Source organism: Misgurnus anguillicaudatus, chromosome 20, assembly GCF_027580225.2.
Source record: "Misgurnus anguillicaudatus chromosome 20, ASM2758022v2, whole genome shotgun sequence".
Classification (NCBI taxonomy): domain Eukaryota; kingdom Metazoa; phylum Chordata; class Actinopteri; order Cypriniformes; family Cobitidae; genus Misgurnus; species Misgurnus anguillicaudatus.
This window is the reverse complement of record NC_073356.2, coordinates 10,612,696-10,755,537: the sequence shown is the minus strand read 5'-3', so window position 1 is coordinate 10,755,537 and position 142,842 is coordinate 10,612,696. Positions and strand designations below refer to the sequence as shown.

General features: G+C 37.9%; 9 protein-coding genes and 3 long non-coding RNA genes across 21 annotated transcripts in view; 6 read left to right on the top strand and 6 right to left on the bottom strand.

The window, feature by feature from the left end:
- khdrbs1b (KH domain containing, RNA binding, signal transduction associated 1b) overlaps positions 1 to 12,059 on the bottom strand; it is a 15,351-nt gene extending 3,292 nt beyond the window's left edge. Inside the window, exons 1-10 of one of the 3 annotated variants that reach the window (XR_008648148.2) lie at positions 11,384 to 11,462; positions 9,483 to 9,604; positions 7,943 to 8,059; positions 7,668 to 7,814; positions 6,706 to 6,842; positions 6,384 to 6,594; positions 6,235 to 6,302; positions 5,912 to 5,970; positions 5,589 to 5,793; positions 3,524 to 3,589 (exon numbers count right to left, since the gene is read on the bottom strand). Coding sequence is in view for 2 of the 3 variants with exons in the window: in XM_055219584.2 (XP_055075559.1) it covers positions 5,672 to 5,793; positions 5,912 to 5,970; positions 6,235 to 6,302; positions 6,384 to 6,594; positions 6,706 to 6,842; positions 7,668 to 7,814; positions 7,943 to 8,059; positions 9,483 to 9,604; positions 11,731 to 11,821 (1,074 nt within the window). In the remaining variant the exon portion in view is untranslated. Of the gene's footprint in view, positions 1 to 3,522; positions 5,794 to 5,911; positions 5,971 to 6,234; positions 6,303 to 6,383; positions 6,595 to 6,705; positions 6,843 to 7,667; positions 7,815 to 7,942; positions 8,060 to 9,482; positions 9,605 to 11,383; positions 11,463 to 11,730 lie in introns of those variants that run through there. The other 2 variants (XM_055219584.2, XM_055219583.2) reach the window with 2 other exon arrangements.
- Positions 12,060 to 17,373: 5,314 nt separating this feature from the next.
- LOC129446109 (uncharacterized) lies at positions 17,374 to 19,322 on the top strand. Its single transcript, XR_012359675.1, has 5 exons — positions 17,374 to 18,149; positions 18,263 to 18,311; positions 18,393 to 18,469; positions 18,650 to 18,728; positions 18,918 to 19,322. It is a non-coding gene; the product is annotated as an uncharacterized lncRNA (long non-coding RNA).
- Positions 19,323 to 50,483: 31,161 nt separating this feature from the next.
- LOC141351344 (uncharacterized) lies at positions 50,484 to 51,650 on the top strand. The gene is made up of 3 exons (XR_012359570.1): positions 50,484 to 50,737; positions 50,937 to 51,236; positions 51,336 to 51,650. It is a non-coding gene; the product is annotated as an uncharacterized lncRNA (long non-coding RNA).
- Positions 51,651 to 56,325: 4,675 nt separating this feature from the next.
- On the top strand, positions 56,326 to 57,287 carry LOC141351418 (uncharacterized). Its single transcript, XR_012359674.1, has 2 exons — positions 56,326 to 56,465; positions 57,205 to 57,287. It is a non-coding gene; the product is annotated as an uncharacterized lncRNA (long non-coding RNA).
- Positions 56,460 to 61,833, bottom strand: LOC141351417 (uncharacterized). Of its 3 annotated transcripts, none has more exons than XM_073858100.1 (5): positions 61,146 to 61,833; positions 61,007 to 61,063; positions 60,867 to 60,902; positions 57,633 to 57,680; positions 56,460 to 57,386 (listed from the first exon to the last, which is right to left on the bottom strand). In XM_073858100.1, the coding sequence occupies exons 1-5, from the start codon at positions 61,405 to 61,407 to the stop codon at positions 56,995 to 56,997; spliced, it is 795 nt and encodes a 264-aa protein (XP_073714201.1). In that variant the 5' UTR covers positions 61,408 to 61,833; the 3' UTR covers positions 56,460 to 56,994. The 3 variants fall into 3 exon arrangements, with proteins under 3 accessions (XP_073714201.1, XP_073714202.1, XP_073714200.1); XM_073858099.1 differs by having other exon boundaries at positions 56,653 to 57,386; positions 60,852 to 60,902; XM_073858101.1 differs by lacking the exon at positions 60,867 to 60,902.
- A 518-nt stretch (positions 61,834 to 62,351) lies between these two features.
- Positions 62,352 to 68,561, top strand: tspan13b (tetraspanin 13b). Its single transcript, XM_055219581.2, has 6 exons — positions 62,352 to 62,614; positions 63,642 to 63,809; positions 65,589 to 65,669; positions 65,800 to 65,913; positions 66,317 to 66,427; positions 67,351 to 68,561. Exons 1-6 carry the CDS (start codon positions 62,552 to 62,554, stop codon positions 67,423 to 67,425), a joined length of 612 nt encoding a protein of 203 aa, XP_055075556.1. The 5' UTR covers positions 62,352 to 62,551; the 3' UTR covers positions 67,426 to 68,561.
- Positions 68,562 to 69,325: 764 nt separating this feature from the next.
- agr2 (anterior gradient 2) lies at positions 69,326 to 70,892 on the bottom strand. Its single transcript, XM_055219582.2, has 8 exons — positions 70,753 to 70,892; positions 70,508 to 70,631; positions 70,371 to 70,434; positions 70,182 to 70,234; positions 69,997 to 70,073; positions 69,846 to 69,909; positions 69,673 to 69,756; positions 69,326 to 69,591 (listed from the first exon to the last, which is right to left on the bottom strand). The coding sequence occupies exons 2-8, from the start codon at positions 70,620 to 70,622 to the stop codon at positions 69,542 to 69,544; spliced, it is 507 nt and encodes a 168-aa protein (XP_055075557.1). The 5' UTR covers positions 70,623 to 70,631; positions 70,753 to 70,892; the 3' UTR covers positions 69,326 to 69,541.
- Positions 70,893 to 76,380: 5,488 nt separating this feature from the next.
- On the bottom strand, positions 76,381 to 86,679 carry ppp1r10 (protein phosphatase 1, regulatory subunit 10). 3 transcript variants are annotated; one of them, XM_073858097.1, is made up of 19 exons: positions 86,549 to 86,679; positions 86,058 to 86,366; positions 81,511 to 81,626; positions 81,345 to 81,431; positions 81,126 to 81,261; positions 80,985 to 81,036; positions 80,819 to 80,905; positions 80,605 to 80,736; positions 80,413 to 80,518; positions 80,223 to 80,326; positions 80,017 to 80,120; positions 79,774 to 79,933; positions 79,546 to 79,687; positions 79,214 to 79,462; positions 78,929 to 79,004; positions 78,612 to 78,821; positions 78,390 to 78,525; positions 77,939 to 78,310; positions 76,381 to 77,855 (listed from the first exon to the last, which is right to left on the bottom strand). In XM_073858097.1, exons 3-19 carry the CDS (start codon positions 81,615 to 81,617, stop codon positions 77,731 to 77,733), a joined length of 2,385 nt encoding a protein of 794 aa, XP_073714198.1. In that variant the 5' UTR covers positions 81,618 to 81,626; positions 86,058 to 86,366; positions 86,549 to 86,679; the 3' UTR covers positions 76,381 to 77,730. The 3 variants fall into 3 exon arrangements, with proteins under 3 accessions (XP_073714198.1, XP_073714199.1, XP_073714197.1); XM_073858098.1 differs by lacking the exon at positions 86,549 to 86,679 and having other exon boundaries at positions 85,255 to 86,506; XM_073858096.1 differs by lacking the exon at positions 86,549 to 86,679 and having other exon boundaries at positions 86,058 to 86,505.
- A 769-nt stretch (positions 86,680 to 87,448) lies between these two features.
- On the top strand, positions 87,449 to 88,915 carry mrps18b (mitochondrial ribosomal protein S18B). Its single transcript, XM_055220810.2, has 7 exons — positions 87,449 to 87,597; positions 87,732 to 87,891; positions 87,974 to 88,071; positions 88,172 to 88,240; positions 88,338 to 88,404; positions 88,485 to 88,544; positions 88,620 to 88,915. The coding sequence occupies exons 1-7, from the start codon at positions 87,517 to 87,519 to the stop codon at positions 88,814 to 88,816; spliced, it is 732 nt and encodes a 243-aa protein (XP_055076785.2). The 5' UTR covers positions 87,449 to 87,516; the 3' UTR covers positions 88,817 to 88,915.
- Position 88,916: 1 nt separating this feature from the next.
- On the bottom strand, positions 88,917 to 105,482 carry abcf1 (ATP-binding cassette, sub-family F (GCN20), member 1). The gene is made up of 26 exons (XM_073858095.1): positions 105,285 to 105,482; positions 104,739 to 104,785; positions 102,543 to 102,620; positions 102,312 to 102,441; positions 102,119 to 102,153; positions 101,911 to 102,030; positions 100,203 to 100,313; positions 99,188 to 99,253; positions 99,004 to 99,081; positions 98,814 to 98,915; positions 98,603 to 98,725; positions 98,418 to 98,518; positions 97,003 to 97,088; positions 96,777 to 96,916; positions 96,550 to 96,698; positions 96,377 to 96,460; positions 95,535 to 95,659; positions 92,079 to 92,191; positions 91,819 to 91,990; positions 91,635 to 91,709; positions 90,522 to 90,592; positions 90,405 to 90,437; positions 90,148 to 90,316; positions 90,003 to 90,067; positions 89,842 to 89,914; positions 88,917 to 89,645 (listed from the first exon to the last, which is right to left on the bottom strand). Exons 1-26 carry the CDS (start codon positions 105,340 to 105,342, stop codon positions 89,479 to 89,481), a joined length of 2,571 nt encoding a protein of 856 aa, XP_073714196.1. The 5' UTR covers positions 105,343 to 105,482; the 3' UTR covers positions 88,917 to 89,478.
- A 559-nt stretch (positions 105,483 to 106,041) lies between these two features.
- On the top strand, positions 106,042 to 114,958 carry c20h6orf136 (chromosome 20 C6orf136 homolog). 2 transcript variants are annotated; one of them, XM_055220809.2, is made up of 7 exons: positions 106,042 to 106,268; positions 108,357 to 108,582; positions 108,740 to 109,396; positions 109,509 to 109,597; positions 112,754 to 112,954; positions 113,034 to 113,103; positions 113,193 to 114,958. In XM_055220809.2, the coding sequence occupies exons 2-7, from the start codon at positions 108,484 to 108,486 to the stop codon at positions 113,334 to 113,336; spliced, it is 1,260 nt and encodes a 419-aa protein (XP_055076784.2). In that variant the 5' UTR covers positions 106,042 to 106,268; positions 108,357 to 108,483; the 3' UTR covers positions 113,337 to 114,958. The 2 variants fall into 2 exon arrangements, with proteins under 2 accessions (XP_055076784.2, XP_055076783.2); XM_055220808.2 differs by having other exon boundaries at positions 106,043 to 106,268; positions 108,343 to 108,582.
- A 4,120-nt stretch (positions 114,959 to 119,078) lies between these two features.
- On the bottom strand, positions 119,079 to 142,319 carry bag6l (BCL2 associated athanogene 6, like). 3 transcript variants are annotated; one of them, XM_055220130.2, is made up of 25 exons: positions 142,167 to 142,319; positions 141,642 to 141,742; positions 141,438 to 141,555; positions 140,132 to 140,361; positions 136,790 to 136,861; positions 136,545 to 136,667; positions 136,249 to 136,397; positions 135,976 to 136,105; positions 135,697 to 135,900; positions 135,396 to 135,618; positions 133,467 to 133,517; positions 132,926 to 133,233; positions 132,658 to 132,736; positions 132,228 to 132,565; positions 131,587 to 131,866; positions 130,466 to 130,635; positions 128,758 to 128,811; positions 128,561 to 128,663; positions 124,116 to 124,240; positions 123,892 to 124,026; positions 121,162 to 121,221; positions 120,284 to 120,472; positions 120,089 to 120,196; positions 119,800 to 119,946; positions 119,079 to 119,724 (listed from the first exon to the last, which is right to left on the bottom strand). In XM_055220130.2, exons 2-25 carry the CDS (start codon positions 141,717 to 141,719, stop codon positions 119,629 to 119,631), a joined length of 3,570 nt encoding a protein of 1,189 aa, XP_055076105.2. In that variant the 5' UTR covers positions 141,720 to 141,742; positions 142,167 to 142,319; the 3' UTR covers positions 119,079 to 119,628. The 3 variants fall into 3 exon arrangements, with proteins under 3 accessions (XP_055076105.2, XP_055076106.2, XP_055076107.2); XM_055220131.2 differs by having other exon boundaries at positions 133,467 to 133,514; XM_055220132.2 differs by lacking the exon at positions 133,467 to 133,517.
- Positions 142,320 to 142,842: the final 523 nt, after the last annotated feature.

Genomic DNA, 142,842 nt, shown 5'->3' with positions numbered 1-142,842 from the left:
TTAATGTTGCGATGACGATTTGAGTTGCGATAAATATTTTATATTTTTTCATGTTTTAGGGGCCATTCACATGTCGTGCCTAAAAACACGTGGAAAACACTAGACACGTAGGTTATTGTCACATAACCTGCACGCTGCGCTTGTCATTCTGAAAAGTTAAAATGTTTTTGAAATACCTGGAAAAAAACGAGCGCGTCGCACCGAGTGCGAGTCGCGACCGCACATACATTTGAAATAATGTGCAGTATGTTCTTATTAACAGCATTTCATGCAATATTTAGCAGTTTGACCACATTTACATTTACGTTTTTACAGAAGTAGACTAGTAACGTTAGACCATGTGACTTACAAGCAAGAGTATGTCCATCATTAATTCCCATCCATTCCAATAAAAAAATCTTCAAGTCACTTTGCAGTGTCGGTCTGTGTATATATGTTTTAATTGATTGACGCCTTAGAATTCTACAGTCATAGTTTTGACTTTACATCCCGAATGCAGTCGCTCTATGAATTTTTTTTTTCTTTGCATGTGAAGCATATGATGAAATACACAGAAAAGGCGGATGACATCACAGTTGCGCGAGAGCGGGTCGAAAGCAGAGTCGTTATGACTTCTTGATTCACTCTCGGAGTCGTGGTACTTTAATGTCACCTGCCTGTCGGTTTTTGCAGCGCGGCATGAACTCGAACAAATAAAATGTCTGGGATGCATGTTGGATGACGACGAAGGGCGCGTAAACAAATAACGCGCGCATTCCCCCTCCCCCCAAAAATTTCTTCTCATCAAATCTACACGATTCACATGGGTCACCCCTTTTGGCTTCAAAACAGTGAATTTCGCCGAAAGGTGAGGGATTTTCATGCCTGTAAATATATTTCAGAAAACACTAAGGGGTGGTTTCTCGGAGAGGGCTTATCCAAGTCCCAGAGTAAAATGAATGTTTAAGCAGCCTTAATTTAAAAACGTCTTGTACTGATCTTAACATATATCAGTGTTTTTTTATTTATTTTTTTTAATATGCACATCAGTAAAAAGTATGTCCTAATATAACTACGAGTTAAAGGCGGGTGGACAATCTCTGAAAGCCAGTGACATTTAAAATCACCTAAACAAACACGCCACTACCCCAATAGAATCTGAACCTTCTTTTTATAGACCTGCCCCACACATACACAACCCAGGCAATGATGTCAGTTAGTAGACACCCCCCTTACTGCTGATTGGCTACAAGTGTGTTTTGGTACTCTGCCCAAATCACTTTTCCAAAGCGTTTCTCAAAACTCTTTCTCCGCCATTGACCAGTTATCTCGTCAATTAAGAGAAAACGCTTCCCTGCCAATGACGAGAATTTCCGCAAAACCCGGTATTATCCACCACGCTATTATCCATCACCTATCACGTGAAAGAGAAAGAACTTCAGGTATGTTTTAAAGATCGCTCTGCATCTGATCTCTATCAAAAGTCCTTCACAAAATTGGAATTGTCAGCTTTTTGCTCAAAATTTGGTGTTTATGAAGAAACCTACCCATATTTGAGAGGTGATAAAAAGAGAACTAATGAAGGTAGGATGAATTTTTTTTTTGTTTGAAAGCAGAGGGTCTGTTCTTTCATTTGATATATTATATGTTTATATATTTTAAGCAAAACATTTTCTGGAAGGCATTAAACTTTTGTGAAAATCATGAAAAATGCTGGCATTGACTGGCAACTTAAAAAAAAATGCTGGCAGGAAAAGAGTTAAGAGATCATTATAGTTGTGCATGGGTCTTAGGGCGTAGCCTCAACGCCGTAGGCTATGCATCGTGGTTCCCACTCTAAGCCAGATGTCAAATTCCATGATATTTACCAGACCTTAAATGACCAAAAAGCTAAATTTCCATGACCTAGAATGTATGGAAAAACATCTTAAAATGTACAGTTTCCTGGCATGTATGCCTTAGTTAACAGGTACAGTTGAATGTATCTGACCAATGTATTTTTATGCTTTATTCGTAAGGAATAATTTTGAATTATTCGAAAAAATGCACACCCAAGGTGGCAATGCGGCACAAAACGAAGCGGAGTGCCGTTACACTGCGGGTGTGGATTATTTTGGTATAGAAAGATTACATTTTGATAAATAGAAACTAAAAATGACTTGGATGAAAAAAAGAGAAATTTCCCTGACGCAGCAACTCGTTCCCTCCCCAGGGAATAACAGTTATATACGAACCAGAGACGTTTTCATGTGTCACACACAACTATGCAAAAAAGCATTTTGGTATGAATCAACATTCACATAAATCACTCCTCAACTTGGCTCTTGTCCTTACAGTGCCTATGAAAAAATGCGATGCAGATTTTTTTGACTTGTCAAGAGGGGTTTTAGTAGACCAATCACAGCGCTTGCGGTCTGCGTAGAATGGACGGATTGGTAAAATTTGACGACTATAAATTAAACTTTAGACCTGGATTAAAGGAATAGTCTACTCATTTTCAATATTGATAATAGTGTTGTTACCTTGACTAGGAATTGTTGATGCATCCCTCTGTCGTCTGTGTGCGTGCGCGTGGGTGCTGGAGCGCGCTGCGACGCTTCGATGGCATTTAGCTTAGCCCCATTCATTCAATGGTACCATTTAGAGATAAAGTTAGAAGTGACCAAACACATCAACGTTTTTCCTATTTAAGACGAGTAGTTATACGAGCAAGTTTGGTGGTACAAAATAAAACATAGCGCTTTTCTAAGCGGATTTAAAAGAGGAGCTACATTTTATGGCGTAATAACACTTTTGGGAGAACTTCGACTCGGCGCAGTAACACCCTCCCTCTCCCATTATGAGAGTGAGAAGGGGAGCGGACTTTTCAGGCGAGTCGAAGTACTTGCTTGTGTAACTACTCGTCTTAAATAGGAAAAATGTTGATGTGTTTGGTCACTTCTAACTTTATCTCTAAATGGTACTATTGAATGAATGGGGCTAAGCTAAATGCTATCGAAGCGTCGCAGCGCGCTCCAGCGCTTACGTGCACGCACACAGATGATAGAGGGATGTATCAACAATTCTTAGTTAAGGTAATAACATTTTAATATTGAAAATGAGTAGACTATTCCTTTAATCTAAACCCTGTTTGGGAAACTGCCCCTAAACGATACAGATTCACAAACCTGACGGTACATTCACACAGAGACATTAGTGGTAACGCTTCTCGTGTACTTTTTATGGGTGACGTAATGCGTTGCTGAACTGAATTGTGGATCCGTCAACGTCGCTGCCGTTGCTGGCGACAGAAGTTGAACACTTCTCAACTTTTCAAGTGTCAATGCGTGCTTCAGCCAATCAGCTCGCCTTATGCAAATAACCTTGCACCAGCCAGCCAATTACATTTATGCAAGACCGGAGCATGTGTTGCGGCCACTGTGATTGGCTTTTGACCACGCTTCAGACAAGTCTTCTTGTTAAGCGTTAACGCTTTTGCCCCGTGTGAACGTACCGTTAGTTTCCATGAATATCTGCAATATTTCGGGTGAGAAAAATAACTGACCTGGCCAGAGGTCTCACGTCCTTGTTAAAACCAATTTCATTTCCAGGAAGGGCTGGGCGCCGGATCCTGAGGGAACAGAGAAAGTTATGAGCAAACAGTCAAACATGGCTTGGATGAAGTATATAGTATTAAACAAAAGCACATGCAATCTGCAAAGTTTGAGTCATGCAACTCAAGCTTTCCCTTGTAATTTTTTCCCTCGTCAGGACATTTGTGTTTTTCCGAGTACGTTACACAATCACACTGCTTTTGCAAAAGAAAAAACAGGAGCAGCATTACAAATACAGATGATTTGATACTGAACCCTTTTAGCATGAGTTGCATTACAAGTCTGGTCTAGAAGGTTAGCAGACAAATATTTTAAAGCAAACTATTACTGCGTGTTGGTAGAATTGTGTTTTTTACTTTTAATTTTTAAACGACTGAATCTTTTAAAGTTTTAAGTGAATAATAGTACATACTAGCAACTTACAAATTTAGGGTTAGGTTTACCTTTACAATGCTGCACTTAACAGTTTAACAGTCCTCTCCTGCCCTCTTTACTATAAGCAGCCTTTGCATCAGACTTGACAAATATATACGGTCCCACTTTTAAATTCAAGTTAGTTCAGTCTAGTCAATACATGTCCCATTCTGAGTAAGACCAAAAATAAAATGTCATTCAAGAAAAGTTTAATACATACCCAGCATCGAATGCTTTAGCTCTCTCTATAGACATTAGGAAGCTATCCAGGTTATTTTAAAGAGCACAGGTCTTACCTCTAGGGTCCTTTTTAAGTATAAAAAGAGAGAGAAACATTAAAGGTGTGCTTTTAATTGTCAAATCAAACACTTTAAACAGACTCCTTTAGTGCCGTTTACGTCTTCAGACTACATGCATTGTAGTTTAAATTTAAAATCTGTTTTTGAAGAGGAAGAAAAGCCGTAACCGGAGGTTATGAGTTATTTAAAAGGCCATTTCAGCTTTTATGATGACAAAGAAAAATAAACCAGGTTAAAGTTTCATAAAAAACAAACTAGGCTTTATTGACAACTTCTGCAAAACATGTTTTGGACAGATTTAGTTACCTATTTAGGCAAGCTTACACATGTCATTCTGCATTTTATGGAGAGGATACAAATACTAAATGGCAGTAAAGTACAATTTGGATGTGGGTTGGTTTTTTTTCTTTATTTTTTAACTATGTACAATGTGACTTGGTTTTAGCTGCAGTATCCCTTTACATAAGAAAGAGATGACCCTTGTGGAGATTGTTGCCCAAATCCTTTTCTTCTTTTTTTTAAGCAGTTTGTGCATGCAGTTTATATACTGTAGCATGGTGACATCCATTGTAATCTGACGCATTTGAAATATTTGTTTGCCTTTTAAACAGATAAGTAGCCAAACATGTGTTATTCTACATAACAGTTTCGAAGAGTAACATGATGTTATTTTAACAAATTAAGGATTTGAGGACAGTCCATCTCGACAGCGTCTAACTGGGCTATATTTCAAAACTCTAAAAAAAGTACAAGGAAAAATATTGAAAGCTAAATCTTAATTTACAGCTTTTAAGACTATTTAAATCAAATGAGGAATAATCAACAGGTGTCGAAAGCAGGATTAAAGACATTTTTCCTTTAAATAAAATTTATAGTCCTTATTACAAAACAGACATTACGTTTAAGGGTCTTTTTGATACGCTACTATTAAAACAGAATTTTGAAATGTAGCCTACATGGGAATCTGCAACTGCACCTGTTTTTTTACGTAACACAAGTTGAAGAACTTAAGTGGTGTCCTGGGACACATAGAAAATGACTGTACAGTTGTTAGGCTTTACCTTTAAACTAAATACTTTTTTCCATATCCATTGGAACATAAACTTTTACCAACGACAAATGCAAAAAAGCAAGGGCAGGTGTATGAGCAGAGGAAAAGATATCGGCAAAAAGAAACAAAACAGCCATGTTTAAAATCTATCCCTTCTAATCGTTCTGTCGGTTCTTGAGGCAAATGCCGATTTGTTGAGTTGTCTTTGAAAAAGTCCGAAAAACAAAAACCTAAAAACAAACTGACAATTACTTTTGTCGGGTAGCTTAAAGCGTGAGCTGCCATGGGAGACAGTTGTCATGGCGACGTGTCGGGTGACGTTCGGCAAGTCAGACTTAGTATCGTCCATAGGGATGCTCCCTGTATCCGGGCTTGGTCTGTCTCTGAGGTGGAGCTTTTCCACCGCCGGCGGCGGGGGCGGCTGCGGTGCGCTGTGTCCCGTTCCAGTCATCCTGAGCTGAAGGTGCAAACACACAAACAGAAAGTGTGGAGATAACATCAAGCCAAAAGCTTAGCTGACTAAAGAACAAGCCAAACAGGGTTCACCTAATAATAATGCAAGAATAAAACCTTACCGTAGCTTTCATACCCCTCCTGCGTTTCTCCGTGCCCATAATCATAGTATTCTGGTTCTCTGGAAAAACAATACGCAATGCTAAATGCACGATGCCAAAAAATGCAGCGCAAACCCACAACTCTCAAAACCGCAAGAAAATTGGCCTGAATTTCAAAAATTGCACATTGAGCCAAGAATACTTTGGGATTGCTTTTATAAGACACTGGAATGGTTCCATAAAGCCTCCATAAACTAAAATAATCATAAGTAAAGTAATCTTTTTAGGGAAAACTTGGCCTAAACGCATAGTCACAATAACATTTTAATGTAGAATTAACTTACGCCTGCGGCTGAGTGTAATAGCTGTCATAGGATTCATAGGGCGCCTCTGTGTAGTTCTCATCGTAAGACTGAAAAAAGCAGAATAGATTCAAAATCAATTCAGGCATTAAACAAATTATGTATCAGCTAAATCCGATAATGAAACGTACATATTCTTCGTATGTCTCTTGGGCCGGAGGATGCGAGGCTGGTGGTGGGGCCATCCTCTGTGCCGCAGGGGCAGGTGGACGGGCACGGGTAGCAGCAGCCCCTCTGGCCGGTTGGGTCGGAGGTCCGCCTCTTCCTGCCGGAGCTCCCCTTACAGCTGCGCCTCGAGGGGGTCCACCGCGAGCGGCTCCGCGTGGGGGCATACCACGACCCCTGTGACATAAAAAAACTCCATTAGACTGGAAGTGCTCTAGCAGGTTTAGTGATGCGTATCCAGCTCTAACTAAAGCCATCTTGATGGATATATCAAGCAAATGTGGGCACCTGGGTGCTCCGGAAGGTGGAGGGGCTCCACGGCCTCTGACCGGTGGTCCTCCTCTACCTCTGCCTCCAGGTTCTTGTCCTCCGTTTAGAAATTTCATCTCCATAAACTGCTCCTGGCAAATATCATCCATCAAGTCCTGCATCACAAAATGACAGCAAAATGAGAAGCAGAGCATGACTGGAAACATTAACGACCTGTCTTTGTAATCCAGACTAGTCTCATAATCTAATGATGTTATTAGGATCTTCAAATTTTAATTTTACTCATTGATTTCAAATCTCTTACAGAGTCAATATTAAAGATTTCAAGGTTATATTTTTCATAGAAGGTAAATCACAAAAAAATGGGTTTTCACTAGGGTTGCAAAGCTCTGGAAGTTGGAAACTTAAGGATTTCACTTGAAATTATTTGTACATTTTGGGTCATTTTTACAAACTGTATCGCATACAAACATTAGCCTTCTAAACATCTAACTCATTTTCATTTGCGTGCCACAATATATTGCTGGATAATTTCCATGCAACCTTAGTTTTCACAGACTACGCATCAATTTAAATGTGTAAGCAATGATGGAGACCATGTAGCTATTCTCATCCGTAACATGCATGAGCACACAGGAAACCCAGACATTCACAGCTTGTATACAAGGCTGTTAACAAAGTGGACAGGATCGTTCACAACAGAAAAAGCACAGTCTCAATTTTTGCAAAACCATTCAGCTGCGAGAGCAAACTCGAAAACAAGCGATTTATCAGATTAAATATTAATCTGTGCCACAGGCAAAAGAAATAGAGTTATAATCCGACAACGCAGGCGATTCAGAGTTAAACAATGATCCATTAGGAATATATAAAACATCCAACAGAAACAAGATAAAACACAATATCAGCACTTCACTGCACACTAAATGAACATCTCTGGGATGCTGTGGATCAAAAGGAGATGATCTGAGAGCACTTACAGGGAACAGGAACTTCTTGATCTCTCCCATGGCATGTGCCATGCGCAGATATGCATCGGGAACGGGAGCGAAGACCTCAATGAAAACATGAAGCTCCATCGACAAATGGGAATATTTCGGCTCTCCGCTTTTCCTCAAGCCATCCTCCTAAAAGGCAACACGTTTCCAAATTAACGATTCGTTCATGTACAGCGATAAAGCATCAAGTTTAGACCCAACTAAAAAGTCATTGCAACAAGCACGCTTTGAAAGAAATTAAATCAATAACTGTGTACCTTGGTTTTGTCCCTCATTGATCCTTTGCCAAGAACCGAGATCTTTGCACCCGTCTCCTCCTGCAGTCTCTTGATAGTGTTTCCCTGTGGTCCGAGGATCTTCCCAACAAAGTTAAACTGCACAAATAAAAAAATAAACATTAAACACTAAAGAAATCCAGAGTGTTACACTTAGCTTGACTGAACTTGTTTTTAAGGTCTGAAAATTCAATAGTTTTGATCTTCCCTAACAGGATGAGATTAAATGTAACGTGAAGCAGATCAAAGACTGGAGACTTGGTGAATTCGCGCTTCGCTCAAAACAAAAGTAGGACGTTACATTTGGTGATTTGAGAGCTCAAACATGAGGATGCTCAGCTACGATGGGAAGGAAAATCACATATGGGAGACGACAGAAAACATCTGGTTTCGTGGTTTTGAAAGCATCAAGGACTGGCATTCAAAAAAAAATTGGTAAAATCCAATGTTTACTGTTGTAGCAACAAACAGTAGTTAGGCTGGATGAGTCCAGAATTGAAAACACCTGTATGGAGCCGTATAAGTAGACAGGTGCGAGTCGAGGCATAAGTCATAAGTTATCTTACATAGACTTTCTGCCCCTAAGGCGTCTGGCATCTGTACAGACAAATTTGTGGATGGTTTTCTCAAGGCTATTCATATGTTCATCAATCTCAATGTATGTCTAGTTTAGCTCAACATTCAAAAGAAAAAGGCTTTTTGGCTGGTCATACAGAAACACACACCAATACAACCACATACAACAAGAATGGATTTTGGAAAGTAGACATAGCATCTAAATTCATCTACCCATTACATAAGCCAACACCACGGGATAAAAATAAAAATTAATTTATTCGCCTTCAAGTTGTTCCAAACCTGAACCTTAAAATGTTATTAACTGAACAGATGTGGGGCACCATCACGTCCATTGTGTTGTTTTTTCCGACTATAAAAAGCAACAGAGCCCTAGATCTGCTTGGTTACAAACATTCTTCAAAATGGCTTCAAAGAAATTTATAAAAGTTTGGAACAACTTGAGGGTGATTTAATGAGGACACATTTTTGGTGAACTATCCCTTTAAGGACAAAAAACAACACAGCAATGTTCTAATAGTCCATGATTATATTATATAACATGAATGCATCGAGCATTTAAGTGTGAACTGTAAACTATTACAGGACTTGCGCAAAGAAACATTTTAGTGAATATCTTGAGCCTGTTTACGACATTACAAACGTTTCAGAGGTAATCAAAGGTTGTAAAAATTGTTAATGCGTCTCTGATAGGCACAAGCTAATAGCAGGCAACCAACCAGCCGAAAGCGCATAAACACATTAGCCCCCAGACATTTTTCACTCGAATGGCTCATTTCCAATACAAAATGAAATTCTTAACCTGAAATAAACCTGTAAGACCACTTTTCGCTTTCAAATTCTTGGTGCGGTTTCCCTCCGCCCCCTGAAAAGCCTCTTATGAGCACACGAGCGGTCGGGTAACCCACATGACCTCCACGAACCTGATGAGAATCGAGATACTCACCTTAGGGTACTGTTTGACTGGTATGAGAACTCTTTCTTTGAGTTTGATGTTTTTCGTTGTGAACAGGTCCAAGTAGTTCTCCGGGTCTTTTTCGGTGTCCCCTTTCTCAACCTTCTCGATTTCTGTAAGGCACAATGAGAAACAAGTTCTTAAATGCGACTTCATTTCAAAGAGGGTCCATTCAATCACAAAAACTCATTAAAATGCAAAAACTGTACACTAGAGGGTGGGTATTGGGTTATATATTTACTGCTTGATAATGGGCCAAATCATAATCACGATTATTTTGGTAAAAATCATAAATCATGATTGTTTAACTCAAGTGCTCAGTGGCTTTGAAAACATGCATTTTTCAACCTTTTTATTAAGTAAGTGTTGCAATAGGCTGCGTGTGTCAAAGCAGTGGTGCCTTTTAAATCATATCGGTCCTCGATTATCCTTTTTTTGCAATTGTTTGAATCAAATTTTTTTATTAATACCACAGCCCTAACTTACATTACGCACTGGCAGACGCTTTTATTCGAAGCTTTCTAATGATAAAATGCATAACTTGGATCCACAGTGTTCCTCGAGATTCAAACGTATGACCTTTGCGTTGCTAACACTGTGTACCTGTAGCTCAATGGGTCGAGCGCTTACGACTCAAATGTGTTTCAAACAGAGATACACCGAAACTGTTATCTGATTACTTAGAATAACATCTACCGATAACAATAGACACGTTTGCTTTTCCCTCGTTTTAAATGATGTCATGAAATCCTAAAAGAGCAAAATCACACAGCATGCGTTTTAATGCGTTTCCAACCGTTTTGATTGACAGGATATGCTCATCGGCTACTTTTAAACAATCTGATAATGTCCGATAGTGGGGGGAAATGTTTGATCCGCCAAACTGAATCTGTTCTAAACATTTACACACAAGTTAAACTACAAAATGTACAGCCATTTCTGGTCCATCTCAAAAGGTATATCTTGCCTATAAAAAATAATCTGTCCAGGTCTGTTCGCATGAAAGACTTTGGTAGACAACGTGCAGCTATGAATCAATTATTGCAATACTACCAAGGAGAGTCAACTCAGCACAGCTGCGATCACAGCACCACATTCACTACTAGTAATACTAAGGAGCCCATTCAATCTGATCAGTTTTATAACCACTCTGAATTCCCATAACAGGCCTTACGTTTTCCAGCTATTGGTAACTGTAGACCATGGCAAATTTAGGTTTCAACCACTTAGGTATTTCTTCTGCATGACTACAGTCAATATATAACATTCACAAAGTCAAATTATTGGCGCGATCTACTTCTAGACCCTCCACGACCTACAGTAAAAAAAAGTACTCCAACTGGGCTGATGATGATATAAGACATGTGTGCAAAACGAGGCCAGGAAAAGACATTTCCTTCAGCAAAAAAAAAAAAACCTAGTTCTCAGATTCAGCACTTCCCACACCAAAAGGCACATATTGTCCGGGGCATGTTTTTTATTACTACGACAAATCTCAAACTTTATAGATTCATCCGTCTTTGGTTTCTTTTGATAAATACTGTCTGGTTTCACTCCAAGCCTTTCCAGATCTAAAGCATAGAAAGTGCGTGCGGGCTAGGACTCGAGGCGTACAAAGAAACGCCACGTTGCCCCCCTCAGACAAGGACGCCTTTGATACAATTAACAATGACCGAGTGAATATCGCCTAACGGTTTCATTGCACGGTATGTGACGCATTCGGTCTTGATCATTCCCTAGACGGGTTATTTAAAAATAAAACTTGGTATTTTTACACTAAAATAATTAAATCATCACATTTTGTAACGTGACTGAAAAGTTTCTAAAACATTTTACGGTACAAAATTCACAATAGCCGATAAAGCTAACTCAGCACGCGGATCATACTGTACCCAGAGCGGAAATGGGACCGCTGCCCAGGAGATGGGGGGATAAACCTAATACTACGGCCGACATTAGACAATGGAAAACGGTGCAAGGAACCGACATCACCCCAAAAACTGCAGTTCGTCTCCAAAAAAAAAAACCCTCGAACTGCACACAGAAACGTCCGTTAATGGCTGCACGTGCCAGGCTCGCGATAAATATACAAATCTCCGCGCGTGCTGGGACTAGACTTTGTAACGGCCGCCCTCCGTCCCGTAAGCGATCACGGATGATTTTCGCAGTTTCTCTTCGTCATAACTTATCTATATCCAAAAAGTTATCCGAATATCTTTTTCAACATCGATGTTTTTACCTGCCGACAGAAGTTTCATGGCGTGTGTGAACGATGAGTCCAGGCTGTCTCGCTCCGCCATAAGCTGCGGGAGATATTTATCGTTCTCCATGTCTAGTTTGTGAATAAGTTAATGAGGAATCGAGCACCAAAAATCCACTGGTGAGACTAGTTCAGTATCCACGTCCTGCGAGAGGTAAGAGACGTCTTTACACGAACACACGAGTGGTTGCTGCCTCTAACGAGCGCGTTTTGCTCAGTCGCAGTGGCTTCGATCCCCCGATATGAGGCGTGCGGTTGGAAACCGATGAACAAAAGCCAGAGGAGCGAGCGCGAATGGCTTAAGCGAACGGAAGTGACGTCACGACTTTATCCCGAATGGCACCGCCTATTTTATGTGAAAGACGTGTTCGACTTTATGTGGTGCGGTGCAGACCTATCGGCCTATGACATCACAGTACCGCGAGACAGTTTCGAAAGCGGTTCTTTCGAATTGCTCTCGCGGGATTGTGATGTCATAAGCGCATCGAAATTTCAGACACGCTTAAAGATTTAGCCGAGGTCTCTTACAAACTCTTTTCATTTCAGGGTTGCATCTTTTTCCATTTGCAAACTTAATTTAAGCCCTTGTAGGAGATGTGATAATATATGTCAATTATACGTTTCTTACACGATAACAAAGCTGAAATGGTCACACAAACAATTCCGTGGGGGCTTTTGTATAAATCATGAACAGTACATCAAGGCTGTCAAATATAAATAAATTACGTCAGTAATTAAAATTTTGGAGAAATCCACCAAGGTTTGCATACATGTCTGTGGTCTTATAGTGAGCCATGAAGGATACTACAATGTCTGCTGCCCCCCTCTGGATAAAAAAGGAACAATTGGATATGGCCAAATTAAAATGATAATTTTACCTTTTTAGAAAGGTTCTTCGCATGTTACAGCACTTTACGCAATCATATACCATGCAAATGGTTCTTGTATCGCATCGTTTGGTGTTCAACCTAATTTTGCCAAGTGGCTGACATATATTGTGTTGACCCAAGGACAACATTTTTGTAAATAAAACCGTAACCCAACTCTAACCATAACTTAACCCTAAAATATTTGTAACAGTGTATAGCCTACTGTATTATTTTCTTATAATCCAGATTTGGTTATTATCCTTCTGCACTTGGACTTGGGATTTAACTTCTCTCTTTTACTGAGTGTGAACACAGTTTCTCTTTGTCAGCTCTGGCAAGTGGTGAGGTCAGCTGTGGTTTAGCATAGCTAGAAGGCTAGTAAAACCTTTTGGCCAAGTGAAAGCTTTCAAAGCTGTCACACCTGCTTAGGCCTTTAGCACCACTAACAGTACCCTCTGCCCCCTCTCCCACCTGCCTCGTTCAAGGTTAACACGCTCTGTTTGTGCATGTCAGACTATTCAAACTCACAAGAGTATTTGGCAAGCAGCTTTCGCATGCGTTGCTTCCTTCGTCTCCCAAGCTCTGTCTCTGTGCATCATTTATGAATGTTAATAAAACACTGGTAACTTGTATTATTGCCCTTCAGGCTTTGTTCTGTTTTTTAGACTTTCCAAGCCATCAATGTGTGATGATATTTAGCCAAACTAAGTTAAAATATAAAAAATATTAATGTATCATTTATGGCAACTGATCTGTCAATCTAAATTAACCACACTTGGCCAAATAACTAAATTATTAGTTTCCCCTTGTGCAACTAGTCGATGTATAATAAAGATTTTCTGTTAAGATATCTGTGTAAATTTTAAATAAATGTCAAAATGTAAGTTCTGTAAATTCAGAGGTATGAAGTGAATTATTTTTACTTTACTCAAGTACATTTTTCAAGTATTTGTACTTTATTAGAGTATTACTTTACTACATTACGATCTATAATGTCATACTTTTTACTTCAATACATTTCATAAATAAAAATAAAAGTTGAAAATGGCGACTTCCATGTAAGGGGACCCTCTTTGATGTAGATAAAAAGGTCTCGTTCTAAGGTAATAAACACATAACGGTTCATTATGAAAGGTCTTTGTACACCCCTGATAATTAAGCAATATCGCTCGAGTAGGAGTGTGATATAGCTCTATATCATCACGGCTGTGATTAGGCCAGAGGCACGAGGCCGCAGGCCGAGTGCCGGAGGCAATCACAGCCGTGATGATATAGAGCTATATCACACGACTCCGAGAGCGATATTGCTTTTATACAACAGTTCGACGGCACACGTTTGAAAAACGAAAACTAGAAAACAACAACGGAGTTATTTTAAAAGCCTCTTTGTTTGAGAACTACTTCTTCCGCCACGGATTTGAGGGCGGCCAGAATGACAGGTAAAACTTTCGGCTACTTTGAAGGTCATAACAACTCAATGGACGGAAAAGCCGTTACTTTATATTACCGTTTCTTGGTCACAAAGTGTAGTTTTAAGATTAGTTCAGTCGAGAATGTATATGTATTATATTTAAATCTACAGTCGATTAGTAAAGATAGCGCCTGTTTGAACGTTTGCTTAGTGAGATTCGGTATGAATGAGAACCAAACCATGAGCGGACATCAGTGTTCACTCGCCCCGCTGACCACCGCCCTCTCTGGGCTACATCTCTGAAAGAGATACCCTGGCTCTCATGCTGGCCTTGTTTGTTTATGATCGTCAAAATGAGATCAAATCAGCAGTATTTGGTGTCATGATCAAACTATTACTTGTTTTTTAATTCATATTTAGTGTCTTTTGTGTTTGTTATTGTTTTGGCGCGAGGTAAAAGTTAATAAAACTACTTTTATAACGTTACTATTGCTTTCTCATTTATTCTTAACGTGATACGAGCACTCGATTATTATTATTAAACTTTGTTCTGGTCAGTACTATATAAAACGGTGTTTTATAAGTGTCAGAGAGATGTTTTTGCATGCTGCTTATAAATATACCAGTGGCCATATCTCATAACATGTTTTAATAGTCAGGTCACGATAAAGTAAATGATCAATGTCCACATTTAAAAGCTGCGGTGCTTACCTGTAGTTTCACAGTGTTTTCGCGTTCTGATAAGAAATAACGTTATAGCTCCAGAAAAAAAACGAGTGTTTATATTCCTCTTTCCAAGTGTTAATAATCCACATGATGTGACAAGACATTTCTCCCATTAACTGTAACGTAACATCCAAGAGCGCTGATCTTTGACGGAATAACTTCTGATTGGGGATTCACAGACTGATTTATGAGCTAGTAAACTAATGAGATACACGGAGAGTGATTCAAAACAGGGCGTCTGTGTTTTTCCATTCAGAGATGAGCCTGCTTAGGACCTCCATTCACTAGGTGGCGGAATGATACGAAAGGTGAAGAGGTTACAGTGCCGATATCAGCACAATATCGCACAGGTCTTAGCCAATCAGATTTGAGAACCAGAAAGAACTGTTGTATAATATAGTTTTGTATATTATTTTGCATTTCTGTCAAGAGATCCTTCTAAAAATTACACACTGCACCTTTAAAGAAAGAAAGTACTTGATTTTTATGACATTAAGTATTAAATGAAATTGAATATGAAATGTAGTGTACTAAAAAGTATAATATTATTCTTTAGAATTTAGTGAAGTAAAACACATACTTTATAAAAATGTACTTTAAAGGTGCAGTGTGTAACTTTTAGAAAGATATAATGACAAAAGTGCAATATTATATACCAAGCGTGCCGCACAAGCCCTGAAAAGTGGAGCCAAAACGTCTCGATCGCCCCCCAGTGACTGGTCCCAGTATAGGTCATAATCCCCACCTCCCCATGTTATTCAATAGGACTAAACAATTTAATTACACTTCAATTATCTTTTTCCAAAGCTGGTTTCAGTCATTTACTGTAGTTTTTATCACGCTTATGTAAATACTAGGGCCGGGACTCGATTAAAAAAATTAATCTAATTAATTAGAGGCTTTGTAATTAATTAATCTAAATTAATCGCATTTTAATCTCATATAAATATTTGACCTGAGAACATTAAGAAGTATTTTTACATGGATTTTTATGAATAATGACTGAATACATAAGCTTAACAAAATATTGTTTATTTTTGTTCAACCAAGTCGTTGTACCCAGAGTCGGGCTAATGTCCACGCTAGCTGCTGTATGTTTTGCATTGAGAATCTCAATTTGAGATGATACTTGAGGCTCGATGTGCTGCGGTGATATGTGAATTCCTTGTTGCATATCTTACACACAACCATGCTCTTATCGACGCTTACCAGTGATGCGCGGGTCAATGTATAAACAACCCGCCGCAACTCGGACCGCAAAGAAAAAATATATATATTATACCCGATCCGCTTCCTGGCCCGCATTTCTTAAAGTAGTCATTTGTTTAATAATTGCAGGGTTCGGGACTTCTCAGGTTTTGACTGTCTGTGTTCCGGTACCTATGTGCGCGGATGCCCCACCTCGCCTATAAAAACAACAAAACATAATATACTATATAGCCTATATTAAAATTAAAATATATTAAAAATATATTATGCACATTTTTAAGTTGCACATCGTTTATAGGTTTCTTAAGTGGGATTCGGGTGTGAAAAGCGCTGCATAATGTACGCGTAATGTAAGTGTTACCATTGAAACTTAACTAAATAAAAAAAAGAGGTGATATATAGCTTTAGCCTACATAAATGCTTATTGCTTTAATGTTGCGAGTTCCTCTTCAGCTTTTCTTGCTGTTATGTTTATAATACCCAGATAGCAAAGTTTCTGGCACAAATCTGGCTTACATTGGGCATTTATGGCTGAATTTAGGCTCTCTTTTGTTGACACCTTTGTGTGAAACAGCTTTCGGGGGAGTTGTGGGGTGAGGCTAGCCAGCCAAAAGCAAAAGGTACATTTTTGGCTGAGTCCTGGCTTGAGTGTGGTCTGCCAGAAAATAGTCAATATATGGCAGAGTTCTGGCTTGGTTGGCCAAAGAGTAAAAAAAACACCAAATAAAATCATTTACAATTGATAAAAACATCAAAGTTAATATTTAAGGCAATAATAAATATGTTTATCCTTATTAAAAGACGAAATGTAGAAAATGTTATTTTGGCCAGTTAATCCAAAGGTGTCAATGTGCAATATACAAACAATGCAATAAACAGATAAATTAATAATTCAGTCTGCACTAATATACATCAAACAAAAGTATTTTAAGTATGTGTGCTTGTTTAAGTCTTTTTAGTTTTGTATTTTATTTTTTATAAATAAATAAGACTTTACATTAAATTGTGTTTACAATTAAAAAATACGACTAACTAATACTAATATTTATTGGTGCACTTTCGTTTCTAAAACAATGACATATATTGCAATGCACCTTGGAAATAGTAGTCATTTAACCTCAACAGCATTCAATCTGCCGTGGAAAATGAACTACCTTTCCCATAATGCAACTGGTCATGATCAGGAACTTCCGCGAAATTCAAACCCCCACTGTGTACTGTACGAAGGACACGCGATCTTTTGTCTTGTGGAGTTTTATATAACACAGTAAGGTAAGTTATTAAGATACTTTTCTTTTAAATCCACGTAGATTGCACTTATTGTTCTACAGCGCGATATCCAGTTGGTTTTCGTTTTTGTTTGTTATTCTTTTCTGTGATGTATTTTGCAAGTATTTTATCATCAGTCGCCATTTAACGTAGATAACGTTAAACATGCATGTTTTTACAGTAAGAGACGCAACATGCATGACGGGGATGATAAAATAATCAATAAGAAGTTTGAATCTTTAAAAATAAATTAATGCTGAACCCCAAAGAAGCCAACCGAAGATGAGATGTTTTCTGTACTAAACCACAAATCAGCATTTGCTGGTAATCATAACAGTTACAAAGTGACTCATTCATTCCAACTATTTATATCTTAGTAAAACAATGTTTTTGATATTCTAGAAAGGCATGTATTCAAGTTTTAGCTTAATAAAGATGGTTTACTATGATCTCTTATTCTCTTCAGTCCTGGTCAGTGCAGTTTACAAGACTGTGTTGTTAAAAGGCCAGATTTATTTGCTTTATTTTATGGTGTAACATAACCAACCCCACTTGAAGAATAACCACATGCTTTTGTAAAGAATTTAATATGCAAGAGTCATGCATTTTGTATGTGTTTGTTTTAATCTTTTATTTTACAGTATAAAGTTTAATTATATTTGCATTTTGTTTGCTGAAGTCATGAACCACACTTTGTCAACAATAAATGTTGTTTCTGCAATCTGGATAAAGAATAATGTGAGTAAAGAATAATAATGAGGTTAATAAACCTAACCGTTTAAATAATAAACAAATGTGTATGTGTTAAGATGTTTGTGTTTGACTCCTCTATTTAATAGATATTACTGCCTCTTGGGAAAACAGCAGACTGTACTCCAGACAGAGACAAAGACATGAGGACATCCTTTGCTTTTGTAAAGGAATTTTATACCTAAGAGTTATAAATGTTGTCTTTATTGCTTGTCTTAATCTTTTATTTTACCTTTTTACAATATAAAGTTTACTTATACTTGTTTTTTGTTTGCAGAAGTCCTGTACCAGACTATGTTGTTCCAGCTGTCTGGGTAAAGACTGATGTGAGTTTAACTTCGTTAAAAAATGTATCAGTTTAAAAGACCAATGTGTGTGATTTGATTTTTGACTTCTGTATTTGATAGACATTACTGCCTCTTGGAGAACAGCAAACCATTCTCCAGACAGAGACAAAGACATGGACATCAAAACAGAAAATTAAGTAAGATGATGTATATTATGTTCATTATTTATCTTTGTGCAGTTTGATTTGATGAATTACATTATTGTCTATATCTAATTTGTTAAGTCTCTTATTAGGGTAATTTGTCTTATATTCATATAAGTTACAAAAGCACAAGTTTTGTCTTAAAAGTGACACCATGTTTTAAAAATATTCCAGGTACTTGATCTTGGATTGTTTGGAGTGAACGCTGGAAAATAATGAAGCAGGAAATTGACTAAAACAATTTTTGTACTTGGTAAGTGCTTTATTTAATTGGTAATTTAGAAATCCTTCTGGAACTCTGAAATCTGCAAACATATTTTTTCCCATGTCTTGAATTGAATGTTAAAAGTATCAGTTCTTGGACTGGCAGTGTGTACTATATCATCTTATTCATTTTATGTAAATGTATTTTCTAACTGTATTTTATGATTTTTTTCTGTAGGCTGTAAGAAGTCCTTTGTGTGTACAGACATGACTGGAGATTAAAGTTACTAAATGTTGCTTTTTTCTAGCTGGTGACATAACATGATATTATTTTCAAATGTATTTATCTAATACACATTTGCACATCTGTAAACATTCATTTTATATTGCATGTTTTTATATTTAACCAGTTGTTGTATATTGCTATCTGTTATTACATCTGTTTTTTATTGTCCGTTTATTGTTTAAAACAATTAAGTTAATGTTTCTCTGTTAGCTTTTATGTTACTTTGGCTATTTCTTTGCTTTTATTTGATCCTTCTACTGTTATTTGTTTATTTGGCAGAACATTTGACATTTCATTTATTTTGCTGTTATCTGAAATTATCCTTGTCACCATCAATAAAACTCTATATTTGCTTTATATCTGTGTTTTTCAATTACACATTTTACGGGATATAAATATATTTTGGTCACTTTATGGCTATTTTCTGGGGCATCTGGATAAGTTGTGGGTGGGTTCTGGGGTAAATATGGTAATTTTGGTTATTTTCTGGGTTACATTTGGGGTTTCTGGAAAAGTTGTGGGTAAGTTTGGGGATAAATGTGGTAATTTGGGCTGTTTTTTGGTTGTTATCTGGAGATTCCGGGAGAGCTGTGGCTGATTTCTCGAGGTGTGAAAGGGTTGCGGCTAAGTTATGGTCTGCTTTCGGCTAGATTCTGGATTACTTAAGGCAAGCAGCTCTGGGACCAATCAAGGACCGTAAGCCGTGGCGGCATGTGTGCCAAAAGAACAGCCTGAACTCAGCCATTTCTGGCCCTGAAAAATTTTGCTATCTGGGTAGTTCATTGTTCAGAGTTCATATTGATGATCTTATAGTCAATTTAAAAATGTTCTTACAAACTGACTCTATTCGTCAGAAAAACTATCATTTAACTTTTTTCCTTTACCTGCCGTCGCTGTTCTCTGTGCGTGTCCTCCGTCAAAGTAGCCTATTAAAATTAATATGAAGTTGATTTTTAAGTCTTAAGCACACCGCAAATCAAACGTGCTGCTACATTATGCTCTAAATGCGCGTGTAAATTTAATTTCTGGGCACTGCCAGGCTGATTTTTTGAAAAGTAAGTGATATAGGCTACTCACTGCATGTTTTGGCATTCGGTAGCATATGCATCAATGAGATGCACGGTGTTGCTTTTAATGTTCTTTTTAATTTATATTTACAAAACCTAACAACAAAACATTGTTTATAATTACGAGACAAATTATTTGAAACGAAATTCGTTTTAAAGTAGCAAACAAACCTTAAATTAAACTCGTAATAAACTAATTAAATTGAAACAAAACAACATTACAACAATATTTAAACCCAACAATACTCAAACATTAACATATAAAAGACATTAGGATACATGTTAAAATAATCTGTAGTTTGTTGGTAGATGTTTATTGGGCAAAACCTCCGTTGCAAACCTCCATTTATTAGAATAAATAAATTTTACTTTGAAATTGATGCGTTGTCACGTTAAAATCAGCTGTTCGTTTAGGTTCCGTCTACTTTTATTTACACTGCATCACAACCCCGGAGTTCTCGAACTAAAACAGGGTCTGCAGCATTTACGAATGACTCTATTAATAAGTGCGATTAAAATGCGTTAAAATGTTTAACGCGTTATTTTTTGTGTAATTAATTAACCGTAATAACGCGTTAAAGTCCCGGCCCTAGTAAATACAAGTGTTTGTTTTTAAAATAAGTTTGTTTTTAGTTAGTTATTTAATGCTATTAAAACGGTTGTGTCACGTCATGATTGACAGCTGTGATATGTGCATACTGCGAGGGCGCGGTCTTGATTTTGTGGCTTTGCTTTCTGCTCACTACTGCGTAGGACTGGTCCCGAAATCGCTACTGCGCAGACTCAAGACCCAAGATGTCAGCGCCGTATCAGGACACTGGCCGCTTCATTTTTTACCAATAGGAAAAACTTTTTACCAATAGCTTTTAGGTATTAATCTGTTTTTAAGTTTAATCTGTAAATAAGTTTTTATAAGCTGTCGACCCCAAAAAACGAGTGTTTAAAGACACAGAAATGGATACAGGCAACTTTTCATAGTACTACTATTAGTAGAACTCCGTCCAATAGGGGGAAACGTAGTCGGCGATCCACTTTTTTCTCCTTAAAGCCTGGGTTTTACGGCTCAACAGCTTATAAAAACTTATTTCTGGGTTCTTTGGCTTGTTGGCTGTGCATGTTGTCGCACAGCGGCTTTTGGGCATTATTCAGTTTTTTGTTATAAGCCAGAAATGACAAGGAGGCGGCTTCTCGCAATACAAAGTCAATGAAGACGGTTGGATCGCTTTCCCCCCCGGTGGGCGTGGTTTTCAAATTTGCATAACTGCGCTCTGTCTCTATTACCTTAGAATGGGCCGTTTTTATTTACATACACTGCAGGTCCCATTACATGAAAGTCGCCATTTTGCACCGCCATCTTTCTACAGTGGCTTTAAACGGACAAACTGTGTGTCTTTTGTCTAAGATGACCACAAGTTTGTCCTGTGGTGACTACTGTAGTTTCCCTATGCGTTTCGGTGAACTGAGCCGTTGGTTGCAATTCACAATTTCACTGCTAGATGCCGCTAAAATCTACACACTGCACCTTTAATAAAGTAAAAATACTTCAATACTTACTCCTCAATACCATACACTAAATCTGTGTTATTCACCATCATTGAATTGTATGATCATGATCAGTTATATAGATTATAAGAATAACACAAGTTCCCAACATCTCAGATAATGAATCACCATAGTGTTTGATACTCTTAAACCTGCTTAAAGGCCCCAGGATAGATCTGTTTCCTGAGAAACAAAGAAAAGCACAACAACTTCAGACACACTAATGATGCTGAAATAATCACATCAGACGATCTCAAAGCTAGATCCAAAAACACGTACACAGCGGGTGAGATGCATGTTTTTCTTTATGTATTTTTCATGTTTTCTTTTTCATTGCATGTAGGGGTGTGTTAGTGTGCATCTGGAGTCTGCCGCACCTTTGAGCTCTGGTTTCAACCTGTGATGAAAATCCAGATATATCATCTGAATAATGATCCTGACTGACTGCAGGAATATAATGGTTTATGATATTTCAGTTTAGTAGTTGCAGTGCATGCTAAACAATAAAAAACAACCCATTCTCATGAATTGCGCACAAATAGCACGCAGGGTAAAAAGTTGTGCAATACATACGCCAAATTCCAATTTTGTGTTCATATGATATGACAGTCCTTCCAGTCACCCAATACAGATCATCATTCCGTGTCGTTTTATGCATCTGCCTCTCAAGTTTTTCCTTTCACTTGGGGTTAGAATTGGGGGTTTGGTTAGTATGTCATTTTATGTAAATAAAAGTTGTTTAAACCCCAAACCAAAGCGACAATGGAAAAAAACAGAAAACAATGAGAAACCAATGCATAAAACGACACGAAAGATGCGCCACATCAAGTGAATGGGAAGGACTGGCGTATCATATGCACTTGAATTTGGCCAATTGTATTGAGTTTTCACACTGCGTGCTATGTATACGCAAATAATGAGAATGGGCTGGATAAAAAAATGTTTGTGTTACCTTAAATATTTTTAAAAGTTAATTTATTTAAAAAAATATAATTTTTTTTAAAGTTGACTAATATTTTTAAGCTGAATTAACTCAATATTTTAAAGGGGCGTGCACACCAAAGCTTTTACGCCCACGGCCGGCGCATGTTTTCAATTGTTTCCAATGGAAGTGCTGCGATTTTCAAAACAGCCAGCAGTTAGCGTTTTTTCCGCACTCGGCACTGAGCATCGAGAGTTGAAAGAGATTCAACTTCGGGTGAAAAGCTTCACTCTTCAAAATCAGTTCTCACACGGCCGTCCAATCACAGTGGTGTCCTCCAGGCGTTTTCATCTGCGTTTAAAACTTTTGGTGTGCACCACCCCTAAGGCAGAACGGGCACTTACTTTTTTATTGTGCCAAACTTACCATAGAGACAGAGCGCAGCGCGTCACAACCTGAAAACCACGCCCACCGGGGGGGAAATCAATCCAACAGTCTCCATTGACTTTGTATTGCAAAAGGCCGCCTCCTTGTCATTTCTGGCTTATAACAAAAAACTGAATAATGCCTAAAAGCTGCTTTGGGACAATATGTACAGCTAACAAGCCAAAGAACACAGAAATAAGTTTTTATAAGCTGTCGAGCCGTAAAACCCAGTCTTTAAGGAGAATAAAGTGGATCGCCGATTGCGTTTCCCCCTATTGGACGCAGTTTTGCTGGTGGGAGTGCTGTGAGGAGTTGCCTGTTTCCATTTCTGTGTCTAGACGCTCGTTTTTTGAAGTCGACAGCTTATAAAAAATTATTTATTTATTTTTTTGGCGTGATAGATGTACACCTTGTCACACAGCAGCTTTTAGGTATTATTCTGTTTTTAAGTTTAAAGGCGGAGTCCACGATGTTTGAAAAACGCGTTGGAAAAGGAGACGGGCTGACTACCAAAACACACTTATAGCCAATCAAATCAAATCAAATGCCGGGTTGCGTATGTGTGGGGCGGGTCTATCAACAGAAGGTCCAGATTCTATTGGGGTAGAGGCGTGTTTGTTTAGGTGATTTCAAATATCAACATTGGCTTTCAAACATCATGGACTCCGCCTTTAATCTGTAAATAATTTTTTATAAGCTGTCGACCCCAAAAAACGAGCGTTTAAAGACACAAAAATGGATACAGGCAACTTTTCATAGTACTTCTATTAGTAGAACTGCGTCCACTAGGGGGAAACGTAGTCGGCGATCCACTTTATTCTCCTTAAAGGCTGGGTTTTACGGCTCGACAGCTTATAAAAACTTATTTCTGGGTTCTTTGGCTTGTTAGCTGTACATATTGTCCCAAAGCAGCTTTTAGGCATTATTCAGTTTTTTGTTATAAGCCAGAAATGACAAGGAGGCGGCTTCTCGCAATACAAACTCAATGGAGACGGTTGGATTGATTTCCCCCCCGGTGGGCGTGGTTTTCAAATTTGCATAACGGCGCTCTGTCTCTATGCAGGTCATGCGAGGTTTGAGAAAAAAGGGGGTGGGTTTAAATGTTTAAATTTAAAAGCAAATTATAAAATATGGTTAATTAGATCTTAAAGTTATGATGAGCACACTTTTAAAAATGAAGGTGCCAATGTAAAAGAAAACAATAGTATCCGTCTGCGGATCGCAGTAAAAGGAGGTGGGGTGCATAACCGGAAGCAGGGATCGCAACTTATGGCGCTTTTCCATTGCATAGTACCCCACGGTTTGGTTTAGTTTGGGTCGGGTCAGCTTACTTTTGGGAGCTTTTCCATCGGGTGCAGTACGCAGTACCCGATACTTTTTTTCGTACCACCTCGGTTGGGGTTCCAAGCGACCCGAGCTGATACCAAACGTGACGCGAAAACACTGTAGATCACTGATTGGTCTGAGAGAATCATAACGTCATCGCTATAATGTAAAAGATTAGCTTTACCTCAATGCTAGCTTGCGGTGTCTCGAGCAAACATGTTGTCATCTGTGCTCTGCTATAAGTTCCCAAACTCCCATTTAGCGATGTAAAACGTCTACAGGTTGAGAATCAGTGACACCATAACAGTTTTTTCCAGACTTGCAGTTTGTGGCGGAACATTTGCGACGAGCACGTCAGCATTATATATGCTTAAATGCAACCTAAATGAGGCTCCGCAGAGCGCCGTCGGCTGACGCCGCGGGTGTTTGTACAGAAACTCTCATGTGAGACAGAGGTATAGTGATAAACGCGATGTGCAAACATCTGTTTGTGGTGGTCAATTTTAATTTTGTGGCGGACTAAGAAATAAATAACTATGGGAAAATACAAGGACGCTCTCACTTGTATGATGTCACAGCAGGCAGCGCAAATATAATGACACGCCTATAATCCCTCCCACTGCGAAGTGATACTAAACTCGATGGAAAAGCTAACCACGCCTAAGTGAGGTGAGCTGACCCGACCCAAACTAAACTAAACCGTGGGGTACTATGCAATGGAAAAGCGCCATGTCCAAATCACACAGAACCATGCAAGATGTCAAAACGAGATGGCCGCTCATTTAGACTCAGCAGTACGAATATTTTCTCTACTATTGGAGATAACAGTTTACTAATACAGTTATATTGGAGTTTTAATTTTACGAATAATATATGATGTTCTACATATATCCCAATGAAATCTAAGTCTAGTAAATGATGAACTAAAGGACAACAGTGAATAAAATTGTATTGTGAGTCGTGCTTTTCTTTTTTTAAATAAATGTTCACGTGCATTATTTGGTGTACTCAACTTAAAGAGTAACTAAACCCTAATCCAACTTTTTTTAGTTACTGATCTGTAAGAATGATGCTGTATTCAAAGTTCATTGTTCATTGATTTTAGTAAGTTTTTTGACATTTGGATATAAAGTGTTTCAATACTACAATATATGGTGTAAAAACGTCTGAGTGCTGCCCTCTTCAGGTTGAACGGTGGCTAGTGCAGTTGAATTTTCCTATTGGATGTTGGGTCCAAAAAATGACTCGTGACGTAAGCAGGTTCAAGCTCACCACGCCCTTGTTACGATCTCACCACACACTTGGTACAAGCTTAGTTCGTCCCCTCTATCTCCGTTGGGATCTGCCCACTTTTCTTGCATTTTTCAAATATTGCCAGTGGGTGGAGTCAGGCTCTGACCAGGGGTTTAGTTACGCTTTAATGCTGTGTTTTAACTAGAAAGGAAACAGCAAAGGCCTAAATCTTGCGAGATGTTGGGTTTAGGGTTAGGTTTGAGGGTAGGATTAGTATGAAAACAGCACTTATCTAGCAGGATTTCACAACATTTTGTTTTGACATCTTGCGTGGTTCCGTGTGATTTGGAGCACGTGAAGTTACACCCCTGCCTCAGGTTAAGCCCCGTCCTGTCCTGCCAGTCCGCAGACAGACCTCTAAAAAAATGCAACTTGGTTTTGCAAGTCAATTCAACCTACTATTTTAAGTTTTGACTTGTGACATAACTTATAAAAACTAGTTGAAATTGTTTAACGTAATTTGTTAAGTTAAAGTAACAAAAATATACGTTGATTTGAAATCATTTTTACAATGTAGAAGAACCTTTTTTGTATACAAGGTTCAATAAAGAACCTTCAACATCTTAAGATCTTTTCTGTTTCACAAAAGGTTCTTGGTGGTGAAAAAGGTACTTCAGATTTAAAAAAATACTTAAGAAATTAACTTTTTACTAAATGGTGCTTCTATGGCATCGCTCTGAAGATCCTTCTAAGCAACTTTATATTTATGAAGGTAATACATTTTTGGAGTTTTCTCTCCAGTCCAGTCGAGCTACTTTCACTGTCTAACTGGATCAGTCAAGCTTGGCCTTTGGTTTGGTTAAGCGCTTGTGGCTAAACAACATTCTCTCTTTCACTCTGCCGGTCCACCTGATTCAGACAAAACACCCTTGACAAGTGGTTCGAGGCTACAGCGGCCAAAAGAAACAGCGTGCTGCCAGCTTTGCTTTGTGTTCTGCACGTATACTTACTTTAAACCTGCGGCCATGACTCAGACTCCCATTTGGAATGAATGCAATAAAAACCACACAGGTTTTGGCCAGAAGGGATACAGCAACAACCTAAACCTCGTGAAATGTTGGGTTTAGGGGGTAGAATAGGAGAAAAACTGCGCTCATCCGGCGAGATTTCAGCCGTTGCTGTATCCCTTCTAGACACAACCTGGAACAAGAAGTCAGGGTTGACTTTACTTCTGTATTGTGAAGTATTTCAGAGTGAAACTGAATAAATAGTGGGCATGGCTCTTGTTTTCACATGTCATCATGTTATCAAGTTTATTCATAAAATATGATGACTTACACTGATCAATTGTCTATAATGAACACTGCAATTTAAAAAAATGAATTCATGCAGACTTTAAACGAACCTTTGTGGAGAGAAAATCTAACTTAGATTTTGTCCAGGTGGCCTCCATCTGAGGTGTTTGTCATTCACGTCTTTCACTATAGGCCTTGATCGGGCGGCGTGCCAGTGCATTAAGAGACTTTATAATTACTCGCACATCAGGATTAGCTTTCTACACCCTGACTCGAGGCGATCTGTGTTTTTAAACAAAGTAGACATTTAAGTATCTGCAAGGTCAGTGACATATAGTTCTGTGGATCTCTCGGGGGGAACTCGATGGCTATAACGCTAAAGGTACTAATTACCGCTTACATGCCGCGCATTTTCAAAAACCAGACACCGGGCAACGGAGCGTGGTGTGTGTCTATGCATAATTCAAACGCCTGGACCGAAAGGACACGGCGGGATGAATATGAGCATAATGTAAATCATCAGCAGGGTATGGTGGAGATTAACCAGAACGGAAAGAAAAAAAGGAGATCCGTGAGTAAACTGTGACGCGGACACCAGGCCCGACTGTGTCTGATCCTAATCGCCTGTCAACGGATCACCAAGAGCCCTCAGCGCTTGACAGCGAGAACTTGAGTGTGGTTATCACCCTCGAGCCCCGGCTCAATGTCAGCCTGACCGTGGCAGACGTAAGGGTTGTACTACACACCAACAAATACAGATGCTGCCAATGAGACAAACACTCTGAGGATGGAGGGTGTAAATGACCTTTAAGAGCGGAGGCCTGAAAGACAGCAAAGAGCAAAGCTGAATATCAAACCGTCAGAAAACATTGATTCGCATAGTCACTTCAGGTCTGTTGTTGTTTACAACGCATTCAGTTGCCATTTGTTGACCAATTTTTCTGACAGTGTATGTCATGTTAAGCACTTTTAACTTTTTTAATTATTCCGCTTATACCACGGTTCACACAAACATTGCTTTGGTGGTTATTTCATTTTTTGGTTACTTTGTGTGCATTTGACAGAAAATTTACACTCGTGGAACATTTATCAACCAATCAGAATAAAGCATTTAACAGACCCGTGGTATAAAACTATTTATAAAACGGTTAATTCCAATCCTTGATTCTGATTGGTCAATAGCTGTGCTTTATTCACGATAAAACACGGCTATGACCGCTTCACCGCTGCGCCCTTAGCAACAACCACAGGTATCAGTTTGAGAACGGTTTGTTGTTTTTATTTGAGCTTTCATGCATATTACACATTGGAACGTTGTTGTTCACGGTCAGGGACTATTTTTTCTAGCGGAAGGAATGCTTTTATTGATTTAACTTCATCTTCATTGATTTAACTTAAAGCAACAATATGTAGTTTTTTTACCTTTAAATAATGTCTCTTAAATTATTTCAGTGATAGAACAACTTTTAACTGGACAAATTGTACTGTTGCTGCAACCTGAGCAGCCTCCTAGCTGCTACAAGCACACTCTGAAAGTGGCGGTGGAGGGTAGAGCACACAGCCCCGCCCCTCTCCCTGCCTGCAGAAGAATGTCTGATACCAGGCGCTGTTGCGCTTTTCAACCACATGGGGGAGCTGTAAGTCATTTTTACATGGAAACTACATAGTGTTGCTTTAACTGATTAAAGTTGCACTAATAATTTTTTTTAACTTTAATATTGTGTGATAACTGTTTTATAAAAGCAATAAGGTACTCGAGGGAAGTGCTAAGTAATTATTCAAGATACAGCACAGCCTCTCGTACCTTATTGCTTACTTATTACACGGAACTCTAAAATGCTTGATTCTGATTGGCCAGTCACAGCATTCCAAGGTTCGTTATTTTCAGATAACAACCGCTCAAAACGAATAGTAACACACAGTAACCTGGGTGTTGCAAATCATTTTTACAGGTACAGTTTAATATTACACAAAAATTAAATATAAATATGTATTATCTTAAAAGCGAAAGTAAACGGATTTTCCTTGCGGAATATCTGCATTCGTTAAAAAGAAGAAAATAAAATATTTCAAATCAATATTTAATGTTCCTTACCTTACTAGACGTGTAATAAGCGGGATCATGTACAGTCAGCAGGTCGTGAAATTATTTTTACGATAACAACCTGCTGCTTATAGGCCTACATAATGAACTGATGACCAAAGAGATGTTCAGGTAAGAAAATTACTTTTAAAGTCTCCCTGTAGTCAAAAAATGTATCTTTTAAAACCCATATTTAAGCATTAAAGTAGCATATATAAAACCTGTCACAGCCACTTCATGCTTTAAAACAGCTAAAATGTAGCTGGATCTATGAATATATACATATTAGTCCCCGCCTCCACTCTTTCACACCACCTCGGACCGTAGATATATAAGTAAATAGATGCTACATTCATCAGTTTCAAACACATAACTGCTAAGTTCGGTTTCACACAATGCATATGTGGACTGCATGTTTGCGGCACTAATCTTTGGGGGGATAGTTCACCTAGGGATGGAAATTATGTCATCATTTACTCACTCTCATGTTTATAAATGTCTTTGTTCTGATCAACAAGAAGGAAGGGTCTGTTTACACTTGGTATTAAAATGTGTTTTCGTCGATTTGATCACAAGTGGACGAGAGAGACACATTACGTTTACACCTGGTATTTAAATCCATCTCTTTTGTCCACTTTCGACCGCTTCTGTCCTGAATACTGTGAGGGGTTGGTCTGTCAGACGGTGGGTGAGTCTCTCTCCTGTCATTTAAATGCGAGCGGGAGTATTGACGAGTTTATATGGACACAAACTAATATTATGTCGGAGTCCACTGCTTGTCTTGTAAGTAAACATGCTGCACAGTGTTTTGTACATGTATATGTTAACGCTTTCTCTGATATTTCAGCGCAATTGATAAAATAGGATCGCGCAACTTTCACACGCTTGCAAAATGAAACTACGCGGAGATCAGCCACTTTAGTTTTATCAGTGAAAGGCTTAAAAATAGCACTGTACACCGTGTGTTGGCGCCATAAGTCAGAAAAGACATAAAACATTGTGTTCACAGTACCTCATATTAGATAAATAGGCGGAGAGAAGGCGGTCGCGTGTGGCTGTTCGAACACATTCAACCGCATGTGCGTTTACACTACAAAAGCAATCTGATTGAAAGGGTTTTCGACTACCTCTGAATCTGGTTGAAAGTGGTCGAAAGTGGACGAGCTCAAAACGTTTTGAACACCGTTTACACCTGGCATTAACGACGTCCACTTGTGATCCGATTGATGAAAAAAGTGTAAACGGCCTCGAAGATATTTTAAGGAATGTTTGTTACCAGACTGTTCGTGGACCCCATTTACTTCCATAGTAGGAAAAAAAATTGTGAATGGGGCTTACAAACGGTCTCGAACACTTCTCAAAATATCTTATACAGGTTTGTAACAACAATGAGCAAATGATGACAGAACCCTCACTCCTGGGCGGACTATCCCTTCAAGCGCTGATGTTAACAGGTGTGAGCATCACAGTAGCAGAGCTAAAGCAGCTGTGCTGCAATCTTTGTGGCATCCAACTACTGATTCACGCGTTGAACTGTGTGCTCTTATGATTGGTTGCATGTTTGGAAACCAAGGCGATTTTAAACCCCAGAAATGAGATTGTGTCCAATTTTATGGAGAAAATACACAGGAATGGTGTTAAATGATGTTTTGTCCTAAAACATATTAAAACACCACATAAACAACAATAAAAACTTGATTTTCCTCACAGTGTAAGTAACAACACATCTAGCTGATGCTTTTGTTTTTTTCTGTCGGCTTCAAAGATGGCGCTGGAGGTCGAGCTTTTAAGACTCCAGACCGTGTTCCTCATTGTAAATAGATGGTGTCTTGTCTTCTGAAAGCTTTTGAAATCCTCTCTTGATCTAACAGGCCTGTAAGGATCTGTGTGGCCATGATATAAGTAAAGGAATGTGCTGTCAGGAGACTTCTAAAAGCAATAATGTACCATCATCAGATAAAATAACCAACAGTACCACTGCTAAGTTTTTCACTCCTTAAGTGCAATGAGTTTTATTTATGATGCACTTGTATATATTATTAAAAAATATGAATAAAGTGCTTTAAGATTGCATTAAGATAATCCTTTTAGCTTTTATAAACATCGGGTGTCACACATTTGTTAATAGGTCTTGTATTGTATGCATTATGCAATTTGTAATCATTTATAGGAAATTGCATACCGAGTCTAAGTTACTGTATATATATATATATATAAATGTACTGTATGCTATCTGGAAAATTCAAATCTGTGATATGTTTATTCAATTTATATTATTTATTAATCTCAACCACCGATTTTGTAATACAAACATAATGCATGTATATATTTACAGTACATTAAAAAATATTTGGTTTTCACCAAAAGTGCTCTCAATGGTGTTTAAGTATGTGCTTCTCATGAAAGACATTAATTTATATGTTTTCAGACAAGCAAAATAACTATGTGGCTTTAATCTTGCCCGTAGCTGAACAAGCTCTCTCTCTCTATCTCTCTGTGTTGCCCTGAAGGCAATAAAATAGTGGCCATTTCCAAGGATTATGTTATTATTTTCTGCTGGAGCCAGCGGTGTGGACAAGATTTTGACAGATTCAGGACGGTTAGTGTGATTTTTTTTGCCGCACCCTTTTATAGTGGCTAAAATAGGACACGCTGAATAAGTACGGATGCCAAATCTGGAACTCATCACCCACTGAAGGGCAAACCAGACACTCGCTCGCACTTTAATGTGTTCTCACTCCTTTTTGTCTCATCTTTTCGCAATCAAATGTGAGAGATCAGAAGCTTTGAAGAAATGTATGTGATAATGAGGACACAACAGGAGAATCACAATCACACAGCTGACATTTGGTGGATATTTTAGAAGTTATATATCCACTGCAGTGAACTCAAATAATGTTATTTATACATGTGTGCATTTAATGGACCAGTCATGAGATGAGAAGAGATGAAGATTTTAAAAAAGAGTTAAATATTGGCACAGAAGCAAAGAGAATAAAGTCAGTGATGTCATAGAAGAACCATTTTTTGGTTCCTTAAAGAACCATTGAGTCCAAAAAACAATACTTTTCTTTTCAATCCTTTTTTTAAACTAAAAAGACCTTTTTGTGAAACAGAAAAGTTTTTCGGATGGTAAAGGTTCTTCATGCAACCATTCAGCCAAAAATGGTTCTTCTATGGCACTGCAAAGCATTTACTTTTAATAATAAGTATACTTTTATAATAAGTATGGTGTATACTGGAATACAATAAAAAAAAAAAATGTGTAATGTGTATACCAGTGTTGGTTAGTACACTGAAAAAATAGCAATAAGAGATAAAGGCTTTGCTGCCACCTTGTGCTCAATGGGGTAATACACAATGTACAGATATTACGTTGTATTTATTTTTGAAATATCATTTGATATTTTATATTTGACTTTGATCATATTTCGTGATATTTATATATTTACCTAAAATAAATGTTTTGCAGTGATTTACATCTCCGGTTTAGAGGACAATAAACCACTGCATAATATTGATTTAACAACTATTTACAATCTTTTTAAAATCATAATGAAATCTTGCTCATTTATTACATCCACCACTACTGTGTTTTGTTTTATTGTTTTATTGTTCTGCTGCACTTTTTTGCACAACTTTATGCTGTTTTATGTAGTCTGTTAATGTTTGTCCTTAATCTAATCTATTTAATCTAAGATAATTTAATGGTGTACAGTTGAGTTGAAGTCACAATAAAACGGAAGTTGTCTTATTTTCCACATTGTGATGAGAAAAAATATGAAAACCATGCTTTACAGTTTTTAAAGAAGAAATAATACACTATGTTGATCTAATATTACCCTAAAAAAACAGAAAGCTTGTCAGATTCTAAAGGCATGTAATTATTTTCATATTTTTAAATAATATTGTTTCCCCCCTATAGCAACAATGTCTTTATTTTAAATGATCTCATTTTTTGTTATTTTTGGTTTATTTTTCAGACAGTTTATATTTGGATAGTATACACTGCTGTAATATTATTACTGTCAATTGTTCCATAAAAAATTAGAAAAAAGATTTAAATTTGTCCATCGATAATTGATTGGATTGTTGGAATTTGGGTCATGTTTGGTAAAAGGTGTGTTCGACTTCATGCGGCGCTGCGAGGACCGATCGGTGGCTGACTTGAAGCAATGCATTCCGGTTAGTAATTTTGTCCGACTTCAGCTGGCGCTGCAGGCACGTGACTGTGTCATATGGTTTTTAAGTACCGCGAGAGCGCTTCGAGAGTAGCCGGTTAGCTCAGCCGGTGCAGCTTCTCCAGAGCGGCTGCACGGAGTTGTGATGACGTAACAGCTTTACATGATTGGTCGCCTCACTGATGACAACGATCACATGCGTTTCAAGTTTAATCCAACCTTTAGTTCCACTAATAAACATTATAAATTCATGTTTTAAAACAGGAAAAAACACTTTAATATGAATAAATATGTTATATTGTGTCGTGTAATAAAATAAAAATGAAAATAACAAACTCTATTGGTATTTTAATAATATAGGCTTGTTTCCCGTTATTTTCGGGTATACAGGATAAGCACCAATTAAAATATTCTATATAAAATGTTTCTGGTTGCAACTTTTTATTACAAGGTTTGTTTTTATCAAATTCAGCATCTAATTCACTTCATTTGCGATTAAAAACAAGGAAACACGGCGCACACCTCACTACGGCAAGCAGCAGGTGTCCGGCTTGACGGCTCCATCTTCAGTTCCTCCCTCAACTGCAAGCGGCAAACCTCGCCGATCGGTCTGCGCAGCGCCACATGAAATCGAACACACCTATGTTGCCTGGATTGCTTATGTGTGGGGTGGGTCTATCAAAATAAGGTCCAGATTCTATTGGGGTAGGGGCATGTTTGTTTGTTTGGGTGATTTCAAATGTCAACATTGAGATTGTGCACCCCGCCTTTAACTAATATTGCTAACTAATATTGCTAATTAGTTATTATCATTTTTATTTTAATTCCATTTCTTTCTAACATTCTGTGTTTCTGTTTACTTTATTGAAGTCTCATGAGACATCTTCAGCTCCTATAATAATAACCACATTTTCACATAAAATACCATTATAAATAACTCGTGTTTTAGGTTTGTGTGACCCTGTCTGTGAAATCCAGGCTAAAGTCTCATAAGTTACATAAACTGTGATATTATGAGCATCAAAGTTTAATTTCAGTAATTGATTTCACATTGATTTTAACATTTGACATGGTCTTACTCAGTCAATATTAAAGATATTAAGGTTATATTTTCACAGATTGACCTTTACATTATGTAGGATGATTTTATGTAAAACCACTTTCTTAGCTGCGTTTTCACAGGCAGGATCACATATCTGTAATTTTTACTAAACTGAATTTAAACAAAATTAGAACAAAAGCGGCTTTTCTTTATCACCTTGTTTACCATTGAGACAGACAAATACATAATGACAGAGAGAAAACATTTTCTACTTTCTCATCTCTTCTCAGTGGTCCTGTACACACTGCAAACTTTCGGGAGTGACAACCGCATTAAAATGCGGGAGTGAATCCCCTAAATGAACGTTCCATGTGTGTACGGAACAAGACTCACTCCCGAAACGGCAACAATGTAACCATAGCAACGTACTGTAGTTATCAAAAACAATGGAAGCCCGCCGTATAGCGAGTTTTGTTTTAGCTGCAGATTACAGAAACAACAGACAGAAAAGTCGTGATAACATCCGCCAAATAATATTAAACCGTTATCGACAGAGGCGTCGTTATTTTTTTCTGCTATTTAAGTTATTTCTACTAAACAACCTGCTCTCACTCGACCGTACTGTTTGGGTTGCTCCTAGACCCATAGGCTGGTGGGAGCAGCTAAGGTGGAGGGAGACAGACTGGATTCAAAACTTAAGAATGAGTCAAAACACATACCTCCAGCTCTGTCATTTGCTTGCTCCTCACCTAATGAAGAAAGACACTCATCTAAGAAAGGCTGTCAGTGTCCAGAAGAGAGTGGCTGTTGCGTTGTGGCGGTTAGGTACACAGGTAGAATACCGAACCATAGCTCATCTTTTTGGTTTAGGAAGATCGACGGTGCATGCAATCACACGGGAGTTCTGCAAAGCTGTCTGCCAACATTTACAACCCATTTTTGTGTCCTTCCCAAATGCTAATGAGTCCGAGCAAATAATAGATTATTTTCTCCATCAGTGGGGATTTCCACAAGTAGTTGGCTGTCTGGATGGTACCCACATACAAATAGATCGCCCTGATGGCCCCAATGCAACGGCCTACTATAACCGAAAAGGGTTTTACTCCATCGTCATGCAGGCAGTAGTTGACCACAAAGGAATATTCAGGGACGTGTGCATAGGCTGGCCAGGTAGTGTGCATGATGCCCGAGTGTTTGTAAACTCCGGATTGTACAGAAAGGCACAGAGGGGCACTCTGTTTCCACCCAAGCGAGGTAAAGTTAGTTTTAGGTTTGATATTCGCTGCATATCCGCCTAGGCTGCTTTAGGGGCCGTCTGCAAATTCACCACACCGCAAAACGAGTCTCATCAATCCATTCAACTTATTTTTTACAGGGATATGGTAAATGCCTAGCTGGCAAAATTATTTAGTATATTTTGCCAATATCTCGTTTTAGACAATGCCTCCTCTAATGGATACACTGTAAACTAATATTTCCAGAAAAACATTACAGTAACTCTCCAAAATTGTTTTCTCATGTTTCAAAGGTTGTAGTACATTCCTATTGGACAGACTGACTTACTACAGGTGAAATTATGCCAATATCATCCTTACTGTACGTACAGTACACTAATATTTCCAGAAAAACATTACAGTAACTCACCAAAATTGTTTTCTCATGTTTCAAAGGTTGTAGTTCCTTCCTATTGGACAGACTGACTTACTATGGGTGAAATTATGCCAATATCATCCTTACTGTACGTACAGTACACTAATATTTCCAGAAAAACATTACAGTAACTCTCCAAAATTGTTTTCTCATGTTACAAAGGTTGTAGTACATTCCTATTGGACAGACTGACTTACTACAGGTGAAATTACGCCAATATCATCCTTACTGTACGTACAGTACACTAATATTTCCAGAAAAACATTACAGTAACTCACCAAAATTGTTTTCTCATGTTCCAAAGGTTGTAGTTCCTTCCTATTGGACAGACTGACTTACTATGGGTGAAATTATGCCAATATCATCCTTACTGTACGTACAATACACTAATATTTCCAGAAAAACATTACAGTAACTCTCCAAAATTGTTTTCTCATGTTACAAAGGTTGTAGTACATTCCTATTGGACAGACTGACTTACTACAGGTGAAATTACGCCAATATCATCCTTACTGTACGTACAGTACACTAATATTTCCAGAAAAACATTACAGTAACTCTCCAAAATTGTTTTCTCATGTTACAAAGGTTGTAGTTCCTTCCTATTGGACAGACTGACTTACTATGGGTGAAATTATGCCAATATCATCCTTACTGTACGTACAATACACTAATATTTCCAGAAAAACATTACAGTAACTCTCCAAAATTGTTTTCTCATGTTACAAAGGTTGTAGTTCCTTCCTATTGGACAGACTGACTTACTACAGGTGAAATTATGCCAATATCATCCTTACTGTACGTACAATACACTAATATTTCCAGAAAAACATTACAGTAACTCTCCAAAATTGTTTTCTCATGTTACAAAGGTTGTAGTTCCTTCCTATTGGACAGACTGACTTACTACAGGTGAAATTATGCCAATATCATCCTTACTGTACGTACAATACACTAATATTTCCAGAAAAACATTACAGTCACTCCCCAAAATTGTTTACTCATGTTCCAAAGGTTGTAGTACATTCCTATTGGACAGACTGACTTACTACAGGTGAAATTATGCCAATATCATCCTTACTGTACGTACAATACACTAATATTTCCAGAAAAACATTACAGTAACTCTCCAAAATTGTTTTCTCATGTTACAAAGGTTGTAGTTCCTTCCTATTGGACAGACTGACTTACTATGGGTGAAATTATGCCAATATCATCCTTACTGTACGTACAGTACACTAATATTTCCAGAAAAACATTACAGTAACTCTCCAAAATTGTTTTCTCATGTTTCAAAGGTTGTAGTACATTCCTATTGGACAGACTGACTTACTACAGGTGAAATTATGCCAATATCATCCTTACTGTACGTACAATACACTAATATTTCCAGAAAAACATTACAGTAACTCTCCAAAATTGTTTTCTCATGTTCCAAAGGTTGTAGTACATTCCTATTGGACAGACTGACTTACTATGGGTGAAATTATGCCAATATCATCCTTACTGTACGTACAGTACACTAATATTTCCAGAAAAACATTACAGTAACTCTCCAAAATTGTTTTCTCATGTTTCAAAGGTTGTAGTTTCTTCCTATTGGACAGACTGACTTACTATGGGTGAAATTATGCCAATATCATCCTTACTGTACGTACAGTACACTAATATTTCCAGAAAAACATTACAGTCACTCCCCAAAATTGTTTTCTCATGTTACAAAGGTTGTAGTACATTCCTATTGGACAGACTGACTTACTACAGGTGAAATTATGCCAATATCATCCTTACTGTACGTACAGTACACTAATATTTCCAGAAAAACATTACAGTAACTCTCCAAAATTGTTTTCTCATGTTACAAAGGTTGTAGTACATTCCTATTGGACAGACTGACTTACTACAGGTGAAATTACGCCAATATCATCCTTACTGTACGTACAGTACACTAATATTTCCAGAAAAACATTACAGTAACTCTCCAAAATTGTTTTCTCATGTTACAAAGGTTGTAGTTTCTTCCTATTGGACAGACTGACTTACTATGGGTGAAATTATGCCAATATCATCCTTACTGTACGTACAGTACACTAATATTTCCAGAAAAACATTACAGTAACTCTCCAAAATTGTTTTCTCATGTTCCAAAGGTTGTAGTTCCTTCCTATTGGACAGACTGACTTACTACAGGTGAAATTATGCCAATATCATCCTTACTGTACGTACAGTACACTAATATTTCCAGAAAAACATTACAGTAACTCACCAAAATTGTTTTCTCATGTTCCAAAGGTTGTAGTACATTCCTATTGGACAGACTGACTTACTACAGGTGAAATTATGCCAATATCATCCTTACTGTACGTACAGTACACTAATATTTCCAGAAAAACATTACAGTAACTCACCAAAATTGTTTTCTCATGTTCCAAAGGTTGTAGTTCCTTCCTATTGGACAGACTGACTTACTATGGGTGAAATTATGCCAATATCATCCTTACTGTACGTACAGTACACTAATATTTCCAGAAAAACATTACAGTCACTCCCCAAAATTGTTTTCTCATGTTACAAAGGTTGTAGTACATTCCTATTGGACAGACTGACTTACTACAGGTGAAATTATGCCAATATCATCCTTACTGTACGTACAGTACACTAATATTTCCAGAAAAACATTACAGTAACTCTCCAAAATTGTTTTCTCATGTTACAAAGGTTGTAGTACATTCCTATTGGACAGACTGACTTACTACAGGTGAAATTATGCCAATATCATCCTTACTGTACGTACAGTACACTAATATTTCCAGAAAAACATTACAGTAACTCACCAAAATTGTTTTCTCATGTTCCAAAGGTTGTAGTTCCTTCCTATTGGACAGACTGACTTACTATGAGTGAAATTATGCCAATATCATCCTTACTGTACGTACAGTACACTAATATTTCCAGAAAAACATTACAGTCACTCCCCAAAATTGTTTTCTCATGTTACAAAGGTTGTAGTACATTCCTATTGGACAGACTGACTTACTACAGGTGAAATTATGCCAATATCATCCTTACTGTACGTACAGTACACTAATATTTCCAGAAAAACATTACAGTAACTCTCCAAAATTGTTTTCTCATGTTACAAAGGTTGTAGTTCCTTCCTATTGGACAGACTGACTTACTACAGGTGAAATTATGCCAATATCATCCTTACTGTACGTACAATACACTAATATTTCCAGAAAAACATTACAGTCACTCCCCAAAATTGTTTACTCATGTTCCAAAGGTTGTAGTACATTCCTTTTGGACAGACTGACTTACTATGGGTGAAATTATGCCAATATCATCCTTACTGTACGTACAGTACACTAATATTTCCAGAAAAACATTACAGTCACTCCCCAAAATTGTTTTCTCATGTTACAAAGGTTGTAGTACATTCCTATTGGACAGACTGACTTACTACAGGTGAAATTATGCCAATATCATCCTTACTGTACGTACAGTACACTAATATTTCCAGAAAAACATTACAGTAACTCTCCAAAATTGTTTTCTCATGTTACAAAGGTTGTAGTTCCTTCCTATTGGACAGACTGACTTACTACAGGTGAAATTATGCCAATATCATCCTTACTGTACGTACAATACACTAATATTTCCAGAAAAACATTACAGTCACTCCCCAAAATTGTTTACTCATGTTCCAAAGGTTGTAGTACATTCCTTTTGGACAGACTGACTTACTATGGGTGAAATTATGCCAATATCATCCTTACTGTACGTACAATACACTAATATTTCCAGAAAAACATTACAGTCACTCCCCAAAATTGTTTACTCATGTTCCAAAGGTTGTAGTACATTCCTATTGGACAGACTGACTTACTACAGGTGAAATTATGCCAATATCATCCTTACTGTACGTACAGTACACTAATATTTCCAGAAAAACATTACAGTAACTCTCCAAAATTGTTTTCTCATGTTACAAAGGTTGTAGTTCCTTCCTATTGGACAGACTGACTTACTATGGGTGAAATTATGCCAATATCATCCTTACTGTACGTACAGTACACTAATATTTCCAGAAAAACATTACAGTCACTCCCCAAAATTGTTTTCTCATGTTACAAAGGTTGTAGTACATTCCTATTGGACAGACTGACTTACTACAGGTGAAATTATGCCAATATCATCCTTACTGTACGTACAGTACACTAATATTTCCAGAAAAACATTACAGTAACTCTCCAAAATTGTTTTCTCATGTTACAAAGGTTGTAGTTCCTTCCTATTGGACAGACTGACTTACTACAGGTGAAATTATGCCAATATCATCTTTACTGTACGTACAGTACACTAATATTTCCAGAAAAACATTACAGTAACTCACCAAAATTGTTTTCTCATGTTCCAAAGGTTGTAGTTCCTTCCTATTGGACAGACTGACTTACTACAGGTGAAATTATGCCAATATCATCCTTACTGTACGTACAGTACACTAATATTTCCAAAAAAACATTACAGTAACTCACCAAAATTGTTTTCTCATGTTACAAAGGTTGTAGTTCCTTCCTATTGGACAGACTGACTTACTATGGGTGAAATTATGCCAATATCATCCTTACTGTATGTACAGTACACTAATATTTCCAGAAAAACATTACAGTAACTCACCAAAATTGTTTTCTCATGTTACAAAGGTTGTAGTACATTCCTATTGGACAGACTGACTTACTACAGGTGAAATTATGCCAATATCATCATTACTGTACGTACAGTACACTAATATTTCCAGAAAAACATTACAGTAACTCTCCAAAATTGTTTTCTCATGTTACAAAGGTTGTAGTTCCTTCCTATTGGACAGACTGACTTACTACAGGTGAAATTATGCCAATATCATCCTTACTGTACGTACAGTACACTAATATTTCCAGAAAAACATTACAGTAACTCACCAAAATTGTTTTCTCATGTTCCAAAGGTTGTAGTACATTCCTATTGGACAGACTGACTTACTACAGGTGAAATTATGCCAATATCATCCTTACTGTACGTACAATACACTCATATTTCCAGAAAAACATTACAGTAACTCACCAAAATTGTTTTCTCATGTTCCAAAGGTTGTAGTACATTCCTATTGGACGGACAGACTGACTTACTACGGGTGAAATTATGCCAATATCATCCTTACTGTACGTACAGTACACTAATATTTCCAGAAAAACATTACAGTAACTCCCCAAAATTGTTTTCTCATGTTCCAAAGGTTGTAGTACATTCCTATTGGACAGACTGACTTACTACGGGTGAAATTATGCCAATATCATCCTTACTGTATGTACAGTACACTAATATTTCCAGAAAAACATTACAGTAACTCATTCAAAGGGGTTTTCTCATGTTCCAAAGGTTGTAGTACATTCCTATTGGACAGACTGACATACTACAGGTAAAATTATGCCAATATCATCCTAACTGTACGTACAGTACACTAATATTTCCAGAAAAACATTACAGTAACTCCCCAAAATTGTTTTCTCATGTTCCAAAGGTTGTAGCAAATTCTTAGTGACCAGACTGACTAACAGCATCCTTTCAACAAAGACTTAACTCAGATAACCTAAATCGTACTTAAAGTACGTTTTCTGTTGTGGCTATGAGATGTCTTCTCTGCCACCAACTCCTATCAATCCTTATATGTTTGATTTGTTGTATAGGAGTTGATGCTGATATCCCTATATGCATACTTGAGGCACCAATGAGACTCCGTAGGATGGTCATTTGAGTGACCCTCTGCCACACTACTCTTCAGCCTTTCCATCTCATGAGGTTGCTCCTTTCGCGTAACTCAGTGCATTAACCCTTGAAATGACCTAACCTCAATCTCTAATGCCACAATCTCACCACAACCTGACCATGCGTGCCAACCCGTTTGACTAAGGCCGAAGCCCCACTGCCGTCGTTAATGCAGATTCAGTGGCAAACGGTGGCAAACAATCTACCGCAATTACCCAGCAACACCGGTCAATTGTTGATATCTCTTAATACTTACCTGAGGCATTGTTGAGACTCTGGGGGATGGTCAATTGAGTGATGGCACCCTTTGTGTTTTCAAGTGGGTGCCCTCCTTCCTGGGTGTTTCGCTGATAGGCCCACGACACCTCCAGAGGGTTCAGCAGTAAATCCCAGCGTCCCAGTTTAACTCCCTTGGTCCATCAACTGACTTGAAGACCCAGGCGGGGTCTTTTCTTTTCACCCACAGCCACTGGCTTCCCTTTTCTGCAGCCGCGGAGAGGTCTTTGACTGCCTGCTGGTGGGCCTTTCCTCGCACTCCCATCTCCCTGAGTAACCTGGATGTTGAGTTGGCTACGAACCCTCTGCAACCTAATTAAACTGGACGTACCTTCACATTCCAACCTTGTTGTTGCACATCGGATGCAAGTTCAGCATACCTCAGCCTTTTCCGTTCATAGTCCTCCATCACTGCACCCTCCCAGGGCACGGTGAGCTCAATGATGTAGACAAGCTTGAGCAAGGCTGACCACAGAACAAGGTCTGGTCGCAGGTTAGTGGCTGCAATTTCAGCCAGGAAGCAGAGTTTCTTGTTCAAGTCTGCCAACAGCTTCCAGTCCCGTGCTCTGCCCAGCTGACCAGAGTCTGATCTTATGGTGGTGAAGTTGGCTTGACCCTCACCCTCCCGAACAAATGGTGTTGGCTGCAACTGGGATGATTGGGAAGGAAGGGCATTCACACTTGTCCGCCGACTTTCCAACACTGCAGCAAGACACTTCAGCACCTGGTTGTGCCGCCAGGTATAACGGCAAGTGTGAGGCTGATCTTGCAGCCCACTAAGATGTGCTTAAGTGTTGCTAGACTTGAGCATAGAGTGCACGCGGGTCCTCAGCATACCATTGGCTTAGGTTTGAGGGAGAAGGCAGGACATCGTAGGCAGCCCTGACGGTAAAGCTTGCCCTGAATGCCTCCATCTGCCACAGCTCTTTCCAGGAGATCTTCCTCTTCTCAACTCTTTCCATTGCCATCCACTGCCCTTGCTTTGCCTGTGCCACAGCTTGGGGGCACCTTTTTGCTTCCTCCTCCCAACGTACCTCCTGGACCACTATCTTGCGTCTCTGAGATGGAGGGGCCTTGTTCCACACTGGTGTACTGGCCCCAAGTCCAAGACCACTTCTCCTCTCCTGCACTCGGCCCACAATGTCTTTGTGTTTGAGTGCTGCCTTTGGCTGCTCAGTTGCAGCCAACCAGGTCCACTTCCTTTCGGTGGCCAAGATGTAGTTTGGATGTCCTTCCTGGTCAGTATTTTCTTTTTTTTCATTCTCATGCAGTGATTTATCCACCTACATTGTAGCATAGTATGTTTTTACCACTTACACACTTTACATGATGGTTAATCTTATGGTCTCTTTTTCCCTCCAAATTCACATTCCTTGATGTTAAGGTGCAATTTCATTGCCTCCCACATAACAAACCAAAATAATTGTCGTAATTGAAACATAAAATGCTTTTTGATTTGAACACTGCTGTTTTATTATCTGTCCAATTGTTCATCGAATACCACTTGGATTAGATATAAAAGTTGTATTTCAGGGATTATTCATTGTTAATAGATTTGTATCACACCATCACCTCTTCATTATTGCCTGTTGTGGAACCTCCCTGATGAAAATTTAGTGGAATTTAAGACGTAGTTATTATCATCAACCTCTTTTTTTTATTGTGTTGTCAAATAGCCTATCTTTTACTGTATTTACTTTTTATTTTATTGATGTGATCAAATAAATGCTCCAATAAAACAAATGTCTGTGTGTGAAGACCTTTTGATAGATAAAAAAACACCACTCTGGATGAATTCCACAACTGTTTTCTCATGAACAAGAAGAAACAAAAACTGGTATTTACATTTTTAGGTAACATTTGGTAAAGAAAAGAAAAAAAATCGGTTTAACCTAAATATCCAAATTTTGGATTAATACAAAACAAAAGGTTTAATCAACACAAACAGAAAATATTGTTTCATTACATTTGTATTAGGAACGACAAAGGACAGATAGATTCCAATGCAGAAGTATTTATTGAATATCACAGATAGAGATAAATGACTTCAGCCACCAGATGAGAAATGTTCACACTAAGCCACCAGCAGAGATTTCCCCGGCAATTAAGGCACGGGGTGAAAGGGTTTGGGGCCCCGATACGGGGTGAGGTTCGTAGACCGCTTCAATGAGCACCGCGTCACGGAAGCCCTTGGACAGAGTGACAGTCTGTGATGCAGGAACACCGTGGGAATTTAACCAGCTGGGCTGGACCAAGGCAGCCGACCTCAATGGATATGCTGGACAGCGCTATAGGCAGCAACGCAACTGGAGCTGCGACAGAGAGAGAGCAGAGTTAATGGGAAGCCCGGGCAACGGACAAACGGTGGAGAGAACCCCAGAGCTCCTAGTCCACTCGATGGAGAGCTGGTGGCAAAAATAGTTAATCCACAATGGAGACAAAGTCTTAGAAGAAATACTGATAATCCACAATGCAGGCAAAGTCTTAAGGCCGGGATACACTGCACGATAATTGGCTGTCCCAGACGAAAGATTGCCATCGTGAAACTATCGTCGCGATTTCTGTGATCGTGGCTCTGCATCGGTGGTCCTATGTCGTACAGTGAGAGAGGTTCAAAGACGGCCGTTTTCCCGGTCTTGTGTCCAAAGATAGCCTACAATAGTTTTCTGGCAGTGTCAGAAATTCGGCATGATCACCGCACAGTGTGTTTGCTGCTACGACCTGCGCACCGGTATTTGTTTACCACGAGCGCATGCTGGTGACGTTGCGCAACGTGTGACGCAGCCGCCGAAGCTTCCGTGTCATCATCGTTCAGTCTACATGCCTGTCGTACCCGAGTTTAAACGATACATGTCGCACAGTGTGATAAGTTAATGATCTTATAAGAGGACAAAAATCGTGCAGTGTATTCCGGGCTTTAGGAGCAAATCAGAATAATCCTCAATGCTGGCAAAGTCTATGAAAAAAATCTAATAGTCCTAAATGCTGGTAAATGCTTCAGGCTGGAAACTGGAAAACAGCAGACAGCACAGAAAAAATACTTTGACAAAAAATCGTATAACTAGACAAGACTAGGTGACGAAGTACAAAGACAAACTCGCAAAGAGCAGAGAACTAAAGGCCAGTTCACACTGGTCAGACAACTACCAACTCCAACAGACACCAACAGACCCCAACAGACCCCAACAGACACCAACAGACACCAACAGACACCAACAGACAACCACATTCTAAAGTCTCATTGACTTTGATCCAACAACTGCCAACAGGGGTTTCACACTGGTCAGACAGACTCCAACAGATGCATCTGTTGGAGTCTGTCTGACCAGTGTGAAGTGGCCTTAAGGGAGCTTAAATAGCAAACCGATTGGGCGATCAACGAGGATCAGCTGTGAGATGACGTAAGTGAGAAATCAACGGCAAAAGGGAATCACCTGTGAAGACGCGCAAACGTGACCTGTCAACAAAACACAACAAACACAGGAAAAGCAGAGCACACGACAGCCAGTAAGACAGAAATCATGACAATTTGGTAACATTATCTGAACAATATTAATTATCTAAGTTGTTTTATCATAAGAACAATGTTGCAGTAACATCATGATCTCATTTTAAAAGAATGTTCTGCAGAACAAGTTATAAAAGTTCATAAAAACATATTATACCATTACCAACGATATATGAGTAAAGTAAATGTTTTATGTAAAAGTATTTGAAATTACTGTTTTGTTTTGTCGTTTGGAATAAAATTATTTGTTGGAGAAAAAAATATTTACTTATGTATTTATTTTTCTTTTATTTTTTCTTATATTTATTTGGCCGGATTTAGTTTTAAAAATTCTAAATGTCTGATGGCTTTAAATTTGAACTAAACAGTCCATCCGAGTTGCTTTTGTGATCGTCTCATCATTTTTCCTGCAATGGTAATTTTTGACATTCTGGATTCTACTATCTTATCTTCAACGATCAGAACTGGTGAGTAAAACAACAATTGCTAATTCTGACAGTCGACTGTCAAAGCATTATGCATAGTGAATCGCCACTGTAAATCAGAATTAGTTATCTTGATAACATTAGTATTACAGCCCGTATCTGTCATTCACTTTACATAGAATTTGCTGTTTACCCCAAGCATCAGAAATTGATGAAAATTTGGCATATTGAAATTGTGTTTGGAAGATATAGGCAAAATAGAATTTATGGGGTACACCTACAAATAGGACTTTGTTTAAGCGTCAGACTATATAATGATTAAATAAATATACATTTTGTCATCAGGGTCTAAGGATGATGCATGCTAAGTTTAGTTAGGCTCTGCTGCCCAGGGATAATACTAAAAACAAATAACCAAATGAAGAAGAAAATAAAAATGATTGAAAATGCAGTAAGGGCCCAGTAACTGGAACCCTAGATATTGTTAGTTTTTGAGGAGATGAGTATGTTTATGTATTTTGTTTAAATTTAACATTAATAATTATTGACTAACACATTAGTATTTAGTGTAAGCTGTTACAGATCCTATATTATTGATTTATTAACTTTATTTAAGACTGACACAAACATAATAGCCTATTTCTTTGGCATTACAGAATGTACAGTTAGTTTGTAGCACACGTGTATAACAGTATTTGTACATTTTAAACGTACGTTAAATTGTACGTTCATGTTTTACTGTTTTATATTTGTTATTGTCATATTTTTCATTACAACTTTATTTCTATTTTAACTGTCTATTTAATACTTTTGCAGAATATGACTCGTGGTAGAAAAAAAAAGGCAACCAAGGACCTGTGGGCGTTAGCAGGTGGGTTCAGTGGTGTTGTGAACGAGTTCTCTAAAGTGAATGTACGACATACCATACCATATAATTCTGATATCTGGACCAACCTGTCACTGTCAATTTTTGGCAACAACAACAAAGAAAACAAACATTGGTTGTGGGTTGTTTGGCATGACAACCGCAGGGGAATCAGAAACCAAGTGCTCCTAACAAGGAAGCTGAAACAAAGCCATCCTCCAGATCCTGGGTCTGATGCTCAAAGGAAGCTGCTCGTTGAAGCTTCATGTAAATACTCAGCACACAGTAATAGTGAAGATGATGTTGATGATGCCTCATGGAAGAGTGCTGATGACATTGAAAAACCAGAGAATGACATTGACATTCTGACAAATCCTGAAGAAGTAGTCAGGAAAGAGAATGATAATACTTCAATTCAATTGAGTGAAATGGTGACAGATTTGGCCGAAAGAACTGATAGTGAACATGAGTTGGTTTTGGCAACAGGAAATGTTGAAAAGCCTGAAGAAGTAGTCAGGAAAGAAGATGACAATACTTCAATTCAATTGAGTGAAATGGTGACAGATTTGGCCGAAAGAACTGATAGTGAACATGAGTTGGTTTTGGCAACAGAAAATGTTGAAAAGGACAACCAATCCCAGAGAAAGCCAAAGAAGCTTAGAAAGGTTTGTTCTGTCCCAAAAACCTTTCAGATTTCACTAAATAAAAAGAAATGGAGAGCGATAAAGCCAAGAATAGGTTCGATGAAATTAAGAAAACCATGGACACACGTTATTTATGAGGAATTCAACAAAGTGAACCCTAACTGTGTACTTGCCTTCAAGTACCAACATGCCAGATTGATGCACAGCAGGAAAAGGAATTGTGCCTTTTTAAATATTCGTGCAATTTGCACATTTCCAACATGCAAAGCTCAGTACACCTTTCTGATGAAGAGAAGACCCACAATCATGCAGAGAACAGTTTTCATGACTGTTTATCGCCGTGGACCAATCTGCCATTTGAAAGAAAACACTCGAAAACGTCAGGCATCCAATGTCCGTAGAGGAAAAATTGCAAAAGTCATCCATAAAGGAGTGAGCCAAGTTTACTACAGTAAGCTCAGGAAGACTCCTGTGGAAGAAATTATGGCAGGAAATTTAACAAGGTCTCTTAACAGAGACATCTTAAAAGTGATTTCCTCTGAAGTCAAAAAGACTGCATCACTACATGACAATGTCTTGTTAGAATTGCATTTAACGCAACGAATTATGAAGGAATGTGACACCAATTACCGACATTTGCCAGGGTACATTCAGAACTTCCAGGTGGATCCTTTCAGCTGTCACATGTACACTGAAAAGGGAATTTCAATCCTAGTGACACATATGAGGAAAAAGTCACCAGTAACCCTCTATTTGGATGCCACTGGAAGTGTGGTATCTAAAATACCAGAACAGAAAAAAAGAGTTCTCTACTATGCCCTCATTTTGGCAGGTCAAGGCCATGGCACACCACCTTTGCCCGTTGCTGAAATGCTGTCCAATGACCACACAGTGCCCTCTGTTTCTTACTGGCTTATGCAGTTTGTGCACAACCTGTCAAAGTTCACTACACTGACAATCAGGTATGTGGAAACAGACTACAGTTGGGCACTTATTCAAGCTGTTCTACTGGCATTCAACAAAGACAGTGTTCTGTCATATCTTGACAGATGCTTTGATGTTTGCCAGGGTAAAGACAATGTGATGGACACCAAAAGCTTCACTATCATACACCTTTGTTCAGCCCATGTGCTTAAGGCTGTGGCCCAGGCCGTTTGCAGGCATGTGACAGACAAGGGACACAGAGAGTTTGTCGTTTTTGTGTTCGCAAGATTGCAAAATAGCCAGACTATAGATGAAGCAATTGAGATATTTCAGGCTCTTTGCATTGTCCTTAATACAAGAACAAATACTGATTCTGTAAAAAACAGTGTTAAGGCACTTCAAGGACTCATTCAGTGCTTCATCCTGGATATTGACATGTCTGACAGAGTCCAAATAAACACTGTGGATGCTAAGGATGAGCAGTCCAGAACAATTGTGGGAAGGTCTCGCTTCTCAGCTGTGTTCCGAAGAGCGTTTGATGAGGCAACCACACCAGTCACTGAAGAGGAAGAGTTTCCAGAAGAAAACCTGTACTACAGTCCAAGGATCGTTCAAACACTTTTTAACACGTACATGGCCATCTTTCCCATGTGGAGTGGAGTCATGCTGGGCGACCTAAAAAGGCATGCAGCAGACAGTGACTATCCATTAGGGGAAGATGGAGGACAAAGACAAGAGAACCCAAAGACACGAGAAACAAACTGCCATGTAGAAGGATGGTTTTCCATCGTCAAGCAACACATCCTAATGAAGGCACGTAGACTGCGACCAGGTAACTTTGTCCGTAAAATGTACACTTCTTTGCAAGGAAGGTACATAGAACACATAATGCAGCATGGGTTTTCCCAAAAACTTCTAAAAAAACCCTTGAATTTAAAGGACATTCGTTTCGCAGAGGAATCATGGGCCAAAAAAGAGGAACAGACTGGTTCTTCTAAGCTGGGACAGTCAAAGTTTTATTCTGTCCCACCACAAATACCAGGCCCTAAAAAAAAACAGCCAAGGAAGACCAAAAGTCAATCCAAAATTCCCAGCATCGAGAAGGTAGACTTGTCCTCACTGATCACCTTAAGAGCTACTGGACCTGATACTTGCACTAATACGGGCAAGGATGTTGCAGCAACACTACTTAATGTACAAGAGGAAGTATGTAAAATTTACAATACATATAATTATTATTTTTGTCTTAAATTGTACATTACAGTATTGTAAAACATTCATAGAAAATAACAGCTTGTCTTGACTTTGTAAATACAGCCAGAAGAACTATGGGAAAAGAGTGGCCGTGAAGTGGTTGTTGCTGTCCAAAAAAATGCAAACAGCTGCAAACAGATGTGTCTTAGACACAAAGACTTCCTTAGATTGAAGCCTCACAATCTTTTGAATGGAGAGGTTAGTACAACTTTTCTGTTCTTAAATGATCAATTGATTATTTTAAAATTGACAGATTTTCAGCACTGAACATAGAAAAATGAAACTGTTTATTGTTTTCCAGACAATAGAATACTATATTCATGCCTATATGAATAAAAGTGCAAGCACAAAGAGAATGTACATTCTAAACCACTACACCGTAAGTGTAATAATGTTTGGAGAAATACCCCAAATTGCACGACAAAGCTTGAGGAAAGTAAGTAAAATTCAACAGCATAAAACATGACAAATACAATTTTAATTACAATAGTTGATATTGAAGAATGGAATCACAGATCTGCCATTACACAACTACACATTTTGAAGTAATAATTATAATTTGTTGTCTAGTAATGTGATTACAGTCAGTGTTATGTTTATTTAGGGTGAAGTATTTGTAGTAATGATAAGAGTATTCTGCACATTATGTATGTTACTACAGCCAGATAATCTACAAATGTATAACAAAGAATGTTTTATATTAAGTGTAACAGTTTCAATTGCTTTATAGGTAAACTTTGAAAATTATGATGGTGCAGTGGGATTTGTCAATGTACATGGAAATCACTGGAAGTTTGTGGTAAGGAAAACTATTTATAAATTGAACACTGACTCATTCCAAAGTTTTAGTATTGTTAATTAAATGCTAACTTTAATACTATATCGAATACAGAAACAATATTGAAAATGACATGTTTGACTGGGAAAATATGTTTTTACAACTTTATTTTTTCCCTTTACCTTCTCTGTCATGGAACATACCTGGGAAATGAATTTATAGTTCCTGCATGCCATGTCAGAAAAAATATATGTTGTGGACCCTAACAGTGTCTCAAATGACCGCAAGGACTCAAAACAAGCAGCCACACGCTTTCGGTAAAACAAATTAAACAAAAGTATCATATTTTATCATATGTATGTCCTTTTTCCTGAAAACCTAACATTTTCCTTTTAGACAATATTTTAGGATACGATTTCAAGAACATGGCAAAAGGGACTGGTTAAACATAAGATGGAAACCCAGCACTATTGTCCACACAGTGCAGGAAGACGCAACAAGTTGTGGGGTGTTTGTTATGCAGGTGATCTTTGTTTTATTATGTTTTGTACTTGCTTTTATGATCTGAATACAAATGATTTACTATTTAGACAGACAACATATTCATTCTGACATGTACAGTTTTTTTCCTGCAGACAGTATAAAACTTTCCACCGACAGTTTTAAATTCAACCTTTACAAAATGTGTACATTTTGCATTAAAACATTTGTGTTCATTTCAGATGGCAAGAGAGGTGATTGACAAATTTCCAGTAATCCCGGATGCATTCAACACTGATCCAAGTAGGGATAACATCAAACAACTGAGAAGACAAATGGCAGAGGATATTCTTCATGGATCAGGTCATCAACATCAATAGGAATATTATATAAAAAATAATTTTAAATAATCAATTAATCATAAAAACAATAAATCAATTAATCAATCTGCTGTAGAATCCATAGAGGAGTGCTGTTCGTACTGTGGATGTGAAGACTTGCCAAGATCCAAAACATCTAAGTCTGAAATCAACATTGATTGGGTTTGTATATTTAAGTATAAAAGAAGTGTGAACATGCACTAGCAATACAAGAATGCACATGTTTATTTTTTAATGTTATATTTCTGTTTATTTCTGAAGATACAATGTGAACAGTGCCCCAGATGGTACCATGTTCGTTGCCTTGGACTACCACCAGACATGATACCTGGAAAAGATGCCGAATGGTTTTGTTCAATGTGTGAATAGTTAAACAGTGAAAAGAAATTCCACTTTAAAAACTGCAATAACTTACATTAAGAATGTTAAATATAAAACTGTTGGGGGAAGTTTCATACTGTCTGCAGGAAAAAAATTGTACATGTCAAAATGACTATGTTGGCTAAAGTTTGGGACTGTATTTTGTAACTTTATTTAAAAAAAAATACTTGAATCGTCAAAATAAGTTTGTTATTTCTAAAGTTCTTTTGATAAAATAAAACATGAAAAAAAGCTTGCTGTTTTTAATCAATTAATGAAAAGCAGTTAAAATACTTAAAAATACCTTTGGTGAGTTACTGTAATGTTTTTCTGGAAATATTAGTGTATTGTACGTACAGTAAGGATGATATTGGCATAATTTCACCCATAGTAAGTCAGTCTGTCCAAAAGGAAGGAACTACAACCTTTGTAACATGAGAAAACAATTTTGGTGAGTTACTGTAATGTTTTTCTGGAAATATTAGTGTACTGTACGTACAGTAAGGATGATATTGGCATAATTTCACCTGTAGTAAGTCAGTCTGTCCAAAAGGAAGGAACTACAACCTTTGTAACATGAGAAAACAATTTTGGTGAGTTACTGTAATGTTTTTCTGGAAATATTAGTGTACTGTACGTACAGTAAGGATGATATTGGCATAATTTCACCCATAGTAAGTCAGTCTGTCCAATAGGAAGGAACTACAACCTTTGGAACATGAGAAAACAATTTTGGTGAGTTACTGTAATGTTTTTCTGGAAATATTAGTGTACTGTACGTACAGTAAGGATGATATTGGCATAATTTCACCCATAGTAAGTCAGTCTGTCCAAAAGGAAGGAACTACAACCTTTGGAACATGAGAAAACAATTTTGGTGAGTTACTGTAATGTTTTTCTGGAAATATTAGTGTACTGTACGTACAGTAAGGATGATATTGGCATAATTTCACCCATAGTAAGTCAGTCTGTCCAATAGGAAGGAACTACAACCTTTGGAACATGAGAAAACAATTTTGGAGAGTTACTGTAATGTTTTTCTGGAAATATTAGTGTACTGTACGTACAGTAAGGATGATATTGGCATAATTTCACCCATAGTAAGTCAGTCTGTCCAATAGGAAGGAACTACAACCTTTGGAACATGAGAAAACAATTTTGGTGAGTTACTGTAATGTTTTTCTGGAAATATTAGTGTACTGTACGTACAGTAAGGATGATATTGGCATAATTTCACCCATAGTAAGTCAGTCTGTCCAATAGGAAGGAACTACAACCTTTGGAACATGAGAAAACAATTTTGGAGAGTTACTGTAATGTTTTTCTGGAAATATTAGTGTACTGTACGTACAGTAAGGATGATATTGGCATAATTTCACCCATAGTAAGTCAGTCTGTCCAATAGGAAGGAACTACAACCTTTGTAACATGAGAAAACAATTTTGGTGAGTTACTGTAATGTTTTTCTGGAAATATTAGTGTATTGTACGTACAGTAAGGATGATATTGGCATAATTTCACCTGTAGTAAGTCAGTCTGTCCAATAGGAAGGAACTACAACCTTTGTAACATGAGAAAACAATTTTGGTGAGTTACTGTAATGTTTTACTGGAAATATTAGTGTACTGTACGTACAGTAAGGATGATATTGGCATAATTTCACCTGTAGTAAGTCAGTCTGTCCAATAGGAATGTACTACAACCTTTGGAACATGAGAAAACCCCTTTGATGAGTTACTGTAATGTTTTTCTGGAAATATTAGTGTACTGTACCTACAGTAAGGATGATATTGGCATAATTTCACCTGTAGTAAGTCAGTCTGTCCAATAGGAAGGAACTACAACCTTTGTAACATGAGAAAACAATTTTGGTGAGTTACTGTAATGTTTTTCTGGAAATATTAGTGTACTGTACGTACAGTAAGGATGATATTGGCATAATTTCACCCATAGTAAGTCAGTCTGTCCAATAGGAAGGAACTACAACCTTTGGAACATGAGAAAACAATTTTGGAGAGTTACTGTAATGTTTTTCTGGAAATATTAGTGTACTGTACGTACAGTAAGGATGATATTGGCATAATTTCACCCATAGTAAGTCAGTCTGTCCAATAGGAAGGAACTACAACCTTTGGAACATGAGAAAACAATTTTGGTGAGTTACTGTAATGTTTTTCTGGAAATATTAGTGTACTGTACGTACAGTAAGGATGATATTGGCATAATTTCACCCATAGTAAGTCAGTCTGTCCAATAGGAAGGAACTACAACCTTTGTAACATGAGAAAACAATTTTGGTGAGTTACTGTAATGTTTTTCTGGAAATATTAGTGTATTGTACGTACAGTAAGGATGATATTGGCATAATTTCACCTGTAGTAAGTCAGTCTGTCCAATAGGAAGGAACTACAACCTTTGTAACATGAGAAAACAATTTTGGTGAGTTACTGTAATGTTTTTCTGGAAATATTAGTGTACTGTACGTACAGTAAGGATGATATTGGCATAATTTCACCCATAGTAAGTCAGTCTGTCCAATAGGAAGGAACTACAACCTTTGTAACATGAGAAAACAATTTTGGTGAGTTACTGTAATGTTTTTCTGGAAATATTAGTGTATTGTACGTACAGTAAGGATGATATTGGCATAATTTCACCCATAGTAAGTCAGTCTGTCCAATAGGAAGGAACTACAACCTTTGTAACATGAGAAAACAATTTTGGTGAGTTACTGTAATGTTTTTCTGGAAATATTAGTGTACTGTACGTACAGTAAGGATGATATTGGCATAATTTCACCCATAGTAAGTCAGTCTGTCCAAAAGGAAGGAACTACAACCTTTGTAACATGAGAAAACAATTTTGGTGAGTTACTGTAATGTTTTTTTGGAAATATTAGTGTATTGTACGTACAGTAAGGATGATATTGGCATAATTTCACCCATAGTAAGTCAGTCTGTCCAATAGGAAGGAACTACAACCTTTGTAACATGAGAAAACAATTTTGGTGAGTTACTGTAATGTTTTTCTGGAAATATTAGTGTATTGTACGTACAGTAAGGATGATATTGGCATAATTTCACCCATAGTAAGTCAGTCTGTCCAATAGGAAGGAACTACAACCTTTGTAACATGAGAAAACAATTTTGGTGAGTTACTGTAATGTTTTTCTGGAAATATTAGTGTACTGTACGTACAGTAAGGATGATATTGGCATAATTTCACCCATAGTAAGTCAGTCTGTCCAATAGGAAGGAACTACAACCTTTGTAACATGAGAAAACAATTTTGGAGAGTTACTGTAATGTTTTTCTGGAAATATTAGTGTACTGTACGTACAGTAAGGATGATATTGGCATAATTTCACCCATAGTAAGTCAGTCTGTCCAATAGGAAGGAACTACAACCTTTGTAACATGAGAAAACAATTTTGGTGAGTTACTGTAATGTTTTTCTGGAAATATTAGTGTACTGTACGTACAGTAAGGATGATATTGGCATAATTTCACCTGTAGTAAGTCAGTCTGTCCAAAAGGAAGGAACTACAACCTTTGTAACATGAGAAAACAATTTTGGTGAGTTACTGTAATGTTTTTTTGGAAATATTAGTGTATTGTACGTACAGTAAGGATGATATTGGCATAATTTCACCTGTAGTAAGTCAGTCTGTCCAATAGGAAGGAACTACAACCTTTGTAACATGAGAAAACAATTTTGGTGAGTTACTGTAATGTTTTTTTGGAAATATTAGTGTATTGTACGTACAGTAAGGATGATATTGGCATAATTTCACCTGTAGTAAGTCAGTCTGTCCAATAGGAAGGAACTACAACCTTTGTAACATGAGAAAACAATTTTGGTGAGTTACTGTAATGTTTTTCTGGAAATATTAGTGTACTGTACGTACAGTAAGGATGATATTGACATAATTCCCCTTGTAGTAAGTCAGTCTGTCCATTGGAAATGTACTACAACCTTTGGAACATGAGAAAACACTTTTGGGTGAATAACAATCATGTTTTCATAAAAAATAACTGTACTGTATGTACAGTAAGGAAATAATTAGCAGATTTTCACTTGTATCAAGTGAGTCTTGTAATTAGCAACTTACTACAACCTTTTGAGTAGCCTAGGGAAAAAACTTGGTGCATTACAGTAATATGAAAAATCCACTAACAGTGAAAATATCAAAACAAATATGTGTGTACATAAAAGTATTTTTGCTCATCATATATATACGTAAAGTCAGTCTTTAAAAGAAATCATGTACTACAAGCTTTGCATTATTTGTATTTATGTAAGCTTATTGTTAAAAGTCATTTCAACTTATACAAATTAGACGCTTTTTACGCTGTTGGGGAATTTACAGACGTTCCCTTTGTCATGAAACACGGTGATAGCGTTTCAAAGCTTTCTCGGTTATAAATATGCAGCTGTAATACACGTAAGTGGTTTTGAATAAAATTTTATGTTGTAATATAGTAGTTGCATACTTATTAAAACTAGTCATGGTATTTATGTCTCTGAAAGATTGTCTACTCTTTAGAACTGTGTCAAGGGAAAACGAAAATCCGGTGAATATCAAACCTAAAACTAACTTTACTCCGCTTTCCAAGCATCCCTTCAAAACGCATTGAAGGCGTCGACATCCCGTTATTAATATTAGCTGATCCAGCATATCCCCTACTCAGTTGGATACAGAAGCCATATTCAGACAATGGTCACTTAACAGATGCTCAGAGGCACTTTAATTTTAAATTAAGCCAAAGCAGGATGGCAGTAGAGATGGCTTTTGGAAGACTTAAAAGAAGGTGGAGAAGCCTTGCACACAGATGCGAGCACACCATCAAGGCAATCTGTCGCGTGGTGTTAACTTGTGCTGTTTTGCACAATTTCTGTGAACGAGCGGGCGAAACCATACCTTTGGAAGACAACATCACAGAAACGCATCAACAGGACGTCGACGAAGTTGACCCAGAGGCTAGAGAGGAAGCACAGGCTATCCGACTTGCACTGACACAACATCTCGCGGTAAAATTAACAAACTATCCCGATCAGAATTTGTTTCCAGACCCTCATATGTCCCGCCCACTTTTTCAATTGGTTGAGTCTAAAGTTAAAACATGGTGACCAATAATATGTATTACGTTTTAAAAGTACATTAACCCTAGAATTATTTTAAACTTAAATGCATAATAATAGCCAAATAACCATGCTACTTTGTAACTGTGCCAATACAACCCTGTTATATTTCAGCTGCAATAAGCAAAAAAATTCAACACTGCTTCATAACATCTTTATTTGATTCCATGTGATGACAATATTAATGTTTAGGCATTAGGCACTTACAGTACATTTTATATTATGTTTATGTATTGACTTAACATAACAATTCAATATAAACAATTATTCATAAATTATCCAGAAGAAAAATAGAACAAGAAATAAATTATCCAGAAGAAAAATAGAACAAGAAATAAATTACCCAGAAGAGAAATAGAAAGCCATTTTCCTAGAGTAATTTCCTGAACAGGTTAGAGATCTACTACTATAAAAGTTTTTACTCTTCTTCTAACTGGCAATAAAATGAGTCTGGTGTGTTGATATGTGGAGCTGAAGTAGTGGCTTCATAACTAGAGTAAGCTGGTTGATGTTGGTTGGTTGGCATATATTGAAGGCGTGATGTGTGTGAGTGGATGTGCGGTGGTTGTGCATTCAAATACATGTTTTGTGATGTGTGATGGTAGCTATGTTGTGTTTGTGCCTGCAGGGAGTTCGTTAGGGCCCTCATAAGAGACATCCTGCACTCCCTTTCCTGCCGTTCCTCTTCATCTCTAAGTTGTTCCCTCCTCATCAATTCTTCGAACTCTTTTGAGGAAGCACTCATGAACCTTTGGCCCCATTCATCCATCAAGGACCGCATTTGGTCCAATTTTCTTTTCTTGGTTCGACCTAAGCAAATCACAATCATATTTAGAGATTTACTTTAACTTATATTTGTTTAACTGTTTTAAGTTTAAATGTGTAAAGATGATACACTGTGATTTGACAAATTTCAATGGAAACCTGTTACAAATACCTGTTAATTAAATTTTTAAGTGTTTTAAATTCAAAGAGCAAAGCCAGAGAGCTGTTATATAACATATCAATTGTTTATGTGAATATTTAAAGACTATGTAAAAACAAAAATGGATTTACCAGCATGTCTAGCAGTTGGGTTACGGCTTCCTTGATCCACAGTCTCTCCTACAATGTAAAATAAAATGTAAATTAAAGAAATACATTTGACCAGTTACTACCTCATAGAGCAGTGGTTCTCAACTCCCTTCCTCTGGACCCACTGCTCTGCATATTGTGCATGTCTCTCTTATTTAACAAACCTGATTCAGATAATCAGCTCGTTAGGATATATTCCATGAACTGAACTGAGTGTGTCAGATATGAGAGACATCCAAAATGTGCAGAGCAGTGGGTCCCGAGGACTGGAGTTGAGAACCACTGTCATAGAGCAGTGTTCTTTACATGCAACCCTGGAGAGCTGGTGCCCTGCAGAGTTTAGCTCCAACCTTAATCAAACACACCTGAGCAAGCTAATCAATCCGTGTGTCTCAATCAGCTCCCTTGTTCAGTAGTCAGGGCACTGATCAGGGAGTCGGCCATTTTAAGGGCTGTCTCAATCGCAAATTCCGTATATTAAATATAAACACAAATCGCTACACATTAAGGGACCACAATCTACTCAATATTTAAAATAATAATATTTATTTTAAATTGTAAAATAAATGTTTACATCTAAAATTATAATTATTTTCCTCCAATTTCATGCACGGATGTGTAAGAGAATAATGACAGCGTTTTTTACAATGTACTGTTTAAAATTAAGTCGGAGATATGTTGATTTTGCTGGATGTTGATGAGAAACAGCTGTGAGTTATCACAACGTGTTTAAGCAGCCACGTGACAAAAAAAAGGGAACAGTGTCCCAATGTCAAGTGAGCTAGGGTCCTTACCAGTGCCCGAACCTGTGTACACGATATACTGATTCACGACTTTGGGAGCTAGGGAACGAATTGAGACACAGGGAATGTCTTCATGATCACTAGAAAATCACAGGTAGGTGTGTTTGATTAAGGTTGGAGCTAAACTCTGCAGGGCACCGGCTCTCCAGGGTTGGATGTGAAGAACACGGTCATAGAGGAACATCCATCTAAGACACTTATTCTGAAACAAAAGTTACTAGTTACATACATACACAAATGACACACTAACTAGACTAAATATGATCTCACTTCTTGCAAGTTTAAAATGTGTTGCATTTGGCAGAGACTATTATTCAAACCGACTTATAATGCATTCAAGTTTCTTTCTATCATTTTCCTCAAAACCGTTTGAGCACTATTAAGCATCTGCCATTGTTAAAGTGACCGAAGCATTGCTTGACATTGTGATGAGCACCTTGTTTACATTTTTATATTTTTGGGGTCGACAGCTTATAAAAACCTATTTCTGGTTTTTTTTTTTTTTTGGCTTGTTAGCTGTACACCCTGTCACACAGCAGTTTTTAGGCATTATTCTGTTTTTGTTATAAGCCAGAAATGACAAGGAGGCGGCCTCTCGCAATACAAATTCAATGGAGACGGACAGATTGTTTCCCCCTTGGTGGGTGTGGTTTTCAAATTAGAGTGAATATGCAAAACTAAGGGGTAAGGGGAAGGGGTAAGACAGAGAAATGGGATTGGGCCTAAATGCGCTCTATTGCGATTTACTACTAATCTAGGAGCCAGCTGTACTGACGAGATGCGCACCACAAACGCATGCGATTTATTATCCAGCCCTAATTATTAACACTGAAGGCCCATCGTAAGGTTAAGTTTGTGGCTTTTATTTTGAGCAATTTCGGACGCAATGACACACAGCCTTCTCACCCTGTCACCATCATATTGCTTAGTCAAATCATCGCTTATGCCACTCAGACGTTCACCTTACCATTATGGTGGATCAGAAGGTTTTTACAAAAGTAGATAAAGTGTTAGTAACACATCGACATTTTTGGGATTTTAGCTTATTCACTGTTAGATAAGTCCATAGATACTTTTATCTTCTCTGTGCGTGCAGTAACTCTGCCTGATGCACCCACTGCTAGCCTAGCTTAGAACAAAGTCTGGAAGTGAATGGCTCCAGCTAGCATACTGCTCCCAATAAGTGACCAAATAACATGAACATTTTCCTATTTATGTGTTGTGATTTGTATAGTCACACCGTGTACAAATAACAAAGTCCTATGAGACACAGCCATCTTTTACCAGTATATATATACGGGAAACTATTTTCTCAGAAGGCGAAGAACTGCTACTTGCAACTGTGACCGAACTCTCTGCTCCTCACCAGGGGCTTCTCGGGTGCTGCGAGCAAATAACTCCGCCAAAGTAGCAGTGCTTCGCCTTCTGAGAATATAGTTCCCAGTATGTATACTGTTAAAAGATGGCTATGTCTCATAGGACTTTGTTATTTGTACACAGTGTGACTATACAAATTACAACACATAAATAGGAAAATGTTTGCGTTATGTTGTCACTTATTGGGAGCAGTGTGCTAGCTGGAGCCATTCACTTCCAGTCTTTGTGCTAAGCTTATCTAGCTGTGTGTGCGTCAGACAGAGTTACGGCACACACAGAGATGATAAAGGTATGTATGAACTTATCTTACTCTGGGGGATACAGTGAATACGCTAAAATCCCAAAATGTCTGCGTGTTCCTTTAAATAACTGTTGCGCAAATGGCATCTTGCCTTTTGAACTGTGCAATTTGCGCTAACACTTTGCGTTCCGCATCCGAGCCCACCTCTCCAACTGGGCTAGGCGCGATTAACCAAATAATGCCCAGGTACAGACGGAGCGATCACACCTGTCAAACAAACCAGGCTTTGAGGATCACACACGCTCGGGCACGGTTTGGGAAGTGTGAGTGCACAAGTCATTCAACTTCATCTGCCTCTGTAAAAACCTTCTGATGCACACAGCACGATTATGTGAACGTCTGAGCAATAGATTATTTAAGCAATATTATAGACATGGCGAAAGAGCTGTGTTTCATCCTGTCTCAAACGACTCAAAATAGAAGCCCCAAACTTAACATGATGGGCTCCAGTGTTGGGAGAGTGCTTTACATAGTGTTTTCTTCAAAACAGTTGAGTCCTAATGATAAAAGCGTGCTCGGGCATGAATCAATAAAAGTACAGTATGAGTGCAAGTGGGGCAGTAAACTGTGTGTGCCCAAAAAATTAACTTATATTATACTTAACCCAAGTACGCTTATGTCATTAAAAGATGCTATTGTTTTGAAGGAAACTGGAGGATATGTATGAATATGCGTGTGTATTTTCACTAATATGCAAGTTTATTAGACAATTAAGGTTACCTGTTTGTAATGCACCTGAATTACTGGCGCTGCAGCTACTCTCTTCTCCTCCTAGTGAACACACACACACACACACACATCATACTAGTAAAAGGATACACTATATCGTACAGTTATGAAGCATAAAATACCGATTTAAAAAGACTGCATCTTACCTGAGGTCGCTGCAGAGACTGAACATCCGGGCGAGCACACTTCCACAGTCGACTCTTCTACACCAAAGTAGTGAGAGTGACGTTACTAATAATAAAGTTACCGATTTTGTTATTAGCAAACCAATTAACGGGAACTTACCGTTAGGATTTTCCATATCGCTCTCGGGCGACGAAACGTCTTCGCCGGTAACGTCAATCTCTGATGATGAATCGAAAACAAATGCTGGGTGGCAGCTAGGGTTATCCCGCAAAACCCGATCCATCTCTTCAAAAAACTTAAACGTTCTCCTCTCCCGCCCAGAACGATTATTGTGGTCTATAATTTTTTTATAATCAGTCTTCAACGCCTTCAGTTTTATTCTACACTGTTTTGCAGTTCTTGAAACACCATTTTCTGACATTTTTTTGCTATTTCTTCAAAAACCATTTTATTTCGTTTGGTACTGTCCATTTTTCTTTGAATATTTTTGTCTGCCCATATTGCAATTAACAATTTTGTTTCTTGGTCGCTCCACAACAAACCTCTCTCCGCCATCCTGCAATCTGTCTGAGGTAAAATCTAGCAGGCGCCCTACACGGCTATTGGCGGAAGTCCCGTGACGTCATCGTCAACAACCAGTAGTTGAGTTCGGTTGTGTACACACAGCGTGGAATATCTGTAAATGCGGTAGTCACTACCTGCATTTTGCGGGAGTTAATTCGGTTGTAGAATGCGGTTGTGAGTCCCGTAAATTACTGAACTGTGTGTGTACAGAACAGGATTAAGCATTAAAAGGTGAAGTGACAACCGAATTAATATGCAGTGTGTACGGGACCAGTATGTATTAATGCAGTTTAAATAAATGCGTCTCCCCGCAACAGTTGCTAAGAAAAGCTGGGAACGCTTTTGCAAACAGTCTATACAATCATTAGTCAGAAAAAATTAACCAATCAATTGTATGGTGCATGGTTAGTCCCGCCTCCCTAAATGGTGGCCATGTTGGAACAAACTCCGTCCAATAACATGTACACAACACTATGGCAAGTCAGTCGGCTTGTGCACTTTCATGAGCACAAATCATCCAAATAATTTAAAGACGACACATATTCCTATATTTCAGTTTTGTTATGAACAACAGATGGCATATTAGATATTAGAATTTTCATTTTTGGGTGAACAATCTCTTTAAATATGCAAAGGTTGTCGTACTAAAATAAATTAATTTCAAGCAATATAACTTTGATACGTGGTCATTACTTTTTTGCATTAAAAATAAAATTCACTTGGCTTTAAATGTGAATGACCCCTCTGCAGTCCACATCCAAAAGAGAGCAGCACCGAGCATCCAAGTTTTCTCTCTGAAGCGAGGGATTTTCTGTTTGGGGATCTGGCACCCTTCCGTGCATCTGCGTTCGCTCATTGAATTGCTCTGAATCACTCAGTCTTGTTTTATCGTTGCCCGACGCATTTTCTTACCTAAATTGTTCATATTTCTTTTCATATAACTGATATTTTCAGAGGTTCACACAGCTAAGAGGTTTATTTTTAGAAACAAAACAATCAAGATGGGTTGCGCTGGATTCACCTGCTCCAAGAATTCCCTGTGCGCGCTCAACATCCTCTATGTTGTAAGTAACCATATGGACATCTTCATCAATCTTTATTGTAACATTTACAGGGGTATTTTATAAATGAGCACACGAGAGATGTTTTGTATGGCTGTAGCAGTGCTCGTATGAATTATTCAGAGTGATTCTTTGTGTTAAATGAGGCCGATGGGCGGTTCTGGTTTCACCCAGTGTTGCAGAATCCTGTTTCCTCGCAAAGTCCTCTGTTTTTGCAGTCACATCCTGCCTTTGTTCTTGGTTTTGTAGATAGCCGGATTCATTAGACTTATGTCGGATATGCCTGAGTTCTTGTCACATTTTGCATGTACATTAGACACAAACACTGCGACCTTTGCACTTGTTATGGGCCATATAACCTGCTGCGCACCTTTATAGGCCTACACTTGAATTAATATTTTTCCACATTTTGTATCCTAATGGGATTTGAAGACATGTCTTGTGTTGCTGGTTTTACTAGAGGGGTATATCACAGCTGTTGTTGGTCATTCACAAGAAACGATGCCATTTGTTTTCCCATGAATCACTACTGGCTGGCAGAATGATAGTGAAAGATAGGCTATTGTAAATAAAAGTTGGTTAACTTTAAAAAAAAAAAAAAAGATACCGGTTGCCTTAAAATATTGAGATACCGGAAATTCAACTTAAAAAATATTAGTTGACACAACCATTTTTACACAAGTTTTTTGTTGTTAGCTTCATGTGATTTTAACTAAACATTTTTAGGCAACCAGGTTACTTTCTTTTTTAAGTTGTTTTTAAGTAATTTTAAGATTATTTAACCAATTATTATTTTTTTACAGTGATGTGATCTAAGTCACAGTATTTGACAAATTTAACTATTTAGTTTCTAATAAAAGTGCATTAACATATTAAAATATTATTTTATAATATAGTTGGAAAATATCAGTAAATCTGCACACTGAATAAAATGTTTAATTCAATTTACTAAATTTTTTTTAAGGTAAGTGGTCGCAAGCAATTTATTTAAGCTACATCTCCCTTCTTTCCTTTTCCTGACCGACCTCAGATGGTGAGTTTGCTGATGATTGGCATCGCTGCCTGGGGTAAATGTTTTGGACTGGTGTCGAGTTTCCAGGTGGTGGGAGGAATCATCGGGGTGGGAGTCTTCCTCTTTTTTGTTGCTCTAGCTGGACTCATTGGTGCAATGAAGCATCACCAGGTTCTGCTCTTCTTTGTATCCTTTGCTCACAGCGTTCACATGGAGAACATTGTTTAGTATTTTTACAGGTAGAATGAATAAATCATTTTAACAATTGATTACATACAATATTAATGTTGAGGAGTAAATATTGACAGCATGGGTTAAGATTTTCCATTCATGTTTTAGGTGTATGCAATAAGATCCGTGTTTGAAGTGTCCTGTTTCTCAGTGTTGTCCATTGTCAACTCAATACAACTGGACACACGCGTTCAAAAAAAAAAAAAAACTAAACTGAATCTTAATTGTTTAAAATAAAATGGGTTTAATCATTAGATTCTTATTTTATTAAAATAATTTTCATCATTTAATGTTCCCAAATATTTCTAATAGGATATGAAAGCAACAATGTAAATACAAAAATCTAAAATAAACATTTATCAAACCTCTGCTAAAAACTGGAGATTCATTACATCATGTGCTCAGGAGAAAAAGCACACATTGTTTTTCTTCATTGCTTTTCAAACTGAGACAGGATTATGACATGCAATGCATTTCACTCTGTGACCATAGAGTGGTGCAGTTGGTAAATTAATATGGACATCATTGAATTACTGTACTTGTACCAAACAATGGCATAACTACAAAAAAACACAGGAAGAAATAAAATACATTTTACTTTGCAGGCAGAAAGTAATGATTTTGTGATTATTTGTAGTGCTGCCTCACATTTGCAGAATAAAAGTTTTTGTTTACATAGTATATGTGGGTGTACTGTGTATAATAATTATGTATAAATACACAAACACACACAAACGTGTGCATGTATATAATTAAGAAACATTTGCATGTTTATATTTATATAATTTATATTATATATAAATATAAATATTGATTATATAAATATTATGTAAACAAAAACTTTTATTCTGCAAACTGAGGGAGCACACTTTTGGTTATTTTTTTGGTTCTTTACATTTAATCAGTTTGGTTTTTAACATATAGCATATAACTGTTTAATGCAAATTATATTTATTGAATTTCCAGGATAAGCACCTGCACAAACACATAAGAAGTGAATTCATATGAATTCACGCCAAATCTAATTTTAATTCAATTTTTAGTCTAATCTAAGACTTGTTACTTTTAAGAATGAATTAAAATGTCTTTACACACTTGCTGGGTTTACATGGACATTTATAATAATTTTTAATGTTCAATTCGAATGAAAATGCTCCGTGTAAACCCCTCAATCGGAATAAAAAGACCCAAACTGATTAAAAATCTAATCAGTTTGAGAGGGGTGTTTTATATTTTTTATAATCCGCTCAAAAGGAAATGTAAACAATTGATCTGATTAATAACTGAAACTGGGATGCTATGCGCATGTGCAATGATGCAGTATTGGCGTAATGACGAATAACGCAAAGAATAAGCTTATATTTGTGCCATATAAACGCGCACATTAATCCGATCAAATTATTAAGTGTTCATGTAAATGCTATAGGATTTATCAATCAAAATGATTTAATTCCGTTTCAGGCAAAAAGTGTCCATGTAAACGTAGTCACTGTAAAAAAAAATTGGTTCAACTTTTAAAAAGTAAGTTACATGATTGCCTTAATTTTGAGTAAACAAATTAGTTGACACAACAATTTTTACACAACTTTTTTGTTGATTGAACTCAAAATTTTAAGGCAACCAAGTAACTTACTTTTTTAAGTTGAGCCAACAAATTGTTGTTTTTTACAATACAGTCATTTTGCAAATATATCTGCATTTTTTTTGTTTCAGTCCTTAATTCATTCCCAATAGTACATGATCATTCTGTTCCTGGTGTTTGTAGTTCAGTTCTCCGTGTCTAGTGCGTGTCTGGCTATCAATGAAGAGCAACAGGTAACTGTTTCACATTAAATGTTTTTTGGGACATTCATAAATTGACTTACTGTACATCTATCATATGTGCCCCCTTTTCTTTTTTCGATGTATCGGTAAATGGTATTTTATCTTGTCTCATATGATGTAGAATCATCTATTGGAGGTGGGCTGGAATAATTCGCTCACCACTCAGAGAGATGTGGAAAAGACTCTGAACTGCTGCGGTTTCTCACACGTGGACATCAGTGAAAGCTGCGCTGCTGTAATTGATTCTTATACCTGCACATCATCCTTCCGTGTTGTGTTTTTGAGGCTTTGCATGTGTTGACAATATATTGCACATAGGGATGCATCGAAACAAAATTTCAGTGCCGGTATAATTTTGTATAAACGGCAATTCGGCAATTTATGCACTGTTTTGGCCAGGATGTTTTTGGCCTTGATCATCTGCTGTTTTTAAACAATCGTCCGATAATAGAAAAAAAATGCTTTTATCTGCCGATACCGATTATAGGCCAATACATTCGTAATTGCACATTAATAGATGCCTATTTTTAAATGCTGATTAGAATCGTGCAATACATATGTGACATGTGGCGATCACGTTATTTGTCCTTTTATAATAACCCTGTTTTTGTGTATTTCCTGGTTTCCCCTCCATGCAGCCCTGCTTTCATTACAGCACCTGTACCACCTGTGCAGCTAAGATCCAGGAGCACGCTGGGGAGGTGCTGCGTTTCGTCGGAGGGATCGGACTTTTCTTCAGCTTTACTGAGGTCGGCCCCCTAAACGAAACTACCAAGAAATGGTCCCTAGCTGTCACTGGTAGCCGTGGTACCCTTTTAAAAAGTACACCTTTGTATCTAAAGAGTTCATCAAAGTAGTAGTTCAAAGGTATACATATCTGTACATAAATGGTACATATAAGGCCCTCTTTAAAGGGTACTGTCCTAGTGACCCTTGGGACCATTTTTTCAAACATTTTGTCATGAACCAACGCTATCTCACGAGAATTCGTACATATTTTACGAGTTGGCTAATAAGTATTAAAGGGACAGTAAGTTGGGTTTTAAGTGTTTTGTTAATCAAAATCAATGTCTTTATTCATAAATATGTCCTCGTTGGTGTCAAATGACCTCTGGCAGTGATCTGACTTTTCTTTGTAAGCTTAGAATTTCTTCTCTTTACTTACATTGAACGGGTAAGTCCAATGAGGCTTCTATGCCGTTCCGTCGTTATGATAAACTATAATAGCAGAGAGGGACAAAAAGCACTAGCCTACCAATGCGTTTTCACAACGCGTTTTCATTCAGAACATGTGAACTAGCTGAAACGGACAAGGAGATCCGTGATTACATAGCGGCTACCCTAGTTGCAACACGCATTTGGAAAAGCGAGGCGCTAGAGAGCACTGTTCGTTTGAATTCAAAATACAATTTTACCACTAGATGGGGGTAAATCCTACTTATTGTCCCTTTAATTCATACAATCACATTCGTAAGTTTTGGTACGATTTGCCTTTACCCCTGTGACTTTGGGGTCAGGGGTTCAGTTTTGCCAATTAGCCAACTCGTAAAATATGTACGAATTCTCGTGAGATCAGGCTGCATGAACAGCTACCAGAATGTAGTAATCTGAAATGTCCTCAGTTGTCAAGCGTCCTGTTTATGTTTTCGTGTCTTTGTTCTGTTGGCTTTAGATCCTGGGTGTTTGGCTGACATACAGGTACAGAAACCAAAAGGACCCGCGGGCGAATCCCAGCGCCTTCCTGTAAACCAAATCTCACAGCAAAATCTCTTGATTTGTCGCGAGCGCTCGTCTAACCACTGGAGCTTTGTTTAAAAGGGAGTGTGCGTTTGTTTTCACTGAAGAGGAGACCAGTCTGTGTGTTTTTGCTGCTATATATACATATATACACTATGTGCTTGATTTTTTTCAAGAATACAGTGCACAGAAAACACTGTACTGTACTTTTTGAGACTGTGCTTTCGTTTGAAGAATTCCTCTGAATGAAAGAAACATGCACCAAAAACCAGTATGCAGTAAACATAAAACACTTATGGGCTAAACAACATTGATATTTAGATTTTGTTTGATTTTTATTTGTGCAAAAACATTAACAGAAATGTTAAAGCTGCTGTGATCAAGACTTGCGATATGTAAGCATGGGAATATTTATGTTAGCATTGAAAAAATTTATATGTTCTGATAATATATCTGCTTTACTTCCGCTATACATTTCTTAAAAATCACCACTTATTACAATAACTGACATACAAAGAAATTAATCTAAATCACTATAATACAATAAAGATGCAAATAAACTATGAAACATTTATTATATGTTATCAATTTCATGAAAACCTATACTTTAAATGAATTAGACTTCTTAAAGGGATAATTCACCCAAAAAATAAAATTCTGTCATCATTCACTCAACTTTAACGAAGATATTTGAGCAATGTTTGTAACCAAACAGTTGAGCCCCATTTACTTCCATACTATTCCATATTCCTACTATGTAAGTCAATGGTGCTCACTGCTTGATTACAAATATCTTCCTTTGTTTTCAGCACAGCAAAGAAATTTACACTGGTTTGTAACAACTGGAGGATGAGTTAATAATGACAGAAATTTCATTTTTGGGTGAACTATCCCTTTAAGAAGCAGGCTTATTATAAAAAGGCTTATCAGAGTACTGTATGATGGTCGCTGGCAACTTTCATATTACATTGTTGTTTATCTGCCTATTTCATCTCTGTTTTGTGTGCGTTTGTTTTACTGGCTTGATTTTGTGTATTGTTTGGACTTCTTGCATGAATTCGTCATTGAAATGTACATCTATACCCAATGGTTCTGTGAACTATGCTCTTGTGCATTTAAAAATCAGAAATAAATACCCTGAAGACACAGTAGTACCAATTGCATCTTTTGTACGACGTAACTGTTTAGTTTTAATGCAAACGTTTTTCAAGACGGCAATATCAAACCAATCAGAGATTGACACACTTCGGTTTTTTTTTTAACTAACAACAAAGTCTGCTTGTAACCAAGCAACCACACAGGAAAATAGCCGTTTCTCAATCAGAAGTAAGCGGCATATGCAGGCTGTATTACGTCATCAAGCCTTGTTTATTTAAGTTAACTGAGCATTACTATCGCAAGTCATAAGCATATTACAACAATTTGCGCTTAACTAATAATAATAGTCAACTTTATAATTGTTAATATTCTGAAATAAGACAGTCTTGATGACGTATGCAGACTAAATATGCGACATATCCTACATATGACAAATGGATGACGTCAAGGCACCGCGAGAACGATTCAAAATCTTATGCTTTGTCAAATCGCTCTCGCGGTACCTTGACGTCATCCGCCAATCGGTTCTTGCCGAACACACCTAACAGGCTTGCTCGACTTCGTGCGGTGCCGCAAGAACCGACAGCCGGATGACGTCAAAGTACCGCGCGAATGATTTCAGAAATCATATTTCGTCTCGCTCTCGCGATACTTTGACGTCATCCGGCTGTCGATTCTTGCGGCACGCATGCGTTGGCCCCTCCCACCAGGATATTAGCCGGAGACACCGCTAACTGCAAGTGTGCAAGCACTTAAACGTAAAGCGTTCACCGTACATACATGACAATGAGAAAATACACGACAATGAGGAATTTGTTGACTTAACGACTTAATTTATTTGAAATGAACAGGGAAATACATTAAAAGAAAAAATATGAAAGCCTGAATGTTACCGTAACAGAATTTATTCCACGAACATTTTAATATTTGTACATGCCTTTACAGTGCGTCTGTTGCTGTCAGTAAACAAATGACAAAGTAAAAGTGACCCTCAGGGAAGTGCGGACAGTAGGGTCCTGCGTTTGGGTTCACAACTCCGTCTTCAAAAACTTCATGGCTCTTTGCATGTTGCTCAACACTATTGAAAAAGACAAACAATACTTTTAGTGTGATGGAGCAACAATGGCTTATGGTTTAAAAACACTGATTTTAGACTTACAGAGTTTGATGTCGCTTGGCTCATAAGCGTACATGCGGTTGGAATAGCGACCAGTAATGTCAGCCCGGACAGTCATAGAGGGATCTGAGATAGATGAAATTAGATTTGTTATTGATCCACAGATGATTATAAATTAATACTTTAGATAACAATTCAAAATAAATAAAACTTACCAACAAAGAGGATTCGTGGAACATATTGCCCATCAGGAGACAAATGCTTATCTGTTGTCTCGTACTGTAAATGTCATGAACACCAGATTAACACACAAACTTTTACAAAACACAACCCATCTTTAAAAGATTAACATCACTGCTTACTCACCATGAGGTTCAAGATGACAAATTCTTCATCAGCCAACTTCTGGATGTCTTGATCCTCAGCGAAAACCTTCTTCAGAGCTAAAAAAAAATAAACATTATAGACAAACATTCAGTAATTAAAATGCCTCTTGATCCAAAATACACTAAAACTATCTGACAGTAAAAATCTAATATATAAAGTCTTACCCTGGCTGTGTGGACAGTCCTCCAAGTGAAAGATAACCATGAGGGGCTTGTTCCTAATGAAACAAAAAGCATGCATTATAGATGTTTGTACAATATGCATTACACTATTAATACATACATATGACAAATATGTAAAACATGACTGGCATGTTATAATATTAGTTGTAAAGTATTTTGGTAAGTTCTTACTTGGATCGTGCCCAAAACAAGGCTTCCTCATATGTCTGAGCCCAGATCAACTGATCACCCCAACCTAAGAATAAAAGCCGAGTATGAGTGTCTGCAAACCAAAGCATTTAATAATTTCAATGTGCAAAAGAAATCACCTCTGGAAAGAGTCTGTGGGACTCTCTTCTCTTTCTTCACTGTCTTATCTGGCTTTCCCATGGTGGAGGACAAGGCCACTAGGACCAACAGCACTGATAATAATCCTTTAAGCATCTTTGCAATCTACAGGAATAAAGCAAATCAATACAGAGCTGAAAAGGCATGCATTTAATACTTATTTTAAAAAATATATGGTATTTTGATATTCTTATATAGGTATATAAGTTTGTGGATCAGTTCTTACCTGTTCTCAGGTTTCCTCTTTCGGAAAAGTCTCCTGGTCGTGCTATTGCTCTTTCTCTCTCACCTGTACCACATTTATACACCTGTTCTTCTGAGGCTCCGCCCATCTCCTCTTCTGTTCTGGAATGTGATCCTGCACATTCATGCTATTCAGATACAATTTGCAAACTTTCATTTGTCACCGTGCCAAGGCCAGATCAGCAGAGAGTTATGGTAAGTGATTGAGTATTAGTATGATTAGGCTTCTTGTGATTGGCTAAGCTCTGGTCCGTGATGTCAGACGGGGACATGAATGGGCTTTCGTAATTTTTAGCATGACGTGGTATTAGAAATTGAATTATCATATGCATCGATATCATAATGTAGGTTAATTTTTACTGTGAAGCAGGTGAGTTTGCGAAAGACAAATGATTGTTGTTTCTTGCATGACAGGTCAAGAATTTGACCTAAAACTAATTGAATGAAATCTGACACCATCATAAGATGTTGCTGCATTCAAATGAACCCGATCTCTGTTAAAGAATAGGCTGTGTGTGGTATACAGGATTGTAAATAAGTCTACACGGAGTTCACCGGTGAAACCCATCCTTCAAACATTTGCTCAATGAGGCAACTAGAAGGAAGTTTGCTGAATGCATTCACTTTAAAAGACTGACGTGTCCTTACGAACTTAGGAGATTTTTGCATGGCTTCATTGTAACTTTATTTTATTTGCTTTTTTAATACAATAACAATCATTGTTTTTCATTTTATTTATCTATATATTTGATTGAATTTCTGTCTAATAATTAAAAAGAAAAGTTTGATTCTGTTAGTCTAATCATTTGAAACTTATAGATAACTAATATCTTACAGTTAAAGACGTTATTGTGAAATATCCTCTGTCAAGTTTCTCAAAATTTACATGCAAGTCATGGTATGTGCACATGCAAGCTTAAGAAGAAATGAAGTTCGAACTGAAGCAAATATCAAAATTACTCAACACTTTCACAATTAAAAGTACAAAAGCTATCATTGTGATGGTACCTAGACGATGGACCTAAAGAATGCATATTAGTAATTCAAAGGTACCAAATGTATACATATTTGTGACTGACTGGTATATATTAGGACCTTTTTAAAGGGTACAGATCTGTCTCTCTGAAAATAATTTGGGCCTGAAAAGTGCCTTTTCACAAGCAGGTCTGGGATAATGTGACCAGCGAAACATCAATGGCCTCTGTGACAACCAACACCACAGAGATTGAATCAAGTCTTTTTATGACTTTACTCTTTTATGTCTTCTTCAAGTGAACATCAGACTGTCCCTGTATTTCTGTCATTGTGCTAAAGTTGCTATTCTGTCACTGTGATAGCAAGGCCAAACTACAGGTTTATCCAGACCATTCTCATGATTTGCGTATAAATAGCACACAGTGTGAAAAGTCGTGCAATACATACGCCAAATTCCGATTTTGTTTGCATTAGATACGCCAGTCCTTCCCGTTCACTTAATATCGCGCATCTTTATGTGTCGTTTTATGTACTGGTTTCTCTTATTTTTTCTTTTCATTTTTTTTACCATTGCTTGGGTTTGGGGTTAGAACAACTTTTTGATACAATAAATGACATCCCAAACCCCAATTCTAACCCCAACTCCAAGCAACCATGGTTTAAAAATTGACAAAAAATATGGAGAAACCTATAAATTAAATGACATCCTAAAGCAAATACTAAATCTAGCCCTAAACCCAAGCATTTTGAGAAACCAATACATAAAACGACACGAAAAGACGCGCCACATTAAGTGAACGGGAAGGACTGGTGTATCATATGCATACAAAATTGGAATTTGGGTATGTATTGAATGATTTTTCACTCTTTTTGACTCAACGCTGGGTTGAAAATAAACCAGCATTTTTTTTTAAATACTACTACTTGAGTTGTACAAAATTATATTGTACTGAATTGTATACAATTTTTTTACTTTTACCAATATTTGGGACATTTTTAAATATTAATTTTGTTATTTTCCAGTAATAAACGTTATTAAAGGCTAAAATAAGATAAACACAATCCTAGCTTTAAACTTTTTTTTTAATTAAGAAAATAAAAAGAAATTCCCAGCATGCTGCTCAAAATTGTATACAGTGTGAAAGATTATATTGCCTTTATACTTTAAACATGTAATAATGATCCTAATTTAAAAGTGCACAAAACACAAATTCAACTATCATGGTTAATTAATTTTTTTAACAACATGATCAAAGAAACAAACATTTATTCAACATAATGATTAAAAAACTAAATAAAAACGAATCAAACTTATTCTAGCAAGCATTATCCTGATTTTGCACCGACATGTTTGCGACTACGTATAAGTTGAGTGGATTGCTGAGGTGTCCTTAACAGTCATTTATTTTTCCTTCACCCCAAAGACAAAAACTCAACCAACTCATGTCAATATTTGTCCTCAAGGGCTGGGTGCACAGGCCACTCCTTGTCATACACACTGCAGCGGCCATCTGCACCCGACTCCGCCCTGAGAACACGGATCTGTCAGGAAGGCAAACGCAAAGCTAAAGGACCGTTAGGGATTTGACCAGACTACCATAACTGGGGGAGGAAAAATATACAATCTAGTGAAGCTGTTGAAAGTCAAGATAACCTTATTTGAGATGTACAAAGTGGGGGATTTGGAGGTTAAAAAGAAAACAGTGATCTGGGATTATTTGTTCATAATATGGTTAATAATGTGATGTTAGACAATCACGGACACAGAAAATACAAAATGGGCAATTCCATGCAAATGTCAACCTTATAATGAAAAATAAAGTTTTTAGAAAACTAATTTGGTAAATTGGTGAAATCGAATAAAACATGGAAAATACTAAACAAGTTTTGTGTCAGCAATTAAATTAAGGAGGTGTATTAAAAAGTTTGCATAAAATGTATCCTGTTAAACATGTTTTGGAAGAATTTCGTGAACAGGAAAAAATTTCTTTCCAATTTCCTGGAAATTTAAATTAGTAGAAAATTGTGTAGTAGAAAATGGTGTTTTTGATGTGTTGTTGTTTTTTTAGAGAAAGATCATTTGGAAAGTAATGAACAACATATTTAAAGTTATTTATTGTATTAGGAATTGGAAAGTACTATATATATATATATATATATATATATATATATATATATATATATATATAAAACAAAATGGGCCTTTTTTGTAAACAAAATCTGTCACAAGTTATAAAGTACTCCTTTGAAAAAAGTAAAAAAACAAAAAAAGCTCTGAAAACAGTACAATCATCTTTCTTTATTGTAACGGTATACCGGTATGGCGGTATACCATGATATTATGTACAGCAGAGAAAATGTCAGAGCCAGAGTCTACAAATTCTAACCACTATACCCCACCAGAAAAAAAGTTAAAATCTACAGTATGGAAATACTATCCGAGAAACGGATGGGGGGTTGTCCTTGAAGATGGATATGTGGACGAAGAGTGGCTGCAAAAGGAGGCACTAAAGCCCATTTAAGTGATATTACAGATCAATTTAAGTTGATTATACTCAGGCCATATAATAAAAACAATACATTTCACTGACTATATGATGATGTGAACAAATGAATATATACAGAGCAGCATTGAGAGAATTTAATGAGCATTTCATCATTTTTTTGAAGAATAAAATTAAAACAGCAATAAATTAAGAATCAAAGTGAATTTTTTCAAAAGTGTATATTTTTTTCCAAAAAAGTTTGATATAATAAACCATATGTTCAACCCAAAACCCCTTTCTGTTTTTTATTAATTTGAGGGGCATTGTAGCTAATTATTATTATAATAATGAGTGTTTAATACCAGCAAACCGTGAAATCGTGATAGTTTCTGAGATGATTATCATTTTCATGTGGCATTGAGCAAAAATTTTTTAACATTTTTTTATTTAATCTTGTTATGCAATAATAATAATACTGCTAAAAAAGTTTTGAAAGCTTTTCCGTATTATTTTCAATAGCTAAGTAAGTGCAGATTTCATAACTTTTGATAATGTTTGTTGCACATCAAAATTTTAATAAAACAATATTAAATGTTTTTAAAAAGCAATCCCTTTTTCATTCTTTGAGTATTTTTGCTTCTGGTTTGTGCATTTACAGAATTCTTACAAAGTATGTTGTAGTGACACTCACAACAAATGGCTTTTGTGGACCAAACTTAATTTCCGGTAGACTTTCGCATTGAATCAGTACAACAGGCCGTTTTTTAAACGGAAGGCTACATCCTCCGAAGGGCGCATATGCAGGCTGCATACGTCATCAAGCCTGGTTTATTTCAGTTATAACTGAGCATTACATTAACAAGTCACACTTAAGTCCTTTTAGAGTAGATTATAATTTCTGATAACAAGCTAAATAAATAACCAGTTACCATAGTTCAAATCATATCTAATGCTTATCAACAAATTACAGTGAGGTAACGTTATAAAATGACTAAAATTAATGTATAATGTTAAGTACAAAAATGTAATACTTGCCTGGCTGCCAAATGCACACTACAGCGATCCATGCTGTCTCCCCTCATCTTTTGAAAACCGACACTTTATTTTCCAAAGGTACTTGTTCCAGAGGTCAGTTTAGTAGCCAGACCGATAACAAGCACAGACCGAAAGTTAACTTCGGCCGGACGCGTAACCGCGGCAACGCGCGTGCGTCCGATATTTTTCTGATGTCTGAACTCATCAAATGTTTAGGAAAATATAAACACATGAATGCATTCTCTGAGAAATTATATTTAAGTTCTGACTGCAAATGTCACATCCATAATGCTAGAATTGCTCTTATAGACGTTTCATCGGACGCACGTGCGGTGACGCGATACGCGTCTGGTCCGACCTTTACTTCCGGTTTTAGTTTTTTTTAATGGTCTGACTAGTTGCTAAACTGAACTTTTGAACAAATACCTCGTCAAAAATAACAAATGTTTTGGTTTCCTATGTAATCTACGTGTTGTTTATTTTGCTTGTTATATTAATAAACTATATGTTTAAAGTACTTATTATTTGTTATAATAATGTTATTAGTAATTTGTTATTTAATGTTATTAGTAATAAGTAATTAAATGTTATTTATTCTTAGCGGAGTTTACTGGAAGTTGCGTGTTGACCACAAAAGCCGCTTATATATGTTACATTGGACGCTAATACACTTTGTCTTATATGTTCCTTGTACTTCATATATGACATTTCTGAATAAAAAAAACTGTTACATCTGACGCACACACGTTGTCACGGTTATGCGTAAATGAAACTTCTAGTCTGTTTGTTGAATGGTCTGGCTAGTTGCTAAACTAAACTCTGGGACAAATATCTAATCGAAAATAACAAATGTTTTGGTTTCCTAAAGACGAGGGGAGACAGCGATCATGGATCGCCGCTATGTTTAGGGGGGTTTTGCAGCCGATCTGTAGTTAAGATTATATAGTTCACATTTTACACAGTAAAATGTATTTTCTGATACACTTTAGCTATGATTTGAACTTGCTTGTTATCAGAAATAATTTCATTCACGTTTGTTCCATGAAAGCTGTTTGTTAATGTTGTTACTGCTAAAACTCTCTATATAAATATCCAAAGACAAATGTAGGAACCACTTTAAATTCTGATGAAATTCATAACTTTTATTAATTTACATGTAGAAAAAAAACTTTCCATATCTGAATAGGCCTGTCGCACTAATGCGGCGCATATACATCTCTCAAACAATAATGAAACATCCGATAGAAAAAAATATCATCAGACTTGTATCAAAATAAAAGCATGAGAAAAGAACAGTGAATTAACCACAAAAGAAAAAAAACAAGTCCCAGAAGAGACACAATGGCCACTGTTTTCACAGAAAACACCAGAATAAATTTGGCCTTGATAGTGGTTTGTAGCCCAAATAGGCTCAGCTGAACACTGAGAGAGCAGGACAAACACGACTCGGAGGTCTCCGACAGCATGAAAGAGCCCACAGCAGATCAAATCATAGAAAAAAACCCACAAATAATTCTTCAGATTGTCACACGATGAAGAACAACTTGATATTTCTTTAGCAGGCTAGGATCTTTTTCCATAAAGATTGGACTGAATTCAAGTACGCAATGAGACTTCAAATGTTTGTATCTTGTGCCCATAAACAGAAGGTATGGTTTGCATGTAGTAGTAACCCTTCAGGCTAAGATTCACATGTACAGTATTCTCATTCAGGAATAGAGAGAACATAATAGCAATTCAGTGCAAGAAAACTCAGTTTGGAAGATTTCTCAAGAAAGAAAATCTTGAAAAACATTGAAATGTGTGAAGATTTAGTAAATGTTTAGACATTCGGTAGAAGGATGTCTCTATAGAAAATACCTGAAAAACAAAAAACAGGTCCTCACGTTTGAGGGACCAAATGAATCTTAAAATAAAAAATTATAAACACGATACTGTTTTATAATACGATCAATAACCTTTGTGTGTTAAATTTCATGATGTAAATCCAAGCTGGTATAATGATGAACCTCCAAATGATCATTTGGAAACTCAGGATCCTGGATTTTTTTGGGCACCAAGGGAAGCTAGCAAAAAATAACCACTGGCAGAAGACAACTATTTACACCTTGTCCTAGTGGTTACAGAGTGAAATGGTACAATCTTAAGCAGTCGAATTAGTGGTACAATAAAAATATACATATAAATCACCATCAGCAGTATTTACACGAAGAACCAAAAGTCAATGGCTTTCGATGTCTCTGTTTTTCCCGTAGCTTTCCTCTGGAGACCTTTGTATTAGGAAGGTAGCATCAAATCCGATGTTGATATTAAGATCCTAAAGAAATAATTGTACAGGAAGCAGATGGGATTGTGCCATCACAGATGCAACCATCCCATCCCACACACGTCCTCCTGTTACTGTACACGAGGCTCATTTTGAGTCCTGTCGCCCACTAGTGGTATGTTTGAGGAACAGTGGCTTTTCAGTGTCCATGCTGAGGGGGAAGCGGTGGTCCGTTTACACCGGGATGGTAAAATGCACAATTATTTTCATAGCGACAGTTTCCCTTCACCATGAAATGCCGACACATGGGCCTCTTCGACATGTCTGAAATGAAAGGAGATTAAGTTAATATCCAAAAATGTTTCTTAGATGTAGGCACCAGCATCAAATACTCTGTTTAAACTTACCACCCATGTTGTTATGTCCTCCTCGTGGTCCTCCACGCCCCCCTCTTCCTCTGAAGCCCGGATCTCCTCCTCTACCTCTCCCCCGAAAGGGTCCTCCTCGGTGTGGACCTCCTCTCATGGAGTCGTCACCCCAGTAGTTGCCGTTGTCTGCTCCTCTGCCTTGCGGCCCGGGTGGGCCAGGCGGCCCGGGCGGGGGACCCATCATGCGCGGCCCACCGCCGGGGTTAAAGGGTGGGCCACGGGGAGGAGGCGGGTGGTTAAAATGCGGGGGGCCTGGGGGCTTGTTTGGGGGGAAACCACCATTCATGGGCATCTGCATGTTCATGTTGTTCATGTTCATGCCAGGGCCATGACCAAGCAAACCTGGGTTCACTACAAATGAAGAAAATTATGGGAATTAAATCAATCTGACTTAAAGACGTACTTCAAGAAAATAAGCATAAATACGTACTTGGTGGAGCATTGGGAGGTGGGTTCTGATTCTGGTTCTGATTCTGTTGCAGGGAGCCCAAAAGCTGCTTGATTTTATCCGAAAAATCAGGCTGTTTGATTAGATCCTCTGGCGATTGGTTCGTTCCCTGAGCACCCTGAAAAGAGTTTTGAAATCAAAGTCAACATGCATACTTTTTCTAAATCGAGAAAACGCTTGTCGACATTGTCACGTCTAACATACCATAATAGAAGACAGCAGTTCCTGCACATTAACAGCTGGGTTGTTATTGGCTGGCGTCGTGCTGCCTTGTGACTGGGGGCTGCGGCCACTATTGCCCAGACTGCCCATGAGGTTGGCGAGAACAGGAGGCAGTTTGGAGCCTTCAGCAGATCCAGAAGCAGAACCGTCAGGGATCGCGGGGTCAGATGTATCCTCCATCATGGTGGAGTCCTACAAACATTACAGAATGAGATTAAAGTTTGTTTGCCATATGCAGTAGAAATGGGAAGGAGGGTGAGTTTGATCGCAAGTACAAAAAAAGTGATTGGCTGTCTCACCTCATCCAGTGGGATGAGACGGGGAGGCATGGGCTCGTACGGCTCGGGGTCCGGCTCATGAGGAGTATCTGGAACACTGCGGAGAGAAAAGTGCATGTTTATATGTTTCAATCAAATATATAATACCTAATACATTTTCCGGCCCCTTTTATGATCCATTTAAACCCATGTTATTATTCTTCCTAAAATGTCATATTACAAATACAAAAACCTAAACTGTAAAGTCAAAACCATGCTGCAAGTAATCAGACATATACTGTAATACCATCAAATCGGTTGGCTTACCTTTCTTTACTGAGGAAGATCTCCTGCAGAATTCCCATCTCCCGGTCTCTCTGAATCGCCTTCTCTTTGCTGCTGGACCCTGCAATGATCAGGCAGCCCATTATGGTCAGCGGTCGTGGTGGAGTCCAGGGCACCCTCTCCTCCATGGTGTCGTGAGAATGGCGACGAGCCATCTCAAACGTCTGCCTGTCCATCATCAGCTCCCGTTTGGCTGCCTCACCAAAGTCTTTGATCTTATTGACGTTTACTAAGTGAAAGAGACAGAGATCAAGATCCAGCGAAGCTCACAAATATCACACTTGTTTTGTTTGAGTTAAAAAGTCGCGCTTACTCTCTCAGTCTCATCCAGGTCAAAGTAGAAGTATTCCTTCAGATTATCTTCTTCTGCCCACCGAACGTTCTTCTTCTTTTTACCCTTCTTAGTCAACGTTTCCTCCTCGCCTCGAGGTTCAGCCAGAGCATTAGGTTTATCGCCTGAAAAAAACCCCACACATTTATTTTCAAATTAAGCATTTTTTTTCCTATGTAGTCACGTATATGAAAGCTCTGACTTGACTTACCGGTGTCCATGGCTTCGGGATCTTCAGTGGGTACCGGTGTGCCGGGCTGCTCCAGGTCTTGGTTCTCATGAGGAGGGGTCTGAGATGAGGAAGCCTCGGGAGATGAGGGTTTGGCCTGTGTGCCCGGGTATGCCTGCGGCTTGCTGTCGAACGGACACGGCTGTGGGGCACAAGAGAAAACGTTAGTTTATAAAATCTATACAATGCAAGTCAAACACAAACAAGCGGTGTGATGTGGCAAACCTTATTAGAGGTGGGAGAGACTGCCTTCGTTTTCTTTTTCTTGATCTTGATGCCAGGAACTGGGGCTGAGTTAAGGGCATCCAAAAATCCAGTAGCTTCCATCGCTAAAAAGAGAAAGAGAGCTGTTCACCAAACAATTTTATGCTTTTGTGTCAATTACCATAATCATATTGTTTGGACTGAAGGTGCTGAATGGGCAAACTTACGCTGGGCTGGTATAAGTTTGACTTTGATCTCTTTGGCTGAGTTGGGGGTGGTGTTAAGGGGTTTGTACTTCTTCTCTACCGGCGGCGCGTCAAACGGTGACGTGCTAAATGGACAGAAAGTCAAAGTTTAATCGTCCGTTGTTTCAAATACCCTGAAGCATGACCAAATTCAAATTCACAAAGTACTTACCTTGGTCTTTTGAGCAAAGCAGGTTTAATGTTGTATTTGTCCCCGAGCTGGGGTGCAGCCGGTGTCTTCTTGACAGGAACCGGAGCTGGGCTCTCCACCTCCAAACCTGTTGCAAAGTAAATCAAAATGGTAAGTATCTCATAAAAAAAATCTTATTTTTAATCAAAGTCATAAAACAAGTAAAAGACTGACCTGTAGAGCGAATCTTTGCATGACTTGGAGCGTAAGCTTTTGGTTTTTCTTTCTTCTTTTCCTCCTCTGCTACCTTGTCTCGAGGCTTCACCTCCGGGCGCAGTTTTCCCTCTTCCTTTTTCTTCTTCTTGTCTAATAAACAGCAAAGTATTTATTTAATAAGTAATCCCAATAAGTTTACCATGTAGGTTACAAGGTAAAAGCGAAGACCTACCATTGGGTGAGACTGCGGTGGAGACGCTCTGAGAGCGGATAATGGCCATCCAGCCTTCCACCAGCTCTAACGCCAGCTTCCTCAGCTCTGATAGAAAGAAAATGGGTTTATACCTAAACTTGGTAAAGCGTATTTGAAAGCAGACTGGTGCAGGATTCGCTCTTACCTGCGGTCTCAGCACTCTTGCTTAGATGTTTTACCAGTTTGGCCGTGTTGTTCTGAAAGGAAAGAAACCAGCAAAAGCATTAGAAGACTGGAAGCGTGGTACCAACACATGTGATCTGTACGGAGCAGTTTAATAAGGTACCTGCTTGAGATGATCCACGGTCAGGGGAAGTTTCTGCAAGATGAGCAGGATGAGCTGAAGCAGCGGGGTATTGGTAGTGGTTTTCGAGTAGGTGAGCCAGGAGTTCAATAGCTTGTAGCCTCCGACTCGTATAAATCTATATAAAACGTAGAATTATCCACAACTTCAAAGACTTTTCAAACTTTTGTGTGTGTGTGTGTGTGTGTAATTTCCACTTACCGATTGAGTATATCATGTGATTTCGTCTGTAGTAAAATGTTTAGGTACATGCATCTGCTGACCATCTTATGAGACGCCTTCATGAGACTGTATAAAAATAGCATAACATGTTAGGAAAAACATGATTTATGGTATCTGGAATGTGTTCGATGGGGTTTTTCCTCACCTGAAGACTTTAGAAACTCCCTCGAGGCTACGCAGCTCTCCATCCTTCCCCAACAGAGCTTCGACTCCTTTCAGCACCTCTCTAGGGTCCACCGGGCCTACGGCCATAACTGCTTACTGATAAGAGAAAGAAAAGAAACTGGCGTTATTCATGCGCTTGTGTCACTGGGAGGGATAGAGCATTAAATGTTGAAATCGACAAATGGAAAAAACTGAGATGATTTCTAAAGGAGAGCTCACTGGAACAGCACAAGAACCTCAAGTCTTATACAAGTCATTCCTATCAATGCAAGTTTTGCCCAGAGCTAACATGGAAATGATCAACTCAATGCTCACATGACTACCACGATATATCATCAGCTCAATGATCAAACACAAAGCCATGTTCAACACTGTATGTATAAATGTCACAACTACCTTGTGGTGGTGTTTATTTTTGGTTCATTTATGTATATCTTATTTGCCACCTTCTGGACATATGCTTGATATGTTATAATACTCCTTTACACAAACCCACATGGCCTTCATTTCACAATGTCATGTACAAAAAAATAGAAATATACATAGTAGTCTTTACAACAGCATTCATTACTTCATTATACAACTTTTGCCACTAGAACTCACTATTTTATCTGATGGTAAAGTGTGTAATGAAACAAAAACGAGAGACTTTGATTATCAAATAATTAAATGCAAAACTGCAGATGACTACAAAGCCAACACTGTTCAGTGTTAAAATTAATTTTTAACAACTAAAAATGAGCTACAGTTTAATAGTAGTTGAAATTTAACAAAACCAAATTACTAGATGTAAGATTTAGTATCTATTGAATTAAATGTGAGACAAAAGTAAAATGTTTTGGTAGAATAAAATGGATGTTGATAGTCCCCAACACATCATATTTGTGTGTTATGTCACTGTCATCGACCCACCTGCTTTTCATATATATATAAATACATTACAAAAAACAAAAGGTTTACAAGTACAACAAACAAAGTTATTGAACAGAGTATGCTGCTGACTGTGATCAGTACTGTGCATTCAACTCGTTTGTTCAAATAATACTAAAGAAAGTACAAGAGTAGAGGTAAGAGGAAAAAAACATAAATATAAAGCATAAAAATAAAGCTTAGGAAATTGAGGAGAATGCACATGAGTTTAACTTTTTTTTTTTTACATTTTATTCAAAATATTTATAATAAGTAATCAACCACAAAAAGTAAAGTTCTAAATAAGATTATTTCTAATACTATTCATAATTTCACATATATATCTGAACACACAAAGAAAAACACACAAGATCATGTGTGCAAATGAATGATCTTTTCATTCTGACTTGATTTGTGAAGTAGTAAATCTGGGACACACACTCGTTCAGCTGTCCTGGTAACAGAAGAGCACTGTCACACTGACAGCTGGAAACCCCATAGAGAAGCTGACGTGTACTTCCTCGTCTATACTGATCGTGTTTATTACATAAATATGAAACAGAAAGCTAGTCAATTGACATTCAGAAATCGAAACTATATATATATATATTTTTTAAACTGGATATATAAACACACACTAAACATAAGGAATCTGTTCTGCCATTTATAAGTTCCACTTCCATATATAAATAAATCAATTTCATAGATTATACAACTACATTTAGCTTATGTATTTGGAACATGGTGTGTGCATTTATTTATAAATATTTCACGAGTTCGCATTAACATGTAATCGATAGGGAATGAGATAAAGCATATTTGGCGTGCTGTCCGAGGAGAGGGCTCCGAGCTCGGAATTTTAGCCCGAACCCAGAGTACTCCCCTCTCTTTAACTGTGATGAATGAATCTAGATGAGAGTGAGGTGATGGGGTGGAGGAGGGATGCTGCAAAAAATCTGTCACGGGACAGAGGTGAGGGACTGCCATTTATAGGCACCTCTTTGCACTGATTGGTTGGATCACATGACCATGCTCCTCCCGAACTTAGTTAAATAAACTTCATATATATATATATATATATAAACAACTGGTCAAAAGTTTTGAAACACTTGACTGAAATGTTTTCCATGATCATTAAAATCCTTTAATTCAAGTTGTATGTTTTTAAATATTAAAATTACTTTTGTATACAAATATAAAGATAGTTGTGCAAACATATACATGTTTAATTTGATAACTAAAAATATTAAAATAATAATATTTTTGAAATGTTGACCTGAAATATTGAAGAAAAAGCACAAATAAAAGCCCATTATTGTTTAAAATGAATCTCAGACCTCAAGAAACTAAGTGATAAAATGTCACGAGTACGATTTGGCAAATTTTAGGCAAAGGATGACTACAGTGCAAATAAAAGTTGATCAAATGTTTTGATGCTTTTAGTCACCACTTAACACCTATAGTTGCACATTAATCTGTAATGTAAAAAATATAAAGTATGAGTAAGTGTTTCTAAACTTTTGACCAGTAGTGTATATATGTTCACAAAAAACCCTCAGTACATTAGTTTGACCTTTACAAGTTCGTTAACTGTATGTCGCCATCATGTGGTTATTTCTAAAAGTACACACATATAGTGTATTTGCCACGCAGCAATGTAAACACTGTTGTCAAGTTTGATTTATAAATTAAACATTTATAATCCTTAAAATAATTATTACAAGTATAAACAGAAATAATTTTACAATTTAGTAAAATTGACAGACAAATATCAATAATATAAATACTTTGACGGTAAAGAGAAGAGTGGGGGAGAGAGAGCGAGAGAGATATCACGTGATCTGCCCTGCCCACGGGAGCATCAGGGAATATTTCTGCCTCCAGTTCTTCTCGCCACGGCACAATCGACTGGACACAAACACGAAACGACACTAAAGGACCTCATCAAGTAAACAACTATATCGCGATATTACGATTGTAAACAGCGAATGTGTATAGATTATGAATATTGTTTGCATGCAAGTTGTAACGTTGCTGTTCTGAGGAATTAAAAATGGTTGAAATTACTCACTTTTGATCGGATAAATATCGTGTGAGAAATCAGGTTTTGTCTTACCCGTAACACTGTTGTTGAAGAACTTTATATAGTCTCAGAATTCCTTAAACACGGAATATTACTCACAAATCCTGGAAACGTCACAGGTGTCATAACAAACAAGAATGTCAAAGTGAACAAGAATGTACAATTAATATAAAGAAAAATGTTAACAGTCAAGATTTTGAGAAAAATGTGGGGACACACATTGCCAGTGGAAAACAATTACAGGGAAAGTCTCACTGGTTAACTTTTAAAAATATATTTAAATACGTCATTATTTTCCACTCTGTCCTGTAATAACATCTAAATTAAAGTTAAACACAGTGAAGATCATTTTAATTTTAAACAAAAATTGTCCAAATGTCTTCTTTGCACAACGTGTGTAATGTTTGTCAAACACTAAAACATTACAAAAGTCCAGTTGTGTAAACTTAAATATCTAATCCAGTAAAGCACACACGGGAATTTGCCATCTGTCGAAAATTGCTTTCCCTAATATATCAGCTTGTCCTAAAACGACACAACAGAGAGCGGCTTCTCCGATTCGCTGAAGCCTAAGCTAAGCCACGCCTTCTATCTTTAACCACTTGTCTCGCGTACTCGCCGTGACGGAGGCACATTTTTACTAACACTCACTGCCATCTTTTGAATGCCAAGTTTTAACACATACAGCTTCTCTTCCGTTTGTCTTCCTCATTCACAAAGTCCTATATTTACCCGCAAGCGACGATGTCGACGCGAAGCCGCTCCGCACTACAACATTTTCCGTACATCCAGTTTGGAAAAACAAAGCCACCATTTTCGAGTGCTCCGAGTAAACGACAACCCATCCGCCATTTTAAAGCAAAACCTACAAGACAAACAACACCCTCTCTATCCGTTTAGAACACGTATCAAGTATCGTCAAGCACAAGAAATGCAATCTTTATAGGGAGACTGCTATATATATTGATATATATAATCAGTTAAGGTTTATTTACAGCACGCTAGCACAAACGCTATCGAGTTCCGACAACTAAACGACATTATAAACACAAAATGTTGCAAATTCACTCTGGGGTTTTCCATTCGGCTAAATCCACAGTCGGCAATCTTTATGTGTAGATTGCGTTGATTGTTCCAGTGAGCTCTCCTTTGGAAAGATGAGTTTATAAAAAGCCCCAAATTAAATTCAGTCACTTCCTGGCTCTGCCTATGGCAATCTTTATGTACAGATTGCTTATGGTCTGCGATGGCTAGCTCATTATACTATTTATCGTTATTTAATCATTAGGATTAGCCCGTCTCACACACACAAAGAGAAACAGGGCGTGCAAGCCTCTGCTCGGACTTTGCGGTGTGAGCTCATACTCTAGCTAGCTCTGCCTCGCTTTATCTCTGCATGCTAACTGACTCACACTATCTGTGGCGCACTTAGGTCGCCACGCTCAAACTAGGATTTTATATATTTTAGGAATTTATCATTTTCAACAAAACAATTGGTTAATTCGATTCAAATTGGTTTGAAAGTAAACACTTACTATTAATACCTCTCCTCTGCGTCTCGGGTTGCTATTAATATATTGTGCTTAACAGCAACAATTTTCAGCTTTTTAACAGTTTAAGAGAACGTAAACTGTCATGACTTTAGCATTATTGGCTGAAAACTGGCATAATGGGCGGGATTGTGGTGGCTCAAATTTAGCTTTTCCTTCTTGAACAATCTGGAGCAAAAAAGTAGTAAGCAAATGTCCGTTACTCGAGTAGAAAAACTGAGTTATTTGGGCTTTGGTCTTCGCACACAGTTGAAAAATCCTCGACGCCAGATCTTCACTGAGACCGACTTGGACCTGAAACGAAAAACAGCACAAAGAGACGTTAGAGAAAACGCTGCGGCCACGAAGAGAAGTCCGTCAGTTGTTGATTGTGTGGTCAAGATTGACTCGTAGACGAACTTTGGGACGGAACATTTATCAAAAACAACTTTTAAAACGCAGTAAATTGGGGAGTCTTCCTCCGATGCAGCACTTACCTCAGACAAATCCAGGAATGCGCGAGAAGGGTGGGACTCGGTTTATATAGTTCTGACGTTTTTTACGTCACACCGCTTGTCGTGAGCGCGCTTTCGGGCGTTCCCTCCGACGCAAAATGGAGTTGATGATCATGCGGTCTTCTCGTGCGCACACTCTCGAAACGACCTTTGTGTTTTCAAGGACGCACCCATCCCCCCACCATTCTTTTGCCTGTTTAAAATATGTACGAGCATCCCTTGAAATATGATCATTATTACATTTCTGCAGAATAAATAATAAAAAATAGAATATGTGTACCTGAAGTACATTAATGTACAATATCAAGGTATTTATGTGTACAAAGACATAACATGTACATTCAGGAACTGGTTGTTTATGAGGATTCAAGAACCATAAATAAATTTAATATTTTGTTTCTAGTGCTTGCTAATTTTAATATATTCTGACATTAAATATGTCAGAATGTATTAAAAATAGCAAGCACTAGAAACAAAATATTTTAAACGTTTATTTTTAGTGCCATTTCTTCTATTCATTTTGGATTGACTTAAAAATAGACAATTCTAAACATTTAACAAAACGTTAAATTTAGGACCTATGACATTTTACTTTGTCTAGGGAAAAAAAACAGTTTTCTGAAAAACATTACGTCATCAATATAGTTTTTTTATTTTTATTTTTTCACATTCACAACATTAAAAAAACTTCCCACAATCCCTTCAAAAATAAAACCTCCAAATATAAAGTTAAAACATAAAAATAAATAAAACTTTAAAAGAAATGTAAAAACTTTATATATTATATATGTTATCACTTAGTATTTTTGTTGTTCTTAATCTTTAATTCACATATTATGTTAACGTTTTTTACGTTTCGTGTTTGTTTTGACATTTTTGCAGCGCAAACATTTCACTTCCGCCTTTAACTTTAACCTTTCAACGACTTCCTTATTTTATGGAAAGACAAAATGGCGGCCTCCATGCAGCGCATTGGAATAGTTATCTGTCGCACATTTCCTGTTATTTTACAGCGAAATCTTCAATTGCAGGTTTGTTGAGTAAAATTACTTATGTACTGTAGTGAATGTTATTATTACAAAATTAAAATATCTGCCTGCTGTGGTTGTGTAAGCGATTGCATGCAAACAGCGAGAAATGATAAGGTTAAATTCCTATATTGCAGGGATTTCGTGACTGGAAAATAACTCCCATCTCTACAGCTTCAGTCCAGTGGGTGAATGCTCGTGCATCGTCATCATCCTCATCTTCTGAAGATGAAACGGAAACCCCCAAAACACTGTCTAGATATGCAGACAGCCCATGGCAATACTTAGAAAGTGAAGGTAATATTACACACATTATAATGATGAAGTGGTTGTGATTGTTGAAACAGTCTTTAGTTTAATCCTCGCTGTCTTTCATTAGAGTACATTGAGCGCTATGGATCAAAACCTATTTGGTCAGACTACAGAAGGAACCATAAGGGAGGAATTCCTCCACAAAAGACAAGGAAGACCTGTATTGTATGTACACGTTTTCTCTGTCCATAAATTTTAGTGATCGTTTATCCTACATTAGTAGTTATTCATTGAACTTTATGACATTGGTTTTCTATTGCCATAGAGAGGAGACAAGATTTGTGGGAACCCTTGTCCCATTTGTCGTGATGCAAACGTCATTATCCACTACAAGGTTCGTCCTCAGCCTGTCCCAAACGTCAACATTGACAATACTATACACATTTACCCTCAAACTATTATGCATTACTATAAGTTGTGTTTTTCTGCAGAACGTGAACTTGCTGAAGCAGTTTATTAGTCCTCATACAGGAGTAGTGCACGATCCCACTCGAACAGGTATCTTCACGTTATCCTTTTCCCGACATTTATTATCCTATTATCACTTTTCCCTAATCCTCATATCATTTTATTTTCAGGGGTGTGCATGAAACAACAGAAACAACTTAATAAGGCCATCGACACAGCTAGAGATCATGGTAAATACACGTTACACCCTAAACTTTATTTGACGCACAGTTTAAGCATAAACTATTACCGTTTCCATTTTTAAGGTTTACTTCCAGTCCAGCTGCCACATGTGGACTACTCGAAAGAGGACTACTCAAACACACATGGTGCTGTACGACAAACCCCTGCTCCATCTTCTCTCACCTCGGGAGAGCCGTGGTATCCGTGGTATGGCAGACTTGAACCAGATGAACGAGAACTGGCAAGAGTGAAGAGGATCTACAAAGCCTACCTAAAATAATATCAATTAATCTTCAGTATTTAACATCAAAGACATTTCCCTTGTTGCGTTACATTTGGCACATGCAGTGTAATATAAGAAATAAAACCTTCAAACCAACTTTGTTGCAAAAATCATTTATTTGGTTTTACATGGCAACATTTGGATGCTAACTTGTTATTCAAATTGAGTTGGTCAATGACTGTGATAACAGATACACTGCAGATGACCACTCAATCGGATGCTTTTTACTGGTTAAGCCATTGTTAACTGGTTAAAATGGTACCACAATCCATTTCATATGGATTCTATAGTGATTTAATAGCCAAACTGTCTATTTATAAAGGCAGCTTAAAACTAAATGTATGCAGCTGTTATCAAACCCTTTCCTCTGGTCACGTAGCAATGCATCACACATATGAAAAGAGCTGGCGATGAAATGGCCCAAATATAGTAAAACAAAAATGTCAGACATTATGACTAAAGAACAAGTGCTGTATTTTGTAAAAATATTGATTTGGAATGACAAATGCATCCTACATCAAGGCTTTCTACAAATCACCCCAAACAGTTTGCGTGGAGGAACTTGGCATGATATTTTTATGTTTATCGAAACTAAAAAATGTGCATCCAGCCCTTCAGTGACGCAGTTTGACATCCTTGTTATTAATACCAGCCATCGTTCATTCTTTAGGCTTGTTGACCAGCGTTTCTCCAAGGGCCTCCAGCACTTCTCTCTTGTAGTCTTCAAAGTCTCCATCAATCTGGTTGATAGTCTGGTCCTCCACCACCCACAAATGACACTGGGTCTCAGTGATCAGCCTGGCATCATGGCTCACAATTATCACAGCTAGAAAAGACATTTACATTAAGTTTTGTCCCTTGTGCTACTACATAATCTATTATCATTTCAATTATTTGCAAGCAAAGGTTGTGGGTTTGATTCACAAGGAGTTGCTTTGGATAAAATGTAATATGATTAAAAAATACCTGATCAAAGATTTATAAAATCCTTGCAAAGTAATCAAACGATATACAGTACATACCCCCTTTGTATTCATTGATGGCTTCTGATAATGCATCAATTGACTCGATGTCCAAGTTGTTAGTGGGCTCATCCTGTTAATTTGCATAAAAAAGACAATCTTTTCACGCCTTTGGTTTTGTGATTATATCAATGTAATGCAAACACGACACAGCTCCTTACCAGGATGAGGACATCAGGTTGCCTACAAGAAAGTTCAGCAAAGACCACTCTTGCTTTTTGACCGCCTAAAAGAATAAAAAAAAGATTTGTAAAAACCGGTCTAGAGTCTGGAAATCATACCCGAATGCATTTCTATGGTGTTTACCGGAAAGTTTGGAGATCTGGATGGTGTGTGCGTGGCTCTCTAAACCAAAGCGACCCAGGCATTTCCTGGAATCCTGGTATTGAAGGTTAAAGTTTCTCTGGAGGTACTCTGTAGCAGCCTCCTCCATGTTCAACTGATCAGCGTACTGCTGGTTAAAGAAACCTACTTTCTACAAACACAGGCAGAGAATCAAATTAAATTACCTAAATGAAGGAATGCAAAAAATATTGAGGTAAACGGAAAAAAAAATCTCGTACCAATCTGTGGTTCTTTCTCATCTCTCCTCTTGTCTAAAATGAAAAAGGAAATGCCATGAATGTCGTGAAGCAAACAAACTAAGAAAAATGGGCTAAAAGAATGAAAGTTTCACTAACAGGAGTTAATTTTCCAGTCAAGAGCAAAAGCAGGGTACTCTTTCCAACTCCATTGGGTCCGACTATACATACTGAAACAGACCAATAAAACTCATGTTAAATGATGTTAAACAATATAGATTCAAAACCGTCCCCTTTAGAAAGTTTACTTAATTAATTAATTTTTAAAATGTGACCCTGAACTACAAAACCAGGCATAACTGGTAGCAATAGCCAAAATACATTGTAGGGGTTAACATTGTTTTCTTATGCCGAAAATCATTAGGATAAAAAAGATCATGCTCCACACAGACATTTTGTACCTTTCCTACCATAAATATATAAAAAATGTATATCAGTAGTAATGTGTGTTGCTAAAGACTTCAAAGGCAATTTTCTCAATATTTAGATTTTTTGCACCCTCAGATTCCTATTCTAACAAACCATACATCAATGGAAAGCTTTTTTATTCAGCTTTCAGATGAAAATTTACCCTTATGACTTTATGTGTGGTCCAGGGTCACAATTAATTTTTTTTGCCAAATTTATCCGTTAATCTACACAAAAGTGCAGAGATAAAATATGAACAAAAACATTATTAAGCAAGAATACATTATACATTTATTTTTATTTTTTTCTCCAGGACCGAAAGCAGAACCGATAGCATCAGATCTTACTGATACTACGGTCTTTCATAATTTAGCCCCGGGCCAGTTTAATACCGGGTTTCGGTACCCATCCCTATTGCCAACGCCTTGCTATTGCATGTTTCTGTGACGAGAATCATGTGATACGTAAATAAGAGGTAAATATAAGATGTAAACTTAAGCACAATTCTTCTGCGCGTGTGCACATGGTATTTTTGCATCCGATTAAGAAAATACTACGATTCACATGTTTACATGCATACTTTTCTCCTGTTGATCAGATCACAGATCGGTCTACACCACCCCTTTTAATACGATCAAAATTTGCATCGATTGTATTGATTAAGGTGTTTACATGAAGACTTTTCAAACCGATTTAGCTATCAATACGATTACAAACGGATTATTTGGTTGCATGTAAACGTAGCTACTGTGCCAATCCTTAAACTGGCAGACCTCTACCTTCAGTAGACATTGGATGACTTACTTCTAGACTCCATGTCAATTCCAAAGTCCACATTCTTGAATAGAGGCTTCTGGCCTTCATAACCGAAATCAACACCTGCATGTGTGAAAGAGAGACACAATCACAAATGAATGACCAAATGTTCAACTTACAGACAAGATGCCATAATAAGTGAAACTGATATTAGATTGGAAAGATAACTCACTGTGCAGGCCGAGAATTGGCGGCGAGAGCGGAGGAGGATTGGGGAAGGTAAATTTAACGGTGTATTCTTTTGGTCTTCTGAGGAGCTCCGTGGCCTCGTGGCTTTCCTCCTCTTGACCCTTCTTCTTGCTTTTATTCTGTTTCCTCGTCAGAGCTTCTTTTGTCTGTTTCTCCTGAGAATGAATAATTGATGGAAAATGAAACACTGGACTTCAAACGATTTAAATCATTAAGTCCTCAAGGTAAAAGTCAAGAACTCACAGCTTGTTTTGTGGACTTGCCACCAGCTTTCAGGTCTTTGAGTTTCTTCTCTTGTTTCTCGTACTGCTTGAGAAGTTCTTTCTGTTTCTGTACGTACATCTTCTTAAACGTCACTATAGACATCAAGCACACATAAAATACAAAAAGCTAGAACTACAAGGTACGGCTTGTCAACATTTTATACATACAGTAGTTCAGGCCTTGTATAGACCGTTTCAGCAGCAACAACATAGAAAAACGGCCTTTGTGACCCAAACTTAACTACCGGTAGACTTCCGCAAAGAATCTATCCACTTGTTGAGTCATGACGTAAGGAATACTGTTTCCATGTCCTGGCCTCCACTCGGTTCATTAGGGTATATTAAATAAACAGCTTTTTTTATGAGCACTATTTATTCATATCACACATTTAAGCAATTTTTTTTTACAATTTACAGGTGTACACTGCAGTCTCCAGTAATCACTGACAACAATACATTAATAATTTATAAAAAAAAAGTCCATATCTGGTCATCTCGGATTTTGTTATGGAGATAAATGTTATGGAGATTTGCATCTGGTGTTTTTGGTAGTTTTGCATTATGATATGATTGTATATAAGCGTGCTTTTTGTTATTTCCCTATGGCATTTTAGATGGGTTGGAACCGGAAGCGGTGCATGACGTCAGACTTAAAGGTGTAGCGGAGGATTTTCTTGAATTTTAGAAAATAACCGCCTTCTCCACTATTTTAAAAAATGCAATTGGGCAACACTCCTGATTGACAACTAGGAGGACCAATATTCTTGATGATCCACCCGGAAAAAGAAAATCATCCGCAATACCTTTAAGTGGATAACAACAGTGTCCCCCTATAGTAGAAGGATCACTTAAAATGTGAAATAAATGTGTGAAAGTCTTGTTTCTTATTAATTCAGTAGATATCCAGTGTTAGGGAAGCTATATACAGTATTGTTCAAAATAATAGCAGTACAATGTGACCAACCAGAACAATCAAGGTCTTCAGTACACTCTCCATTGCTACGTGGCAAACAAGCCACCAGTAGGTTCAGTAGATTCCCAGAAAACAAACAAGACCCAGCACCCATGACACGCACGCTCCCAAGGCTGTGCAATTGGGCAATTAGTTAAAAGGGGTGTGTTCAAAAAAACAGCAGTGTCTACCTTTGACTGTACAAACTCAAAACTATTTTGTACAAACATTTTTTTTTTCTGGGAATCACTAAACTAATATTTAGTTGTATGACCACAGTTTTTTAAAACTGCTTGACATCTGTGTGGCATGGAGTCAACCAACTTGTGGCACCTCTCAGCTGTTATTCCACTCCATGATTCTTTAACAACATTCCACAATTCATTCACATTTCTTGGTTTTGCTTCAGAAACAGCATTTTTGATATCACCCCACAAGTTCTCAATTGGATTAAGGTCTGGAGATTGGGCTTGCCACTCCATAACATGAATTTTGTTGGTTTGGAACCAAGACTTTGCCCGTTTACTAGTGTGTTTTGGGTCATTGTCTTGTTGAAACAACCATTTCAAGGGCATGTCCTCTTCAGCATAGGGCAACATGACCTCTTCAAGTATTTTAACATATGCAAACTGATCCATGATCCCTGGTATGCGATAAATAGGCCCAACACCATAGTAGGAGAAACACGCCCATATCATGATGCTTGCACCTCCATGCTTCACTGTCTTCACTGTGTACTGTGGCTTGAATTCAGGGTTTGGGGGTCGTCTCACAAACTGCCTGTGGCCCTTGGACCCAAAAAGAACAATTTTACTCTCATCAGTCCACAAAATGTTCCTCCATTTCTCTTTAGGCCAGTTGATGTGTTCTTTGGCAAATTGTAACCTCTTCTGCACATGCCTTTTTTTTAACAGAGGGACTTTGCGGGGGATTCTTGAAAATAGATTAGCTTCACACAGACGTCTTCTAACTGTCACAGTACTTACAGGTAACTCCAGACTGTCTTTGATCATCCTGGAGGTGATCATTGGCTGAGCCTTTGCCATTCTGGTTATTCTTCTATCCATTTTGATGGTTGTCTTCCGTTTTCTTCCACGTCTCTTTGGTTGTCTCTCCATTTTAAGGCATTGGAGATAATTTTAGCTGAACAGCCTATCATTTTTTGCACCTCTTTATAGTTTTTCCCCTCTCCAATCAACTTTTTAATCAAAGTACGCTGTTCTTCTGAACAATGTCTTGAACGACCCATTTTCCTCAGCTTTCAAATGCATGTTCAACAAGTGTTGGCTTCATCCTTAAATAGGGGCCACCTGATTCACACCTGTTTCTTCACAAAATTGATGACCTCAGTGATTGAATGCCACACTGCTATTTTTTTGAACACACCCCCCTCAACTAATTCAACTAATTGCCCAACCGCACAGCCTTAAGAGCGTGCATATAATGAATGCTGGGTCTCATTTGTTTTCTAAAAATCTACCGAACCCACTGGCAACTTGTCTGCCACGCAGCAATAAAAAAATACACTAAAAACCTTGATCATTCTGGCCAGTCACATTGTACTGCTATTATTTTGAACAAGACTGTATAGGCATCGGTGCCATAATGGCACCAGGTTTCGGTACCCAACCCTACTCTTGACGTGATGACGTATTGCGTGAGGCGCATCACAGGACCGGAGATAGACGAGAAGTTGTGGTTTAAAAGTGCTTATTTTTTGTCTTGTCAAAAATGACAATCGTTTCGCTAGATAAGACCCTTATGCCTCGTTTGAGATCATTTAGAGTCCTTTAAAACTCAGTTTAAAATAATGTTTAGTGTTAAGTGTTGAGTTAAGTGTTAAGTGTTGGGCTCCATTAAACTCGATTAAAGTGAGAAAAATCCTGGAATGTTTTCCTAAAAAAAAAAAAAAAAAATTCTTCTCGACTGAACAAAGACAGACACCAACATTTTGGATGACATGGTAGTGAGTGAAATTATCTGGATTTTTTAAAGAAAATTGACTAATCCTTTAAACGAAATCCAAGATACCAATCTGAAAAAGTAGTTAGCTACACTGCAAGTTACTACTAAAAAGTAGCTAGCTAGCTAGAAAAAGTAGCTAGCTTTTTTTTACACAAATAACTGAATATAATTTAATGTTTTAAGAAAGAATTTGGGGTTTCAAACAATGTTATTTAATACAATTATGGTTTCAGTATTGTTTTAGTTTGTGAACTACAAAATACAAATATTTACCTCAAACTGATAGTCTGCAAATTGACAATAAATAGGCATAAAAAGAAAAATATTTCAGCTCTTTATAATAATAATAATAATAATAATAATTATTATTATTATTATTAATTATTATTATAAACGAGGTATATAATTAAATAATGTGGATTGATAAACGCACTTAGTATATCTGGATTTCTTTTTCTTTAGTTGCATTGCAACTTGCAGTAGATATCGTTCGCATTGATGTATAAAAGTGAAACTTACGATAGTTGCCCCTGTAGTAATAGAGTTTCTGATTGTCCAGATGAATGATATCTGTACAGACGTCATCTAAGAAACTCTGGTCGTGGGACACAATGAGTAAGGTTTTCTTCCAACTCTGTAAGTAGCTATAACAGGAAACAAAAGATAGGAAGGACAAGAGGAGATTTATTGGTTACACTTTATTTTAATAGTCCGCTTTAGACATTCTACTAACTACAAATAACTTTGCAACTGTGTCAACTAACTCTCTACATATCATCTAACTTAAAGGGCCCATATTATGCAAAATTGGCTTTTACAAGGTGTTTAGACATAATTGTGTGTTGGAAGTGTGTAAACACAACAACCCTACAAGGAAACAATCCACTCCTCCTTTTTTAATCTCCATTAAATAAAAGCAGTCACATTAGACATGCTGTTTTGATTATCTTGTTAATGTGATGTCACACTAACGAAGCCCCACCCACAACCACTGACTTACTGGTTAATTTTTCCCAAAAAGCTTTTCTAGGTGTTTGTTAGCATGTTGTAGCACTAATGTGGCTAAAAATACTATTGTCCCAGACTTTATTAGCAGGATAAGGTCTATTATTAACCCCTTCAAACCCTGCCTCCACTGGAATGGACATCAAGTTTTGCTGATCAACCAATCAAAATAAGGCACACCGATTAAACACCTGAAAAATCAGGTCTGAAGTGGTTAACCGTAGCTGTAGCTTATTTGCATTTAAAGGTACAGACACTGAAAACTGAGCTTTTGCTCGTGCCCTTGTAAAAATGGGCATAATACGTGCCCTTTAAAACCAACAGTAAACAGGTATTATGTAACCAGATATTATTACTTGTTAAGCCAGATGACAGCGTTCAGGTCCAGGTGGTTTGTGGGCTCGTCCAGCATTAGCAGAGTGGGCTCCATAAACAGCGCTCTGGAGAAAACACAAAGACAACCACGCTCAAGCATCACACCTCACATTAGTTTCCTACAACCGAATTGAATCTGAACAATTCTGCTCACCTTGCCAAAGACACTCTCATCCTCCACCCACCAGAAAACTTCTTGGTTGGTCTGTTCTGCATCTCAGGAGTGAAAGAAAGACCAGCCAAGATCCTACGAGCTTTGGCTTCAGCTGCTGCGGCTCCGATCACCCTCAGCTCCTCATAGACCTTTGGGGAGTAAAATGCATGCGGTTATATTCCTCCCAATGCAATTTAGATCCACGTTCCTGAAGGACTCTCCTTTACCTTTTCAAGTCTCTTTGATACGCTGTCATCTCCTTTCTCCAACCGACTCTGCAGCTGTTTCTCTTCTTCCAGGAGCTTCAGTCTCCGAGTATCTGCCTTTAGCACCGCCTGGACCGCAGGAGTGTCGTCCGCCACCACCTCTGAGGAACGTCAGAGACAGATGTGAGGGGAGAAGATGTCACCCAAAGTTGATGATGAAAAGGGATAGCATTGGGCAGGGCTTTACCTTGCTCGCAAAGCAGCACGTCGATGTTGGGAGGAATACTGAGAGCTCTGTTGGCAATGTGCTTCAGTAGCGTGGTCTTTCCTTTACTGTGATTCAAAGAAAGCAAGGTGAGCAAGCAAACAGAGAAAAAAAGTGTTAGTACTGTATGTAAAGGCAATGAGACATTTGAAAAGTTTGTGTTATACTATATCGCTATAACACACTATACTATTTTAAACAGAATTTTCCTAATTATTGTATCACGGTTATTCGTTAAAGGTGCAGTGTGTAATTTTTAGAAGGATCTCTTGACAGAAATGCAAAATAATATACAAAACTACATTATCAGGGGTGTATAAACACCTTTTTATAATGAACCGTTATGTTTTTATTACCTTAGAACAGCGCTTCTCAAATAGTGGGGCGGGACCCCCGGGGGGGCTCGAAGCGACACCAGGGGGGGCGCGTGAGACCCCGGGGAAAATACTTTTTCAGGAAGTGATTTTTTTGCACCGTCACTTAAAGACATTACACCCCAAACACGCTGATAAGCCGCTTGAGTTTTTTATTATTATTTATTGATTATATTTAATTTAATTTTTCAGTATCAAATGGTCAAAAATATACTGTAAATAAGGATTGATTTTTTTATTTCAGGCAAATTGATGCATTTTAAGTCTTTACTGTTACATACTAAAAAACAATGTTAATAAATTTATTATTTGTTGTAATTTGATTGATATTTATTTTTTGTGATTTCTTTAATGTTAATAAGGATACAATGTTTTGCAGATGTGTCATTTTATAGACAAATGATACTATTTACAGTCGCGGCGGAGAGTAGGGGGGTCTCGAACTGTTTACTTCTTCCTAGGGGGGGCGTGACAGAAAATAATTGAGAAGCACTGCCTTAGAATGAGACGTTTTATCTACATACATAGAGGGTCCCCTTACATGGAAGTCGCCATTTTGTGACGCCATGTTTCTACAGAACCCTTAACGGACAATATTTTTTACTAAGTTGTCTCCGACGATGACATGTTTTTTCAGTGGCAGCTACCGTAGCTTCTCTACGCGTTTCAAAAGCGAGGGGTGAGCAGTGGACTGAGACGTTGGTTGCAATTCGCAACTTCACCACTAGATGCTGCTAAAATGTACACACTGCACATTTAATGGATATATTCGAAATAAATAAATGTCAATGGACACATTTGCTTTATCTACCCATAACAGTTTACCCAAATAATAAAATCTCATGAAACACGATGAAACCCGCATATGACAACTAGCTATGAGACACGAGAACCAATAAGATAAGAAGTTATCGACATGTTTGTACCAGGCCTAAAATGTAAAGTTAAAACATTTCGACAGCCATCCTGTCGTCCTAACTAGACGTGACACAAGACAAAAAATGTGTAAAACTATCAACCCACCCATTCGGTCCAACCAGACCATAGCGTCTCCCGGCAACAATCAGAAGGTCTGCATTCACAAACAGCTCTTTACCGTGAGCTGAAATGCTAAATCTTTCCAACTACACACACAAAAAACAATACATTAAATAATAAATTGCTTAATTAAATTTGCTGGTGAATTAAATTAAGTTTGCGTGTCAAACCTTGATATCTGAAGCGTTTTCCAGCATGGCCTGTCGCGAGGATAACTCGGCCTGCGAGACGGAAAAATCTCCCTCCATAGCATTCTGAGCACGAACGCTTGCCACCTGACGCTCATACTCCATCTGCACAACACAAGGAAATGATATGTACTCTGCAGTCACAGTAAAGTATACTGTTCTTTTAAACGTATGTGATAAACAAAGTGACTACCATTTTCTTTTTCTTCTTCTTCTCTTTTTTACTCATGTTAGCAAACGGGTCCTCCTCTTGATTTGCATTGGCGTGCTCAGCCGCAATCGCATCCTCTGCACACTACCAGACGTGATGAAATTACATCAGCATAAAAATTGAGACACAAACGAATATTTAGGATACAAGAAAAGGCAGATTATTATTGTACCATCATAGTGTCATTATCATCGCTCTTCTCCTCCTCTTCCTCATCTTCGCTAGGAGGGCGGCGAGCAGGCTTTCCTTTCTGAAACACAAACCACACTTATAAGTGAAAAATACATCCAAGATGACAAATGCTGCTTGTGTTTTGATTGTTATCATCAATTTAATCATTTAAAGATTGTCTCGACCTTGGGCTGTTCCTTTTTGCCTTTCTTCTGAGATTTCTCTTGTTCTTTCTTCTCAGTTTCATCTTCCTCCTGCCAATGATAAGATGTCTGTCAGGTTACAACATACTTAAAGGCTTTTCACACTGCGCTTAATCCCGGGTTATCTTCGCAATGTGTACATATTATGTTTTGTTATTAGCCTTTTGGCTAATCATTAATTTATAACGTTGTGCACATGTTTACTTTTCTTTAAAACACTAATATAGTCATTTAACCAAGTATATATATTTCCAATTCAGATTACAGAAAAAACGCAAGGCATGAATACATTAAAAACTTTTCTCTGGTAATTTTTTTAAGCACATTGACCGAAATCAACAGAAGCAGGATTCATTTCTAACTAAATAACATTTGTTACATCTTAAAAAAGTCTTGTGAAATGTTCTCTTTAAATCAAGATGCATTTTCTCGATCAGCAAAATGACCTAAGAAAATAAGTCTAGTTTTTAAATTAAAAATATTAAGCGTAAGTGAATTTGTGCTTAAAAAACTGCCAATAGGGTAGGAATTTTTTTTTTGAATTTTTCTTGAATTAACTCTTTCCACGCCAGCATTTAAAAAAAAAAAAGTTGCCAGCCAGCGCCAGCATTTTTATGATTTTCACAAAAGTTGAATGCCTTCCAGAAAATGTTCTGATTTAAATATTTAAACATTCAATATATCAAATGAAAGAACACACCCTCTGCTTTGTATAAATTGCAGAAGTGCGGTATTGCGGAAAGCCGAAAATTCTCGTCATTGGCAGGGAAGCGTTTTCTCTTAATTGCTGAGATAACTCGTCAATGGCGGGGAAAGAGTTGAAGAAAAAAACTTTTCAAGAAGTAATTTTTTGCAATATAACCCCTAGTTAAGTATAAACAGTGTGAAACGGATAACCCAAGATTCCTTTAACCCTGGATTAAGAATAACCTGGGGTTAAATATTTCAAGTGTGAAAAGCCCTTTAAAACCCTTTAGTTTTAACATCAAAACTAAACCTCCTTTACTTTATTTGCTTCAGGAGTGGCTTTCTTGACATTTTTTACTCCTTTCTTTTCATTCACATCTTTTTTCTCCATCTCTTCTTCTTGTTCATCCTCAGAGGCCTCCTGTGTTTGAGTGAACTTGAGTGTTATTACGTAATGCATGTTACTTATGATGCGTTACTACCAGCACTGCTGGTTTGTAAGTATGTTGTTGTGATTAATATTTATACAGAATGAAACGTTTATCTTTTTCTGAGCGACCGAGATGGTGCACCCTGGGGAAGTACAGTAGGTGCCCTACGCATAGGGCTGGGCGATATGACCAAAAAAATTATCGAGAAAATGTTTTCCATATCAGTCGATATCGATAATTATCATGATAAATAACAAATCTTTATTCCTGTCACATTTAAAGGCAGATTATTAGTCCTGAATGAAAATTGTACAAACCAGTTAATAATGGTTTTAAGCTACTTTTTAGTCAGAACATGACAAAAACAAATACTAAAATCTTGTTTTAATGTTCAGGCATCTGTATTAAATGTAAATATATTTGTTATGAAATCAATACATTTCTGGCAGAGAAAGCAGCAGGCTACTGTCACTTTAAGACCCAAGACCGACTGCTTTAAGTTTCAATATACTGAGTAACATCCAGCTGTTTATGTTCACTTAAACAAAAAAAGAAAACTTAGTTCAGTGATCACACGTGTGTTATACATATACGAGCTATACACGCTGATAAATGGATGTCAAGAGTGTGACGTTGCTGTGGGAGCGCACATACGCATACATTTCATTCACTGCTGTGGTGGATCTGCTGTTTTTCCTCAGTTACCTGAATTTGTGAAGGTCCTGTAAATATACTTTTAAAGCTGTGCGAATGTGGGCGTGCGGAAGGCGGACGCTGAAAGAACGTACAGTATACTGTGTCTGTGCCTATTGTGTCTGCTGTGTTTGATGAACCCTGTTTGCGCGTGCAACATTACACACAAGAAACTGTTTCCGCGCATTTGGATTCCGTGATTCCGTCCGCATTGCGAAAATCATAGGGCTCTACTGATAAATGAATAACTTGCCTCATCTTCCACTCCTTCAAGTCTAACTGACTTGTTAACCAAGAGCGCGTGTCGCATCCAGAAGTGCTTGCGCAACATTACGCACAGTGCGTAAACATTATCGAGCACTTATCGAAATGTCCTTATCGTTTTATCGAAAAAGTTTATATCGGTAAAATTATCGTTATCGAATTATCGCCCAGCACTACCTACGCATAATGCGTACTCTGCGTATAGGGAGCTGCAATACTGGAAACAATTGAAAACATACACCGGCAACCAGCGTAAACACTTTGGTGTGCACGCCCCCTTAAGACTGCACTCAATGTTAGAGAAGATGAGTTTTGTGGTGTGCGATGGGTCTGTGTGTGTTACTTAGGTAAAATCGAACATCTGGGAATAATGCAATGTTCAAATTATTAGTGATTGTAAATACTGCCTCTAATAAATATTTAGGTGACGCGTAAAGTAATTGTAGGGGGTTACATACAACTTCTTATACTACTATAGAAGAAGAGATATGCAGTTCAAATCTGAATACTCATTAACATTAATATTGCTATAAAAGAAGGACTAATTTACCCAAGTAAAGTATTTTTATGTTTTAGCATTTAAATTCAATGTATATTACAATAATCAAAAGTTATACAGGACACACTCACCTTAGAGCCATTCTTTTTTTTAGGTTTATCGTCATCATCATCATCATCATCTCCACCTGCTTCCTTCTCTTCATCATCATCATCATCACTCTGCCCCAGAGCAGCAAATATGTTGCCTCCCTTGAAGCAGGGTATAAAAACATACATTATAAATAAATAAAAAAACTTTGACACTATGTGAACAGTATATAAATGGAATAAAACTCACTTTGTTTCTCTTTCCTCCTTTGACTGGAGCAACTACTGCAATATTAAAATTAAACGTAATAAGTTAAATATGTGATGAGTGTGAAACAGCACAACGTCAACGACATTATATCTTTGACATAAGAGCAGACTATGGTTTATTGACAGATCTGTAAACTACAGTTTACAATACAATAACAATTTTCTGATGTTACCCTTTTCCTCTTCTTCATCTTCATCACTAGGCTGGACTGACAGTTTCTTGAGACGCTGCAGGACCTCTTCATCATCATCATCATCATCTCCTGCGTTCCCTTTCTGTCTCTTTTTCTTTTTCTTCTGGGCCTGACAGCAAAGGACAAAGCGATTCATAGCTAATACATATACAGTTATTTAATTACATACGTTTACATACTGGAAGGTATTAAAATGCTTTAACGTCATACCTGTTTGCCTTGTGCCTCTTTTACTGGTGGCTGTTCTTCCTTATCTGGCTTTTCATCTGTTGCCAGTTCCTTAAAAAACTGAGGATTGAATCAAATTAATCTGCATTAATACCATAGGAAAATCATTAAACTTTCATTATGTGTTGCCTTATATTGATATTTGAACTATTTACAATTCATCAAAAGTATTATAAAGTAGAGATGCATCGATATGACATTTGTGTGTCGATACAGATATTCGATTAATTAAAATGACATCTTGAGATAACGATAGATAACAATAGTTTTACTTTTTACTCATTGTTTTACAAGTAATATGAAATCTTACAAGTGCAAAGTGTACAACTGCAATTTTCTTGACCCAATTCAAAACAATCACACAGTATGCATTTCCTGCCCCTTTTGATTGCTAGGATACAATCTGTTATCTAGCCTGACCATTGGCCCCTTTTAAACAATCGTACGATGTAGTGGGGAAAATACTTTTATCTGCCAATACCGATTATGGGCCGATATATCGGTGCATCCCTAGTTATGTGAAGACAGAAAAACAACTAATACAAAAAACAACATATGAAGAGCTCAGATGCAAAAGACGTTAAATGTCACCTCCATCAAAAATGATATAACGATACTGACCGAATTCTCTCGGCACATATCAAATACTTTCACATCAAATTCGCACAATTCCAGCTTCAGAAATACTGTTTTGTTAGCAGAATCCATTAAACGGTTTTAGGCGAAGTCCTCTAAGTGCACGGAAGAAGAAATGGATGAACGACAGTGCATGTACGTCACAGTGCAAGAGTTATTTACCTGGAGATTTACCGAATATTAGGGGTGCACGTTTTTGAGTCTTTTGACTTTGTAATGATCAAATAGCTGTAGTACATGAAAGAGTTGTGCATAATATCGCCTTTCTGATTCAAAATCAATACCGGACAGGTATTATATGTTATTTTAAATGTTGTTACAACCCTACCGAATATATTAGCATATTGACCAATATTTGCTAGGTTTTGGAAAATGAAGAGTGACAGGAGGCTTTTTAGAAGTGGAGATTTTTGCACGTACATAGAGGGTTTTGCAGCGAAAAAGTTCACATTTGTTAAATCCCAATGAAATAATTAAAGTGACATTTATGAAAAGAAAGTGTGTCAATAACTGAATAATAACCTTTTAATTGCCATTACAGTGTAATAACTGATTGTAGGGATGTTCATATTGACCAGTTAACCGTTAACCGAAGGTAAGAATTTGTGACCGATTAATATAATAGTTAAAGGAAAAAATGTGTTAATGCGCGGTGCACTTGCCTACAAACATTTTGCCACTTTTCTATCCTTAAATTGTGAATGGCCTAAAAAAAAAAAAATCGCACCAGGTCTGGCGTTAAGTTTTCGCGATTCCTGCAGAATCTCAAAAACAAAAAATACAACATCTGCAGCTGCAAGCAATTATCGTGCAGACTGGAACAATGCAAATATCAAAGAGGATTGTGTTTGTAGTGCTCACTTCATTTCAGGTAAGTCATAATTTTTCAGCCCTGTTAGATTAAATTATAAAGCCTGGATGGTATGAACAGTTTGACCCCATGCTGCGCGCGCACCCGATAGTCATTCAATGTTTACAAACCTTGAAGGGGTCTATATAACCGTTGTTGCAAGTAAGGCATAGTAATGAATATTTTACTTGCATTTTGTGCGGGAATAGAAGATCGGATAAAAATATTCGCTTAGCCAAGACTCATTTATGTGGATGAATGTAAATGGAACAGTTGTAACAAGTCTATCTATAGCTATCTGACCAGAGAAGTAACCAGGTAAAAAAAACATAACGACTGCTGTAATGTAAAAAAAATATTCATTGGTAAATAATGTGAAATAAATATAGTAAAAAGGACATTCTGAAAATGTAACTTGTGCAATGGTAAGAAAATTGGCAAAATAATTAGGAAAAATGAAATTTTATTCGGCTTCGGCATTTCTAAATTTGATAAATAATGGTATTGGCACCCAGCTGGTCGAAACCATTCACTTCCATAGTAAAAACAAATACTATGTCTGTGCTTACCATATTTTATCAAAATATTTTCATCATCATTTATAAGATTCTTAAGACAGAATTGTCATTTTTGGGTGACCTATCCCTTTAAATGGGTCTTGCATCTGAACTCTTCACTGATATCTGACTTACACTCTTCTTTCCGCTCTTATCTTTCTTTCCTTTCTTGACAGGTTTATCTACAAAAAAGGAACATATGCATTTAGTTAGGCATTTCTATGCATTGAAACCCAACACAAAGGATTCAGTATGGTTACAAACACCAGACACTGTACATGAACACAATGACAACAGGAGAGAATGGCATGATGTATACAAGTTAAAAAACAATGACTCTCTCTGTGTTATAGCAACTTTTAAAGCTCTGTACGATCAGAGGTCTAAAAATAAAATGTGATCGTTATGACCTAACGTTAAGTTAAATGATCACATACTGCCAAAATGATGCAATGACTATGAAAACTTCGCATTAAATACATTCGGAAAAACACATTTTGTGCTAAGCACAGTATAGAAATCTAATCACAATCCTTTAATTTCCGTTACACACAATGACATACCTAAATATACAAATATATATTCATATATCATATGGCAGAGCTATTTCGGTGGAAACTTTAATATCATTTAGCTCATTATCAGCTCCATCTCGTTATTATATTCAGGCTATGTTGTTACCTGTTTCTGGTTCGTCATCACCTTCCCATTCAGCCACTTTAGTTGATTTCTTAGGCATGTTTCTTATAAATCTGAAACAACGGTTTTTAAATCTAACTCAGGGATGTAAAAGATCACAGCTGACAATGCACACGAGCTGTATATCACATGCGGCCTGTCCGCACTGCTGCCACACTCAAACGCCGGGAGCGCAAATTGAAACAGCGCCACACCTTAGCGCAGGCGGAAAATGGTATTGCAATTGCGTTGGCAAAAAATATTTTTCAAAGTAAAAGTTTACCTTTTCATGTATGCATTTGGCGGACGTATGTCTCTGCAAGTTTTTGAGTGGCAATGATTCTGAGAAGAACTTAGCGGTGCTATTGTTGTTAATGATGATAATGCATACCTTTAATTTGAAATACATTAAGATAATGACAGTTTATTTACAATTTCAGGCTGTTGATTCATTCTCAAGTTCAAAGCCCATCCTTCCAAATATTTTATTTTATTTTATTTTATTTTATTATTTTATTTTATTTTATTTTATTTTATTTTATTTTATTTTATTTTATTTTATTTTATTTTATTTTATTTTATTTTATTTTATTTTATTTTATTTTATTTTATTTTATTTTATTTGTTTATAAAGTCTGACAAAATGCATCAACGCAAAATTAAACGTATATAACAGACTTGTATTTTGAAAAGAAAATCGGCCAACTATCATAACCGGCGCAGGGCTCTTGCAGGAGCTCGTATTCCCCGCTAGCTGCCGCTGTAACTGTTCAAATCCGCTTCTAGAATGTGATGAGCGCATGCGCAGTGGCGCACACTAAGGCTGGGCAAGGACATTGGGAGAGAAGTGACATTTGTCTAACGTGACAACAGTTTTTATTCTTTATAAATCACACAGATATTTGCGTTAATCAGATTCACACACACTCTCACATCTCTGTCCCGTGATCCGACGCATCACTGTTTTTGATCCGATTCATTAATCAGGTATGCATTTGATGTTTACAAACAGTACTGCTAACTGTCTGATATTTATGTCTATGTATGAATACTAACAAATTATGATCTGGACAAGAAAATTGATCAACTTTGATCTTCTGATTGATTGTGTTGATTTGTGACTTAAGTATGATGTGCATGTGTCAGTCAGGCTGAACATCAACACTGCAAGTATCTGTCCAGTTGGTAATCTAACGTTACTTGTATAATACGTGACGTAATTTTAATGTCTGATATAAGTATTATTGAGCTGTACTGCAGTGCTTTGGCATCACTTTACAATAAGGTCTCATTCATGCATTATTCAACATGAATAACAACTACGTATTTTGTTAGCATTAGTGTTAATGTTAGTTAAAGGGATAGTTCACCCAAAAATGAAAATTCTGTCATCATTTACTCACTCTCATGTTGATATAAATCTGTATAAATGTCTTTGTTCTGATGAACACTAAGAAAGATACTTTAAGGATTGTTTGTAATCAACCGTGAGCTCCATTCGCTTCCATTGTATGTTCTATTCCTACTATGGAAGTGAATGGGGCTCACGAACTCTGACACATTCGTGTTCATCAGAACAAAGACATTTATACAGGTTTGTAACAACATGAGAGTAAGAAAATGATGACAGAAGTTAAATTTTTGGGTGAACTATCCCTTTTAATACAAATACAAAGGACCAAAGTCAATTACGCCTATACCGGTTACCACAGACATTGCTAAGGTTATTTTTAGTTATACCACGGGGCTGTTAAATGCTTTATTCTGATTTAGAAATGTTCCATTGGTGTTGATTATTTTTCTGTAAACCGCACCTGACCGGTCAAATGTCTTAAAAATAGGCACCAGAGCAATTTTTGTGGTATAAGTGGAATAATTGACTCAGGTATTTTGAATTATTTGAAAATAATGCACACCCATTGCATTATTTTCTTATAATTCAATGGCCCGTCATCAATTATTCCTTACACATTTGACAGGTTAGGTGTGCGTTTATTGAAAATTATTACACGGGTCTGTTGAATGCTTTATTCTGATTGGTTGAGAAATGTTCCATGGGTATGCATTATTTTTCAATAGCCACACACCTAACTAGTCAAATGTCTTAAAAATAGGCACCAGAGCAATGTTAGTGGTAACTGTGGTATAAGCGGAATAATTCAGTCCTTCCAGAGTTTTTTTGTGATTGTTGCGGGCAAAAATCCTTGATCTTGCGGCACATTTTCATAAAAAAATGCGATGGAATATGCAGGATATTTATGCAATTTTATGCGAGGAAATTGCGAGAACTTGCAAAAATTGCAGGAACTTGCAAAAACTGTTTGCAGCTTTTGCAGATTTTCAATGATGTTCACATCACATAATCACGCCACTTCATAACGTTTCCATGGCAACAGGGGACATGGATGCGCTTGTGTAAAGTAAATGCAAAATTTTTCAACTTTCTGCTAAGATATGTGATTTTTGCTACGAAAATGCAGGGATTATGAAATCATGCAAGCACCACATATTTTGAGCACGGAAATCTGCAATTTATGCTGCGAAAGTGCGGATTTTGGCATATTATGCGTGGAATCATGCGATCACATAATCCAGTTTTTCTGGATGGACTGATAATTGACTCCGGTAAGGAATAATAGACGATGGGCCATTAAATTGAAGAAAATAACGCACACCCGTGGTGTAATGGCACTCCGCTTCACATCGTGCCGCATTACCACCTTGGGTGTGCATTATTTTCTTCAATTTAATGGCCCATCGTCTATTATTCCTTACATAATGCATACACATCTTGGAACAATCCTCAACCAATCAGAATAAAGCATTCAAAAGCCATGGTATAACTAAGATTAATAAATGATAAAACTATTGTTTATTTTAGTTAACTAATGTTGCTATCTAATGTTAACAAAGCCTCATTTTATTAATCTGTACTAAATCCATTGTTTTCTATTGTTTGCTTCAATAAATAAATATGATTTTTTTAATGACTTATGTAGACCTAAATATCTGTTCTTATAGGTACAATAAGACAATATAATATTTTCTGTATTGATTCTAGCCTTCTCTTGCCAGACGTGAGGGAGTGGCTGGAGGCCTCCACCGTAAAAGGGAGAATTCCCTTCTTATCCTCATTGAGGTTGTGGATAATAATGTCATTGCACTGAGTCTGCATTGAGGTTGCTTCAGCATCCTGACGTGAATGGCTGTGTGCCGAGGGGGAGTTTCTCTTTGGGTGGGGTGTGTCAAGAACCATGGAGGCAGACAACCAATGACAAAACAGTGCTGGAATTTATGTCAGGTAAACACCTTTATAACTGATGGGAATGTTGTACGGCATATGATAATGCACTGGAATCAGTGTATGAAGGTACGCTCTCAGAGAAAATGATAGAAAAGCTTTAAAAAGGTCCTGATATGTATACATTTGGTAGCAAATATGTATGTTTGATTTGCAGACAACCGAGTTTCACCTTCATGACAACGGAAGGAACCTGAGCAGTGCATCGTGGGCCTTGGCTCCCCCAACCGGTCTTCGCTACCAGCCTGTCAATCTCCCATCGCTTTCCCATCCATTCCACCATGCCTGTCAGCCGAACAGAGCTGCCAGCCTGGAGGATGAGGAGTGGGAGGAACCCATCAGCCTGTGTGTCCTCCTCAAACCCGCTGAGACGAATGAGCACGCCATGGTGGAGGTGCCCCTGCTCGGGCAAACCAAACTGAGCGAGCTCCTGGCTTTGGGACCCAACGGAACCTTTGACTTGCTTTTTCCTTTAACCACTGTCGATGGGAGGAGAGAGGATGATATTTGCATTACCGGAAAGGTAGGGACTGAGAACGAGCCGAGGGAGAGAGGATCATTCAGGAGTCTGTTTGAAATGGAGGGATGTCCCGCCCCGTTCATTTTGGGATCTCGTTTCTATTGCTTCCACTGCCCTGAGATGGAGTCTCACTTGGAGAAGAGAAACGTAGAGGAAGCGCAGCGGTTAAATTCAGCCCTCCGAGTTGTGCGTTGTAGCCCTGCTGAGATGCAGAGCGTGGACAAATACTCCAGCCAGGGAGATATGGAGAATGAGGAAAAACTAGCCCAGATGTTTGAGAAACTGAGGGTAGAGGTAAGACACTGGAGACACTCAAGATACTTGACGGTGTCAGTATAGATACATTGTTGGTTTGTGTCAATGTGAATCCATGGCTGCTTGTTTATTGAGACGTATTGTTTTTCAGTTGCCAAATTTCTTTGTGAAAAATCACGACTACAGCATATACTCTGAAGATGTTGTGTTCATCAATGGTCTTTTGGACACCAAGACAAGGTAACCCACAGTGATCTACTCGGTCTTAGGGCTCATTTAGCTGACCAGGAGTCATTTTTAATATTATATCATATGTTTATACGACAAATTTCACTTTTTATGCGTATTGGCTGCACAGCAGTCTCAGTCTCAGACGTCACGGATTGTTGGCTGAACATCTGATGCATACGGCTCACGTATCTGGAAACACTTCAGCAGTTTTAAAAGTTGTCTTCTGATTGGTTGAATTATACAGAATTTCCGGAAGACTTGTCTGTTTGTCGCTTTCTTAAACGGTCTGCCTGCAAGTCTTTAAAAGACGTCAGAGTTTTCCTTGAAGCAAAAGAGATTTTAACGTGTTTGCCATTGTTGTTATGAACTTCATTGGTGAACCAATGATTTACTGGTTGCGCACTGGTCTGTTATTGTGGAGACATTTCCCTGCCCCTAAACATGGGGCGGCACAAAGCGAAGCTTGATTGGTTGCTTTATGTGCCAGTCATATGGCCTTTTGGATGGGCCATGGTTCAGACCTTCTGGCTATACGAGACAAATGCAGGGTTCACACCAGACGTGGTAGAGGCGGCAATCGCGAGTGATTTACATGTTAAGTCAATGCAAAGACGCGATTAGGCATCGGGATTTCCGCGCCGCATTAACAAATCAGGACCTTGCTGCAGTAGTGACGTGATTACAGGAAGCGAGAGGAGTCTCAGCAGAAGCCACTCCCATGACACAAATTTCTGGAATTTTACGTGCCAATGAAGCGAGTAAACTCAAATGTTCAAGCGTCCAACTATGCGCGAATAGCGCGTTTTTGTCGCCTCTACCGCTGCTGGTGTGAATGCACCGTAAGGGGCTGTCACATTTTCAACGCAGTTTTAGATGTGAAATGTGACTGTGCCGCTTTCCTCCTTTTTTCCGACACAGCATTCTGGTAAGTTGAAGTATTTTCAAATGGCTGTGGCGCCGAGTCCGACGCACCTGGAAAAAAAAGAGCATGTCACAAACGCATTGCTCTCTTTTTGAGCCTGCTTGCCGTGCATCTACATTCAAAATAATATATTGGCGCATGCACAAGACGCAAATTGTGAACTGCCCCTAACATGACAACAGCGCTTTTGGGTGCCTGAAAATGCACAAAACTTTAAAACGTTTTTGAAAACAAGACTGTTATTGGCTTTGGATAAACTACAAAAATGCAAATTTGTGAAAATGGTGATGTGCTATTTTCGCAAATTAGCATTTTTGTAGTTTATGCAAAGCCAATAAAAGTCTTGCATTTTTATATGTTTTTCACAAATTTTTATAAAAAAGCGAAGGAAAATTGCATACAGAGAAATTCCATGAAAATTTGTGAAAATGGTGATGCAAATGCGTGTTACGTCTTTAGACATTGCCAACTAGTGGCCAGCCATGTGTTCAACAGCATTTTTGTTTTTGTTTTTCACAATCTTCAAAACGTGAACATTCTGTTCTTCTGTTTGCAAAACTTTTCTAAAAAAGTGAAGCAAAACTACATTAAGAAAAATGTCATGCAAATGTACATTTTTCCTTGAAGAAATAAAGTTTTTAGCAAAAGTTTTTAACCGTAATGATATCTCAGATGTTAATATTTGATGGCCTAAATAACCATGCGATGTCTCTCTTCAAGTTTTCAAACTATTTTCCATAATTTTTACATCCATATGGAGAAATTCCACAAACATAACGTTGTTTCTTCCTCGTACATTCGCACACAATAAATTAAGTAAATAAATATTTGTTCATTTACATTCAAAATAACGTGTTTGCGCACGCAAAAGACGCAAAATGTGAACTGCCCCCAACATGACAACAAAGCTTTTGGGGGTCTAAATACGCACAAAACTTAAAAAAAAAATTAAAATTTTTGAAAACAAAACCATAATTGGTTCTGCGTAAACAAAAAAATGTGAAAATGGTGATGCACATGCGTATTACGTCTTTAGACATCGCCAAATAGTGGCCAGACATGTATACAATGGCATTTTTTGTTTTTGACAAATTTGCTATACATGTGAACAAAACTTTTCCAAAAAAAAAGCGAAGGAAAACCGCGTACAGTGAAATTCCATGCAAATGTCAATTTTAAAGGACAAGTTCTGTATTTTACACTTAAAGCCCTGTTTTCAGATTGTTTATGATGAAATAGAACGGTTTTGACTGAAATTTGGACATATGATGCTGTCCCGAGAATTTTTGGGTGTTTATTGTTTCACGTCCAACCTCTACAATGGGTGTATAGGTGCACTGGAACAATCCTTCCTAAAATGCATTAAACTTTTGTTTATAAAGACGTGAAACTCACCGAGTGGTCAGGGGTGTTCACTGATATGCTCACACAAAAAAAGATGCTTTCCAACAGGTGTTTTAGCATTCGTTGTAAACTTATGGACCTATTTTTCCAAACGCCTCACACCCGTATATTCTTCCGCTGAGAGCTTGAATAATAAATACTCCAGCCCAGTTGGTGGCGATAATCCACCTTTGCCAATTGCAAGAATACAAAAAAGTTCCCGGCGCGGAGTAATACCTCACAGCACATCTAATACAAGTCAATAGAGTTGGACAAAAACTTCGATAAAACCTGTTGGAAAGCATCTTTTGCAGCGTGTTTTGTGTGAGCATATCAGTGAACACCCCTGACTACTCGGTGAGTTTCACGTCTTTGTAAACGAAAGTTTAATGCATTTTAGGAAGAATTGTTCCTATTTCATCATAAACAATCTGAAAACAGGGCTTTAAGTGTAAAATACCGAACTTGTCCTTTAACATGAAAAATAAAGTTTTTAACCATAATGATATATCAAATGTCAGTATTTGGTAGCCTAAATATATACCCATGCGAGGTCAAAAAAAAAAAATGTCAAACTATTTTCGATAATTGTCACATCCATCCTTATAAATGCGCCCATAAAAATTCAAATAAAACATTATTTGTTTTTTAAAGAGCCGTCCCTTCTCCATTTGTTGGGTATTATTGCTTCTGATTCATGCATTTTAATTTACAGAATTCCTCCAAAACTTGCTCCTGGATATTACAGTAATTTACAGTAACATTTTCATCCCAGATGGCTCGACCACAACTGGGTTAAACTTGTACTATCAGTAGGGAGACTGGTATGATTGGTAAATCTCTCTTCTTTATCTCCAAAGGGGTCGTGTTGTGTACCAGCTGACTTTGACGCTTTGGCGACTGATGTGTCTGTGTTACTATGCGGAGGCTCAGCTTGAAGTGCTGAAGCTGACCAAGCATCCCGAGGACGGCTCCATCCAGGCTCGCTGGAGAGTCAAAGGCCTCCCCTTCCACTCCCTTCTGGTGTTCTTCTATAAGAAAGACAAGAGCCAACTTTACAAGTAGGAGATGCTTTATCACATCAAACCTCTACTTGTGTCCTTCTGTGCGATTAAATACATCGATCTCCTTTTTCTACAGAACATACGATGCATTCTCCACCTTCTATCTTGGCTCTGATGGACGAATACACTGTCATAAAGTTGAAAAGGTGAAGTGCTTCTCTAATAATGTCAGAGGTACAATGCAGCGTTTGCAAACTTTACTGATCTAAATGTTTATTTGTCATCTGGTTGGCAGGTTATGCAGGCTCGTCCTCCGTTGCTCCCCAAAGTCACCTCAGTGCTGGCGGGGGCTTTGGTGGCTCTGGGCATTCAGGAACACCGACCGGCACTTAACCTGCTCCCACTCCTCCTGTCCTCCCTCCGACAAGCCCGAGCCTGAGCCGAAAACACGGACGGAAAGGGAACGTTTAGGAGAATGTGTGTGCGGTCACATGATCGAGACTGATAAAGAGCTTAAAGAGAAACTAATGTTATTGTGTGAGTCGAGTGAATGAGACGTTTGTGACGTTTTTCTTTGAAAAAAATACAGAAACTAAAATGAACGAGTTAAAAATATCAGCTCATAAAACAACAGAACAGCTCATAAAACAAGTTTTGGATTGTAAATGATGGATTGTAAGAGGTCTATTTAATACACATTGCACTATTTGGAAGGATAACCTGTTAGCCCTCATCATTTAAGCCACTTAAAGGGATAGTTCACCCAAAAATTGTGTCATGTTTTAAACCTGTATAAATATCTTTGTTATGCTGACCAAAAAAGAAGATATTTTGATAAATGATGGTGAGGACACAGTGAAACTCATACAGGTTTAAAACAACACAAGGGTTTATAAATGAAAACAGAATTTTCATTTTTGGGTGAACTATCCCTTTAAAAATATTTATTTTTCTCAATGCACAATTATGGTTGTTTTTTACGCGCACACCTACTGTACAGGTAAATAAAATGAGCTCGCGACTCATTGCTGAGTTTAGATAAGTAGAAGCAGATCTGCTAAGACTGACAGTATGTTATAGCTGTTAAGTTAGTGGGTATGGCTTTAATGCATAAAAATCCAGATTTTAGGAACAATTACAATAGAAATTGACCATAGCATGGTACATAAGTCTTGATTTATATGTATATATATATTGTATTTATATATTCATTAGATCATTTGAATCAACCAATTGTTCCAAAACAAGCTCCTAGTGTTTTCATTGTGTCAAGATAATGGAAGGCTGCCTTTGCAAGTACTAGTTATCAATCTGGTTTCTTATTTGCCAGTCATTCAGTATAATGTTCTGGATTATTATAATGCCAAATACAGCACTGGTCTTAGAAATGTCATGCCGTCCAAGTAAAAACAAAACAAAATGACTACATTAGTTTGAAACGCCTATACAAAAGTGTTTTTGCATATGTAAAACATTCTCACCATTGCATTGGTTATTTCAACTATAGGTTAATTGTTAAGTTTTGTTCTGTTATACTCATCAGTTCAGCGATTGACTTTGCGTCGGTGCTTTAGGTGCAACGACATGTGTTCCTCAATCAAGAACATTTCCAATGACTTTCCTTCAAGACAAAGCATTTTAGTGGACTTCCTGTCACAAGATAAACCTCAGTGAGAACACATCCATCGCAAATTAACAAAGCATGAAATGTTAAACTTGACTCTCGGTTATTTTTGACCCATGTTGGGTAAATATTGGACAAAACACATACTGGGTTAAAAAATGCCCAATGGTGGGTTGTTGTTATGCAACCATGGGTTGTAATAACCCAGCAGTTGGGTGAAACAACCCAACATTGGGCCGATTTTAACCTAGTGGTGTGGTCTGTGTAATATTTACCCAACATGGGTCAAAAATGACCCAGCCATGCACAACTTAAATATTATCAGTGGGTATAAAACTACTATACATGTATAAAAACAATAACAGACTTCATTCTGGTCCAAGAACATGGTGTGATTATGTTGTGTGAAAAATAAAGTGCACACTGACGTCAATATATTTAACCTCTGTTTGTCTTGTTATTAAGAATCTGTGTAATATCTAGAGCAGGGGTCTCCAACCTTTTTGTGAGCAAGACCACAATGGATAAAACAATCTGGAGTGCTACTTTCTGATATAGTCTACTTTTTTGTTTTATTTAATGATATGTTTTATCATCATTTAAAATGTTAACATACATAAAAGAAGCCAAGCTAAGATAAAAAATATGTAATAAATAAATATTACAATTGAGACTATTATTAGAATGTGCTTTGGCGGGCACTCTGTGTGGGCAACATGTTGGAGACCACTGATCTAGAGTCTTCAATATCCTGTAAAATGTACTTCAAATGAAGAGTTTCGTTGCAAAACGAGATAAATCCATTTTTAACATTTTTGTCAAAACATGTTTATTATTATGTTATTATTATGTTTTATGGTGCTACTTAGCTGTATTTTTTAAGTTATGAAGGTTTAAATCAAAACAAACCAACTGCAGTTGCATTGAAATCAATTGGAATGCACAATCAAAAAAAGAGATTTCTGAATAATTAAAAAAAAGTTGTTTATATCGTTTTGCAACGAAAATCTTCAAATATACTCAAATATCAGCAAGTACATTCTTGGTACATTGCTATTTTGTGCTAAATAATAGTGTAAAAGTTATACACTACAAATATAATATTTAAAAGTATATTTCTACTTTAGTAGTGCCTTAGTGCACTTGATAAAAGTATACTACCGGTAAATACTGATTTTTTATGTATTGAAATAAATGGCGTCTCAAAATAGCACACTTAGATGTAGTCTTGAGAGTTAAAAACTTTAGTTTTTATATTAAGAACAAAATTAGTGCATGAAAATAGTATATGTACTAAGTGTACTTATTAAAAAGTGTATTTTAGTGCACTTTTCACCAAGAATGTTTAATAACTAATTGACTTCAGTTGATCATCGTTCTTACAATAACATGTTAACAGGGTTGAATGATTAATCTTTACAAATATACCCAAGTAAAAATAAAATATACTACAAATATACCAGCAAGTACATTTTAGTACATTGTTACTTTTTGTTCCGAGTAGTGTAAAACTTACAGTATATACTACAAATATACTAATTAAACGTACAAGTTTTAGTACTTCAGTGCATTTGACAAAGTATACTAAAAATCAGTTACATTTGAATTAATTTTTAGTGTACTGAAATAGGTGTTTCAAAATAGCACAATTGAGTGCATTTAGGGGCCAGTCACACCAAAAGCGTTTATGGCAGTTGCAGGCACCTTTTTTGAATGACATTCTATGGGCAGGGCGCGTTTCCGCGCTGTTTATGCGCGCCGAGCGTCTTGCGTTTTTTTGCCGCCTGCCGCGCACAAGTTTTTGAAGAAGCGCTGAGAGCGGAGAAGCGCCCGACGTCATTCGAGTCTTTCCATTGTCCAATCAAATGAGGGGAGAGGCGGGCCTTACGTTGTGTTGAGGGAAGTTTACAGTTGCTTTGAAGAACCGGACTTCACTCGCTCACTCTCTCCTGCGTGTTTGTGTACCTCTCACCCTCAAACAAGGTCAGAGCAAGCGCCCTCTTTTTAAAGTTTCTGCTAATATGACAGTTAACAGCAAAAGAGCGCTCACGCTTCAATATTTGATTGACAAGACAGCTGACTCGGTGGTTGCTTAGCAATATGAAAAGCCGCGTCGCACTGCTCTTTTTTTAAGCTCTTTTAATGCTCTTTTTGCAAGCGTTTAAAGCGCTTTTGGTGTGACTGGGTGTTTTTACATATATTTCATTTTAAAAGAACCAAACCCAGTTCACTTTAAGTAAACCAGAAAAGGAACTTGTCTAATGTGACCTCAGTCCTTTTGGTGTTCAATATAGTGGACTTAAAAGAGGACCCAGTTTTTTGTCCTCTTCAGAACTGAAGTGATCTCAGACCCTTTCTTGTTCACATCACAACTTCATAAGAACTCAGACCCCAGCTTTCTGTGCAGCAGTTGATTTTGATACAATGTCCAAACGACACGCGAAGTGGACCAGGACCTCATTGTTTTCACATCACAAAAACAAATCGAACCACAAAAGAACCCAAAAGCGAACTGTACTCAGACCACCTCCGGACATGGTCTGAGTTCGGTTCACTTTTGGGTCCTTTTAGGGGGTTCTGAGATCACTTGGTTTGTTCACATATACACCTTGAACTGCTCTGAGAGCGTTTGAAGGGCTCAAACGAACTAGGTGTGAAAACACCCTTAGATATAAGTTCTTCTCAAGAAGTCCTAAAGACACATTTTTTGTATATCAAGTGCATGAAAATAGTAGGTTTACTAAGTATACTTAAAGTGTATTATAGTATATTATATTAGTGCACATTTGTATTTGTGTACAAATTGGCAAAATGGTCTTCATGGCTATGTAGAAAGGGACCAAGCAATCCTATTTGCATGCCGCAATATTGCCAATGGAGGTTAAAAACAAAGTATACTTGAATGTACAAAAATACTTAAATATTAGCATAGTTACTTAAACTATTACATACCGGTAGTTACTTTTTGTGCTAAATAAAGCGCAGTTATACACTACAAATAGGCTCATTAAAGAGCACCTATTGTCCGATTCACGTTTTTAAATTTCCTTTGGTGTGTAAGTGTGTATAATTAGTTATCGTCTCCAACGTAAATCTCTTTTCTTGGACTACAACAAACACACAGATTGTAGGCAACAGTTTACTTCCTGAGATTGGTGATGTAGAGAAGATCGACATTATCATAATTTCTCCCATTTCAGACTCACAGCCTGCAAGTTAACTCCTGTTAGTGTGCGAATCTTTCAAACATGGTAAGGAGCGTCACATTTCCGGTTGACGTCAGAGGTATTCAGGCCAATCACAACGTACAGATTAGCTGGCCAATCAGGGACACAGTGCTTTTCAAACCCATGCGTTTCAGGAAGAGAGCGAAATCTGGTGCTAACCATAAACCACACTAACACATTAAATTATACCAAATACACAAAATAACGTTGTTTAAGCAATGAAATAGGTGCTCTTTAAACGTACAGTTTTCCATCAGAGCACTAAATACCAGCAATAGATAAATATACTTTATACAATAAAAAAATTAAGGTACTGAAATAAATGGTGTATCAAAATAGATCAATTAAGTACCCTTATAGATGTGTTCAGTTCTTTTTCGAGGCTGCATGATGCAAAACTTGTCAGAACATGTATTTAGCCTGCTGTAGACGCTTCAAAGGGGTTTATGATAAAAGAGACGCTTACATTTGGCAAAAACTCACCTGATCTCATGTGTAATCAGAGTTTAGTGTTAAATGAGAGTCTTGCAAGTATTTTGTGAATGAGTGCGTCTTTTTTATCATAAATCCTTTCGACGTGTGCAGCAGGCACGTATTTTGACATGACGCAACTAACAGATATTTTGATATGACGAGCAACACACATGACACAACAAACACAAATTTTGAATTTGTGCCCCTCGGAAGAAAAGTCACCAACCGCCAGTGGATGTACGTAAATTTATTAATGAATAAAGACAATTTTTGTATATTAAATGGAGAGTTTGTACACTTAGTACACTTCCTAAGTGTACTTAAAGGTGCAGTGTGTAAATTTCAGCGGCATCAAGGGGTGAGGTTGCGAATTGCAACCAACGGCTCAGTCCACTGCTCACCCCTCGCTTTCAAAGCGCTTAGAGAAGCTACAGTAGCCGCCACCGGAAAAACATGTCATCGTCGGACACAGCTTAGTAAAAAAGTTTGTCCGTTAAGTGCTTCTGTAGAAACATGGCGACACAAAATGGCGACTTCCACATAAGGGGACCCTCTGTATAAGTAGATAAAAACGTCTCATTCTAAGTTAATAAACACATAACGGTTCATTATAAAAAGGTCATGATTATATAGTTTTGTATATTATTTTGCATTTCTGTCAAGAGATCCTTCTAAATATTACACAATGCACCTTTAAAGTGTATTTTAGTGCACTTTTTTCACCTGGGAAATTGGACACCAATTTGTACCCTATTTTTGTTAAGTGCTTAATTTTTTTACCCAACCACAGCAATGTATTTCAGTTTGTTGTACACTACTTAAAACGACTAAAAGACAAAAAGACTGGACACGGGCGTTTGTGTAAAAAGTAAATCTACACTCGGACTATTTTATTTCATAACAGCCACATTGTAGATGTGTTTGGCATGCAAGAAAATAACAAATAGCTATGCATCACTATTGCTAAAATACATCCTCAGTGATAAAGTGTGCATTCATGTTGAAAAACATTTGGACCTAGTAAACATCTAACTTTTATCTAAACATTAAGCAGCTCGAGCTGGAATGTACGATGAAATCTTCATGTATGGACCTGTTCTATTATTGTCAATATTAAAACAACTTATTACAACAATATACAGCTAATTTACAGTAAACGGAGACGTACATTAATCTCTTCAGAGTATTAGATGATCTATCCCACGCTATACATTATAGGCTGAAAGTCTACAGAGCGATACAGCTCCTGTTCACCCGCTGTCTATATTTAGCGTCTCTATCCACACATATATCTTGACATACGAGTTGGAATGTGTTGTTCCCCGCAGCATGAGATGTTGGATGTGATCGGCCGTTCTCTGCAGGTCGTGATTGTGTATTTGACAAAGACGAGCCAAAACTGTGGATCAGATGTCCTCAGAGAAAGCTCTATGCGTGTTGGGAAACCGCTGGTGGTTGTAGTCTGGATCACCACTCAGTCTTTTCTTGATATCACTTTTGACCTGGACGGCCGAAAAGACAAATGAAAATGGGCTGACGGCACTTCTAACACAAAGATTTCACGATCTTAAACGAACCTGTTGCGTGTACGCTTCTTGTAGCTCCGGTGCCTCTAGCTCCCCCTGTAGGTTATCTGGGGTAGTTACGGGTCGCACCCCTGCAGCCCTGGCAGCTCGGTTTACGGCCTCGGCGAGAGAGAGGTGAGGACCTTCACTCTGTGCTGTCTGTGAAAGACAAGACGTAACTGTGTGACTATAATTGGAGTGTTTTGTTTAGCCAATGATATATCTGCGTTCCCTTTTGTATGTTAACCCAAATAAAACCTATTTCACCAATGTATGCAAGTGCTGGGGTGTAAAGAAAAACCTTTCTCCTCTTGGCTGGCATCCCGTGCAGATAGGCATCAGACATAGGTGGCTGTGCTTTCATCTTTCTCTGTGTCAACATATCATGTCTTATGATGGGCACCCATTCCTGATTTAAACATACACCATGAAACAGTTTTATTCGGACAACTGATAAATAAAAAGATTTCCTTTACAAATCAAAACAAGCACTTACAGGAGGAACGGTTGCCGCCCATGGTTCCACCTCTCCTGACTCCTCCCTTTCGGTTGGCATGGTCGCAGTTCCTCGCGTCTCCGATGATGATGACCTGTGTGGTGGTTCTTCACGATCAGTAGGATCTCCTAAAGAGACCATGACTTCTTCGGCAGTGGTAGCTGGAGCAGGAAAGACGTCTTCCTCCATCTGAAGCATGTATTTAAATATGCTCATATCAATAGTGCATGTACACCCAGCCCTTAAGGGACAAACATAATGCTAAGACCAACAAGCACTTTTTGCAGAGTATAAATTAGGGGTGTGTGTTTGTGTGTGAGAGAGAGACTCAAAATTGTTCACAACCTTCCGATCTCTTTGATGAAGCTAATATGGAAGTGACTTAAACTGCGATTCATCGACTGGCCACTAGAGGCTGGCTCCAAAAGGGAGTCAATTCACACAGACCTCCATGTTAAAATGCCCAACTTTACAGCAGAAAATAATGTTTACAGCCTGCAAAAAGTGTTTTTGGTCTACATAGCTAATTTTGCCCTTCATGACAACTGTGAGGGGGTGAATTTTTTGTAACTAATCCATTAAAGGTTATTAAGCCTTAAAGTTCTGCATAATTAAGGGCGTGGCCACTTGAGTGACGGGTGAACTGACACTGCTGTCACTAGAGTTGAGCTAGGCGGGCGTGGTTTCAGCAACCACACACCTCAGCTTCACCCACCTCTTTACCCATTTTCGGTTATCAGCGAGTTATGCATGGTGACATGATGGCAAAATGGCGACGGCAGGCAGCGCCTACTATTGGCTTCAAAAAAGCTTTTCACAAACCTATGGATGACACGGACACTACGTCCGTATTTTTACGGTCTATGGTTTAGACTCACCTCCACATTTAAGTTCTGCTCTTGTGCATCTGACTCTGTTCTCTGAGACGACTCGCGGCTCTGCATGTGAAACACAACATCAAAACATTTGATTAAGACAACATTTTGGGGCAGTTTTGTCCTAATGGTTAGAGACTCGGGCTTGTAACACGGAGGCCGCCACAGGGTTCCCACTTCAAGCCAGATGTCAAATTCCATGACTTTTCCCTGACTTTCACTGACTAAAAAGCTGAATTTCCATGACTCAGAATGTACGGAAAACATCTTAAAATGCACAGTTTGCCTTGGTTAACTGGTCCAGGTGACTGAATTTTACTTAAGTCATTGCCAGTTGACGAGGGACTTGCAAAGCCTGGAAGCACTTCTGGTTTCATCGTCCCCAAGACATTATCAGGGACTTTAAACGTCATCAAAAACAACGCAACATGGGAACGATTCCCAGCAAACATCCATCCACGGAGTATTTTCTTATCAGGAAACAGGTTTTTAAATGAGTTTAATAAAGTTTGAAAGAGCTGTCGCAAGCTTGGTGGTGATGACGTTGATGTTGAGAGACAGCTGGTGTAGCTCGCTTTTAGCCTAAGGTTAGCTTTTAATTTCTAGTAATCGCATTTAGACTTCAAAATTCATAAAAGTGCTGTTCATCTGTGAAGATTATCTTTATAGTTTATTTTTTTGTGATATTCAAAAAGTCTATGGGAAAAATTAATAACCTTTTTGGCGAGGGAACAAGCATTCTTAACAATTAAGGACAGATCGGAAAAAATGTCCCCTTAAAAATGTCCAACTTTATCATGCTGACATTAACCATACAAACTAAAAGACAACGACACCACAGACTGCTTATAAGTAAAAAAAATGAATTTACCTACTTAAAAAAGGCCTCTTAAATCTTTCCCCGCCATTGACGAGTTAACTCGTCAATTAAGAGAAAGTGCTTCCCTGCCAATGACGAGTTTTGCCGGCAATCCATATTTCCTATTATCCACTAGGTGGCGCTCTTACCCAACTCGTAAGTATTCCCTTAGGGCAAACAGTTCAAACTCTGTGAATGTTTTGATCATCACTCTGAATCTGATCTCTATCAGAAGTCCTTCACAAAAATGCAATTATTAGCAAAATTTGGTATTTTCAAAGAAACCTACCCATATTTGAGGTGATAAAAGAGAACAAATGAAGGTAGGATGAAACTTTTGTTTGTTTGAAAGCAGAGAGTCTGTTCTTTCATTTGATATATTGTATGTTTATATGAACATTTTCTAGAAGGCATTCAACTTTTGTGAAATCATAAAAAATGCTGGCTGGAAACTTTTTTTTAAAAAATGCTGGCGGGGAAAGAGTTAAAATGAACCTGAACACAGTAATAAATAAAACCTTTAACTTTTCTTTGTAAATAAACATTTTTAACACTAATGAGTACAGTCAATTACCTAAGGAAAAAAATGCAATGACTGGGTTTGTTCTGCATACCTAATAATAATTATAATTTTCTCTCTAAAATGGCTTTTATGCAGAAATCATTTAATTGTTAAAAATATCGAAACTCTTTGGTTATTTTTGAGCGCGATGCTAATGGTCTAATCAGATTCAATGGATTGTGCTAAGCTATGCTAAAAGTGCTAGCGCCAGACCTGGAGATCGGCTGAATAGATTCCAAAACGGTAAAAATCAAATGTTTAACTCTAGAGGAGCTGGAAAATGAGCCTATTTTCAAAAAAAGTGGGGTGTCCCATTAATTAAATATCTTGACTTTACAGATTCATCCATCTTTTCTCTTTTGGTAAAAATGAGAAGGAAGTTTCTACAGCTGATGCTACTAGATTGTTTTCATTTCCCATCATAAGCAGTCTGGCGTACACATATTTATACCCGCGTGCATCTCATAGTGACAATTAGCCTAATGATGAACATAACAGTCATCTGTTGACTTCACAGAAAAAACTTGCTTTCTATACCTCCCGAATTTCCACCTGTCAAGATTGAAAAAGCCATTATGAAAGAATATAACATTAAAGTTTTTCTTTAAGGGTCGTAACTGAGTTGGCTAATACAAACTTGCACCTGACATGAACGCCTTTCTTTCATGGACAACTTTGCTTCTGCGAATAAAATGATTGTGTGATTCGTTATGATCGCATAAACAATATATCAAAGCATCCTTTAATTTCACAAAACAATATATTTTAGATATTATTTGATAGACTAGTAAGTGTGGATTAAGGATGTTTAAAATCTCTAGCCTGTTGGTCAGGACAAACAATAGTTTATTTATCTGCACATATATCATAAATAATAATTAGCATGGTAACTTTGCAGTATACCACATTATATATTACCTACTATGTATATATGATTTCCATATTATATACATATGTTTTAAATGGCAATAAATGTCTCATCTATCTCTATGGCTCTGGCTGAGGCTTTCTCCACTTCTCCCCAATGTGACGTCATCGCCGAATTGCATAAAAAACAACGTTAATACCAAAAACGTTTTTAAAAAATGGTCTTTAAGACCATTTTTGAGACATTTTTTAAAAATGATATACATATCTTGAGTGATTTATGTACCTATTAATCGACAGTGGTGGTTAACCTGCAACATGCTCTTTAAGGTTATCATAATGCTAAAATCACATACCGGCCCATGCCTAGACTGAGGTGCCCTTGAGCAAGACACCTTAACCCCAGTTGAGAAAAAACGATTTATTTGTATCTGAATTGAAGGACCTGTGTGTAGATGACGTAATGCTGAATCTGATCCTCTGTAACTGGATTATGCTCCAGAATCACATGCAGCCTCATGGACATCATACTGGTCAACCAGTTTATCAAACTGGGGTTCACCTCCGCCGACATTCTCCTCTGTGAAACGCAAGAAAGATGCCAGATGTCACATAAGGCTTTTTTATAAGACCACACAGACCTAACAAGGAAAATTCAATGGATCTTACGATGCGATGGTTGATGACAGCAGTCAGGGCGCTTTGCTCGCCTCTTAAGCAGTAGAGATTGAGAGCCAGACACTCAAACAAACCTTGAGTGCATAGATATAACAGACGCTGTCCAAATGTGTTATCTGGAAAGACACGTGAAAAGAAATGTAAGTGTTTTAAACACCGTCTTTGGATGATGACAAACAGATGCTCAATACGGGTGGTGTTTAACACATCAGACAAAGCATTTCAGGGCCGGAGTGGGACTCATTTTCAGCCTTGGAGTTTCATGCTTAAGAGCGGCCCACTCCTCAAACGGGGGGCTGCGAGATGGTGGCAGTGGGGCCCCAGTTTTATGATATTTTATAAAATACATGAATTTATCATAAATTCTGTGTAATTAAACCTCAATAAAAAAAAACTACTAACCAACAGTACTACTTTGTATCATTTAATATGTTTTGTTTAATTAAAATTGTAAGTTTTATGTAATAAATTTTCTTTAAGGGGGTCACAAATTGATTCACCACACACAAGGGGGGCCGCACACCGAAAAAGAACCACTGCTCTACAGCTTTGCAATTCATTGTATTTTTAAATATATCATTTATATACGTATATTGTGTTTTTCCCTATATTTCTATTTTTAAAAAATGGTGTGTCTTGAGATTACCTGTCTGGTTGAAAAGGTTTTTAAAATACACAAGCAAGATTTATCAAGTATGCAAGGGTAAATCCTTATCTTAAGTTTTTATTACTTAGATCATGTATATTGCCAAATAACGTAAGGTAGGCATACCTTGTGTCAAAAAAACAAATATGTAATGAATTTTCCACATTTTGTTTTACTTGAGAAAACCTCATATTCGTATTATGAAACATTCTTTATCCAATAAACTGAGATGAGTTTTGCATTAAATAGATTTTTGTTACTCTTGCAATAGACAATAATGACGAATCATAGACGATTCATTGTTACATCTATGACTTTATGATTTTAAAGAATTACAATTTGTAGATCCTTTTTATTTTAGAGGCCGTTCGCATCAAGTCGCTTTCAAGTTTATTTTAAATGTAGATGTGCGGCAAGCGCACTTAAATATAGACACGTCTGAAACAAAACTCTTATTCACAGCGAGTGGGACAGATGGCGAGCGCTTCGAAAAAACACTTCCGTCAACAAAGTGTATTACAACTTCCTGTTATCGTAGTGGCAGATGGCAGAGTTGAAGAGTCGCAGTTTCTGTAGTGTTCCAGGCTGTTCGTCCTCCAATCAGAAACAACCCTACCTTTATAATAGTATATAATAGTAATGGTAAGTGAAGAAAGTGCCGCAACAAGAAGAGTGAACACGTAAGAACGGGAAACTTTTTGAACTTTTGCCAACCGGCATTCTGTCTATATTCAAACCTCCAGTTTGTGAGGCTCCTCATTCTCTCTCATTGACCTGAAGCATCTACCTCTCACTACTACCTGTCCCTGTAGTATATTTGATACTATAACCGCATGTAACAAGAAAACATTAACGTGTTATCTCAGATAGAAATACACAACTTTACAGCAGACTGCCAGAAACATTTACCTAGTACAGCAGCTACACCAAATTACTGGTTGTTATGTTAATCTCATGCCATCTCACTTAAACATACACACGACATATTCACTGCGATGTGTTAAAGATGCAATTTGTATTTATGTGCCACTAGATGGCGCCAGATCAAATCAATAACTATCCCTGCGTTCCAGTTCGTTTTTTTATGAACTTCCCTCGCTAACTTCCCTCAGTCTCGTTCACTCGGATGTACGTCATTGCTTACGTTGTACAAGTGCCCACTACTGCTAGAACACTTGAAGGTGGTTCAAATGGTTCGCCCTAAGCCCTTGATCACATGGAAAGTGGAGACCGCCCCCTCCATGTGCAAAGCGCGAGTTGCTGAAGTGACATCACAATCGTGTTGCATTGTGGGATATGAAGCTGCATGAAGTGTACACATGAAGCAGACTCGCTCCCTCGGTCAAAATCAAGGGAGCGAGGGTCTGTCCATACAAACTTCCCTCGTCCACTTGACGAAGTGGAACGCACTTCAAAATGGCGACAGGGATTCCCCCGAGGGGAAGTGCTTAGGGAAGTTCGCGAGTGTGTGTCTAAAACTGGAGTGGAACGCACCCAATGATGTTGTTTAATGACGCTCTGAAGCAGCGTAGAATTATGGGATTTGTAGTCTTTAACTCAACCGCTGATGGCCATCAATCAGACGCGAACGAGAAATCACGTTGACGGATAAGGTAATCAAGTCTTATAAATGTTGCGTTTGATGACATCGTTTATTTCATTATGTAAGTTTATATGTGATGTTCAAAATGAAATTGTTAGTCATAGATGTTACAGTATTAGTCCAAATTCGATGGTTAACACAGCACAGAATTAAGTTTTCAACTTACAATCTACAATGATTTTTCACATAATGTATTGACAGTACAAATCTTATTTTGAAGTGTCTTAAAATGACCATTTATATTGCTGTACAATACCTTTTGATGTGCATATCGTCCGCGGGAAGACGCGCTGATTACAATATACACACTAATGTTGTGATCAATATAACAGCATACGTTTTTTGAAGGGTTACGAATCAAAACAACTCACCTATCGCGTAAAACACAAGCATGATCAGAATCTCGGTCTAACTTAGTTAAATGTTGTCGTGAAGCTCCCTCTATCCAGATAATGCAACAAATTGATCCTCTCTCGTTTTGTTCCAAACTCTTCTTGGGTCGTTTGGTTGGCCCGTACGCTTACAGGAGCTGACACAACCAGTGGCAGATGGTACAGAGTAATCCAGAAGTTCATAAGCAAGCGCGTAGCCCGACAGGCGCTAACGCATAGTTCTGCATTTGTCCACGATACTGGCTGCGTCCGAAAACTCAAGACTTGTTGCCTTCGCTGCCTCATGAGGAAATGACTTCGGAGGCCTGAAGGCAGCTCAGAGAAAGGCTTTCGGACGCACTTCAAAGGTAGCGTGTTTGAAATATAAACAGAGAGCGCCTTTGTGATAACTAATCACATATTTGAAAACTACAATACTAATTTCTCGCTAGAAATGCAATTAAAATGTGTAAAAAGTGAAAATATACGTTTATTTACACTAAATTCGTGCTCCAGTCACTTCCTTGGCCGCCATTTTATTTTTTCGAACTCGACCAGTGTTGTCATGTGGTTTTTACGTCAGTAAAGGTGGTGACAAAGGGTCACATGGATATTAACGTCATTGACAGGAGACTGCACTGCCCCGTGTCAATGTTTTGAATGGCAATTTTCTCACGATTTACAAGTAGTTGAAAACATTACAGATATTGATAGTAATCAGCTGGACAAAATATATAACACTGGCCTAGTGGTTTTTGGACATTTTTCTGCAAATATCTTACAAATTGGACCTTTAAATCTTATATTACAATTTCACAACACCTAAGATTTACAAATAATGTAAACGGAGTTATAATAGGTTTTGTAGCTAAAGCTAGCTATCGCAATTACTTCTTTAATGTGACTTGCCTTGGTAATTGTGGATAAACTCTTCGTGGAAGAATTTATATCCTTTATCCAGTTTATTTCCTTTAGTGGACGAATGTTTCTCCACACTTTTCACCACATCGGCGCTGGTGAACTTCGGAAGAGAAGTCAGGAGAGTCGAAAACACTCTACCTGCCATTTCTCCACCAACAACAAAGCTTATACCGGAACGGAGTTTATGCTTTGTTGACGTCAAGTGTTTCAGAACTTGTGACTGGTAGTGTATGTAAATAGGTTTCTTCTGTACTAGTCTTTTAATATTTAATATATTCTTTCTTTTATTATTATTATTATTATTATTAGGGGTGCACTGATAAATGCCGATATGCACTAATAATACGTGGCCGATAACAATTTTTAATCGCACAGCCGATAATATTCACAGCTATTTCATGTACAACGGCTTTTGATCAGTAAGTCCTTATCGATGTGAAATCACTGTTAGTTTGAGTTGTTTATAACATGCATTTGAAAAAGCAACACTCGTCAAACATAATCATTATACATATTCTTTATTTTCATGAAAATACCTGACAAGGTTTGAAGAACAGCAATATAAATATATCCTTAAGTCATTTCCTGGAGCTGTGTGTCATAGCTCTGTGTGTGTAGTTACTCGTCTGCAGCGCATATTGAGTTTCTGCACGAGAACGACCCCTAGCTTTTGGATGTAGCGGCATTTCACCGTAATTTATTGAGTAGCACAGCAAGCATCATCGGCCGATATATCAGTGCACCCCTAATTATTATTATATTGTCTTGAAATCGTATTTGTATAGTGGTTTCATTTACCATTGAAAATGTATTGATATTACATGACTTGATGTATGATTATTTGAAGTCAGAGCAGTTTTTATGGCTATGTGTATGCAGACAGTATGGTTGTCACCTGTGCAGCGCAGAATGTGAGTGGCCATGCGTGTGAACTGCTGTCTCAGGAAGGACGTGTTGGTTTGCATGATGTCCACCCCCTCTCGAATAGTCACTGTGGACTGCATCACACACAGCAATCAGTCAGAGGATCTAAGGTACAAAATGTTATAAGGCAAATGTGTATGAAGAACAAATCGTGCAAATGAGACTTACAAAACTTTCTGCGATATACTCTTCTAGTTCACTGATCAGATCCTCAGCAGCACTCTAGAAAAGATCAGTAAAACTATTAGTCTTTTCATTCACTGTGCATTCAAAAGCTATGCATTTTATCAGTATATGTATGCCCCAGGAATCAAACTCTTAACCTGGGGTTGAGCAAAAGAGAAGTATCTGTTTAAAATAGGGCTGTCAAAATTAACGCGTTAACACAAATTCATTTTAACGACACAAGCGATTAACGCAGTATGCAATTTCTATTTGACCTGTAAGAATTTATAGTCAGCCTTGACAAAGATTCTACTCCAATTTAGCTGTTGAATAAAGCTCATCCCTCCAAAAGGCTTGATAATCATAAATGGTAATCTCAGTTCAAGCAATACAATAATATAACCTGAAGTAATACTTTCTTAATAGTAGTATGGGAGCAAATGTGAGACTTCTTGAACCAACACAGGTCAAAGAGGGCTCATGATAGAAAGACATCTATCTAAACATTATCTGACCACTTGGTTGAGCACACAGTTGGATACTACAATGACGGATTTGGGCACAGTGGGAGATATAGAGGTCATTTGTAGTATTAGTCTTAATTTACATTTAAAGGGATACTTCATTAGCATTAGGGGTGGGAAAACAGGTCTGAAACTATAAAGTGTTAAGACTGACTTTGCTCGGGGTTCAATCTGACTCCGCTGAACCCAAAGTACGACGTGCTTTGTAACTGCTACCACAATAAACTACTTTCATCAAGATTTTCTACGTCCTCCTCATTTTTTCTTACAGACCCTTGGTCCAACCCATAGTTGGATAAATTGAGACGCAGCCTTAGACAATCCAGTCTAGTGTATCCAATGCTCTTAATGGTTGTTGAACATCTAAAATTATCTTTATATGTATGTTTTCTCAGAGGTGTACCATCCTAAATGCTTAACTAATACACAAATGATGCATGTCCATTCCCTTGCGCATCTGTGGTTTTGGTTTTAAACATGCAGGAATTAGAAAATAGAGTGCAGGACTTGCTTGATGTTAAAATAATTATTAAGAGAGATAAAGTTCGGGACCTGATTAATGTTAAAAGAGTTATTAAGAGAGATAAAACTCAAAAGCGATCTTCCTCATGCAGACATCTGAATTGCGTGCACACAAACACGTGACACCGATATATAGACATCTACACAGAATTACAGTTTTAAAAATATCTGTTTTGACAAGAACTCACGCAGATATAATCTGTTATGTCTTAAGTGAATGTTTTATTAACTGTTGAGGGAAAATATCTGATGTGTAACATTATATTAGATCCTTGCATTATAGATCATAAAGCTGTCTGTCTCAATGTCAATCAAACAATAAAAGAAAAAGTTTAACATATATTGATATTGTTTTTGACATTGTGTGTGTCAAATCTATTAGTTTTACCAGTAATTTTGAGTAATGGATTTTGGATTTTCTCAAAATTAACTTTGCAGACTCTGTCAACTTCAAACAGGTGTATCTTGTAGGTCTTATTTTTAATAAAGAATGTCAAAATATAAATGAAATTATAAATTATAAAAAAATTATAAATTTTTGAAAATTAGCTCAATCTGATTTAATTTGCCAGCACGTATCACAAAAGATGAGCAAACAGAAATGGAGAAAGAAAAGGGTCTTCTGAAACCACAGTGACAGAGAGTGAAGAGAGTGACAGACTTACTGCTATGTTAGCATCGGTGGATTCTCTGCCCTGCAGATAGTGCTCAGTGAAGAATGTTGTGAGCTGCGGTTGAATGCGACTTAGAGGCTGAGGATTACCATGCAGGAGCAGAACCATGTCCACCATAGAGAAGTTGTGACACACCAGAGAAAGCAGATCTCCAAAAAAACCTACCAAGCAAACAGAAACAGTGAAACGTCAAGAAACAGGTGGATACACGCTGATAAATGGATGTCCAGAGCGTCATGTTGCTGTGTCTTTATTGTTTTATCTGGGAAATTTAGATAAAATTATCGTTATGGAATTCCCGCCCAGCACTAGTCGGCGTGTTCCTTTAATACAGCATAACACCAGGTTTTATATACTGTGATCACTTGAAAATTTGAACATGTATAAATAGACAATTGCTAATGTGCTCTATTAAGCCAATAAACCAGAGTTTTTAGGTCATCTATGAGTGCATTTACATGCACAGTCTTACGCCGATTATGGTTAATAAACTGATAACACGTGGGGTCATGTAAACGCGTAAAACGGTTTTCATTAATCAGGGAAAGCCCATAAACGGCGTTAGCAAAAAACGATTGGCACAGGTAGTTTTTTTGCGCATTACCCGGATTTCGCGTGGCATGTAAACACCTTAACCGGCTTTCTCACGGTTTTGTCCATGTGCGCATGTCTCCGCATGTGAAAGATAAAGTCCGACGCGGAAGTAAGCGCAAAGTAACGCATAAAAGTCTCTGCTCTACTAAAGCAGTTGGCAGAGACACTACGAAAATAAATACTGATGTTATATTTACAGGTTCTGGAGACACGAAAAGAGATAAAACAATAATAGCTTAAGACAGATATGCCGTCTGCTTTTTGAACGACTATTATGTACTATAGGCGATGACGTCACTACCTGCGAGAAACCTGACAAATCTCCGAGTCCCATGTAAGTGCAGTTGTCTGCATAGCCGGTTTATTGATTTGCATGAAAACGTTTTTTTTTATAATAAGCAGATTTTTGATAGTTATCCGCTTATTCTGTGCATGTAAACGTACTCAATAACAATTATATTAAAAGCTAAAGCAAGTTTTGAACTCCTTAAAAATGTTAATGATACTGGTTCACTCACCTACTGCATTTTCAGCTCCAGGTGTGAAGAGGTTGCTGGTTTCGGAAAGTCTTTGGATAAACTGAGCAATGCTCTCGGTGTTGCCCTGACCGGTCCCTAGAGAGCCCATCATAGTGGATAGGACTCCCTGCACAATGCCAGTAAAAACCTCCTGGCTGAGTGTCTCTCCGCCCCCACTGGGAGGCTGAGGGGTGGTGGGGGTGGCTCCTAAGGGAGCAGTGGGTGTGGCTTGTGCAGGGGGAGGCTGCTGGTTTGGAGGAGGAAACACACGCTGACCTGACTATTAAAAACAAAAAGAGTGAGTCCAGAACTTGCTAGCACAATACTAGGGTGTTGGTATGTAGTTTTAAAGGCTTCTAGTGGTTTTAATACGTTGTTATATTGTTGCAGGGAAGCCATGGGGGGCTTATAAGTCAAAAATGTCCACCCTGTGGCTTGGGGTCCTACTTCAATTAAAGTGATTTTAAAAAACCCATTTACAAGTTATGAGCCAATAGTTAGGTACTAAAATAATTTTACTAATTAAGCTCAAATTAAAGAATACTTAAAAAAAATGTATTACTCATGTACGGTATGGCAGATAAACAACGCGGATGTTCAAATTCTTAACTGTGTATAAACTGCTTTTAAAAACCTCTAACCTGAACAAACTGAGTCAGGCCCTGAATAAAGGCAGGGACACCTGGAACAGTCATTGTAATGGAGGGAGCACCAGAACCAGCTCCTCCACCAGTTCCTGCAGCTCCACCCAGAAGAGAGCCCAGCAGCTGGGTGACGTTATCCCCTAGGCCACCCTCTTGGGACTGACCCACAGACGCGGTGCTGGTAGTGTTGGTGACTGTCTGAGCAGATGTGTTGGCAGACGATGGAGGAGAAGAGGAAGAGGACAAAGAGGAGGAAGAAGACAAAGAGGAAGAAGTGGACGAGGACGTAGAGAAGGAGAATGAATTTGATGAGGAGGTAGTAGATGTCTGATCACCTGGGGGAAAACACAACATATTTAGAGGACAACAGTTGTGCAATGAAAAACTAGATGTAGAAACAGGAAGTGAATAAGACCAAGTGTCTCACCTGTGTTCAGTGGCATCAAAAGCTGCCCAACCAAACCACTGACCATTTGTGTGAGAGGCACTGATGCCATAGGGTTGCCCTTGATAGTGTAGATAAAGATAGTGTAGATATTTGTATCATTTATAAACAATACAATGACATAAATTGTCCACGTATGGCACATATGCCCACCAGATGAAAACTGCATAGAAAACCGATAGCACACATCTCCTGCAATGACATGATGCACAAATGTGGTCGGATAAACAGAAGTTAAAAATGTTCATACTTGGTTAGTCTGTTGTCCTGCAGAGGGGGGCACTGTTGTCTGCAGGTTGATGGTGGACCCCATGGCACCCGTGGGCTGGGTGACACGTGGAGAAAAGGAGGGTCGTGTGATGACCACCCTGGCCTGAGGTGGTGGAGGGGCTGTGCTTTCTCCATTCTGAGCACCTGTGCCCGCAGTGTTCTGCTGCGGCCCCTGATGCCCAGCAGAGGCTGCAGTTGCCATGGCAGCAGCCTGCTGAGAGATCTGATGCATGATGGCCTGCATAAACTCTGGTGGCAACCCTGGAGCGTGGAGGGGTGCAGTGGTACCTTCAGAGGAAAAGGAAGAGTTTTGACATCATCATGCATCGGACAATAACTTACAATATCACTGGGATATAAACAGCATGTAGTATTCAAATGGTACTTTGAACAAGGAACAGTTCAAAATCCCATCATCATTCACTAACACTCCAACTATTCCTTTACGACGCATGCCATGTATGTTAATGCTGGCACATCTTTTGGCTGGTTATCGACTACAGTGAGAGGTGGAAACTAACCAGTCTCTCCAGCAGCGCTGGGATTCTGTTGCGATCCACTGTCTGAATCTACTGCACAGAAACGCACATATCAGTGGGCGGCGTTTATACTCCAGGTGCCCATTCTAACTGTGCATTCACACCAGACGCAAATAAAGCAAATATATAGTGCTATTCGCGCGTAGTTGGCGGCTTGAACATTTTAAAGTTAACTTGCGTCATTTGAAAATCGTGTCATTCATGCGTGAAATTCGAAAAATGGCAATTTGCGTGTGAAATTTGCGTCATTCACATTGATTTGCGCGTGAAATTCCCGCCATTCACATTGATTCGCGCGTGAAATTCCCGCCATTCACATTGATTCGCGCGTGAAATTCGCGCCATTCACATTCATTCGCGCGTGAAATTCGCGCCATTCACATTCATTCGCGCGTGAAATTCCCGTCATTCACATTCATTCGCGCGTGAAATTCCCGTCATTCACATTCATTCGCGCGTGAAATTCCCGTCATTCACATTCATTCGCGCGTGAAATTCCCGTCATTCACATTCATTCGCGCGTGAAATTCCCGTCATTCACATTCATTCGCGCGTGAAATTCCCGTCATTCACATTCATTCGCGCGTGAAATTCCCGTCATTCACATTCATTCGCGCGTGAAATTCCCGTCATTCACATTCATTCGCGCGTGAAATTCCCGTCATTCACATTCATTCGCGCGTGAAATTCCCGTCATTCACATTCATTCGCGCGTGAAATTCCCGTCATTCACATTTATTAGCGCGTGAAATTCCCGTCATTCACATTCATTCGCGCGTGAAATTCGTGTCATTCACATTCATTCGCGCGTGAAATTCCCGTCATTCACATTCATTCGCGCGTGAAATTCCCGTCATTCACATTCATTCGAGCGTGAAATTCCCGTCATTCACATTTATTAGCGCGTGAAATTCGTGTCATTCACATTCATTCGCGCGTGAAATTCCCGTCATTCACATTCATTCGCGCGTGAAATTCCCGTCATTCACATTCATTCGCGCGTGAAATTCCCGTCATTCACATTTATTAGCGCGTGAAATTCCCGTCATTCACATTTATTAGCGCGTGAAATTCCCGTCATTCACATTTATTAGCGCGTGAAATTCCCGTCATTCACATTTATTAGCGCGTGAAATTCCCGTCATTCACATTTATTAGCGCGTGAAATTCCCGTCATTCACATTCATTCGCGCGTGAAATTCCCGTCATTCACATACGTTCGCGCGTGAAATTCCCGTCATTCATTCGCGCGTGAAATTCCTGTCATTCATTCGCGCGTGAAATTCCCGTCATGCGCACACACTCAATTTGTCAGCTTTCTCAATATGTGTATATATAGCTCAAATTGAGTAAAGAGCTTTTCTTACAACTTACCAGATTGTCCGACCTCCTCCCTCACTTTCTATCAAGCAAGACCTTTTTATTCATTTTTCTAAAGCAGTACGAAGATGTGCCGTACAGCTCCGGGTGTCAACATACAGCAACAATGATTTTGCCCTCCATCACGGTTTCCCTTTTTTTTGCCTAACTCACTACATCGTAAACACATCACTACTAGAGGAAGCTCCTGATTGGTTAACACGGCACAAATATCGACGAAAGTTTAGTTTTTTAAACTTGCCCGAAATGCTTAGTTGGTGCCGCATCATTGCCGCTGCCTCATTCGCGCAAATCACGATGCAGGAAGTCTATTGCGTCTTTGCATTGACTTAACATGTAAATCACTCGTCCTTAACGCTTCATCCGTGTCTGGTGTGAACGCACCATGAGTCTATAAGGCCCCTTTCTGAGGCCTACCATTTACCGAATCCATTACAAATATCAGAATGATCAGGAATAGACAGCATGGCTTATACAGTGCTAGAAACACAAAGGTTTTACTGGTGCAAATACAGTGGCAGGAAGACATACCATCCGGGTTCATCTGCATCATGACCACGGGCTCCACCGTCTGGTGAGTAATTCTGATCACCCTAGGGGTCCCCTGACTGTGGCCTGTTTGTTGACTGGCTGCAGTGGGTGGTGAAGCTTGCCCTTGTTGCTCTGATTGGCCGGTGGGATGCGAAGGCTGGGCCTGACCTTCGCTTGCCTGTCTGCTATTGGACGCCATGGTGACTGTGGTCCCAAGATTCATCTGCGAGAAGATTTATTTTGTCATGTTGAATATTTGCTACTAACACTAGAGACGCATATAGAAATTCTAGTTTCTCACCGGAATGGGAAGGTGGGGCAGTCCACTCTGAATCACAACTGGAGAGGTGTAATGGGACATCGGGCGTACCACGTGTAAGTGGCGGGGAGGTTGAGCAGATAAATTGCAGCGAAGGTCACTCAGAGCCACCAAGGTGTTGCCAAGGAGATGGAGCGATTCTCCAATCAGATTGAGAGTGCGTTGGTCTTCCTCACGTTCTTGTGTCTGTTAAAGAAATTACAATAACTTTTCAGCTAATGAAAACTGCAAATATATGATGTTGCTTTGAGCTGGACGTACGTTGTTATTGTAGTCAGCAGAACTGGCTGCTCCAAGGATGGAGTGAGTTCTCTCCATGAAAGGACGAAGTCGCTCCTCCACTCTTCGCACCTCTGACAGAACATCCACCAGCTCCAGCGGGCTTGGGTGACTGAGGATAGCGACAGAAATTATACATGACTCCACAGTTTATATTTTGAGATTTAGAGACTAGTCCACCAGGCTAAATTTTGCTCATCCCTAGTTTGTCTAACATAACACAGAAAGTGTAATGCTGTATAAAGAGATTCTTACTTGGGTCTAGAAGGACTTTGTCCCTCTGTTTGTGTAGCAGATGATGAGAAGGAGGGTGGTTGTGATGGGGTTTCTAGCGATGGTCCAGGGAATGATGATGACAGAGGTGGCTGTGTGTCCTGTTGAGGCGATGTTTCACTCGATGAACCCTGAAACAAAAATAATGCATTTTTTTATAAAAATGTTTTGTATAAAACTATTTTTATTTTGAAATAACCCTGCAACAAGTCGCCACACTAAACTTTAATAATTTTTGTGCCGTTTGCTGCGTGGATGTTAAGGTAAGACATAGGCACCTCTAATCTGTGTATTAATGCTTGAGTATCTCGCAGTAAGCTTTCAGCCAATTGGAGTCTCATCCTGGGCTCACTCTGCATTGATTGGTCCACGTTGATATGGACGTCCACAGATCCGCCGTTCTGTAAGACAGGAAACAGAGATAACCTTTAGCACAGATCCTGCTTACATACTGTTATTTCTTATATCATGTGTGATCATTAAATGTAAATTAAAAAGATGTTTCTAGTCTTTTTTGACTCACTCCTGTGTTGGTGCTCACTCTGACATTGCGACCCGTTTCTCCAAGACCAGACAGCATCTGCTGCACTTGCATCTATAGGGGAGACCATTTCATTTAATTTTCATCAAAACATATGTGACCCTGTCTGTGAAATCCCTCCGATTAAAGGAATATTCCACTTTCATAAAAAAATATAATTTAGTCACCCCTATGTCATCTAAGATGTTGATGTCTTTCTTTGTGCAGATGAGAAGAAATTAAGTTTTTTTAGGAAAACATTTTTCTCCATATAGTGGACCTCAACGGTTTACAGTTTCAATGCAGCTTTAAAGGGCTCTAAACGGTCCCAACCGAGGAATAAGGGTCTTATCAAGCGAAACAATCGTCATTTTCACAAAAAACAAAAAATATATATATATGTACTTTTTAACCACAACTTCTCGTCTTGCACTAGCCTTGTGATAAGCCAGCATGACCTTCAGGGCTCCCACACCTTAGTAGTCCAGGCAAAATAGCGTTTTACGACAGACTAATTGTAAAAGAATTTTTTTCAGCATAGATAATTTCTATGAGGTGTCCAGAACAACATACTAAAAGTCCTAAGAAATCCTAGTTGAGGAAATATGTTAATTTCTCATCAATCCGAAATGTGTGCCAATAAGGCCAGACTACACTACACCCCAATGGGGCTATTTTTTCCTTTGCTCCTATCGAAATGAAGCTTTGCACAATGGAAGTGCCCATGAAGGGTAATTTTTTTTGTATTGCAGGTTGCTTTGAAAATTAATTTTAATATGCAAATGAGCTATACACTAATCAAATATGCCCAAAATACACCCAAAAGTAACTTTTTTCAGGTTAGAGGCCAGTCTAAAAGCAGCAGGATGATTGGATGAACATTGGGCCGATATATTTATCATACATATGAATGATGTTTCTGCTTATGCAAATTAGGACATATTAAGTAAGTGTAAAGCTCATGTGGATGTTCAAATTCATTTCAAAAGAAACTTGTCATACCAAAAAGTTACTTTTGGGTGTATTTTGGGCATATTCGATTAGTGTATAGCTCATTTGCATATTAAATTTAATTTTCAAAGCAACTTGTAATACAAAAAAAATTACTTTTCATGGGTACTTTCATTGTGTAAAGTTTCATTTTGATAGGAGTAAAGGAAAAAAATAGCCCCATTGGGGTGTATTGTGGTCTGGCCTTATTGGCACACATTTCGGATTGATGGGAAATTGGCATGTTTCCTCGGCTGGGATTTCTTGGGACTTTTGGTGTGTTGTTCTGGACACCTCATAGAAATGATCTATGCTGAAAAAAATTCTTTTACAATTACTTCTATTTTTTGCTCCAAAATGAGTTAGTTTGCCTGGACTATAGTTAAAGGAACAGTATGTAGGATTGTGGCCAAAAGTGGTATTGCAATCACAAAACTTGTGGTTAAAGCTGGCACTGCACTCACACAACTAGTGACCAATACACAAAATGACAACATAAACATCAGTTGAGGGCTGCAACTCCACTTTTTAAATGACAATATCCTGGCCAGACCACTGTTGTCAGTAATATAAGTATTTGAAATGAAAATGATTTCTTAATGTCTAGTGACATATCAGAGCCATTTTATGATTAATTGATATAAATTTCTTACATACTGTTCCTTTAACATCAAATTCAAGGACCTTTCAAGGACTTTCCAGGTCCAATACCCTCAAATTCAAGGACTAAATATGGGGACACATTTTAAGTAGAAGCAAAGTTACAGCGTGTTACCTTTTTAAGATACATTGTTACAGTTCCCTTTCGAGGGAATTCGCGCTGCATCACTGCGGTGATGCTTTGGGGACGCCTCCAGGGGTAAGTGCGTCTGAATGTGTATATCAAAATCAACCAATGGTGAGGCTTAACGACAAAGACAGGGTGATGCGGGAGCCAGGAAGTATATCGCTATCTGAAATATTGCCAAAGACGGCGTTACAGGGACGCAGGAAGTATGGCAAGGGAGACGCAGTGTCTCGTTCCCTTCTCAGGGAACAACAGTTACATACGTAACCCGAGACGTTTTCATGTGTCAAACACAACTATGCAAAAAAGCATTTTGATATGATTAGACATATGGCACCATGGCAACGTTCAGACGTTGTTGTATGTGGATTGTGGAATCATACTAATTAATCTCTTTGTGTCAGGTTATTGTTTAAAATGGTCTGCAAGTGTGCGTTTCACATATGCAACCGTGACCTTTCGACATGATTACGTAATACGTAAGGTCGAGCTGGCGTGTCACACAGCTAGTGCAAGATGAGAAGCTGTGGTTTAAAAAAAAAGTACTTTTTGTTTCGCTAGATTAGACCCTTATGCCCCGGTTGGGATCGTTTAGAGCCCTTTAAAGCTGTATTGAAACTGCAAACTGTTGAGGTCCACTTAATGTCCACCATCCTGGAATGTTTTCCTCCCAAAAATGTATTTCTTGTCGACTGAATAAAGAAAGACATAAACATCCCGGATGAAATGGGGGTGAGTAAATTATCTGGATTTTTTATGAAAGTGGAGTAATCTTTTAAGGGGCAGTTTCCCGGCCAGGGTTTAAATTAATCCAGGAATAGGCCAAATTGTGCGTTCACACCAGGTGAAAAACCAAACCATAATGTAGGACCATCATCATCACTACATGAGACATGTTATACGTATTTTTACAGGAATTAAAAGTATCTTGATTGGTATCTTGTTTGGAAGGGTGATGAGGTCGAACAATCTGGTAAGTTTACTCAATTTGAGCTATATAAGCCCCTCCCATGATGCGAATTTACACATGAATGTCTCGAATGACTAGAATTTCACGCGCGTGAAGCGAATAAACTCAAAATGTTCAAGCGTCCAACTACATGCGAATAGCACGTTTTGCTGCCTCTGGTATGAACGCATAGGACATTTAGGTAGGTTTTACAAATATACCTTGCAAAAAACATTACTGGTGTGTGTATCTTGAGAGACAAAAAATGGCACCGATATATTATAAGATATGTCAGTGTAAGCTGCTTTCAGTTAAGACAGCTTAAACATTTTTGTTTTGGACTAGAGCTTAGTCCTGTCCGGGAAAGCGCCCCTATGAGATTTGATTTTAGTCACTGATTTCACATTAATATCAATTATTACCTTACTCCATCAATATAAAAGATATTAAGGCGATATTTTCACAGAATGTTGTTTACAATACGTAGGGTGATATGATGTAGAAAACAATAATTTACAAAAGAATTACTTTCACATATTTTTTTTAAAGTGGACTGATTTTGCTTACACAATTACAAGCACACTGTTTAGACTCTCTTAATGTCAGCTAGCAGTATAACCTGAATTTGTTGTGGATCCATGATGTTAACAGGCAGGTTGAACGCGCCAAGCATGACGTAGTTGTTGGCATTACGGTCATGTGGAGCTCCTGCAAAGGTGGAGGACTGAGACGAGGAGGATTCTCCATCCACGGCTCCTGAAGAGCCTGAAACACCACCGCCTCCACCCCCAGACTGACTGCTCTGAGGAGGCGCTCGCTCCACAAGATGAATGACTTTTCCATCCACGTCTTACAAAGAAAGTGAGAAATGCGTAAAAAATAAGATAGGACATTATTTAATACTCATACTAGTATAGAAATAAAATCCATGTTGACTATTTTTTTATGATCTATATTTAAAGTGTCTACATTCTTATTAAATTGACTGGAAAGGACATACTAGATTATCACAACAATATAAAGGTAGGATTACCAATAGTTTCTTTTTATGCAATAATGTTTGGGCATAATAATGTAAGCAACTTTTATGTCTTAGTAATGGTTAAGGCAGTGGTTCTCAAACTGGGGGCCGGTTTTTGGCCCAATCCCATTTCTCTGTCTTACCCCTTCCCCTTACCCCTACCCCTTAGTTTTGCACGTTCACGAGAAAGAAAGGGCTATCCCAATTGGGCCTTACTCTCACGTGAATGTGCAAAACTAAGGGGTAGGAGTAAGGGGAAGGGGTAAGACAGAGAAATGGATTCATTTCCTTTGGGGGGCCGCAAAGGAACGCACCATACACAAGAAGGGACGCAAGCTGAAAAAGTTTGAGAACCACTGGGTTAAGGGCACCTATTATGCAAAATCCACTTTTACAAGGTGTTTGGACATAAATGTGTGTTGGCAGTGTGTGAACACAACCACCCTACAATGAAAATATCTACCTGCTCCTTTAATCCCCATTAAACCAAAGCAGTCTCATCAGACATGCTGTTTTGATTCTCTTGTTTATGTGATGTCACAATGATAAAGCCCTGCCCACTGCCACTGACTGACAGTCTTGCACATCGTTTTTTCACCCTCAGCAAGTTGTACACCATCCTCCATACCTCTATAGCGAGATACTATTGTTTCAAACTGTATTCACAGGAATCAGATCTATTTGAACTGAAAGCGCTCACTGTCTTTTGGTAAGGGAGTGAGGCGCTGTAGCTCATTTGCATTTTATGGTACATACGCGAAAACAGCACTTTTTTTAAATGCTTCAATAAATGATATGTGGGGAATTTAAGCTGAAACTTCAAAAACACATTCTGGGCACACATATTGTAAAAATGGGAATAATGTCCTTATTTTTGTAGCCTGAAAATATGAAAAAGACTCACTGTAGTCTGCAAGTGTCCTGTCATCTTGCAACACTTTACCCTGATAGATCAACCTCTGTTTATCCACAGGGATTCCAACGGGGGTAGCAATGTGCTCTTTAAACTGCTTTACAGTCCACTGGGAGAGAAAGATGGTATGAGATTGATGATGTGGTACATAGCAATACATTTCTGTAACATAGCACCAGAGTATAAACTCCACACCTCTCCCTTGACAGTGAACGTCCTGCTCTGAGAGTCCAACGTTTTCACAGTCACCTCTATGGCTCCTGGCTCGTCCATGGTCTCTTTATGACTGAGATTGTCTTTAACACATTACAGTATCCAAAAATCATCACAGGAACTGATTTTACAATCCAACAGCACGTTTACTGACATTAGACAACGTTACTAGCGTCTTGTGTTACCATAGAAACGTCGTTTACTCGCAGTGCAGTGTCGTTATTTATTATAATGGGAGCGTGCTAATTGTGTCGCCATAGTAACGCCACACGCCAGCAGTACTGCACTTATAATGAAATACATAATTTAAGCGAATTTATTTTATTGTCATCAAAATGGCGCGATATATCACTATTACACATGAGTATCTGTCACTGCTGTAGTAGTTAACGTTAGCTGGCTAACAATATTCAACAACGTTTACTTAATTCCAGGATAAACAAACCATAATTGCAGATAGACGCGGTATGTATTATTGTTTATGCAAACAAAGGGTTAAAGCCTTACTTTTGCTGTTGCTGTGGGGAAATCTTCTAGTGTTCTAGTGACCTTCTAGTGTTTATTACTTTATTTTATAGAACAGCTATATGGCTAGCTAAGTAGCTAGCAAATCCCAAACAGTTCGTGCCAGGAAGTGACGTCATGTTCTTTTTCCTAGGTAAGATTTCAAAATAAATTTGTGCAAAAAAAATAATTCGAAAATAAATTCATCGTTAAAATAACTTCATTATCATAAATTGAATTGTTTTCCCTGTCTATTTTTGCGTCTTTATTGTATTTACTGAATTTATAAGTAATGTAATTATCTAATTTTATGATATATTTCATTTAAAGGCTCCTGTTAACATAATCTTAAACACATTTAAATGCAGTTCACCCAAATAACAGCAGTAATAACATACATACACAAAAAAATAAATAATACTTTATATTTTTTGGTAAATATAAATGCTCTTTTTCATTGCATTTATATTTCACATTTATATTCAACATACATTTTTTTATCTGTCTGTAAATCCATCCATAGATATAATTTGATGTTTATGTATGCACATGACGTCACCGGCGGCGAGAGGGACTGCGGTTACGCCCACTGAGTGGCAAAAGACAGAGCGGCAGCATATGAGTACAGCGTGACATCGACGAAAACACGGTGAAAAGCGTCGAAATGGGAAACAGCTGT

Excerpts from the sequence above, each read along its gene's own strand:
- LOC141351417 (XM_073858099.1), bottom strand. The coding sequence starts at position 61,407 with ATGTCAGAAAATGGTGTTTCAAGAACTGCAAAACAGTGTAGAATAAAA. Across the intron at positions 61,064-61,145 it reads CGATATGGAAAATCCTAACG|AAGAGTCGACTGTGGAAGTG; the intron begins GTAAGTTCCCGT and ends ACTTTGGTGTAG. Across the intron at positions 57,681-60,851 it reads TTCAGGTGCATTACAAACAG|GAGAGACTGTGGATCAAGGA; the intron begins GTAACCTTAATT and ends TTTACATTGTAG.
- tspan13b (XM_055219581.2), top strand. The coding sequence starts at position 62,552 with ATGGGTTGCGCTGGATTCACCTGCTCCAAGAATTCCCTGTGCGCGCTC. Across the intron at positions 62,615-63,641 it reads CGCTCAACATCCTCTATGTT|ATGGTGAGTTTGCTGATGAT; the intron begins GTAAGTAACCAT and ends GACCGACCTCAG. Across the intron at positions 65,670-65,799 it reads CTATCAATGAAGAGCAACAG|AATCATCTATTGGAGGTGGG; the intron begins GTAACTGTTTCA and ends CATATGATGTAG.
- agr2 (XM_055219582.2), bottom strand. The coding sequence starts at position 70,622 with ATGCTTAAAGGATTATTATCAGTGCTGTTGGTCCTAGTGGCCTTGTCC. Across the intron at positions 70,235-70,370 it reads TTGTTTTGGGCACGATCCAA|GAACAAGCCCCTCATGGTTA; the intron begins GTAAGAACTTAC and ends TTGTTTCATTAG. Across the intron at positions 70,074-70,181 it reads GGACTGTCCACACAGCCAGG|CTCTGAAGAAGGTTTTCGCT; the intron begins GTAAGACTTTAT and ends ATTTTTTTTTAG.
- ppp1r10 (XM_073858097.1), bottom strand. The coding sequence starts at position 81,617 with ATGGCCGTAGGCCCGGTGGACCCTAGAGAGGTGCTGAAAGGAGTCGAA. Across the intron at positions 81,432-81,510 it reads GGAGTTTCTAAAGTCTTCAG|TCTCATGAAGGCGTCTCATA; the intron begins GTGAGGAAAAAC and ends ATTTTTATACAG. Across the intron at positions 78,526-78,611 it reads AACTGCTGTCTTCTATTATG|GGTGCTCAGGGAACGAACCA; the intron begins GTATGTTAGACG and ends AACTCTTTTCAG.
- mrps18b (XM_055220810.2), top strand. The coding sequence starts at position 87,517 with ATGGCGGCCTCCATGCAGCGCATTGGAATAGTTATCTGTCGCACATTT. Across the intron at positions 88,241-88,337 it reads ACGTCATTATCCACTACAAG|AACGTGAACTTGCTGAAGCA; the intron begins GTTCGTCCTCAG and ends GTTTTTCTGCAG. Across the intron at positions 88,405-88,484 it reads GCACGATCCCACTCGAACAG|GGGTGTGCATGAAACAACAG; the intron begins GTATCTTCACGT and ends TTTTATTTTCAG.
- abcf1 (XM_073858095.1), bottom strand. The coding sequence starts at position 105,342 with ATGCCTAAGAAATCAACTAAAGTGGCTGAATGGGAAGGTGATGACGAA. Across the intron at positions 102,442-102,542 it reads AAGAGGCACAAGGCAAACAG|GCCCAGAAGAAAAAGAAAAA; the intron begins GTATGACGTTAA and ends CTTTGCTGTCAG. Across the intron at positions 98,726-98,813 it reads AGAAGAAGAAAAAGAAAATG|ATGGAGTATGAGCGTCAGGT; the intron begins GTAGTCACTTTG and ends TGTGTTGTGCAG.
- c20h6orf136 (XM_055220809.2), top strand. The coding sequence starts at position 108,484 with ATGGCTGTGTGCCGAGGGGGAGTTTCTCTTTGGGTGGGGTGTGTCAAG. Across the intron at positions 109,598-112,753 it reads CTTTTGGACACCAAGACAAG|GGGTCGTGTTGTGTACCAGC; the intron begins GTAACCCACAGT and ends TTATCTCCAAAG. Across the intron at positions 112,955-113,033 it reads GACAAGAGCCAACTTTACAA|AACATACGATGCATTCTCCA; the intron begins GTAGGAGATGCT and ends CTTTTTCTACAG.
- bag6l (XM_055220130.2), bottom strand. The coding sequence starts at position 141,719 with ATGGACGAGCCAGGAGCCATAGAGGTGACTGTGAAAACGTTGGACTCT. Across the intron at positions 132,737-132,925 it reads CAGGACAACAGACTAACCAA|GGCAACCCTATGGCATCAGT; the intron begins GTATGAACATTT and ends TACACTATCAAG. Across the intron at positions 128,812-130,465 it reads CCACCGATGCTAACATAGCA|AGTGCTGCTGAGGATCTGAT; the intron begins GTAAGTCTGTCA and ends GATCTTTTCTAG.